At 39.6% G+C, this 117,662-nt stretch overlaps 2 protein-coding genes and 1 non-coding gene across 7 annotated transcripts; 1 reads left to right on the forward strand and 2 right to left on the reverse strand.

The window, feature by feature from the left end:
* The first annotated feature begins 5,340 nt into the window (after positions 1-5,340).
* NEXN (nexilin F-actin binding protein) lies at positions 5,341-64,070 on the forward strand. 2 transcript variants are annotated; one of them, XM_049771472.1, is made up of 14 exons: positions 5,341-5,685; positions 34,098-34,176; positions 37,743-37,934; positions 38,115-38,193; positions 38,277-38,425; positions 43,071-43,112; positions 44,594-44,788; positions 45,792-45,968; positions 50,764-50,952; positions 56,116-56,313; positions 60,517-60,738; positions 62,328-62,513; positions 63,071-63,428; positions 63,514-64,070. In XM_049771472.1, the coding sequence occupies exons 2-14, from the start codon at positions 34,150-34,152 to the stop codon at positions 63,522-63,524; spliced, it is 2,025 nt and encodes a 674-aa protein (XP_049627429.1). In that variant the 5' UTR covers positions 5,341-5,685; positions 34,098-34,149; the 3' UTR covers positions 63,525-64,070. The 2 variants fall into 2 exon arrangements, with proteins under 2 accessions (XP_049627429.1, XP_049627431.1); XM_049771474.1 differs by lacking the exon at positions 43,071-43,112 and having other exon boundaries at positions 5,343-5,685.
* LOC126007448 (U6 spliceosomal RNA) lies at positions 47,620-47,728 on the reverse strand. The gene has a single exon (XR_007495020.1). It is a non-coding gene; the product is annotated as a U6 spliceosomal RNA (small nuclear RNA).
* A 4,939-nt stretch (positions 64,071-69,009) lies between the features above and the next one.
* Positions 69,010-97,330, reverse strand: FUBP1 (far upstream element binding protein 1). 4 transcript variants are annotated; one of them, XM_049771478.1, is made up of 21 exons: positions 97,052-97,330; positions 88,847-88,937; positions 88,034-88,096; positions 87,264-87,302; positions 86,702-86,741; positions 85,565-85,617; positions 85,406-85,477; positions 85,229-85,286; positions 82,740-82,902; positions 82,532-82,630; positions 82,293-82,394; positions 81,985-82,087; positions 81,741-81,841; positions 80,975-81,116; positions 79,927-80,087; positions 77,616-77,767; positions 77,441-77,520; positions 75,182-75,310; positions 73,956-74,030; positions 69,531-69,676; positions 69,116-69,287 (listed from the first exon to the last, which is right to left on the reverse strand). In XM_049771478.1, the coding sequence occupies exons 1-21, from the start codon at positions 97,184-97,186 to the stop codon at positions 69,246-69,248; spliced, it is 2,046 nt and encodes a 681-aa protein (XP_049627435.1). In that variant the 5' UTR covers positions 97,187-97,330; the 3' UTR covers positions 69,116-69,245. The 4 variants fall into 4 exon arrangements, with proteins under 4 accessions (XP_049627434.1, XP_049627435.1, XP_049627433.1 ...); XM_049771477.1 differs by lacking the exon at positions 88,034-88,096 and having other exon boundaries at positions 69,010-69,147; XM_049771476.1 differs by lacking the exon at positions 88,034-88,096 and having other exon boundaries at positions 85,565-85,614.
* Positions 97,331-117,662: the final 20,332 nt, after the last annotated feature.

Here is a 117,662-nt window from a genome sequence, read left to right on the forward strand (position 1 = left end):
ACTCCTGGCTCTGCGCTCAGAAGTCGCTCCTGGCGAGGGGGACCATATGGGACACCGGGGGATCGAACCGCGGTCCATCCAAGGCTAGCGCAGGCAAGGCAGGCACCTTACCTCTAGCGCCACCGCCCGGCCCCAGTAGTGAGTCTTGACACATTCTAGACCTCTACTCTATCAAGTTAACCATTTTCCCAGCCTCCCAAAAGGAATGCTGGTACATAATGGCAAATATTGGATGAAGTCTCCTCAAATGTAGTATACACTGTCTAAAATTCATCTTCTGACCACAACTGTCTGTCTCTAATCCTCCCCAGTAAATAATTTCCTATCCAGTAAATAATTTCCTATCCAGTAAATAACAACTCCAATCTTCTAATTATTCATATCAGACTTCTTTTTTAAATTATTTTTTCTAATTTTTATCATGACACCATGATTTACCATATTGTTTATAAATACAGTTATTTTAGGCATTAAATGCTCAAACACCAGTCCCTACCACCAGTGTGACCTTCATTTGACTATTGTCCCCAATTTCCCAACCATAATAGCCTACCTCCATGTAGGCACAAAAAATTTTAATTTATATTGTTATAATATAAAGACAAATGGAATTATCAATATTTAGATCAACAAGAGTCATTTTGAAATAGTGATTATATTATTATATAGTATTATATTATAATAATATACCTGATATAATATTATTATTATATACATAGCTCCATGATGTTACTAAAGTCAGTGTCTAAGAATTTACAGGCGTAGGTTGGTGCTAGTTGAGCCTTCTGTGTTACTCTTTAGGCACACTGAGCTTGGTAGATTATTTTGCAACTTTCCCATCAGATTTTCAGGTCAGATTTCTTTTCCTTACATGTTATTCTTTTGCCAAAAATGTTACCATATTTTACTTTAACAAATGTACTAAGATAAAGAATGTGTCAAGCATTTCTCAACATCTTCACTATGATCACCTGGGCCTCAAATCCTGTTATTTGTTACCCAGAGTATTTTAAAGTCTAAGTGGTCTCCCAGCCTCATTTTGTATATTTGTGGTTTTTTTTTTGTTTGTTTGTTTTTTGGTTTTTTTTTTGGGCCACACCCGGCGGTGCTCAGGGGTTATTCCTGGCTGTCTGCTCAGAAATAGCTCCTGGCAGGCATGGGGGACCATACGGAACACCAGGATTCGAACCAACCACCTTAGGTCCTGGATCAGCTGCTTGCAAGGCAAACACCGCTGTGCTCTCTCCGGGCCCTCATTTTGTATATTTGTAGTACATCTCTATTCAGAAAACCCAGTGCTTACTATGCTATACAAGGAAGGTGGGAGGGAGGAGAGAGAGGAGAGAGAGAGAGAGAGAGAGAGAGAGAGAGAGAGAGAGAGAGAGAGAGAGAGAGAGAGAGAGAGAGAGAGAGAGAGAGAGAGAGAGAGAGAGAGAGAGAGAGAATGCTCAACAGGCTCACATGCTTCGGTTGTAGGTCTGGTTTCAGTCCCAGACACTTTTCATTTTCACAATTCACTTTCCTCATTACCTTTATTCACATGAAGCTTTTCCTAGCTCTCTATTTAAAAACACAATATCCAAAGCCAGGGCAATAGTATGATGGGTAGGGTATTTGCCTTGCAAGTAACCTACTTGGGTTTGATCCCATATGGTCCCCCAAGCCCACCAGGAGTGATCTCTAAACACAGAGCCAGGAATAACCCCTGAGCACTGTTAGGTGTGGCCCCAAATCCATTAAAATAAGTAAACAAACATCCAAGGGCTAGAGAGATAGTATATAGTCTATCCAGTACCACCAAGGATCATTCCTACGCACAGAGTCGGTCAATATGGGCTCCAAATTAAATAAGTAATACAATACAAGCTGGAGAGAGCTAAACAAGTTGAGTACATGTTTTATATTTGGGAGGTTCTAGTTCCATTCCCCTAGGCTTATGGTCCCCCTGAGGGAACAACCCCAACCACTAAACCCAGGAGGAGTCTCTGTGCACTGCCAGGTGTGGTACAAAAGCCTAAGGAAATAAAAAAAAAAAAAAAAAAAGAAAAATTTTAACAATATCCACCTATCCCACTCCAAACAATTTTTATTTCCCTGATCTGCCTTATTCATATTGCTTAAATAATAGCCTCATAATTTGTTGTTTATATACCTGCCTGACTTTTCCCACTGGCATATGTTTCAGTAGCCCCTATTGATGACAGGACTCATTAATACTTACTTTGTAACTTCTATGTTCTCAATATCTAGACTTGAATATCTACTGAATGAACTATGAGTTAATAAAAGACCAATTAGGCCAACCCTACAAATTTGGGTAGTCAGCAGTGACTTATAAGGAGAACGAAGAGCTTTGCATAATTTGGTCAAACTGTTGAGTGGAGATGTTTCTAAGAGTACTCATTTTTGTTATGTGCCATATCCAGCAACCTTATATATTGGGATGTCAGGAATCAAACCTTGGTTGACTGCATGCAAGGTAAACGCCCTCTACACTGTGCTATTGCTCTATTCTCTCTAGAAGTACTCTAAAATCATAAAGATAAATGTGTTAAGTGGAAAGAGAAGATAGCGCTGAATGAAAGTTCATAAGTAGGGATAGATACAGGTTGAGGTAAAAGAGGCTTCTTCCACAGCTGTTTTGAATGTTGTTTTTTTTTTTGGGGGGGGGGTTTACACACCTGCAAGTGCTCTAGGCTTACTCTTGGCTCTGCAGTCAGGGATTACTCCTGGAGGTGCTTGGAAGATCATAGTGGGGTGCTGGGGATCCAGCCCAGATCTATCACATGCAAGGCAAGGACCTTACCCACTGTACTATATCCCCAGCAGAAAAAGAGTAAAGTAGCAGGTAGATGATGAATAGGAGAAGGGATTTCATGCTGAGAAAGGCCCTATGACTAGAATAACTATGGAAAGTTCCATGAAAAGAAAGGGGTGAGTTAGATTATCTAAATCATCCATCACTGTCTGTGGGGTTTTGTTTTGTTTTGTTTGGTTTGGTTTTTAGTTTGTTTTTAGGTCACATCTGGCAGTGCTTAAAGCTTGTCCTGGCTCTACTGAAGGATCATGCCTACTAAGTCTTGGGGAGACCAAATGAAGTGCAGGGGACTGAACCCAAGTTGCACGTGCAGGGCAAGTTCCCTATGTGCTGTATCTCTCCAATCGCTGATAACTTTTTTCTTGTGGGAGTGTTGGGCTATACCTGGAGGTGCTCATGGGATATATGAATATAAATAGCACAGTGGGTAGGATACTTGCCTTGTACACAGCTGACCTGGGTTCTGTCCCCAGCATCCCATATGGTCTCCTGAGCCCGCCAGGAGTGATTCCTAAGTACAGAGCTAGGAGCAACCCCTGAGCACCCCTGTGGCCCAAAAATATAATAATAAAACTAGGATTGACAATCCTAGCAACCTTTTCAAGCACCTTACCTCCTGTACTACCTCTATGCCCTGAGTAATAGCTGTTTTAATTATCAATCAAATTGAACAGCAAATGGCATACATCTCTTTTAAATAGGTTAAGATGGAAAAAGAATGATTACAGTTAAGTGCAGATGGCGTTTTCAACATTCCTGAAAATAAAACCTGAACAACACTGGCTGTCCAGAGCTGGAAGCTGGACTTGGTTATCCCTGATTTATTATCATCTTCATTATCATCATCATTATTTTGCATGTAACTAAGAATTGAAGATATTCTCCACCTTCAGAATGCAATAAACAGTTCAGGGTGTTTGGGGGAGGGCATGGGTGGAGGGACGATTGGACATTACAAGCTGTGATACTCAGATTATGCCTGGCTATGTTTAGAGGGTCATATGTGTGTGAAAGGTTAAATCGGGATCCCTGCAGGCAAGGCAAGAACCTTACCTCCTATACCTATACTATTTTCTCTCTCTCTCTCTTTCTCTCTCTTCCTCTGTCTCTCACCCCAAACATTATTGGTTTTGAAACGGGTTGTTTGATAAGTTAAATTGGTAGACTCACGGTCTAAGTTGAGAAAATCTGTGGATATGTGTATGTGTGTGTGTGTGTGTGTGTGTGTGTGTGTGTATACATATATGTAGTGTATATATACTTGTCTCCCCTTTTTTCCACACCCAGTGGAGCTCAGGGGTTATTCCTGACTCTGCACTAAGTTACTCCTGATTCCTGATATGCTCAGGGAACCATATGAGATACCAAGGATCAAACCTAGGTTGGCTGCCAGCAAGGCAAACGCCGTACTCGCTCTCGCTAAGCCCACTTAGAAACTCTTAAATGACGTTAGGTTTAGTTTAGGCAGACAAAATAATGGTTGCCTTAAGGAGGAAGAGTACATAAATACACTCCTTTTATTTCTCTCTGTCTTTCTGTCTCTGTCTTTCTGTCTCTGTCTCTCTCTTTCTGTCTCTGTCTTTCTGTCTCTGTCTCTCTCTGTCTCTCTGTCTGTCTGTCTGTCTCTCTGTCTGCCTGTCTGTCTCTCCTCTCTCTCTCTCTCTCTCTCTCTCTCTCTCTCTCTCTCTCTCTCTCTCTCCCTTCCTCCCTCCCTCTCCCACCCCCCCCCCATCCTTCCCCCAGACCCAGCGGTACTTAGGACTTACTTCTAGCTCTGCTCAGGGAGTAAGGAGCCCCTGGGCCCCATTTTAGTCCTTTTACTCCTTCTCTTCTTCGTACTTACCCCCCCCCCCCACACACACACACAACCACTTTTCTTTCAAAGACCCTTGCTAGGTAAAGAAAGGCAAGCAACACACTGAGATGAGATGAAGGATCCCCAGACTCCTGCCTGCCTTGTCCTCTCCCGTATGAGAGAAGAGCTGGGGACCGGGTGCTGGCACATAGGTGAAGGCAGCTGCCTTAGAATCCAATCTGGGGAGCCAGAGAGATAGCCCAGCCTTAGGGTGTTTGCATTGCACACAGCCAACCCAGGACGGACCGTGGTTCGAATCCCGGTAATCCCATATGATACCCTGCGCCTGCCAAGAGCGATTTCTGAGCGCAGAGCCAGGAGTAACCCCTGAGCACCGCCGGGTGTGACCCAAAAACCAAATATAAAATAAAATAAAAAGAATCCAATCTGGGTCGATTCCCTGCACCGCCTCCGACCCTCCACCCTGCGTCTTTAGCGGCCACAAAACCAACCAAAGTTGGCACAGGGTCAGTACTTGGAGGGAAGAGTAGGTAGTGGTTTGGGGCAGGTGAGACCAGAGCAGCGCATTTTTGAACCCCATTTCTCTCCCTCTAGAGTAGCATCTTCCTTGCCTCCAATTCAGAGCCCGGCTGGCGGGGTGTCCTGAGTGTGTGTGTGTGTGGGGGGGGGGGGTTCCGTGGCAAAGTTGGCAGCCCGGGTCCGCCCTCCTCGGCCCGCCTCCGCCCTGCACCCCTCTCCACGGCGGCGGAGGTGGGGGGCGGGGGCCTGGCCCTGCGCGCTGGAAGGAACAGCTGCAGCCACGCTGGGCTCGCCTGGAATGCGGGAACCGGCTGCGCACCAGGACTTTTATGGAAACTTGCTGGGGGAGACGGCGGCGGCCACAGCAGCAGCCAGACAGACGCACCGAGCCAGCGGCGGCAGCCGAGCAAAGCCCAGAAATCCAGCCCGCGCCCGGGCGCGCCACGCGCAGCGCACCGCACCGCACCGCGTCTCCGGGTCCCCGCGTCTCCGCGCGCCAGCAGAACCCTCGCTCGCCGCAGGCTCTGAGCCGGTGAGAGAAGTCTGGGCAGGACGGAAAGGGGGGACAGACGGGATGCATTGGAGGAGCCGGGGCTGGGAGAGATGCGCCCCGCGTGGGGGCTCCGGGACGCACCCGCTGTGGTCCCCAAGTGGTGCGCCATCGGGTACCTCTCTTGGGTCCACCTCGGACTCAGTCCTGCGGGCACCCGCGCCTGCCCATCCTCAGCTTCAGTCGCTGTCTGGCCTCCTGCTGGCCATGAGCCCCTCTTGGGCTCCACTTGCGCGCGGTCGGCTGAGTTTCGGGGGCTCCCACCTTGGTTTTTGGGGGAGCGCCCCCCCGCGCGCTTTGGGCTTTTCCATGAGGGGGTCCCGGCAGCTGAAGTTTGGCCTCGTCCCCCACCATGTGCCTGCTCCTGGTACCGTCTCCTTCTCTGCCTGGCCAGGCTTTTGGAGGCCAGGGTGAGAGCTGTCACCGTCCGTTCTGTACCCCGGAAACACCCAGGGTGGCCTGGCCGGGCTCTGGCGAAGTGGGCTGAGACCCCCAGGCTCCAGGACGCCCCTCCTCGCCGCCCGCTGGTGCAAAGCGCCCGTGGTCCAACTATATGTGCGCTATGCGCCGCTCCGCACCGACCCAACAGTTAACTGTTATTGGGTGATTGGCAAAAATCACAGATTTGTGATTGATTTTTGCAGTTCATTATGTGTTAAAGAGCCATAACCTGAGCTGAGCATGTGTGGGGTGGGGGGAGGGAGGGAGGGAGGGAAGGAGAAAGGGAGAGGGAGAGGGAGAGGGAGAGGGAGAGAGAGAGGGAGAGGGAGAGAGAGAGAAAGTAAAAATAGCTCAAGAATATGTCCTAACAAAATGTCTGTCCTTGGGGAAAAGGCAGGTAGAGAAATAAGCCACAGTAAGAGTTTGCATTAATCAGTCATCAGCTAATATTTGTTGGTGAGTTCATGGATGGACCCATTGGCTTGGAAGTCCACCATAACTACGTGTTGGGTAGTATGACTAAATAAACTGATGGATTTATGGCATCTTAGTCACATGTTATTGAGGGAACTTCATTACCCTCCCCCATTCTATTTTCTCCCGTTCCCCCTCCTTTTTAAAGTTGAATTATTGAGGAAAATTCCAAATACATACCTTTAGATTTCTTTTGAGGTATGAAAGATGGCATCATTTAAGAGGGGGGTATATTGAATTTGTGAATTTTCATTGTTGAATGTAGTTAAAATTCTTCCTAATCGCTATTAGCACTTTAAAAAGAATATTTGGGTGGAATAATTGAAAGAAAAAGTGGGTGTGATTCTGTGTTTTATATCTGTAATACTGCTCCTGCTCCTAAGGAAGCTATGCAAAAATCATCACAAAATTCCTTCAAATTCAGTTTTCTTCACTACTGTTAATGATATATAATTCAGTTTAATAGAAGATTCACTTGTTTTTGTTGTTGTTGTTGTTTTGTTTTGGGTCACGCCCAGCAGCGCTCATAAATTATTCCTGGCAGGTTCCAGGTTCAGAGGACATATGGGATGCCAGGGATCAAACCCGGGTCTTCTGTGTGCGAGGCAAATACCCTACCCGCTGTGCTATCACTCCGGCCCCAGATTTACACTTTAGAAATAAAATGGAGTGAATAGCAGTTTTTCCATTTCACCTTAAAAGGGATTCTGTGCTATATTTGAAAACGTGATAGGTAAGACTGATCATTGTCAAAATGTATGTCATCTGGAGATGGCTATATTTAGCATCAACGAAGGAATGCATTATCTGGGTTTTATGAACAGTATTTTCCCCCTGAAATTACACTTGAAGAATTTAGGTTAGGGTTTCATTTATGAAGAACTTGAGCACTTACTGTTCAGGAAAGATCAATGGGGAGTTTTGATCAGCCTGAAATAACATTCTTAATTTGAGGGTAGAGGGCACAACAGTTGTCTTTGAAATACCTTATGAGCACTGAGTACATTTTATGGTATATAGCATGGGTGGCAAACAGGATTTTTACCCTCAAAATGACAAAATGCAGTATGTGTTTAATATATTATTGTTAAAATCATATGCTTTTATGTGAGTGTTTGTCTATTTTGGCAGGTCACTGCTTAGTGTGGCTCTCTGACTCTCACAGTTTAAAATTTTGGCTCTTTGTGTCGAACTTGTTCGCCACCCTTGGTATACAGGCTATAAATACAAAATTTTAAAAAGAGAAAAATATCTCAAAGGGCTGAAGCAGTAGGGCCTGGAGCTCCACATCCCCATTTCCTACTCCTATCATCTCAAGCACTCTGGTGTACAGCCTTTGTAGCCCACTGTACCACATGGCCAGCTCTAACACAAGGAAAATGACCTACTGGGTTCTCAACAATTTCACGTACTTCTGTTCTAAATCAATATGCTTCTTCATCATCTGTGTAGTTTTATAAATTATTTTAAAAAGTATTCTCCTTTATTCTTTGCTTTTATAATTGTAAAGTTGTTATTATTTATAAATATTTGGATTATTTATTTTTTGTTTTTGGTGTTTTTTTTTGGGGGGGGGCCACACCCGGTGATGCTCAGGAGTTACTTTTGGCTATGTGCTGAGAAATTGCTCCTGGTTTGGAGGACCATATGGGATGCTGGGGATCAAACAGAGGCTTGTCCTGGATCAGCCGAGTGCAAAGCAAACGCCCTACCACTGCACTATCACTCCAGCTTCAGAATTGTTATATTTTCTATTTAAATATTCAGTACCTAGGTTAGATTGGCTTATGATAGTATGCATGCAACATTTTAAAATGGGTGAATTTTCTTACCCAGAAACACAGCTTGCTTAACTTTTAGTCAGACTTTTTTAGGGGCTGAGAGTTGGGTCATAGTACAGTGGTTGGATTTTCAGCACAGGCTGATCATCACCAGATATAATGTGCATTGGGTGGTCCAGACATCTGCACTTCAGGCTCTGAGCAGTGTTGCATCCTAGAGCACATGAACTGAACTGTCAGCCTGCCTGGCTGAAAATTCTAGGAGGAGTCCCCACCCCTCCTGAGCTTCGCTTGGAAAATATTCCCACAGTCCACCACCAGAATAAAAAAAAAAACAGTAAGAAAACCATGTTATGTTTATGGTTAAAAATCATGGTGAGGGGCCAAAGTGATAGCATAGTGAGTAGGGCATTTGCCTTGCATGCTGCTGACCCAGGATGAATCCAGGTTTGATACCTGGCATCTCCTATGATCCCCTAAGCCTGCCAGGAGCGTTCCTGAGCACAGAGTCAGGAGTAACCCCTAAGTGCGGGCAGGTGTGGCCAAAACAAAAACAAATTATGGTCAGATGGTGAGGGCTGGAATGATATGCACACATCCTAACTGGGTTTGATCCTCAGCACCATAAATGATAAATTTCCTGAGCTAGGAGTTAGCCCTGAGTACAATCAAGTGTGACCCCAAAAACCAAAAAAAAAAAAAAAAAAAAAAAAGAAAGTCATGGTGTAATGGAAACTGGGTCACAAATCTGATGATATATTGCCTTCCTACTCCATGCATAGAACTTTTTGCTTGCATTGCCATATCTCAATAAAATTATATAAATCAAAGCTTTCAGGCAAGCTCAGCCAGCCAGACTTTGAGAATTTTGTAACTGCTTTTTTTTCATGTCTCTCCCCCTTTTCCTGTTCTTTTCATGTCCTCAGATCAGAAGAGCAGTATAGGGCTCCTTCGGCCTTGTTTTGGGGAGAAGAAGAGCTGACTTTATCTTGTCTCATCTCTTCCTTCCCTGATTGCCTTCCTCTTTCTGGAAAAAAAAACAAAAACACAGGCCTCCCTATGTATATCTCCTCCCACTTTATTATTGCTGCTTGTTCATTGCAATTGGCAGTCAAAGCCACTTTCAGTTACAGAAGTACTTTTTTTGTTTGTTTTTGGGTCACACCAGCAGCACTCAGGGGTTACTCCTGGCTCTATGCTCAGAAATTGCTCCTGGCAGGCCCGGGGTACCATACGGGATGCCGGGACTCGAACCACCATCCTTCTGCATGAAAGGCAAATGCCCTACCTCCATGCTATTTCTCCAGCCCCCAGAAGTACTTTTTTAGAGAAAAAACATGCATTCTAAGGCCAGAGAGTAAAGTGGAGATAGAGTATAGCAGATTGAGTGCCTGCCTTGCATGAGATTAATCCTTGTTTGCTCCCCTGGCACCCTATATAGTCCACCTGAGCCTGCCAGGAATGATTCTTAAGTGCAGAGACAGGAGACATCCCTGAACACCATCAGATATAGCTCCCAGGGCTGGAGAGATAGCATGGAGGTAAGGTGTTTGCCTTTCATGCAGAAGGTCATTGGTTCAAATCCCGGCATCCCATATGGTCCCCCGAGCCTGCCAGGAGCGATTTCTGAGCCTGGAGCCAGGAGTAACCCCTGAGCGCTGCTGGGTTTGACCCAAAAACAAAAAAACAAAAACAAACAAACAAACAAACAAAAAAAGAGTTAAAAAAAAGATATAACTCCCAAACAAAAAACGAATATTTTTAAAATAAAATTAAAATGCATATATTTTGCATTAAAATGTGGGTTATCGGGGCTGGTGAGATAGCATGGAGGTAAGGTGTTTGCCTTTCATACAGGAGATCATCGGTTCGAATCCCGGCGCCCCATAATGGTCCCCGTGCCTGCCAGGAGCAATTTCTGAGCCTGGAGCCAGGAATAACCCCTGAGCACTGCCAGGTGTGACCCAAAAAACAAAAACCAAAAAAAAAAAAATGTGGGTTATCAACTTCTCTTGAAAAGTGGAAAGATCTGGGCTAAACCAAATCTACTGAGGCTTAAGCAATAGAATAGGGGGAAGGGCATTTGCCTTGCACATTGTTTAACCAGGTTTGATCCCTTGCACCCCATAAAGCCACCTGCACCTGCTACTAGTAAGCCCAAATACTGCCAGATGTGGCCCAAACCAAAACCAAAACTCTGGGTTTACCTTTCTGTATAACAGCATTACTCTGTGCAAAATAAGCGCTGGCTGCTCCTGCCCCACAGAACATATTCTCACATTTGAATGTCTCCACCATTCTGTTATTTTATGAATCATCACTCATTTACATTACTATTAGTTACATAACATAATTTTTATTTTATTTTATTTTTGCTTTTTGGGCCACATTTGGCAGCACTCAGGTGTTACTCCTAGCTCTGCACTCAGAAAATGCTCCTGGCAGGCTCAGGGGCCATATGGGATCAAACCCAGGCCTGTCCTGGGTCATCATGTGTAAGGCAAATAAATGCCCTATCACTGTGCTACCACTCTGGTACATAACATTAATTTATTCCATCTACATTGCCTAACCCTGGACACTTGAATATGCAGTCTTCTGATTTAAATATTAAAGCAAGTCTAAAACTATGGTATGGTGAGAAGTCTGTTGGATTTGGTATTCAGGACCTATCCTTGTCTATTTTAGCTAAGTTAACAATCCTACTCCTTTTTTTTTCTTTTTTTGGTTTTTAGGTCATACCTGGTGGCACTCAGGAGTTACTCCTGGCTCTATGCTCAGAAATTAAATTACTCCTGGCAGGCTCGTGGGACCATATGGGATGCCGGGATTCAAACCACCAACCTTCTGCATACAAGGCAAATGCCTTACCTCCATGCTAGCTCTCCGGCCCCAACAATCCTACTCTTAAATAATGTGATCATTGGCATGAGAAGATCTGGGTTTGATCCCTCACATTTCAGAATCTCTAGAGTCAGAATCTCTAGAGTAACCCTGAGTATCAACACAGAGTAGCTCCCATCATCACTATCTGTGATCCACATCTTTAAAAAATTATATATATGTGGGACCAGAGCAGTGGTGCATGCGGTAAGGCACCTTGCCCACGCTAGCCTAGGACAGACTGTGGTTCAATCCCCCGGCATCCCATATGGTCCCCAAGTCAGAAGTAATTTCTAAGTGCATAGCCAGGAGTAACCTCTGAGTGTCACCAGGTGTAGCCCAAACACCAAAAAAAAAAAAAATTATATAGATGTAATTATTTAATGTGGAATTCTTGGAAGAGTCTAAGTTACATTCATGTAAAGTAATATATATTACTAATACAGAAGGATGTTAAGCCCAGTTGAAAATAGAAGTATTGGGCCTGGAGAGATAGCACAGTGGCGTTTGCCTTGCAAGCAGCCGATCCAGGACCAAAGGTGGTTGGTTCAAATCCCGGTGTCCCATATGGTCCCCTGTGCCTGCCAGGAGCTATTTCTGAGCAGACAGCCAGGAGTAACCCCTGAGCACCGCCGGGTGTGACCCAAAAACCAAAAAAAAAAAGAAAAAGAAAGAAAGAAAGAAAAGAAAGAAAGAAAGAAAGAAAAGAAAGAAAGAAAGAAAGAAAGAAAGAAAGAAAGAAAGAAAGAAAGAAGAAAGAAGAGAAGAAAGAAAGAAAGAAGAAAGAAAGAAGAAAGAAAGAAAGAAAGAAGAAAGAAAGAAAGAAAGAAAGAAAGAAAGAAAGAAAGAAAGAAAAGAAAAGAAAATAGAAGTATTGATTTTATTCAAAGAAGAATTGTATATTAGTAAGAAGGGATAAACAGTATTTCAAATAAGAATAATAGGACAAAATTCATAGTTTTAATTATTGTGAGATTCTATGACAGGTTTTATAGTATAAATTAAAATATAGAGCTGCAGTGATAGTACAGTAGGTAGGACACTTATTTTGCACGTGACTGACCTAGGTTCGATCCCTGGCATTCCAGGAGTACAAGGCAAGTACTATCAATCTGGCCCTTAAACAATTATTATAAAGAACATAGAGCTGGGGCCGATGAGGTGGCGCTAAAGGTAAGGTGTCTGCCTTGCAAGCGCTAGCCAAGGAAGGACCGCGGTTTGATCCTCCGGCGTCCCATATGGTCCCCCCAAGCCAGGGGCAATTTCTGAGCGCTTAGCCAGGAGTAAAACCCTGAGCATCAAACAGGTGTGGCCCCCCCCAAAAAAGAAAAGAACATAGAGCTATGACTTTATAGTCTTTTTTTTATCCCTTCATTATTTGTTGTTCTTGAAACATTTAATTATATATCTATAAAAGCAAAGAAAATTAATTAAATTCATAAAATGTGCAGGTCAGTTATTCTTGAACAGAAATATAAGCAAGCATATTTTAAGATGTAGCTACTGTGGGGCCAGAGAGATAGCATGGAGGTAAAGCATTTGCCTTGCGTGCAGAAGGTCAGTGGTTCAAATCCCGGCATCCCATATGGTCCCCTGAGCCTGCCAGGAGCGATTTCTGAGCATAGAGCCAGGAGTAACCCCTGAGCGCTGCCGGGTGTGACCCAAAAAATAAAACAAAACAAAAAAAACGATGTAGCTATTGCACATAAATTTATATTCTACTCTAAGATATATATTCTCTCATAAGTTTAGTTTCAACTATTCAAATGTCCTAAAATTATAACAAGTTTTTATAGCATAAAGTTATAAAACTTTGAACATTTTATCAAACCATTGTCATTTTCTTGAGCCTCTTAAAACATTATTTCATTAATTGTTGTCAACTGATATATTATCGCCATTTTATATTAAATGTATATTGTATTTTTATGTTTTATATACAATATTTAATGTACTTCAGCTACAAAGTGAAGAATGAGGAGTGGGAGAGATGGTACAGTGGTCCTCTGAGGCATGATCCTGAGGGCAGAGCCAAGTTTAAGCTTGGAGCACTGCCAGAAGTGGCCCAAAAGAGAAAAACAAAACATGGGGCCAGAGTGATACCCCAGGTGAATTCCTGTTGGATTCCTAGCATCCCATATGGTCCCCAGAGCATACCGGGAGCGACTTCTGAGTGCAGAGCCAGGAGTAACTCCTAAGCACTGCCAGGTGTGGCCTCAAAACAAACAAACAAACAAACAAACAAAAGAGAGCAAAAAAGGCAAAGCAAAACAAAAAAAAGAAATAATGGAGTAAAATGAGGAATTAACTGGAAGTTAAAAAAAAAATCCTGGAATTCAGTTCTTTGTTCTGCTATTGAACAGTTTGGAATCTTAGATAATCACTAACCCCTTTGTGTCTCACATTTTTAATATGGCAAATGAAGGAATTGGACTTGAGTAATTCAGATTCTTAGATAGAAATTTTAAAAATCTATGCCCATGCCCATATAGTTATGACAGATAATAAACCTGTTCAAAACTGAACTCATTTTCTGACCCCTCAGGCATGCTTTTAAATTCAATTTTAATCTTCAACCTGTTCACCCATATGCTCAAAATAGAAACCTTGGATTAATTCTTGACAGCACTTTTCTCCTCAACTCAGCACCTCCAAATCTAATTGGCCAAAAGTTCTTGTCATCTTGCCCTCCCCCTGCCACGTAAGTACTGGGACATCGCTTTAGTTCACCTCAGCTCTCCTTAGCAAAGGATACTATTTGGCACTGAGGAAGCTTGAAAAATGCTTGTTATAGAGATGGATGAATGAATCCATGTCCTGTCAGTCCCACTTCTAAAATGTCTCTTTCAACTTGTCATTCTTGAAGCCACTTTCTCAAGTTGGGCTCTTATCTTTGGCCAAGATTACACTGCCTGTCCTCCTCTCTGTAGTCTTTCTCCCTTACACTTCATTTTTTGCACTTCTGAGTCCCTTTTGTTTTTTCTTTTTAGAAAACATATTTTATTAGGATACATTTTTGTTTCAGGTTTTCTTTTCTGACTTCCATTGCTTTAATTGTTCACAGTTTAGACTTAGAAAATGTCTGAACTTTCCTTAACACGGTATTTTTAAATCAGCCCAGTTTGTGCCCAGCCTGTCTTTTTTACTTTAACCATAGATTTATTAGAAAACTTAAAGTCTCCCAAATTTGCAATGGGTCACCAGCTATTAGTGTTTTGTTCTTGGTTATGTTGCCTGAATGCCCTACTCAGATTTTCCTTATACAGGATTATGGAATCCTCCAGATAAAGTATAACTCAAATGTTACCATTTCTGTGAAATCTTCCTTAAGCCCCACCATAGTTTTTCTACAGCTTTCCCGAGTTTCTTTAGCCCAGAAGTAGTATAGTACTTATTATCTTTTAATTATATTATTATCTTTTATGTTTTTTATATTATTATCTTTTAATTATAGTTAGTTATAGACCTGTTTATTGTCTCTAAGAAGCTACTTGATTTCAAAAGCTGTACCATACCCTGGGTATACTTTCATGAAGCATATTATCTGCTATAAAACAGATTGTCCTTAACACAGGAATACAATTTTGGTGGACGAAGTGATAGCATAGCAGGTAGGGTATTTTCCTTGCATAGAGCTAACCCAGATTTGATCCCCAGCATCCCATATGGTCTCCTGAGCACTAGAGTGATTCTTAAGTGCAGAACCAGAAGTAACCCCTAAGCACAATGAGTGTAGCCCCAAACCCAATATATATATTGTTTCCTCAGCTCTGCCAGTAGTGATCCCTGACCCCAGAGTAAATATTGAGCCCCACCAAGTGTGGACCCCAAACAAACAAAACATCCTAACACCAATTTTGTAGGGCAGGGGATGGCCTCAGTCGTAGAGGACATGTTTCATATATGTATTTGAGATCCTAGGGTTTAATCCCTGGATTAAACACAAACTAACTTAAAAAATATAAACAAAGGGCTGGAGTAATAGCATAGTGGTAGGGTGTTTGCCTTGCATGCGGCTGACCCAGTAAGGACCTGGGTTTATCCTGGCTGACCTTGCATCCTGGCTGACCCAGGAAGGACCCGGTGTCCCATATGATCTCCCAAGTCAGGAGCAATATCTGAGCACATAGCCAGGAGTAACCCCTGAGCATCACTGGGTGTGGCCCAACAAAACAAAACAAAAACAAAAAACTCACAAACTAACTTGAAATATATATAAACTAAATATTGAGAATATGGACCTAATCCATAATATTAAAAAAAGATGTGGGGGCTGGAGAGATAGCATGAAGGTAGAGCATTTGCCTTGCATGCAGAAGGACAGTGGTTTGAATCCCGGCATCCCATATGGTCCCCTGAACCTGCCGGGAGTGATTTCTGAGCATAGAGCCAGGAGTAACCCCTGAGCGCTGCTGGTTGTGACCCCCAAACCAAACCAAACCAAAACAACAACAACAAAATATTTGGGGAAAGTCATGTCTTGGCCAAAGTAACATTGGTAACATTGCAATATTCCCTTCAAAGCCTATGATGGGAGCTGTAGCGATAGTACAATAAGTAGGGTGCTTGCCTTGCATGAGGCAGATCTAGGTTTGACCTCTGGCATCCCATATGGTACCCCCATGCCCACCAGGAATAATTCTTGAACTCCCAGTCAGGAGTAACTTCTTTTTTTTGTTTTTGTTTTTGGGCCACACCCAGTGACGCCCAGGGGTTCCTCCTGGCTATGCGCTCAGAAGTCGCTCCTAGCTTGGGGGACCATATGGGATGCTGGGGATCGAACCGTGGTCAGTCCTAGGCTAGCGCAGGCAAGACAGACACCTTACCTCTAGCGCCACCGCACTGGCCCCAAGGAGTAACTTCTGAACAACATTGGATGTGGCCCCAAAACCAAACCAAAACAAAACTAAAAAAAAAAAAATAACACCCCAAAACCAAAAAATAAAATGAAACAAAACAAAAAACCCAAACAAACAACAAATAAACCAAACAAAAAACCTATGATGGACACAAATTGTTTTAATTTAACATAAATGTATAATATTCTAGAATTACATTCTTTTTTTGGGGGGGGGCACACCTGTTTTATGCTCAGGGGTTACTCCTGGCTAAGTGCTCAGAAATTGCTCCTGGCTTGAGGTGACCATATGGGACGCCAGGGGATCGAACCGCGATCCTTTCTTGGCTAGCACTTGCAAGGCAGACACCTTACCTCTAGCGCCACCTCACCGGCCCAGAATTACATTCTTTAATCACTTCATCACCTCAACTTTCTTTATCAAAACCAAAATCTTTGTTAACTAACTACATCTTTAATCTTATCCTTTGGTTAGTGTTTTCTTTCTACTTAGTCTTAATAAAATTCACTGAGTTGGGGCCAGAGCAGTGGCACAAGTGGTAGGGCGTTTGCCTTGCACACATTAAACTAGTACCGACTGCGGATCTATCCTCCAGCATCCTATATGGTCCCCCAAGCCAGGAGCAATTTCTGAGCACAAGTCAGGAGTAACCCTTGAGTGTCACCTAGTATGACCCAAAAAGCAAAGAAAAAAAAAATCACTGGGTAGGGAGGTTGAGGTAGGAGGGAAACTGGGACATCAGTGGCAGCAAGTGTCGATTGGTGAAGAGATGGGAGTTCGAGTATTGAATGACTAAAACTCAACTGTCAATAACTTTGTTGTTTGTTTGTTTGTTTTGGGGTTACACCCAGCACCACTCAGGGATTACTCCTGGCTCTACGCTAAGAAATCGCTGCTGGCAGGCTCGGGGGAATCATATGGGATGCCGGGATTCGAACCACGACCTTCTGCATGCAAGGCAAACTCCCTACCTCCATGCTATCTCTCTGGCTTTTTAACTTTTTAACTGTGTATCTCACAGTGATTCAATTTAAAAAAAAATTTCCTTGTTAGTCTGAGCTCTTGGTACACTTATAAATGTGTGAGACTGAATTGCTGTGTTACTGCTGCCCCTTTAAGGTGGCCAAAGATACTGCATATGCCTGCTCTGAATTAAAGTCACTTCATACTGGGTTAGTCTGTAAGATTCCAGATATAAAAAAGCCTTTGGCATTCTCATATTTCTAAGTATAGAATTTATTGTTTTATCAATGTTTATTTAACTTTCTAAAATAGAATGACAAAGTGCTATGTCTCATTGTTTTTTTTTCTACATGATTATTAACATGATTTTATAGAATGTTCTTTACTGTAATTCAGCAAATCTCAGAATGAAGTCTTAGAATTTCTGGAATTCTCCAAGACTCTTTAGGAGTTCATACAATTCTTCCCTGTCCAACTTCCTTTCTGTATGAGGCCTTAGTTTTCTTTCCACACTTAATCAGAACAGCACTATATGAGCCAGAAAGATAATATAGGGGATTATGAAGCACTTGCTTAACATGCTGCTGATCTCAGTTTTATGAATGCAGAGCCAGAAGTAAATCTAGAGCCAACTGAGTGGCTTAAGAAACCCAGAACAGGGCCCGGAGAGATAGCACAGCGGCGTTTGCCTTGCAAGCAGCCGATCCAGGACCAAAGGTGGTTGGTTTGAATCCTGGTGTCCCATATTCCCATATGGTCCCCCGTGCCTGCCAGGAGCTGTTTCTGAGCAGATAGCCAGGAGTAACCCCTGAGCAATGCCGGGTGTGGCCCAAAAACCAAAAAAAAAAAAAAAAAAAAAGAAACCCAGAACACCAGGACTAAAGGTGGTTGGTTCGAATCCTGGTGTCCCATATGGTCCCCAGTGCTTGCCAGGAGCTATTTCTGAGCAGACAGCCAGGAGTAACCCCTGAGCACTGCCGGGTGTGCCCCCCCCCAAAAAAAAAGAAACCCAGAACAGAGCCGGAGAGATAACGAGGAGGTAAGGCGTTTGCCTTGCATGCAGAAGGACGGTGGTTCAAATCCCAGCATCTCATATAGTCCCTCGAGCCTGCCAGGAGCAATTTCTGAGTTTAGAGCCAGGAGTAACCTCTGAGCGCTTATGGGTAAGACCAAAAAAATAAAACAAAACAAAACAAAAAACCCAGAACAAAACAAAACCCATTATTATTATTCTACTATTTATTATAATCTATTATTCTATTGTAGCATTTGAATCTCTAGAACAGAATTGAATGCAATGAAGGAATGCAAAAACAGATAGGAGAATGTGCCTGTCTTTATTAAAGAGATATAAAAAACTTTAAAACAATTATATTTATGTTTACTATTAGTTTTCGGGGGAATCATACTCAACTGTGCTCAGAGCTTACTCCTGATTCTGAAATCAGAAATCTCTCCTGGTAGGACTTGGAATACCATTTAGAGTGCTGGGGATGGACCCTGAGCTGGCCATATGCAAAGCAAATGCTTTAACCACTGTACTATCACTCCAGCCCTACTAATTACTTTTTGAAAATAGCAATTTTTCAAAAATATTTCTGTTTTGGTATATACTATAACTGTAACAGTCATCGCTACCACCAGGTCCCCCGGTGACAAGGGGAATGAGGACATATGAACAAGGAGTCTTGGTTTCATTATAGGAATGAAACCCAGTTTATTGAAAGCATCGCTTCATTCAGGCACCTGGGATCAAAGACTAGCTCAAGCAAGCATAAATCTTCAATGTTATGACAAGATAAAAGTCAAAGTATTTTGGGAACAAGTCTGTTTGCTCATTCTCATAACTACAAGAAGGCCACATAGACCTTGATTTGCATTCTGCTGGTTGGCAATCTTCCAGCCAAAGGAATTTCCCATTTAACTCTTTCCTTGGTGCCTTTTATTTTCAATAATTTTATATTTTTAATTTATTTTATATTTTAAATATGAATATTTTATATTTATTTTCAATGATGTTATAGTGATATATTTGTTTTCTTTTTTGTTTTGACGACATTAAATATCCATAGATATAATTTATTCATATAAATAAAAACTCTCTAGGGTCAGTAGTAATCAAGGAATTAGTCCCTGAAACTCAAAAATTGAGAATCATTCCTATAATTCATAGGTATTTTTATACTTTTATTTATTTATTCATATATATATTGCCACACTTAGTGAAGCTTAGTGGTTACTCCTGGCTCTTCCACTTAAGGAATCACTCCTGGCAGTGCTGGGGACCATAGATTGTACCAGTGTTGGCTGTGTGCAAGGCAAATACCCAATCTGCCACACAGTAGTATTGAAGTCTTTGATTTCAGTTTCAGTGCTGCTTCGTCAACCTCTCCACCATTGTCCTATGGTCCCCTCTTCTTCCCAGTCCTTCTGTTCTCAGTTCTGTTATCAGGATTTGTTTCCATTGGGGATTGTCTAATCCCTTTCTTTATACACCACATATGAGAAGATTGTCTGGTATTTATTCAAGATAAATTATTTATTATAATTATTATGATCATTACTAAATATTGTAATTAATATTATTATTATTTATCTGTCAAGTCACTTCACATAGCATGACACTCACCAATTCCATCCAATATTGCAATGACAGAAAATTTCTATAATAAAGATTAAATTTTTTTTAAGATTAAATTTAAAATATAGATTTGGGGCTGGAAACATTGACCAAAGGACTAAAATGTATGCCTTACATGCAGAAGGTACTGGTTTATTCTCTGACATAGCATAGTCCCTAGAGCAGTACTGAAAACTGACCCTCCCACCAACCAAATACTGCACCAGAAATAGTCACAGCATCACTGGCTATGACAAGCAGAAAAGAAAGAAAATAGATTAGAGGTCCAACACCCATTCTTGATCAAAACTCTCAGCAAGATGGGAATGGAGGGAACCTTTCTCAATATAGTGAAGGCCATCTACCACAAGCCAGTGGCAAATATTATCCTCAATGGAGAAAAACTGAAAGCCTTCCCTCTAAATTCTGGCACAAGACAAGGCTGTCCTCTCTCACCACTCCTATTCAACATAGCACTGGAAGTACTTGCTATAGCGATTAGGCAAGAAAAGGATATCAAGGGAATCCAGATAGGAAAGGAAGAAGTCAAGCTCTCACTGTTTGCAGATGACATGATACTCTACTTAGAAAACCCTAAAGACTCTATCAAAAAGCTTCTAGAAACAATAGACTCATATAGCAAGGTGGCAGGCTACAAAATTAACACACAAAAATCAATGGCCTTTCTATACCAACAGTAATAAAGAAGAAATGGACATTAAGAAAACAACCCCATTCACAATAGTACCACACAAACTCAAATATCTTGGAATCAACTTGACTAAATATGTGAAGGACCTATACAAAGAAAACTATAAAACTCTGCTCCAAGAAATAAGAGAGGACACACGGAAATGGAAACACATACCCTGCTCATGGATTGGCAGGATTAACATCATCAAAATGTCAATACTCCCCAAGGCATTATACAGATTTAATGCCATCCCTCTAAAGATACCCATGACATTCTTCAAAGAAGTGGATCAGACACTTTTGAAATTCATTTGGAACAATAAACACCCTCGAATAGCTAAAGCAATCATTGGGAAAAAGAATATGGGAGGAATTACTTTTCCCAACTTTAAACTGTACTACAAAGCAACAGTTATCAAAACAGCATGGTATTGGAATAAGGATAGGTCCTCAGATCAGTGGAATAGGCTTGAATACTCAGAAAATGTTCCCCAGAGATACAACCATCTAATTTTTGATAAAGGAGCAGGAATTCCTAAATGGAGCAGAGAAAGCCTCTTCAACAAGTGGTGTTGGCACAATTGGATAGCCACTTGCAAAAAATTAAACTTAGACCCCCAGCTAACATCATGTACAAAGGTAAAATCCAAATGGATTAAAGACCTCGATATCAGCCCCAAAACCATAAGATATATAGAACAGCACATAGGCAAAACACTACAGGACATTACAGGCATCTTCAAGGAGGAAACTGCACTCTCCAAGCAAGTGAAAGCAGAGATTAACAGATGGGAATATATTAAGCTGAGAAGCTTCTGCACCTCAAAGGAAATAGTGCCCAGGATACAAGAGCCACCCACTGAGTGGGAGAAACTATTCACCCAATACCCATCAGATAAGGGGCTAATCTCCAAAATATACAAGGCACTGACAGAACTTTACAAGAAAAAAACATCTAACCCCATCAAAAAATGGGGAGAAGAAATGAACAGACACTTTGACAAAGAAGAAATACGCATGGCCAAAAGACACATGAAAAAATGTTCCACATCACTAATCATCAGGGAGATGCAAATCAAAACAACGATGAGATACCACCTCACACCCCAGAGAATGGCACACATCACAAAGAATGAGAATAAACAGTGTTGGCGGGGATGTGGAGAGAAAGGAACTCTTATCCACTGCTGGTGGGAATGCTGTCTAGTTCAACCTTTATGGAAAGCGATATGGAGATTCCTCCAAAAACTGGAAATCGAGCTCCCATACGATCCAGCTATACCACTCCTAGGAATATACCCTAGGAACACAAAAATACAATACAAAAACCCCTTCCTTACACCTATATTCATTGCAGCTCTATTTACCATAGCAAGACTCTGGAAACAACCAAGATGCCCTTCAACAGATGAATGGCTAAAGAAACTGTGGTACATATACACAATGGAATATTATGCAGCTGTCAGGAGAGATGAAGTCATGAAATTTTCCTATACATGGATGTACATGGAATCTATTATGCTGAGTGAAATAAGTCAGAGAGAGAGAAAACGCAGAATGGTCTCACTCATCTATGGGTTTTAAGAAAAATGAAAGACACCCTTGTAATAATAATTTTCAGACACAAAAGAGAAAAGAGCTGGAAGTTCCAGCTCACCTCAGGAAGCTCACCACAAAGAGTGATGAGTTTAGTTAGAGAAATAACTACATTTTGAACTGTCCTAATATTGAGAATGTATGAGGGAAATGTAGAGCCTGTTTAGGGTACAGGCGGGGGTTGGGTGGGGAGGAGGGTGATTTGGGACTTGGGTGATGGGAATGTTGCACTGGTGATGGGTGGTGTTCCTTTTATGACTGAAACCCAAACACAATCATGTATGTAATCAAGGTGTTTAAATAAAAAAAAAAAAAATAACCCATAAAAAAATAAAAAAAAAAAAAAAAATAAAATAGTTTTTACTGGGGCCGGAGGGGTGGCGCTAGAGGTAAGGTGCCTGCCTTGCAAGCGCTAGCCAAGGAAATTTCTGAGCGCTTAGCCAGGAGTAACCCCTGAGCATCAAACAGGTGTGGCCCAAACCTCCCTTTCAAAAAAAAAAAAAGAAAATAGATTAGACTAATGTCTGAGATGTTTAACAAGACAAAAATGTCATTCCTGTTCCCTTCATTGTTGTTGATATTTTTGTGCTAACTGGGGTCACACACTAGAGATCCACACACATGCCTGGTTGAGGTGGTCACACATTTACTTGTGGTGCTTGCCAGGGACTGTACATCAAGTAGTAGTGCTCACAGGAATGTACTCCTTTTAGCAGTGGTGTTTGCACATATTCAGGCTGTGATGCTTGTACATCCTTGCACTGTGGTACTCAATGGGGTCACATCTCTTTACTGTGATGTTTTCACACATCTGATTGCATAGTCTTTTTTTTTTTTTGAGTTTTTGCAAACTAAAGAAGAGAGAATGTTTCTGCTTGTACATCCTTCTTCTTCTTCTTCTTCTTCTTCTTCTTCTTCTTCTTCTTCTTTTCTTCTTCTTCTTCTTCTTCTTCTTCTTCTTCTTCTTCTTCTTCATTTTGGGGGGGGGGTTTGGATCACACCCAGCAGTGCTCAGGGGTTCTTCCTGGCTCTACACTTAGAAATCCTCCTGGCAGGCTCGGGGCACCATATGGGACGCTTGGATTCAAATCACCGTCCTTCTGCATGCAAGGCATACATACTACCTCTATGCTATTTCTCTGGCCCCAGCTTCATTTCTTTATGCCTGGAAGCTTGCCTGCCTACTAATGATCTGTTAATGAATGGCATATTCCACTCATAAAGTATTTCTACACAATGAACATCATAATATCCACATAGTTCTTAATTTTATTGTGCTTAACTTGATGTTCACAAAATTCACTTACTCGGTCAACAATTATATTTTTCTTCTGTCTGCCAGGTGCATGTACTAAGGATACAATAATGTATAAAATATAGTTTCTACTTTCAAAAAATTTATATTCTGGATGAGACAATAGCCAAAAAAGAGAAATGTTGCAATTAGGGGTGCTATGGAAACATCGAGAAGTGCTAACCCAAGCTTGTGAAGTCACAGGTGACTTCCTGGAGAAAAGTGACAGTTTATCCGAGAAATACAGAATGAGGAGGAATAAACTCTGTGAATATTAAGAACATTCTGCTGAGGGAGCTAACTGTGCAGATGTTTGAATTGTGCCAGTATTTCCGTATGGGTGTTAGAGTGGGAAGGAGGAAGCGAGAGAAATGTAGCTAAGAGGTCATTAAGACTGCCAACAGTGGGCTGGGGAGATGACTCAAAGGGCTAGGGCACATGCTTGTCAGCACAAGATCTAATGTGATCCCCTGAGTACTGCCAGGAGAGGCCCCTAAGCACTGCCCAAACAAAACAAAAATTAAGGTCAATATCTGTAACTACCTTTTGTAGGAATTCCACAAGAGGGTTGAGATTTAGTGTTTGAGATTCACTAAAATAGGTGACATTCAACAGTTCTTGAACATTTTACAGAAACCTTATAATGAATCTTTTGGCATCAGTACTCGAAAAAGTCTTCATAAAACCAATTTCTCATTGTCATTATGCAACCCAAAGTGAATTTCGTTATTTTAAAAATACATCGTGAAATTATGCTCCAGTAGATAAGTGATTAAGATGTCTTTACAGAGCTTTTGTACTCTTGGCAACTTAGCAGAATTATGAGCTATATCAATGTGTTCCTGAATCAAGAAAATGACATATACGTGGCTACTGGGCTTGATTCTTCACTATCCTTATTTATCACAATAAGAAGTACAATTTATGGGGTCAGAGCAATGGCGCAGGCCATAAGGCATCTGCCTTGTGCGCGTTAGCCTAGGGCGGACTGGGGTTCGATCTCCCAGCATCCCAAGCCAGGAGTGATTTCGGAGCGCAAAGCCAGGAGTAACCCCTGAGCATCACTAGGTGTGGCCGAAAAACAAAAACAAAAAAACAAACAAAAAGTACAATTTATATATTGCTGACTTGAGCTCTTAAAAAAATGAGAGCCCTTGGGGCTGGAGTAATAGCATAGCAGTAGGGCATTTGCTTCTCATGTGGCTGACCCGGGATGGATCCTGGCTCAGTCCCTGGAATCCCATATGGTCCCTTGAGCCTACCAGGAGTAGCCTTTAAGCGCCGCTGGATGTGGTCCAAAAATGCAAACCCACCCCCAAAAGGAAAGCCTAAGGATCTTGGGATATAATTCAGTGATATAGCACATGCTTTGGCCTGGAGAGATAGCACAGTTGGTAGGGCGTTTGCCTTGCACTCGGTCGACCCAGGACAGACCTGGGTTCGATTCCCGGCATTCCATATGGTCCCCTAAGACTGCCAGGAGCAATATCTGAGCACAGTTAGGAATAACTCCTGAGCATAACTGGTGTGGCCCAATCAAAAGACGAAAGAAACAACAACAACAACAACAACAACAACAAAAGCACATGCTTTGCATGTATAAAGCTCTGAGTTTAAGCTCCAACACCACAAAAATTAATTAAAAAAATGTGACATCAATGAGGCCGGCGTGATGGGGCAGCGGTAAGGGCATTTGCCTTACACGCAGCTGACCCAGGATGGACCTCGGTTCTATCCCCAGCATCCCATATGGTCCCCCAAGCCAGGAGCGATTTCTGAGCGCATAGCCAGGAGTAACCCTTGAGTGCCACCAGGTGTGGCCCCAAAACAAAACAAACAAAAACCCACCAGGCGTGGGTCCCCCCCAAAAAATGCAACATCAAAACAATCACTGAATTTAACATATACGATTAAATTCACTAAATGAATTATGAACTACAACCAGTTGAGATAACTTCATTTTATTCAGTACCAGAGTTATTTAATAACCTAACTGTGCTAGCATATATCAATTTAAAACTGTGCTGGGGCCAGAGCAGTGGCACTAGAGGTAAGGCGTCTGCCGTGTGCACATGCATGCATGCACTAGCCTAGAACGAACCTTGGTTAGATCCCCCAGCGTCCCGTGTGGTCCCCCAAGCCAGGAGCGATTTTGAGTGCATAGCCTGGAGTAACCCCTGAGTGTCACCGGGTATGGCCCAAAAACAAAATAAACAAAACATTTAAAACTGTGCTGTCCACATGGGAAAAAATATTTGTTTCTAACTTACCCAATACCAATGTTTTACCATAAGTTCCCCATTATACATTCAGGAACTAGAGAGGTAGTCAGCTGGTAGGGATCTCAGGTTTTATCCCAACCCCCACCAGGAATGATACCTGAGGGTAGAGCCAAGAGTAAGCCTTGAATGTGGCCTGGTGTGGCCCTCTAAATAAAAATGACTACAAGTTCACTAAATGCGGATAGTACTATAATTCATGCCTTTTTGGCTTCTAACATATTTTACTGTACAAAATATTGGCTTTCAAATGTCTGGTTTTAAAACACGGCTAATTATTCTAGTAGGTAAAACCTCACAAGCTGGTTGTTATTTCCCTTTGCCAATATCAGTGTTTAGTTGTACTGTTTTTTGTTTGTTTTGTTTTAGTTTTAGGCAATGTTCAGGGGTTACTCCTAGACCTGCACTCAGAAATTATTCCTGGTAGTGCTCTGGGAACAATATGGGATGCTGGGGGTTCAACCCCAGATTGGTTGCATAAAAGGGCAAATGCCTTACCCGATTACTATTGCTCCAGCAATAGTAAAAAGCTGCACTTGCTTTCCTTGCATCTGCTTAGAATGCAGCTAGAAACATATTGCACTGGAGGTGGAGAGACAGCTCCAACTTATCTAAGGAGAAACTGCTGCTATGGGGGTTTGGGATGTAGCCAAGGTGCTATGGGAGCAAAGGGGCCCCAGGGCCAACCACATGCTCTGCACCAGAATGTCTAGTTCCATCCCCCTGGCATTGCAAGGATCTTCCAAACAATACCAGGATCAACCCCCAACCTTCAGTAGAGATCTGGGATTAGCCTTTGAGTATCTCTGGGTGTGGCAAAAAGAAAAAAAGGACAATTACTACGACTATGCAGTAGGTCTGACTGTATCTTTTGTTCAATCCTGATTAATTGTATTGTCTTGTGAAAGATGTTGTTTGACTTTTTCTGAGTTGCAGTTTTCCAAGTTGTTACATACTTACAGAAAACTTCAAATGTTGGGACTCGGACCGGAGAGATAGCATGGAGGTAAGGCGTTTGCCTTTCATGCAGAAGGTCATTGGTTTGAATCCCGGTGTCCCATATGGTCCCCCGAGGCCTGCCAGGGAGCGATTTCTGAGCTTGGAGCCAGGAGAACCCCTGAGCGCTGCTGGGTGGGTGGCCCAAAAAAAAAATGTGGGACTCCTGTCTTTTTCTTTTTTCTTTTTTTTTTTTTTGGGGGGTGGGGGTCAGACCCAGCAGTGCTCAAGGTTTACTCCTGGCTTTACACTCAGAAATCGCTCCTGGCAGGCTCGGGGGACCATATGGGATGCTGGGATTCGAACCACCGTCCTTCAGCATGTAAGGCAAACGCCATACCTCCATGCGTATCTCTCCAACACTAAGGGGCTCCCACCTTTTTTTTTTTTTAATATAGAACTTTGGACACAGATTCTTTATTTTACCACATATCTCCACATTTTTCTATAAAACTAAGAAGAAAAGAATAAAGAAAGGGGAGGCCAAGTTGTCCTCCGATGCATTGGCAGGGAAATAAATAAGGACAGAACTAAATATCCAAGCCAAAGTCAACGATAATAGAATCAAAAGACCTAAATTTTAACATTGACTCACTGTATATCTCAAATTCAACTTTGAAGGACTCTTTAGATCACAATTGTTTTTTTTTTTTTCTTTTTTTCTTGTTTTTTTTTTTTTTGGTTTTTGGGCCACAACCCTGTGACGCTCAGGGGTTACTCCTGGCTATGTGCTCAGAAGTTGCTCCTGGCTTCTTGGGGGGACCATATGGGGACACCGGGGGGGATCGAACCGGCTCCGTCCTAGGCTAGCGCAGGCAAGGCAGGGCAACCTTAACTTCCAGCGCCACCGCCCGGCCCCCCAGATCACAATTGTTTAATAAAAATAAAAAATTTAAAAAAACTTCAAATGTTATTAATAAACAGTAAAATATTTATTTTATCAATATTTTAGTGATACTTAAATTATTAGACTAGGAGATTTTAAAAACTGATTTACAGTAAATACAGAATTATAAAGCTATTCATTATTAAGTATCACAAAAAATGTTAGATTTTTTTGAGAGTAGGTGATAAATAGTATTTATCTTGAAGAATTATAGAGGAGGTAAATGGAATAATTTTTAAATGCTTAAAACTACTCAGTGTGTTACCTAACACACAAGTCAAGTTTCAGATTGTTAGCCAGGACTTTTATCTCGGGTTGTTTTTATTCACATTGTAATCAAGAGACATATTAGTGAAATAGTGGGGCTAGATAAATTAATCTAACCAATTATTATAGAACCAAATTCTTTCCTGTGAAGTTAATTAACCAAACATAGTAAAAAGTAACTCATTTATTATCAAGCAGCGTCAGACTTCTTTTTTGATTATTTGTTTGAATTTTTGAGGGAGTGGGTGAGTTTTAGGGTTTTTTTTTCTCTTTGTTTTGTTTTTGGGTCTCACACCCAGCATGCTCAGGTGTTACTCCTGACTCTGTACTCAGGAATTATTCCTGAATGTGGCTCAAGGGACCATAATGGGATGCTGGAGATCAAACCTGAGCTGGCCTGTGTACTAAACACTGTACTATCCATCTGGCCCCATCACAGTTTTTAATATCTAAACAAAACACTATATAGGTTAAAAAAATTAAAAATAATAAAAAAATACTATATAGGGACCTGGAATAGATAGTATAAAAACTTAAAAACCTTTAACTACCATGTGATGTGGTCCCAACACTGGTGTGAATCCCAGCACCACTTATGGTTCACTGAATACCACCAGATGTGAGGCCTCCCTTATTCCCCCAAAGTACTGTAAATACTTATTCATTTAATCTTGAAAATTTTTCCCCAGCGTTGATGACTGAAAAGATATGAGTCCTATAGGATTGTAACTTACACCTTAAACAATTCCATTTTAATAAAGTTAATGTAGGCTGGAAAAGAATAGAGGGCTCAAGTGCTTTCCTTGCATGCAGCCCACACACGCCGAAAAACCCCTCCCCCCCAAAACCTCCCCCAAACAACAAAATCAACAAGATGGAGTATATGCTTTTTGTTTGGTTGGCTTTGTTTTGTTTGGGGGCCACACCCGATAATGCTCAGGGGTTACTTCTGGCTCTGCTCAGAAATTATTCCTGGCAGGCTTGGGAGTCCTCTGGAACACTGGGGTTCAAATCTGAATTGGCTGTGTACAATGCAAATACCCTATCTGCTGTGTTATCTCTCTGGCCCTGGGAGTGCAAGTTTTTATAAAGGAATCCTGGGTTCAGTCCTTGGCACCAAATGGTCCCTAGCATCACCAGGACTGACCCAGTGAGAAACAACCAGTAAGAGTCCCTGAGCACCACCTGGTGTGAACTCCCTACTCAAAATGCAAGACAGATCTGTCACAAAGCATTGCTTGCTTATTTTAACTTAAAAAAGGGGGGCCGTAGTTGGTGGCACTGGGTGTAAGGCGTCTGCCTTACGCATACTAGCATACTAGCCTAGGATGGACCGCAGTTTCGATCCCCCTGGCGTCCCATATGGTCCCCCAAGCCAGGAGCAATTTCTGAGCGCATGGCCAAGGGTAACCCCCTGAGCGTCACTGGGTGTGGCCCAAATAGAGAAATAAAAACAAAAAACAACAGCAACAACAACAAAAGTGATGGTTGGTGCTGTTTTTAATTTTCATACTGACTCTTAAAATGGGATCATCGAAATCTTTTTTTGTTTGTTTCTTTGTTTTTCAGGCCATATCCAGCAGCCAAATTCACAAGTTACTCCTGGCAGGCTTAGGGACCATAATTAGAATGTCAGGGATCAACCCAAGGTTGATTCACCCAAAATCTTCAGAATCTTAAAATGAGATTTACAAAACTATTTTAAGTGATTGCTCATACTAAAATTATAAAATCAATATTATTTTTATTCACTCTATAATTATTCGTACTATAATTTGGATATTAAAAATTAAGCTAAGTGAGGCTTGAGAGATAGATAGCACAGCGGTAACGGTAGGTGTGTGCGTTGCATGCAGCCAACTGGGACAGACCCTAGTTTGACTTCCGGCAACCCCATTTGGTCCCCAAGGGGGAGATTTCTGAGCGCAGAGCCAGGAGTAACCCCTGAACTCTGCTGGGTGTGGGCCCCAAAACAAAAAATAAATTAAATACAAATTAAGCTAAGAAAGCTAGCTGATTTCATTTATTCTTTTCATCCCATGTTTGTGAGTCCCTTTTTAGGTAAAGTTCTTCACTCTTCACTTTATTTTAATCTATTTAAAACAATTTATATTTTTATATTTTTAAAACAATACTTTAATTAATTACTTAATCTCCATGATTACAAGGTTTTTCATAAAACAATTGGTAGTTTTTCACAACTGCAAAGTTATTTCTGATTGAGTTTCAGTCACACAATGTGCAATACCCTTCACCAGTGCACATTTTCCACTACGAATGTCCCCAGTTTCGCTCCTGCCCTCCCTGCCTGCCCATAGGGGGCAGACAGTCTTTTTTCTGCTCTCTCTCTCTCTCTCTCTCTCTCTCTCTCTCTCTCTCTCTCTCTCTCTCTCTCTCTCTTTCTCTCTCTCCCCCTCCCTCTCTCTCTCTCTCCCTCCCTCCCTCCCTCCCATCTTATTTCTCCTTTTAGAAACTATAGTTTGCAATATTTTTGCTGAAGGGATGTCATGCACATCACTTTATCTGCTTTCAGCACCTAGTTCTTATTCAAAGTGAAGATTCATTTATTCTTCAAGAATACTCTTGACAGGCTAATTAACGTTCATTGTCACCAAGCCACACAATTTTCTTTCATTTCAAGTTTCTTTTATTTCCTTTAAAATTATTTTATTTTTCCTAATAATATCTTTTTTTTAGGCACCATAGTTACAAACATGTTCGTAGTTGGGTTTCAGTCATTAAAAAGAATACCCCCATTCACCAGCGCAACCTTCCTGCCACCAATGTCCGCCATCTCCCTCCTACCCCACCCTCTGCCTGTATTCGAGACAGATACCGTATTCCTCTATTATTTGTCATGGTAGCTGTTAGTGTTGTTATTTCTCTAACTGTGTTCACCACTCTTTGTGGTAAGCTTCATATCATGGGCTGGTTCTCTAGCCCTCTACTGTCTCTGGGTATTATTACCATACTGTCTTTTATTTTCTTTACATCCCACAGATGACTATTCTGTGTCTATCCCTCTCCCTTATGCTCATTTCACTCAGTGTAATAGACTCCATGAACTCATCCATCTATAGGCAAATTTCATGACTTAACTTTTCCTAACTTAACTTTTCTGTGTAGTATTCCATTGTGTATATGTACCACAGTTTCTTTAGTCATTCATCTGTTGTCCGGCACCTGGTTTGTTTACAGATTCTAGTGACTGTAAATAGCATTGCAATGAATATAGTTGTGCACATAAGGCTTTTTTGTATTGTGTTTTTGTGTTCCTAGAGTATATACTTAGGAGCGTTATTGCTGGATTTTTTTTTTTTTTTGGTATTGCTGGATATTATGGGAGCTCAATTTCAAATTTTTTGAAGAATCTCCATATTATTTTCCATAAAGGCTGAACTAGATGGCATTCCCACCAGCAGTAAGTGAAAGTTCCTTTCTCCCCACATCCTCGCCAGCACTGATTGTGCTTGTTCTTTGTAATGTGTGTCAGTCTCTGTGGTGTGAAATGGTACATCACTGTTTTGATTTGCATCTCCCAGGTGATTAGTGATGTGGAGCATTTCTTCTTTGAGGAAATGTTTGTTCATTTTTTTCTCCCATTTTTTGATGGGGTTAGATGTTTTTTCTTGTTAAGTTCTGTCAGCACCTTGTATATTTATATATTAACCCCTTATCTGATGGGTATTGGGTGAATAATTTCTCCCATTCCATGGATGGCATTTGTGTCCTAGACACTTTATTTCAACAGTTTCTTGATATAATGATAAATTCTTATGATTGGGGCCGGAGAGATAGCACAGTGGTAGGCCGTTTGCCTTGCATGAAGATGGATGGTGGTTCGAATCCCAGCATCCTATATGGTCCCCAGAGCCTGCCAGGAGCGATTTCTGAGCACAGAACCAGGAGTAACCCCTGAGTGTCACCAGGTGTGACCCCCCTTCAAAAAAAAAAAACTCAACAAATTCCTATGATCATCTTATATGAGATTGCTCAAGTTTTTCTCATACCCTTTGGTAGAACTTTTCTGTTTCGTTTTGTTTTGTTTTGGGGCCACACCCTGTGATTACTCCTGGCTATGCGATCAGAAATTGCTTCTGGCTCTGGGACGCCAGAGAATCAAACCAAGGTCCATCCTAGATCTGCCACGTGCAAGACAAATGCCCTACTACTATGCTATCGCTCCAGCCCCTGGTAGTACTCCTTTAAATCACACAAGTAGTTCATTAAAATTGCTCCCGGCAGGAAAATCAAGAAAGCAAATGTATTCAAGGGGACTATTACTTATAGTATAAATCAAAATGATTTTTTTTTTTTTTGGTTTTTGGGCCACCCCAGCGTTGCTCAGGGGTTACCTCCTGGCTGTCTGCTCAGAAATAGCTCCTGGCAGGCACGGGGGACCATATGGGGACACCGGGATTCGAACCAACCAACCTTTGGTCCTGGATCAGCTGCTTGCAAGGCAAACGCCATTGTACTATCTCTCGGGGCCCAAATCAAAATGATTTATACCTAATAACAATAGGTGTTATTCTAGAATTTTATACATTTTATTCAAGTAATTTTAAAGAGGAAACAAGAAAATTGGAATTTGGATTAAGGTCTGATCCAATTGTAATTTCAGTTTGATTACCAGTGGAGAAGTGGAGAAGAAGGTAATAGTATAATAGGGTCAATAAAAAGTGAAATTATATGTTAAACAAGAATTTACTAGAAAAATATTCACAAATACTGACAAACTATTAAAATTTAGGAATATAGAAACATGGGCTGGAAATAATTTCAGAGTTCATAAAATTATGAGAATAGGGTCTAGGTTTTCTTGGTTATACAGGAAAAATATTTTAAAGTAATCTAGATATGATTCAGTGACTCATGTGATAAAGAGTAGGACTAGAGCAATTTCTATTTTTGTCTGAAGCAGATAGAATGAGATTACTCATAAGACGTGGCTCATGATACACTACATGTGCTACTTAGGGGAAATTATTATTAAGAAATGTAATAAGGGGGGCCGGAGAGATAGCACAGCCGGTAGGGCGTTTGCCTTGGACTAAGCCAGCCCAGGACGGACAGTGGTTCGAATCCTGGCATCCCATATGGAAACTTGAGCCTGCCAGGAGATTTTTTGTTTGTTTGTTTTTTGGGTCACACCCGGCAGTGCTCAGGGATTACTCCTGGCTCTATGTTCAGAAATCGCTCCTGGCAGGCTCAGGGGACCATATAAAATGCCGGGATTTGAACCACCGACCTTCTGCATGAAAGGCAAATGCCTTTACCTCCATGCTATCTCGCTGGGCCCGGGAGAGATTTTTGAGCACAAAGTCAGGAGTAACTCCTGACCGATGCAGGGTGTGACCCAAAAACAAAAAACTAAAACAAACAAACAGAATGTAATAAATAGGGGCTGGAGAGAGAGTACAGTGGGTAGGGTGTTTGCCTTGCACACGGCCAACCTGGGTTCAATCTCTGGCATTCAATATGGTCCATTGAGCACTGTCAGAAGTAATTCCCAAGTGTAAAACCAGGAGTGACCTCCCAATTTTTTTAACTTTTGGCTTTAACTTTTGGTCACACCCAGTGGTGCTCAGGGCTTACTCTTTGTTCTAACCTCAGGAATCTCTCCTGGCAGGGACTCAGAAAATCATATGGAATGCTGGTGATTCCTTTTGGTGTTGTCATTTGTCATTTGTGGGGTTGAGGACTGAACCCAGGGCCATCATAGGGCTCTACCACTAAGCTCCTGCTACTGCCGTTCCATTGTTGTTGAGTTAATTCAGTGAAGAGGTCACATATTTTCAGCTGTGACATCAGGTTGTGGTGCTATACACACAACACACAACAAGCATAGTGCTTACTGAGGTTTGCTCTGACTGAGCTACAGTGCTTGCTTATATGCTGCCAGGTAGTTACTGGTGAAGCCAGTTATGGTTATATGCACCAGGGGTCACTATGCACTCCCATGTGCTCACCAGGGGCTGGGCTTCCTACTCATGGAAAATACCTGAGGGTTATCACAGTTTATTACTTGCCTGGATTATGTAAGGATTTTTGAGAAAAAAAATCAACATGTTTTTTATTTCATTTTATTTTATTTTATTTGTTGGTTTTTGGGTCACACCTGGTGGTGCTCAGGGGTTACTCCTGGCTGTCTGCTCAGAAATAGCTCCTGGCAGGCATGGGGGACCATATGGGACACCGGGATTCGAACCAACCACCTTTGGTCCTGGATCGGCTGCTTGCAAGGCAAACACCACTGTGCTATCTCTCTGGGCCCAACATGTTCTTTATTTAGGAAAATATATAGCATGTTGTTTTTTTTAAATGAAGTCTTTAAAAATAATACTAAAATGCTTTTTCAGGTACAAAAATATACAAGACATTATAATCATCTGAAGGCCTTACAGAGCAAAAATGAATGACATTTCCCAAAAGGCTGAGGTAAGTGTCAAAAAACTTTTTCTTGTGGTGAGGGGACTGGGATATAGGGTTGGTTACAGAATTGTTGAGAGGACAATTGTTTCAAGGGAAGGTCATATTTAGAAGTTCAACGTAACACTATGTCAAGATGTAAAACCTGGAATTAGAGAGATATTACAGCCAGTAAAGCACTAGTCTTACATGTAGCTGACCTAATTTTGATCTCAGGCATCCATATGGTCCCTGAGCCCTGCCAGGAGTAACCCCTGAGTGAAGTTAGGCATAAACCCTGAGCTCAGCTGGGTATAACCTAAAAAGAAAGGCGGGTGGTGGGGGTAGAGAACCCCAGGAGATATAAAATTCATAGGCTGGTCTTGGCCTGTATTTCCGTTTGGACAATAACCTATGATATGTTAATTGATAAATTTATGAGTGATGATTTTATGTGAATGTGATAATTATAATATTAAATAAAATTTAATGGCTAGACTTAGGATATTTTTTAAATATTAAAAAACAGATTTGGGGCCAGAGCAATAGCACAGTGAGTAGGGTGTTTACTTTGCACGCAGCTGACCTAAGTTCTAGATTCCATTTCAACCCTGGAATCTCATATAGTCCCCCAAGACCACTAAGAGTAATTTCTTTTTTTTTTTTCCTTACTAAGAGTAATTTCTAATAGCAGAGCCAGGAGTAACCCCTGAATGCCACAGGTCACAGTTTTTTGTGACCCAAAAAACAAAAACAATTAACAAAGTAGATTTGACATTTACTCTTAGAAAAATGATAACTCTTTGATGCTAATCTTTTCTTCTTTATTTTGTTTTTAGCAGCTGTGCTTTTGTTTGTTTTTTATTTGTTTGTTTCTGGGTCACTACAGGTAACCAGTGGCACTACGGGTTACTCCTGGCTCTTCGCTCAGAAATCACTACTGGCAGGCTCTATGGACCATATGGGATGCTGGGTACTAAACTGGGTCAGCCCCGTGCAAGGCAAACACCCTACCCACTGTGCTATCACTCTAGGTTACCTATTGCTAATATTAATTGATTTTTTTCAATGGTTTAAAACTAAATGGTTTTAAATCTAAAATTTTGGGGGTCAGAGAAACAGTACAATAAGGAAGGCCTTTGCCTTGCACGCAGCAATCCCGGATTTGATCCTCAGCATCCCATTTGGTCTTGCAGCTGAATTAATTCCTAAGTTCAGAGCCAGGAGTAACCCCTGAACACTGCCAGGTATGTTCCCCCCAAAAAGAATAAGAATAACTAGTGCTGGCATGGATGCGGGGATGAAGGGAAAAGAGAATCTCATTTACTGCTGGTAGGAATGTCGACTGAAACAGCCTTTTTTGGAAAATAATATGGATATTCCTCAAAAAACTACAAATTGAGCTTCCATATGATCCAGCAATAGCACTCCAGGAATATACCCTAGAAACACAAAAACACCATACAGAAAATCCCTTTGCATTTCTATGTTTGTCACAGCACCATTTTCAACAGTTAAAATATGAAAACAGGGCCCGGAGAGATAGCACAGCGGCGTTTGCCTTGCAAGCAGCCAATCCAGGACCAAAGGTGGTTGGTTCGAATCCCGGTGTCCCATATGGTCCCCCATGCCTGCCAGGAGCTATTTCTGAGCAGACAGCCAGGAGTAACCCCTGAGCAACGCTGGGTGTGGCCCAAAAACAAAAACAAAAAAAAAATATGAAAACAAACCAAGTGCCTTGAGAACAGATGAGTGATTAAAGAAACTATGGTACATCTACACACTAGAATTCTATGCAGCTGTTCAGAAAAATAAAGTCATGAAATTTACTTATACATGGATGGATATGGAGATTATTATGCTGAGTGAAATGAGTCAGAAGGAAAGGAATAAAGATAGAATAGCTTCATTAATTTGTGAATTATAATAAGAATAAAAGATACTCTGGCAATATCTAGAAACACTAGAGATGAGGATCAGGAGGATCAGTCCAGGGTAGAAAGCTTGCCACAAAAAGTGGTGAACAGTCCACTATGAAAATTATAGTTAGAACTCATCACTCTGGACAAGAATTGGGTGCTGAGGGCCTGGAGAGATAGCACAGTGGTGTTTGCCTTGCAAGCAGCCGATCCAGGACCAAAGGTGGTTGGTTCGAATCCCGGTGTCCCATATGGTCCCCCGTGCCTGCCAGGAGCTATTTCTGAGCAGACAGCCAGGAGTAACCCCTGAGCACCACCGGGTGTGACCCAAAAACCAAAAAAAAAAAAGAATTGGGTGCTGAAAGGGAATAAAATGATATGCATTATACTCCTTTATTAGCAACAGTGCAAACCACAGTGTAAATAAAGAAGAGAAGAGAAAGAGAGAGAGAAAGAGAGAGAGAGAGAAGTAAAATGCCTGACCCAGAGGCAGGCCGGGTAGGGTTGAAGGGTGAAAAACTGGGGAGATTGGTGGCAGGAAATGCACATTGATGTAGGGTGGTGTACATTCTATGACTGAAAATCAATCACGAACAATTCTGTAACCATGGTGTGGCTGTGGTTATAATAACCACATTTGGTTATAATAACCAAAGCAATTACATAAAAATTACATACAGAATCTACCATAATAAACTCCCAATTTTTTTTGCCTGTTTTCAACTTTGTCTAATTTATTGAGATTAGTTTTGGTATCTTTTAAACAGTAGGTAAAAAAAATCTGAATTTAATAAGGGAGTAGGACAATAAAAAAACAGATGGTTGGGGCTGGAGAGATAGCATGGAGGTAAGGCATTTGCCTTGCATGCAGAAGGATGGTGGTTCGAATCCCAGCATCCCATAAGGTCCCCTGAGCCTGCCAGGAGCGATTTCTGAGCATAGAGCCAGGAGTAACCCTGAGCACTGCCATGTGTGACCCAAAAACAAAAACAAAAACAAAAAAAACCCAATGGGTTTAAATAATAACCCAACACTTAAGTTTTATATTTTATTAGCCTTTAGTATCAGTGGAATATGCTTACAAAATGTGGTTCTTTATATTGGATCACATTGAGGGAAGGGCACTTGTCTTGCATATGGCCAACTTGGATTGTATCCCCAGAAATTCATATGGATTCCCGAGACTACCAGGAGTAATTTCTGGGCACAGAGCCAGGAGTAACCCCTAAGTGCCACTGGGTTTGGCCCCAAACAAACAAAAGTTAGTGTTCTTTCTCCTCTATACTAATAGTTTATTCATATTTTCTGAAATGTAATAGTATATATGGTATCTAATTCAAATATGGTATCTAAAATATTCTGATGGTATAAGTTAAAGATATTCTTCTTTTGGTTTTTGGCTATATCTGGTGATGCTCAGGGGTTGCTCCTAGCTCTGTACTTAGGAATCACTCCTTGTGGACTCGGGGATGCCTGGGATTGAATCTAGGTAAGCTACAAGCAAGGCAAGCGCCCTAACTAGAATACTATCACTCTAAAGATTTATTTCTATTTCTATTTCTTTTAGCATTTCTTATATTGCTTGTTCTGTTCTATCTTTAATTTCTTCCTAGCTCTTTAAAAGACAAAACACCACCAACAAAACTTTCTTCTTTCTCTTTATTTCCTCTTATGAAGATTCTGCTTTCTTCATCTAAACCTGTCCCAAAAACCTATGTGCCAAAACTTGGCAAGGGTGATGTAAAGGATAAATTTGAAGCCATGCAAAAAGCCAGGGAAGAAAGAAATCAAAGGAGATCTAGAGATGAAAAGCAAAGAAGAAAAGAACAATATAATAGAGAGAGAGAATGGAACAGGAGAAAGCAGGAGGTTAATTTATTTCATTTTATTCTTGTGCAAATATTTAATCTTTTAATTTATAATTTGTTATGCCTATTAACTACATTTCAATTAACTACTTCTCTGTGTTTATACACTAATTTCAAACTGTATATCATGTGATATCATCTAATTTTGGAAATTTTCTTATTAATTTATTTAACCATCTAGATGAAAGAATTGCTTGCTTCTGATGATGAGGAAGAGGGATCTTCTAAAGTAGAAAAAGCTTACGTTCCAAAGCTAACAGGTAAGAAACTTGAGAGGTGGATGGTAAATGGAATTGCAAAACAGGAAATAGCAAAATATTAAGCATATTTCATATTTTCTTAGGTACTGTTAAAGGTAGATTTGCTGAAATGGAGAAACAAAGACAAGAGGAACAAAGGAAAAGAACAGAGGAAGAACGAAAACGCAGAATTGAGCAGGATATGTTAGAAAAGAGGAAGATACAGCGTGAATTAGCAAAAAGGGCTGAAGAGGTATATACTAAATTTTTTTAATTGTCATTTACTTCAGAAACATATTATATAAAGTAAAATTAATTAGCATGTTGCCAAATAATATAAAATATTGAATAGCAACTAACTTGAAAATAAGACAGACCGTAAGCACAAAATTTAAATAAAGTTTGCCTAGGAGGATATGTTAGAATGGTCTTTTTATTGTTTGGCCACACCCAGTGGCACTCAGTGGTTACTCCTGGTTCTGCACTCAGAAATGGCTCCTGGCAGGCTCGGGGAACCATATGGCATGCCAGGGATCGAACCCAGGTTCGTCCCAGGTTGGCCACACACAAGGTTATTTCATTAGCCTCTGTGCTATTGCTCTGGCCCCTAAAATGGCCCTGTTTTATTTATTTTTGTTTTGGTGTTGTTGTTTTGGTGTTGTTTTTTTTTTTTGAGCCACACCTGGTGACACTCAATGGTTACTCCTGGCTAAACGCTCAGAAATCGCTCATATGGGATGCCAAGGGATTAAACTGCGGTCCGTCCTAGGTAAGCTAAGTGCAAGGCAAATGCCCTACCACTGTGCTACCAATTCGGTCCCTAATGGCCCTGTTTTAACATTAAATACTGAGATGACTTTTTGTCAGATGCCATCTTATCTTTCTGCTTACATTCTGTACACCATCTATTGCCTTATTTTTGGGGACATGTTAGGGGATTTACAAAGATGTTTCAGCAATCTACAAGTACCTAACATAAATTATACATTTATGTTAATATAAATGTAAAATATATGGTAATCTATCATCAATGGTTTTATTAGCATGACATAAATTTATTATCAATAAATACACAAATAGGATAACATTGTATTCATTTGATTTGAAATAAGGACAAGAGAGTGTGCAGTGGATATGGCATGCAGCTGACCTGGGTTTGGTCCCGAGGACCCCATATGGTCCCTGAACTATGCTAGCAATAATCAACGTCCATATCCTGCCAGGAGTGACCCCTGAACACATAGTTTAGAGTAAGCTCAAAGCATCATTGGGTGTTGCCCCTAAACATCAAAGAAACAACCAAAAAACTAAATTTTATTTATTTATTTATTTATTTATTTATTTATTTATTTATTTATTATTTTTTTGGTTTTTGGGCCACACCCAGCAGTGCTCAGGGGTTATTCCTGGCTCCAGGCTCAGAAATTGGTCCTGGCAGGCACGGGGGACTATATGGGGTGCCGGGATTCAAACTGATGACCTCCTGCATGAAAGGCAAACGCCTTATCTCCATGCTATCTCTCCGGCCCCAAATTTTATTTTTTTAATTAATTTTTTTTTTTACTTTGAGGCCACTCCTGGCAATGCCCAGGGGTCCCTCCTCATTCTGCACTCAGAAATTGCTCCTGGCAGGCTTGGGGGATCATATGGGATTTGGGATTTGAACCACCGTCTGCCAGCTGCATGCAAGGCAAACACCCTGCCACTGTGCTATTTCTCTGGCCCCTAAATTTTATTTAATTATGAAATAGACTTTTGTGGCAGTGGTGATAGAAGCAAGGAATGTTTGTCATTTCCTTCAGAAACAGCCAGAGAGAAAAATTGAAAAAATATATTACTGAAATTTTATATAATTTTAATAGTCACATTATATTAAGAAAAGTATTAACTAATCATTATAATGATGCCCGAACTTAAAATTTGAATAGTCATAATTGTATTAAGAAAATTTACAAAATGTCCTTAATATGTAATTGTTTTGCATTGTAAACTATCTGTAGTAACAGAGTTGAAAAGATGACAGGGACCGGAGTAATAGCAAAGCATGTAGAGAAATTGTCTTCACACATCATCCAGGTTTGATCCCTGACCACCCAAGACCAGCAGGAGTGATCCCTGAGTGCAGAGCCAGGAGTAAGCCCTGAGCATTTTCGGTATTTAGTGTGTGATGTGCACACGTACAAACACACACTTTCTCTCTCTCTCTCACACACACACACACACACACACTCAGGATGACATAGAACACATATTATTCATGTACTTCAACCACAGGTAAGTTCAAAAGAGATCATCGAACTATCAATTTTTTTTTGGGGGGTCATACCTGGCAGTGCTCAGGGGTTACTCCTGGCTCTATGCTCAGAAATCGCTCCTGGCAGGCTTGGGGGACCATATGAGAAGCTGGGATTCCAATTACTGTCCTTCTGCATGCAAAGCGAATGTCTTACTTCCATGCTATCTCTCTGGCCCCAAACTACTAGTCTTAATGAGGAAATAATATTTGTTTCCTAGAGTTCTGTTTTGTTTTCTTTGGGGCCAAACCATGCAGTGCTCAAGGGTTATTCCTGGCTCTGCACTCAGAAATAGCTCCTGGCAGGCTCGGAGAACCATATGGGGTGCATTTACTGTAGCTCCTCTTTCTATACAGTAAAGAACACAGCCTGTGGTAAGAATTGGGAGGCCTTATCTTATCTTTACTTTCTTTTTATTTTTTTATTTAAAAATATATATATATATATATCCTTCACCAGTGCAACATTCCCATGACCAATATCCCAAGTGTCCTTCCTCCCCACCCCACACCGGCCTGTACTCTAGACAAGCTTTCTATTTCCCTCATTCAGCCACATTTTGTCATAATAGTTCTCAGTGTAATTATTTCTGTGACTGCACTAAATGATCCCTGTGGTGAGCTTCATGTCAGGAGCTGGACCCTCCAGTCCTCTATTTTGTCTCTGAGAATCATTACACAAATGTTCTTCATTTTTCTCAAAACCCATAGATGAGGGAGACCATTCTGTGTTTATCTCTATCCCTGTGACTTATTTCACTCAGCATAATAGATTCCATATACATCCACGTATAGGAAAATTTCAGGACTTCATCTCTTCTGATGGCTGCATAATATTTCATTGTGTATATTACCATAGTTTCTTTAACCATTCATCTATTGAGGGGCATCTAGGCTGTTTCCAGAGTCTGGCTATTGTAAACAATGCTGCAATGAAAATAGGTGTGAGAAAGGGATTTTTGTATTGTATTTTTGTGTTCCTAGGATATATCCCTAGGAGTGGTATAGCTGGATCGTATGGGAGCTCAACTTCCAGCTTTTGGAGAAATCTCCATATCACTTTCCACAAAGGTTGGACCAGATGGCATTCCCACCAGCAGTGAATAAGAGTTCCTTTTTCTCCACATCCTTGCCAGCACTGCTTTTTTTCATTCTTTCTGATGTGTATCAATCTTTGTGGTGTGAGATGGTACCTCATAGTTGTTTTGATTTGCATCTCCCTGATTATTAGTGATGTGGAGCATTTTTTCATGTGCCTTTTAGCCATTTGTATTTCGTTTTTGTCAAAGTTTTATGTCTATTGGGTGGGGGACACATCTGGCAGTGCTAAGCGGTTACTCTTGGCTCTGCGCTCATAAATCGCTCCTGGCAGTGTGGGGGACAATATGGGATGCCAGGAATTTAACCACCATCCATCCTAGGTTGGCCGCATGCAAGGCAAATGCCCTACCACTACCGTATCTCTCTTGCTCCTCATTTTATGTCTTAAGCCTTCTCCTGAAGTAAAACTTAATGATATTTCTTATGAGTTATGGCCAAATTGAGAACTTTTACTAGTTAGATATGGTCACAGCATAGAGCTGGTCATACAATTATGATTATTAGATAATAACTTTTGTCTTTTGGGGCCATACCTGGTGGTACTCAGGGATTACTCCTGGCTCTGTGCATAGGGGACCATATGGGATCCTGGGGATCAAAACCTGGTTTAACCATGTTCAAAGCAAGAGACCTACCCACTGTACTATCTCTCTGGCCCCACAATTATTTTTTCTTTCTAAACTAGTATTTTGAAAGTCTACATCTCATTCTCTTACTTTGTTACTGCATTATATTTTTGCCATATTTTGTATTGTTGTGATTGATAAAGACAATTTTACATATTACCTGATTGTTAATGACAAGCCTTTCCTTTTGCTGGGATAGAGACAAAGAACAGAAAAATGTTTCTGTATCTGCTTAAATCACAACTAAAATTAGTAACTACTATTTGTAAACTCAGTCATCCCATAAGAAATGGCTCCATGGGGCCGGAGAGATAGCACAGCGGTAAGGCGTTTGCCTTGCATGCAGAAGGACGTTGATTCTAATCCCAGCATCCCATATGATCCCCCGAGCCTGCTGGGGGCAATTTCTGAGCATAGAGCCAGGAGTAACCCATAAGCACTGCTGGGTGTGACCCAAAAACAAAAACAAAAAAAAGGTGGGGCCCATTATTTAAATCCCCAAACTACAAAGGTAGAATTTTGGTTTATTTTTTTGGCTTTGATACTGCTCAGGGCCAGTATCAAGGATCACATCTGGGTTGGCTGCATGCAATGCAAGCACCCTACCTGCTACATTGCCTCTCCAGCCCACTAAGATAAACTTTATTTTAATATGCTGTTCTTTTGGTATTGAAATGAATAATCAAAATGTAAAAACAAGTAAGGTTTAATTTCTATTTCAAGGGACATAGTTGGTCTTTAAACACAAATATTTATATAAAATCATAAACCAAAACAATTTACCATGTGTCATAAAGAAACCACTTCTCCGTTGTATGTTTAAAGGCAAAAAGCAGAAATACATTGTAATGTAATGATATGAAATTCTCATTCAATAGATTGAGGACATAAACAATACGGGGACTGAATCAGCATCAGAGGTAAATGGACATTTCCTTTAATGAAACATTCACCTAAAACTACTTGATTCACAAATAATCTTTCATTCAAAATTTTAAAGTTTTTAGAATTTTTGTTGCAACTACAGCAATGAAAATGATAAAAACAAAAATTATTTGCAAAGCAGGATCATAGTTTTGCACTTTCAAACACTGTAGCTGTAGTGTTTTTTAAAGAAAAGTATGTTTTTGCTCTCATGGTTACTTAAGAGATATAGTCTTGTTTGAGATTTTCTGCCAATTTTCTGCCAATCAACTATTTCTTGAACTATTGCCAATAGTTGAGATTTCAAATGTTAATTTTTTAAGAGTGCATTTCTTTTTATCCTGTCTTCTTTCCTCAGAGTTTCTCATGGTTTTGTTTGTGTTATCACATTCTAGAAGAGAGTGCAGTATCTATAAGCATGAAGGAATGTGCAACAACACTTTAGTTACATCTTTTTTTATCTAACAGAGAAAGTTAAAATGTAATCAATTTGATGGTGTGCCTAAAAACATAGCGACTTTAATTGGAAGCAAATTTATGTCAGGAGTTTGTTATATTATTGTATATGCATATTATAATTCTGCTTTAGCTTAAGAAAAATCTCAGTGGCAACAGTAGGTTATGTAATATAATTCATTCCAATTAATTTCTAAAAACAATAAATTTAAGAATATTTTAATAGGATCAAATGCTGAGAATTTTGTCTATGGTTTGCATGTCACTTAAAAATGCTCTTTTGGGGAGCCAGAGTCAGCAAGTTTGCCTTATAGTAGCCAACCCAGGTTCAATCCTTGAGTCTGCCAGGAGTGATCCCTGAGCACAGAGGCAGGACTAAGTTTTAGAATGTGGTCCAAAAACCAAAATAATTTTTTCTCATTGAATATTACTTTTATTAAGCCATTTTATTTATTTATTCACTTATTTATTTTGGTTTTGGAGTCACACCCAGTGGTGCCCAGGGGTTACTCCTGGCTCTGTACTCTACTGCTGGGGGATCTACTCTACTTCTTGGGGTGATAATATGGAATGCTAGGAATTGAACCTGAGTGGGCCATATGCAAGGCAAACACCCTACCCACTCTGCTATAGCTCCAGCCCCTATTAAACTTTTTTAAACTTACATGATGAAAAAAATCATTTGGAAAAAGTTTTTGATTGAATCCATCCACCATCAAATTGATTTAGCATTGGTACATATGCACATTATCTTTTGTGGGATTGCCAGAAAAATTTTGTTAAGATCATCTTTTAGGAAATAATATTCTCCTTGGACCTGTCAACAGATTCAAAGATATTAAATCAAAATGCCACATGTCAAGAAAGATATATTTAATAGTAATACGTAAAAACGCAAACTTTTTGTCCTTGTCACATTGATGGAGATGTAATGAAATTCATCCCTGACAGAGGTAAGGTTTCGTGAAACTGAATTTTGATTGGGAAATAATATACTAAAATGATATACTTTATCAATTAGGAAGGAGATGTTTCACTACTTATAACAGTGGTGCCTGTGAAATCACACAAAACATATGGAAAAACAAGAACGAATGTTGAAGACCAAGAAAGAGAAGGAGAAGAAATCGAGGTCAAAGATGAAGAAGATAAGCGAATTAAATATGAAGAACAACGATGCTCCCTCAAGGAAGCAAAGTGCCTTTCATTGGTCATGGTAAGTGTGTGTGTGTGTGTGTGTGTGTGTGTGTGTGTGTGTGTGTGTTGCTAAAACAAGCTCTGAGACTTTAATAAAGTCTTCCAGGAGCTGCATTCAGACTCTGGCCTGCTGTATCTGCAATCAACTGGGAGCCCTCCCTTTTAGTGCCTGCTTAACTCCATGGGACATTTTGTGTATAAGTGAGGAGGAATCTTATTTTTATTTTTTGGTTTTTGAATCACACCCAGCAGTGCTCAGGGGTTACTCCTGACTCTATGCTCAGAAATCGCTACTGGCAGGCTCAGGGGTTCATATGGGATGCTGGGATTGAACCCAGTTTGCCCTGGATCAGTTGCATGCAAGGCAAACGCCCTACTGCTTAACTATCTCTCTGGCCCGGAATCTTTTTTTTTTTTTTTTTGGTTTTTGGGTCACACCTGGTGACACTCAGGGGTCACTCCTGGCTTGGGGGACCATATGGGACGCCGGGGGATCGAACCGTGGTCCATCCTAGGCTAGCGCTGGCAAGGCAGACACCTTACCTCTAGCACCACCACCCCAGCCCCTCTGGCCCGGAATCTTTTTTTTTTTTAATAATTTTTACTGTGATCAAAGTGAATTACAAGTCTTTCACAGTAACATTTAATAGTGACAATGAATTAGGGCTATTCCCACCACCAGTGTTGTCCTTCTTCCACCCCTGTTCCCAGCATGCAGCCCATATCTCCCTCCATTGCCACATGGACGCTGGTGTAACAGGTCTCCTTTGTGTATAGGTTGCTATAGATTGGGTATTGATTCTGGTGTCATTAACTTTGGGTTTATTGCTTAAGTCTGATCATTTTTTTTTTTATTTCCAGTCAATGTTCATACAACTGGTTGCTCCTGGTACCATCCATTTTCACCCCCTAAATTTTAAAGATGCAGAATCTTATTTTTTAAGGAACTAAACAAAATAGTTCAGTTGGTAAGCAGCATTTCTCTATAGAATACCACAGGTATTTTCATGATGTTCTTTTAGGATGATGAACTGGAGAATAGGGCAAAAAATAATTCCCACTCTCCTGGAAAACTAAAACTAACTTTTGAAGAATTGGAAAAACAAAGGCAAGAAAACCGAAGGAAGCAAGCTGAAGAAGAAGCAAGACAACGCTTAGAAGAGGAGAAGCGAGCATTTGAAGAAGCAAGACGGCAAATGGTAAAACAAATACATTGCTTATGTTATATATGATGATTTTTGTGTATCATGATATAATGTACATTGTGTTATCCATATTCTATAATGATTAGAGTAGTATTGTATGAAATATAAATAGCATGGGGCCAGTAAGATAGCACAGTGGCAGGGCATTTGCCTCGTAAACGGCCGACCCAGGACCAACGATGGTTTAAATCCCAACATCCCATATGGTCTCCCGTGCCTGCAGGGAGTGATTTCTGACAGAGAGCCAGGAATAACCCCTGAGCACCTCCGGGTGTGGCCCCAAAAAACAAACAAAAAAAGTATATGTAAAATATTTAATATTAGGAAAGTTAACTGGCTTTATTTAATTTTTTAATTAAAAATAATTGGGGGACTGAAGCGGTGGTGCAAGTGGTAGGGCTCTTGCCTTGCACACATTGACCTAGGATGAACCTTGGTTCAATCCTCCAGCATCCCAAATGGTCCCCCAAGCCAGGAGCGATTTCTGGATGCATAGCCAGGAGTAACCCGAATGTCACCAGATATGGCCCCAAAATCTGAAAAATATATTGGGAGTTGAAGCGATAGCACAGTGATAAGGCATTTGCCTTGCACAAGGCCAACAAAGAACAGACCCTGGTTCGAATCCCAGCATCCCATATGATCTCCCAAGCCAGGCAGGAGTGACTTCTGAGTGCAGAGCCAGGAGTAAACCCTGAGCACCACCGGGTGTGACCTAAAAACCAAATAATAATAATAATAAATTAAAAAATTAAAAAAATTTTTGGTTTTTGGGCCTCACTGGTGGCTCTCAGTGGTTACTCTGACTCTGCACTAAGAAATTGCTCCTAGCAGGCTTGGGGGACCATATGGGATGCTGGGGATTGAACCCAGGTCCATAGTCCAGGTTGGTAGCATGCCAGGCACATGCCCTACTGCTGTGCTATCACTCCGGCCCCCTTAATTTTTTTCTTTAACCAGTACACCCTGAAGTGCTCAGCATTGGGCTACTTCTATTAATTTGTTTGTTTTTGGGTTTTGGGCCACACCCAGCCGTGCTCAAGGGTTACTCCTGGCTGTGTACTAAGAAATAGCTCCAGGCAGGTGTGGGGGACCACATAGGAAGCTGGGGATCAAACCCAGGTCTGTCCCAGGTCAGCAGTCTGCAAGACAAGTGCCCTATTGCTGTGTCCCAGGCTACTTCTAATAATATTCAGAGACCATGCTATTTGGGGATGGAACCAGGTCTTCCAATGCAAAGGCATGCTCCAGTCCTTTGAGCAGTTTCCCATTCTGGCAGCTGGCTTTAGATAAGGTTTTCCTGTACATGATGGGAGAATTACTACATGAGAGTCAGATTTGAGGTCAGAGAGATGTAGAGAGGTAAGATACTTGCCTTGCATACAACTGACTTTAGTTCAAATCCTTAGCACACATTTGCCCCCCCCCAACACCACTAGGAGTCACTCTTATGCACAATTAGGAATAGACTCTGAGCACCATAAAGAGTAGTCCGAACACCAAGCAAATAATGAGGGAGTTTTATTTTTAAACTGTATACACATTTCATATGTAAGATTTGTTATATTTTTAGTTTCCATTTTGGCACATTTTATCTATTTTAATTTTGGTAAACTATTATAATTGCAAAAATCTTTTTTTTTTAAATAATATGGAATGCTTCACGAATTTGCATGTCATCCTTGCACAGGGGCCATGCTAATCTTCTCTGCATTGTTCCAATTATTTAGTATATGTGCTGCCGAAGCGAGTGCTGCAAAAATTTCTTAGTGAATCTGGTTTCTCTTTATTAGTTCTGTGTGCAATTGAATGGAATAAGTGCAGTACCCATTAAAGTCTAATAATCATAAAGGTACATTTAACTTCAGTTCTAGTTCTTAAAATATTTGGAGATATTAAAACACTAACTAGTGAGGAGCTGCTCACCTGCTTTGGCTTCTGGGGCACTTTCTACCCCATGTATCTGGCCTGGGCAGTGGTCAGAGTATGGCCACTGTAAGCTGAGTTCAGTGCACGGCAGGTAGCTCAGATCTGCCCCTCCCAAAGGATTAAATACCTCTATATGAGACATGAATACATAGATTAAACCAAGGAAAATAGAAATAGTTATTTGTGATATATATATATATATATATTTGGTTTTTGGGTCACACCTGGCAGAGCTCAGGGGTTACTCCTGGCTCTACACTCAGAAATTGCTCCTGGCAGGCTCAGGGTACCATATGGGATGCTGGGATTCGAACCACTGTCCTTCTGCATACAAGGTAAAAGCCTTACCTTCATGCTAGCTCTCTGGCTCCAGTTTAGCCTTTTTTTGAAAATTGTGGACACATCTCAAAAAACTAAGAACTGAGTTTTCACATAACCCAGAATTTCATTTCATAATATCTATCTCAAGGGCCCAAATATTATATCCAGAAAAGGCATTTGCAGTGTTTATTGCAACCATATTTACAATATCAAAAACCTGGAAGCATTCAAGTGTCCAAGAAAAGATGAGGGAATAAAGAAACTATGGTACATGTACACAGTGGAATACTAATTTGTGCATATATAAATAAACATGTTTATATATACTAATATATATGTATAATGTATATATATGTACAAATTTCTTAATTTTTCTTAAGATTAAATTATACAAATAATCTAGATCAATTTGGAGAGGATCATGCTGAGTGAAGTTAGGAAAGGGAAAGACACAGAATGATTTTTCTTACATATGGGATATAAAGAAGCAACGGGCATAACAAATTCCCAAAGGTAACAGAAATTAAGAACTGGTATTCATGGGCCCGGAGAGATAGCACAGCGTTATTTGCCTTGCAAGCAGCCAATCCAGGACCTAAGGTGGTTGGTTCGAATCCTGGTGTCCCATATGGTCCCCCATGCCTGCCAGGAGCTATTTCTGAGCAGACAGCAAGGAGTAACCCCTGAGCAACGCTGGGTGTGGCCCAAAAACCAACAAAAAAAAAAAAAAAAAAGAAAAAAAAAAAAAGAACTGGTATTCAGTAGGAAGTTCACCACAGGAAAGGAAATGGTGGGTTAGGAAGGAGGGGGGGGTCACTAGGACAGTAGTGAACATTGTAGGGAAGGGAATGATGAGGGGTTGGTTGTATTGTGCATGAAACTCTGTCATTAACAGCATTGTAAACCATGGTGCCTAAAATAAAAATTCTAAAATTATCTCTGGAGGACAAAAATATATTAGAAGATGTCACAAAAAATTTAGAGGAACTGGGGCCAGAGATATAGCACAGCAGTAGGGCATTTGCCTTGCATGCAGTCAACCCAAGAGGGACCTGATTTGATTCCAAGCATCCCATATGGTCCTCCAGCCTGCCAGGAGCGATTTCTGAGTGCAGAGCCAGGAGTGACCCCAGGCTGAGAAAGCAATCAATCAATCAATGAATCAATCAATAAAGTTTAGAAAAAATAATTTAGAGGAGCCATCATAATGAAATGACAGTTCAAACAGAAAGGCAGCACCTATCCACCCACACACACACCAAAAGAAAAGGTCAAGTTATTAAAGAATGCAACTGGAACACAACTAAGTGAAGAAAACAAATAAGTCATGAATTTATTTATTTATTTATTTATTTATTTATTTATTTATTTATTTATTTATTTATTTATGGTGTGGAACCACACCTGTTGGAGCTCAGAGGTTATTCCTTGCTTTGTGCTCATAAATTGCTTCTGACAGGCTGAGGGGACCATATGTGATGCAGAGAATGGAACCAGGGTCTGTCCTGGGTCAGCTGCATGCAAGCCAAACACCCTACCGCTGTGCCATCATTCTGGCCCAGCAGGTACAACTATTAAAGAATACAACTGAGGGCCTGGAGAGATAGCACAGCGGCGTTTGCCTTGCAAGCAGTCGATCCAGGACCAAAGGTGGTTGGTTCAAATCCCGGTGTCCCATACAGGAGCTATTTCTGAGCAGACAGCCAGGAGTAACCCCTGAGCACTGCCGGGTGTGACCCAAAAACCAAAAACCAAAAAAAAAAAAAAAAAAAAAAAAAAGAATACAACTGAAACACAACTAAGTGAAAAAAGTAATTAAGCCATACATTTAAATCCATATTTCAAATAATATTCATATTTAGAATTTAAATGATAAACATGTAAATTTTAAATATTAAACTTGTAAAATTTAAATATTATTTCATTAGAGATAATATTCTATTAGTTTAAAAAAAGCACCAAGATAGTTCACAGTAAAATGTACAAAAATTATAAAGTAAGAACTTTAATTTACTATCAAGAGACTTTTTAGGTATATACAAGCTTCATTTGTTTGTTTGTTTTTGTTTTTGGGTCACACCCGGCAGTGCTCAGGGGTTACTCCTGGCTCTACGCTCAGAAATTGCCCCTGGCAGGCACAGGGGACCATATGGGATGCCAGGATTCGAACCACCATCCTTCAGCATGAAAGGCAAATGCCTTACCTCCATGCTATCTCTCTGGCTCCTACAAACTTCATTTTAAGTATTTACACATTTTGTTTTTGCTCTGGGAGAGTTAATGTTTAATCAAACTCTTAAATAAACCCTTAATTTTATTTACACACCATTTTATTTGTTTAAATTTTGATATGCTTGAGAAGTTTAGAGTACATATTTATTAGGAATTTCTCCAGATTCAAATATTCTATTGAATATAAAGGCATTTTTGACCAGGTACACTAAGAGCATGAAACATTCGTAGATAAGGTGGGTAACTCTGTGGTTTTTGATTGATGATTCTTATTTTAATTCTTAGTAATGAGTTGTTCCTTGATCAGGAAAATGAAGAAGAGGAAAACCAAGATGCAGAAAAAAATTTTAAAGGATACCGTCCTGGTAAACTCAAGCTTAGTTTTGAAGAAATAGAAAGACAAAGGAGAGAAGATGAAAAGAGGAGAGCAGAAGAAGAAGCCAGAAGGAGAATAGAGGAAGAAAAGAAGGCATTTGCTGAAGCAAGGAGAAGCATGGTAAGATAGCTGGTAACTGAAGGATGCAACCAGAATTCAGTGTTTTTATTTTGTTTTATATCACCTCTATATATAATATATAGAGATATACTATTATTTTATATATAGTTGTGTTTTAGTTGTCATACAATGTTCCAACAATCATTCCTTCACCAGTGTTCATTTTTCACCATCAATTCCCCCAGTTACCCTCTTGTCCTCACATACTCACCCCAACTGCCAGTCTGCTTCTATGGCAGAAACTTTTCTTCTCTCCTTTTTACCCCCCATTTTTTTTTCTTTTAAACACCATAATTTGTCACACTGTTAATGAAGAGGTATCATACATATCACATTATCTTCTTTCTGTTACAGTTTTTGTCCAGAGTGATTATTTCCAACTATTATTGTCATAGTGGTCCCTTCATTGTCATAACTGCTCTTTCCCCAGAACCATCATTTCTGTTTCCTTTGGATGTTATTTTCATGCTATGGAGTTTTTTTTTTTTTTTTTTTTTTAATATACAGCACATGTGTGCTGTAATTTCTATGTTTGTCCTTGCTTCTACTTACTTGGTCAGTGGTGTTTCATTCTTGAAGATGTCTTTAGGTTTAATGTCATAAAAAGCTCTTCCTATATTTTTCTGTATGTACTATATGGTTTCAGATCTGTTATCAATGTATTTAATCCGTTTGACTTTACCTTTGTGACTGGTATTAGAAAGAAGTCTTTTTGTTTTTGTTTGTTTTTTGTTCTTTTGAGTCACACCCGGCATCGCTCAGAGATTACGCCTGGCTCTACGCTCAGAAATCACTCCTGGCAGGTTCAGGGGACCATTTGGGATGCCGGGATTCGAACCACAGACTTTCTGCATGCAAGGCAAATGCCTTACCTCCATGCTATCTCTCCGGCCCCAGAAAGAAGTCTTATTTCATTTTCTAGCACATAGATGACCAGTTTTCCCAGCATCACTTGTTGAAGAGTCAACTGGTTAACTTTATATATTTTCTCTTTTATAAAAAATTAACTTATCAGGGCCGGAAAGGTGGTGCTAGAGGTAAGGTGTCTGCCTTTCAAGTGCTAGTGTAGGACAGACCGCGGTTCAGTCCCCCGGTGTCCCATATGGTCCCCCCAAGCCAGGAGCGATTTCTGAGCACTTAGCCAGGAGTAATCCCTGAGCGTCAAACGGGTGTGGCCCAAAAGCAAACAAACAAAAAAATTAACTTATCAGGGTTAGAGCAATAGCACAGGCCACAGAGGGTAGGGTATTTGCCTTGCACATGGCCAATCTGGGTTTGATCTCCAGCATCTCATATGGTCCCTGGAGCCTGCCAGGAACAATTTCTGAGAACAGAGCTAGGAGTAATTGTGAGCACTGCTGGGTGTGGCCCAGAAACAGAAACAAAAACAAATTAAATCATATACCTGGGGATCTATTTCAGGTTATTCAGATCTGAGTCTGTCTTTATTCCAAAACCATGACATTTTAAATACTACTTCTTTTGTAGTACAGTTTGAAGTTGGGGAAATTAATGCCTCCCATATTCTTCCCAAGGATTGCTTTACCTATTAGTGGAAGTTTGTTGTTCTTATGAATTTCAGAAGTGTTTTATTTCTTTGAAAACATGTCATAGTTATTCTTATAGAAATTGCATTGAATCTGGACAATATAGCCATTTTAACAACACTAATCATCCCAAACCATGAGCAGGGGGTATGTTTTCATTTCTTCATCTTTTATTTCTTGAAAGTGTTTTGTAGTTTTCTTGGATATCTTTCACCTCTTTAGTTAAGTTGGTTCTGAGGTATTTGATTTTCTGAGGCACAATAGTGACTAAGAATTTTACTAGTCTGTTGTGTTTTTTTTTTTGGCCACACCCTGCAATGCTCAGTAGTTACTTTTAATTATGCATGCACTCAGAAATTATTCCTAGTGGTGCTCAGACCATTTGGGTTGCCAGGGATAGAACTTGGGTCAGTCACATGCAAGAAAAATGCTCTACCTGCTATACTTTAGCTCCAGACCCAGTATTTTTTTTTAATATCTCTTCTCTTTCATTATTTATACATTGGAAAGCCATGGAGTTTAATGTGTTAATTTTGTAGCCAATCACTTTATTATAAAAATCTATTGTTTCTAGGGGGTTGGAGCGACAGCACAGCTGTAGAACAGTTGTCTTGCACATAGCTGACCTGGGACAGACCCCGAGTTTGATTCCTGGCATCCTATATGATTCCCGAGTCTGCCAGGAGTAAGCCACTAGGTGTGGCCCAAATAAACAACAATAAAAAAACCTATTGTTTCTAGAATCTTTTTAGTATTTTCTACTTATGTTTTTCCTGATTTTTAATAAATTTTATTTATTTATTGGTTTATGAGTCACACCAAGTGTGCTCAGAAATCACTCCTGGCAGGCTTGGGGAACCATATGGGGTGCTGGGATCAAACCTGGATTGATCATGTGGAAAGCCCCTGTACTATCATTGCTCTGGTCCATTTTTTTTTTTTTGGGCCACACCCAGTGGTGCTCAGGGGTTACTCCTGGCTGTCTGCTCAGAAATAGCTCCTGGCAGGCACGGGGGACCATATGGGACATCTTTTTATTTTTATTTTATTTTTTTGGTTTTTGGGCCACACCCATTTGATGCTCAGGGGTTACTCCTGGCTATGCGCTCAGAAGTCACTCCTGGCTTGGGGGGACCATATGGGACGCCGGGGGATCGAACCGCGGTCCGTCCTACACTAGCGCTTGCAAGGCAGACACCTTACCTCTAGCGCCACCTTCCCGGCCCCAACCATATGGGACATCGGGATTCGAACCAACCACCTTTGCAAGGCAAACACCGCTGTGCTATCTCTCTGGGCCCTGGCCCCCAATTTTTAATTATTTTTTAAAATCTCTTTTTTGAGAAGGCACACCCTGCGACACTCTAGGGTTATACCTGGCTATGCGCTCAGAAATAGCTCCTGGCCCAGGGGACCATATGGGATGCCAGGGATTGAACCAAGATCCATCCTGGATTGCCTGTTTGCAAGGCAAATGCCCTACTGCTGAATTTTTAATTATTTTTGTTTGTTTGTTTTTGGTCATACCCAGCCAGGGATTGAACCAAGATCCATCCTGGATTGCCTGCATGCAAGGCAAATGCCCTACTGCTGAATTTTTAATTATTTTTGTTTGTTTTTGGTCATACCTGGCCACGCTCAGGGGTTACTCCTGGCTCTACGCTCAGAAATCACTCCTGGAGGCTTGGGGGACCATATGGGACGTCAGGATTTGAACCACCATCCTTCTGCACGCAAGGCAAATGCTCTACCTTCATGCTATCTCTCCAGCCCCTGAATTTTTTTTTTTTTTTGATTTTTGGGCCACACCCGGTAATGCTCAGGGGTTACTCCTGGCTATGTGCTCAGAAGTTGCTCCTGGCTTGGGGGACCATATGGGACACCGGGGGATCGAACCGTGGTCTGTCCAAGGCTAGTGCAGGCAAGGCAGGCACCTTACCTTTAGCGCCACCGCCCGGCCCCGCCCCTGAATTTTTAATGATTTTAAAATCTAATTACTGTGGACTTCAGTTACAAAGTTGTTTATGGTTTTCAGTCAATGTACACCCATTCCTTTACCAGTGCACATTTCCTGCCACCCTGTTTCCCTCCTGTCTTCCCCTACCCCACCTGCTTCTATGGCAATTTTCTTCTCTGTCAACTCTTCAGTTCTTTTATTAAGCACTAGTTTGCAATATTGTTTCTGAAGGTGACTCATGCATATAATTTTACCCCCTTGCAGCACCCAGTTTTTGTTCAAAGTGATAATTTCAACTATCAGTGTGATACTGTTCCCTTATCTGCCCTCAGTACACTCCTCAGTCTTTTATGGAAAGCTTCCTATAGCAGAGTCTTTAAGATTTTCTAAACATAATATCATATTATCTGCAAACAAAGGAATTCTTTCTTTCCTAACTTGATGTCCTTGATATATTTTCTTGCCTAACTGCTATAGCAAGTACTTCTAGTACTATACTGAATAGAAACAGTGAGAGTGAGCATCCTGGTCTCATGCCTGATCTTAGAAGGAAGACTTTTAGCTATAAACCATCTCAGATGGTGCTCAAGAGACCATATTAAGTGTTGGAGATCAAAGCACGATCATTCCCAAAGTGAGGCTAGTCTTCCCTCTTGTTGAAGGCATTTTTAATTGTGTGAAAACTTTTCGTTGCTTTTTTCTCTTTTGGTCATACCCGTGGTGTTCAGGGCTTATTTCTGACTCTGCGATGCCAGGGGAATTGAAACCAGGTCAGCTGCATGCAAGTCCCAGATGTGTAGTGTGAATACTCTTTTGGTTTCTATAAGAGAGTCTATTTTTATATTTTTGGTTTTGGAGCCACACCTGACTGCTCACCTAATTCTGTGCTCAGGAATTACTCCTGGTGGTGCTCAAAGGACCACATGGGATGCAGGGGATTGAACTTGGGTTGACATGTGCAAGGCAAACAGCTTCCCCACTGTACCGTTGTTCCTTCTTGCTCTTCTTTTTTTATTTTTTTATTTTTTGGGTCACACCGGCAGCACTCAGGGGTTACTCCTGACTCTACGTTCAGAAATTGCTCCTGGCAGGCTCAGGGGACCAGATGGGATGTTGGATTTGAACCACCGTCCTGCATGCAAGGCAAATGTCCTACCTCCATGTTATCTCTCTGGCCCTTTTGCTCCTCTTATTTATTCTTTTTGTGTCACATTTGACACTGCTCAGTGCCTACTCCTGGATAAGTGCTGAGTGTTGCTTCTGACTGAGCAGTGCCTAGGAGATCATGTAGTACTAAGTTTGAGCTTAGAATGTTTGCAAGGGGGGCCGGAACGGTGGCGCAAGCGGTAAGGCATCTGCCTTGCTCACGCTAGCCTAGGACAGACTGCGTTTCGATCCCTCAGCGTCCTATATGGTCCCCCAAGCCAGGGGTGATTTCTGAGTGCAGAGCCAGGAGTAAGCCCTGAGCATCACTGGGTGTGGCCCCAAAACCAAAAAAAAAAACTACCAAAAAACTGTTCACAAGGTATGCACTGTGGTCTTTGAGCCTTCTCTCTGGTCCTTTTCCTTTCTAGTGTGTATAATATTGGGAAAGTGATGAGTATCATTACTTTTAATTTAATATTTTATTATTAATAATATTTTTATAATTTTAAATAGGTTGTAGATGATGACTCCCCAGAGATGTACAAAACAACTTCTCAAGAATCTCTTACACCAGGAAAACTGGAAATCAATTTTGAAGAATTATTAAAGCAAAAAATGGAAGAGGAAAAACGACGAACAGAGGAGGAACGAAAGCATAAGCTAGAGATGGAAAAACAAGAATTTGAGCAATTGAGACAAGAAATGGGAGAGGTAAGTTTTTTGGTTTTTTTTTTTTTTTTTTTTTTTTGGTTTTTGGGTCACACCCAGCAGTGCTCAGGGATCACTCCTGGCTCTACGCTCAGAAATCGCTTCTGGCAGGCTCAGGGGACCATATGGGATGCCGGGATTTGAACCATGACCTACTGCATGCAAGGCAAATGCCTTACCTCCATGCTATCTCTACAGCCCCTGTAGAGGTAAGTTTAAGGTATCCTTCTTAGGGCCTGCAGATCCCCTGAGCACACCTTCCTGTGGATACCCAGCTACAGTGCAAAGTGACAAACAGATGAATTGGAGGTGTGTGTGTGTGTGTGTGTGTGTCTGTGTGTGTGTGTACAGATATTTTTAAATCTGTTTTATTTTATCATAGTAACTTTCACTCAGTTTACTTCTATGAGGCACTTGGTACAAGTTTCAACATATTTAAGTAATCCACTTTATTTCTTCTTTTTCTTTCTATTTATTTTGGGTTTTGGCCACACCCAACTGTTGCAATTCAGCCCACTTTATAAACTGCAGGGATCTTCAAACTTTTAAAATAGGGGGCCAGTTCATAGTCCCTCAGATTGTTGGAGGGCCTGATTATAGATAAAAAAAAAAAACAACTGTGATCAAATTCCTATGCACACTGCACAAAACTTATTTTGAAGTAAAAAAAAAATGAGAACAAATACATAAAATGAAGAACAAATAAGTTAAATCAACAGATTTACCAGTACTTCAATGGAAACTATGGGCCTGCTTTTGGCAGGCCATAGTTTGAGGACCGCTGCGAGACTGAGCAGTCTAGAGACAGAGGAGGGGAGTCAGTGCGGTGCACATTCCAGAGATGCACACAGCAGCCTGGGACGAGTCATCCGGACTGCTAAGCAGGACAGACTGGCTGCAAAAATACCAGATGAGTGGGCCTGATAACTGTCCCTAGCGGTCCAGTTTGAGGATCCCTGCTGTCAGGTTTGTATACATATGCAAACTGCATAGATGCATACAAATACAGAAATAGGCCACATAGTTGTTCATAAAGCGTGTGGTTTTACAGGATCTCAATGCTCAGAAGGGTCATGCTTTGTATTTATGCTCGGAGATTGCTTGTCTTGAAAGCTTGTTTAGTTTTGGGGCTATTCAGAAGCTACTCTCAGCTGGGTGCTTCTAGGGATTTTCTAAAAAAATTTTTTTTTCTTTTTTGGGTCACATCTGGCGGTGCTCATGGGTTACTCCTGGCTCTCTACTCTGAAATCAATCCCGGTGGGCTCTGGGGACCATATGGGATGCCAGGGACTAAACACGGGTTAGCTGCAATGCAAGCGTCCTACCTGCTGTACTATCTTCAGCTCCTCAATTACTTCTAATAATGCTCTGCTTTGTTAGGTAATGGAAACTAGTGTAATAGATGATTTTGGCAACAGTAATAACTATTTCTATAGGTGTATATGAGATATCCAAGTCCCATTATGGGCTGATACCAATGTGTTTAGTGAAATGTTTGCTAGAATCTTGGCTCTATGCACCTCATATTTGTGTCTCCTCAGGGTGGAACCATAGCAACTTTATTTTCATTCATTCCCAGATATCTTAACGCTCCAACCTTTTATTTTTGCTTCTGTGAACTCTGCTGCTAGCTTCCATCTGGTTAGCCAGTGGGCTGTGTAGGCAGTGGAAAGTTTTGGAAATCCCTTATTTTCATCATGTCCTTCTGATAGGGCCATCTGTTAGAAAGTGAGTAGCAATAATGAGGATAGGGGACCTCCAAGACTTGGGTGAGCAGAGGCTTTCTAAGTCTTGGCAGAGCAGTGAAAAAGCATGTTTGGTAAACTAGTGGGGGTGGGGGTCATTTGCCAATTTGTGATTGAGAAACCAAATGGGTTCCTATTGAAGAGGTTACAATTTCTTGGGTCTTCTATTGTAGTAGTGAGCTTCTGGGGATAGTTCCTTGATGCAGCCAAGAGACTAAACACTGTACAAATATGTAATTATAAAATATTATGCTATAGAAAATACTCTAAGGCCTTATCCTTAATCTCAGTAATAAAGATATAGAAACATTGATTTTCAATATATGGCAGCAGATGACTCATCCTGATGCTGAGTTATTATATTTTGTTTTTGGACCCCACCTGGCAGTCCTTGTGCTCAGAAATAGCTCCTGGCAGGCACCAGGGTCACAAATGATACTTGGCCTTCTGGCTTTACATTTAAGCAGGGCTCACTCCTGTGTGCCAGGGGTAAAATCTGTGTTGGCAGAGAGCAAGGCAAGAACCCTACCTGCTGTACTATCTCATGTTACATTATCTATGATTGCCTCACTTCATTTTTTTTTAAACGGGATAGAGAATTCAAACACATCTTTAAAGCAAGTGGCCCACCATTAAGCTACACTGCAGCACCAATCACTTTGCAGAGGTTGTAAGCTCTATTTATGGCATCAAATAATACATGGTTGGCACTTATAAACTTTTTGGGAGGTCACATCCAGAATGTTTAAGGGTCAATAATTCTTCTGGCATTAATAGAGGGATGGTATGTGGTGCGGAGATCCAAACCAGGCTTGTAGCTGCACGTTAACCTTTGTACTTTTCAACCCAGACTTATTGTACAAGTTAATTTCCTGCAAAAACATCTGTAGCCACAATGTTTAAAAAACTCGAAATTGGGGGGGGGGGTTTGGGTCACACACTCGGCAGCGCTCAGGGATACTCCTATGCTCAGAAATTGCTCCTGGAAGGCTTGGGCACCATATGGGATGCCAGGATTCGAACTGCCGTCCTTCTGCATGCAAGGCAAATGCCTTGCCTCAATCCTATCTCTCTGGCCCCGCAAACTCCAAATATTTGAGGAATAACACTCTACCATTCTGTATAGTGAAAATATTTTAAGAAACTAGTAGTAAATCCCCTACTTTGGAGCTATCTCCCAAATACTTCACATGCCAAACACCTGGTGGTACTCTGGGTCTACTTTCAGTTTGGTGTTCCTGGTGTTCCTCTTCCTTAGAAGACTGTTCAATAAGAGAACATGGAGACCTTTGTATATTTCGCTATCTCAAAATATAAAACATTGTGTGGAAAGACAACAGAAAGAAACTTGAATAAAATTGTTAAAATAATTGGATAATCTTAGTAGACTCCTTTTCTATTCTGGCAGAAATCAGAGTTGAGAACACAGGACTCTGAGAATTTAAACTCAATCAGCAACATGCAAAGAGCCTTAATCCCTGTATCTCTTCTTTTCCTCTGGCTGGTTCTCTTATAGGTGAGAAAGTCATGTCCAGTGGATTGTAACTAGGAAAAAGGCCACACTGTTTCAGAACTATTTCTGACTCTATTTAGTTCTTTCACTTTTTTTGCTTGCCATTTTTTCAATTATCTTTCTTAAAGATCTCTTGTCCACTGTACAGATTGATTACAGTGCTATTTCTATAGCACGGTAGTGCTAAGTATTTTAAGTGTATCACTGTAATGGAATGTTGAGATTTGAGCCACATTTTCCACACTCGATCAACGTTTCCCTATGAGGGAGTTTGGTCCACCCCAGGTGGAGTACCAAGTGGCTACACTGCTCAGGGTTCTCTTCCGGAGGTGCTGGGTAGAGGGAAGAGGATAATAGGCAGTATTAAGGACAGCCAAGGTAAATCGCATACAAAGGAATGCATTTAATCCCAAATCTATATTCCCAGCCTATTTTTAATAAACTTTTATTTGGGGAGTATTTTTCTTTTAAGTGTTATTATGGAGACACAGATCCCCAACCAGAGATTCAAGGCAAAGGCAGAGGACACTATTAGATTATTTTAAGTGGAAGCAAGATATCTAGCCTTAATTTTTGTTTTATGGGTCAAACCAGTGGTGCTCCGAAGTGACCCCTTGCTGTGTCTAGCTATCAAATGTGTTGGGAATTCAAACCAAGGCCAGCTGCACCTTATTCCTGCGCTTTCTGTATCCCCCTAGTTGGTTGTTTTGTTTTTGGGTCATACCTGGCAGCGCTCAGGGGTTATTCCTGGCTCTGTGCTCAGAAATTGCTCCTGGAAGGCATGGGGGACCTGTGAGATGCCAGGATTCAAACCACAGTTCGTTCTGAATCGGCTGCATGCAAGGCAAATGCCTACCGCTGTGCTATCTCTCCGGCTCTTACTTACCCAGTCTTAATATTGTACACACCAATTTTCTGGTAGCTAACACTAAAACATTAATTTTAAAGGAAGAAGAAGAAAATGAAACCTTTGAACTAAGTAGGGAATATGAAGAGTTAATCAAACTCAAGAGGAGTGGTTCTATTCAAGCTAAAAATCTGAAAAGCAAGTTCGAAAAAATTGGACAATTGTCTGAAAGAGAAATACAGAAAAAGATAGAGGAAGAACGTGCAAGGAGAAGAGCAATCGACCTTGAAATTAGAGAGCGAGAAGCAGAAAACTTCCACGAGGTATTTACTATTTTACATTTTAAATGGTTATAGAACAGAAATGGTAATGAACTTAGCAGAAAGTTACATTGACTCTGAAATGAAATTTTTTATTGTAGACAATGTGATCTACAAAGTCCTTCCTAGTTGGGTTTCAGACATGCAATGTATCAGGGTCAATCTCACCACCAGAAACGACCTCCCCTCACACCAATGTTCCAAGAGTGTACCCCGCACCACACCTTCCTGACCTCAGCATGCCAGTATAGTATAACAGGCCCATTTTAGGTTTTGATTGTCGAAGTTTGGGTCTTGATTTGAGTTTGACTTGGATATCAGGTTCTGTCCTTTTTTATTTATTTTATTTTTTTGGTTTTTGGGCCACACCCGTTTGATGCTCAGGGGTTACTCCTGGCTATGCGCTCAGAAATCGCTGTCCTTCCTTGGCTAGCGCTTGCAAGGCAGACAGACACCTTACTCTAGCACCACCTTCCCGGCCCCTCGGTCCTTTTTTAAATGCCAATACACCTGAAACCACTTGGCCCCTGGTGCTGTTTCTCCTTCTCCACTCAATTTCTTTCCTTCTCCTCGCTATACTCTGGGGTAAAGGGTGTTCGAGACAGCTCCCATTTTAAACCACTGAGATTATTTTTGATACATTATCACTGGTAAAGATCTGACAACTGGCAAAATATTAAAATTTTAAGGGGGTTTACATAGGCTGATTAAGCCACTTGACTTGTATGTGGATGGTTGCTACTTGGTTCAGCCAAAACCCCATTCCCCACCTCAAATGATATTATCATTAACAGTTATTTGTAACTGTACTAGTAGAGCAATTAGGGCACTTGCCTTGTACATGTTGACCAGGCTTGATTTATATTTATTCAACTAGCAAAATGAGAACTTGGGTGGGCCTTGTGAGTGGAACAAGAAACTGGGTGCCAATTTTCAGAACTGTATTTATTATAACTGAAGGAATAGTGTAATCACTGCAAAAGGATGTTAGAACAGGTTATATGACCATATTCAAGTACCATATTATTTTGTTTTATGTTTAGAAGGATGCAGAACTTGGTGAGAATTTTACAGCACACTGTATAGCATTCTCACCATTTCACTGATTCAGGTTTATCAACAGCACTAAGAATTGAAGGGGCTGGAGAGATAGCATAGCAAGGTGTTTTTTGCCTTGCCCGTAGCTGACCTGGGACTGACCTGGGTTCGATTCCAGGCATCCCATATGGTCAGTCCCCTGAGCCTGACAGGAGTGATTTCTGAGTGTAGAGACAGGAGTAACCCCTGAGTGCCAACAGGTGTGGACCAAAAAAAAAAAAAAAAAAAGGAAAGAATTATAAGTATTCAGAAGCCTAGTAATATCAGGTGATCTTACTTGGGAGGTTAGGGTTCTAATTATTGGACAAAATTCATAAGATACAACTACCAAAAAATTGGGGGAGAAATATCCATGCCTACACAGTAACACAAGACAAAATGCACCAAAAACAAAACACTTTGTGCCTGTAAATATAATTCAGAACAATTAGTTCTGTAGTTGTTACTGGTTTTTAGAAAATAAGCAGTTCTTATCGCACACTTTAAAAATATAGGATGAAGATGTTGATATCAAACCTGCAATAAAAAGTGAGGCTCCCTTTACTCACAAAGTAAATATGAAAGCTAGATTTGAACTTATGGCTAAGGCAAGAGAAGAGGAGGAACAAAGAAGAATTGAAGAACAAAAGCTATTACGTATGCAGTTTGAACAAAAGGAAATTGATGCAGCTCTACAGAAGGTACCAGGCTTATGTTATTCTCCAAAAATGCTGTTAAAAACCAGCTTTGTAGGGTCAAAGAGATAGCATGGAGGTAGGGTGTTTGCCTTGCATGCAGAAGGATGGTGGTTCGAATCCCAGCATCCTATATGGTCCCCTGAGCCTGCCAGGAGCAATTTCTGAGCACAGAGCCAGGAGTAACGCGAGAGCCAGGAGTAACGCGAGTGCTGACGGGTGTGACCCAAAACCAGCTTTGTGTTAGATAAAAAGAATTCTAAGGGTTGGGGCAATAGCACAGTAGGTAAGGCATTTATTTGCCTTCAGCAGTCAATATGAGTTCAATCCATGGCATCCTATATAGTCACTGAGCACTGCCAGGATTTACCTTCCTATAGCTGTGTCCCTCCTTCCACCAAAGAATTTAATACTTTCAAGTCAGTGGTTTTTGATAGGCCCACAAAGGCCATTGTTAGGAAGTGTTTTGTAGTACTTTCACATTAACTCCAGAATTCTATTACTAAACCATTGCCCTGAAAAATGCTAACATTGTCTATCAACTTGAATGCACCTATTTCCAGAAAAGAGAAGAGGAGGAGGAAGAAGAGGGTAGCATCATAAATGGCTCCACTATTGAAGATGAAGAGCAAAGCAGATCAGGAGCTCCATGGTTTAAGAAGTCTCTAAAAAACACATCAGTTGTAGACAGTGAACCAGTTCGATTTACAGTTAAAGTAACAGGGGAGCCCAAGCCAGAAATTACATGGTGGTTTGAAGGAGAAATACTGCAGGATGGAGAAGACTATCAATATATTGAAAGAGGAGAAACTTACTGCCTTTATTTACCAGAAACTTTTCCAGAAGACGAAGGAGAGTATATGTGTAAAGCAGTCAACAATAAAGGCTCTGCAGCTAGTACCTGTATTCTTACCATTGAAAGTAAGAATTAATCACTATTAACCTTAAACTTTTGTTCTATTTATTCTACTTTCCTTTAAAGTTACTTTTCCTTTCTCTTTTTTAGCTGACTACTAGGCTCCCCTTCTCTCTCCCTGGAACACTCTTTCTCCAACTTTCTTACTACATCCATCTTTTTCCTATGACGGGGCTAAAAAAGGAAGCCAGAAGCGTGACTGTGTTGCCTTCTTTTCCTTTTCCTAAGTCCTCAAATACAAAGCATCTGAAGACTACCTTCTTGCTTTCCAAAGAGCACCAGATACATCACAATGGGCTACTGTAAAATTCAACGTGTACTTAAAAGGGAAAGTGGGTAATGTGCTAATTTTATCAGAACCTACTTATGTATTTTCCCTATAACTTTTAGCAACCATGTTTAAAAAAATACCAACACAATATTTTGCATGAAATGCCATTTACATACCTAAATTAGTCTGAATAGCTAATAATTAATCTGGAATCTTATTAATTTGAGTGAACTTTTCCTATTAGTAAATCATTTGGTGTTGTAGCTTCAAATCATTTCTAAAGCACATGGGGAAGGGGAATGGAGGAACAGAGGTGAGCCTGTGCTAGATGTCATTCCTTAAGTGGGTAGAAAATTAAAGGCTTAAATTTTCCAGAGATGCTGGAGTAGACAGGTGCTTGCCTCGCATGCAACTGAACTGGGTTCAATCTCAGCACCCCAGATGGTCCCCCAGACCACCAGGAGTAATTCAAGTAATCCAGGCATACCCCTTCATCCCACTCCTCCAATAAAAAAGAAAAAAATCTGATGGAAACCACTGCCTAGAAATAAGAATATGTATTTTTCAAACATGTTCAAAGTACATTCAAACTAATAATGCAAATTATAATCTAATGAGAAAACCTGTATACAGATCATGTATAAAGAAAATACTTCCTCAACATGGAAGATTTCAACCCCTATGAGGATTTGATTTAGGAACAACACTATTTTTTAATTCCAGTTATGGTCTTTAAAATAACTGTAAATAATTAGCTACCTTGTTCTGCTGTTAGGTTGTTTTATATTTTAATTTTCTGGAAGACAATTTTATTTTACAATGTAAATCCATAATAAAGTAACTTGTGTATGAAATGAAGAAAGTCTTACGGTGTTTTACAAAAGACAAAATACACCCATATAATATTTATCAATGTACATTTATTTATTGAGAAAACCATAATCAATACAAAATTACAGCAATCATGTGCCCTTTTACATACAATGTCATTAAAGCAAACTCTTAACCAGTTTGTAAAGTATTCAATTTACCTCAAGTCCAAGCTGCATCTCCCTAAGACACTGTTCCCATCACAGTAGCCATTTTAAGCCAATCTTCTTTTAACACACGGGTAGTTTCTGTAGAGAACACTTTTCTCAGGACGAAAATGCATTGAGCATGCATAAGAAAAAATATTTATATGCGCAAATACATTTAAGGGCTTCTACAGGGCTATCACTGAATAAAATAAAACCCTGGGATTTGCCTTTTTAAAGCACCTATTAAAAATATCCCTTTGAAGCTTATACGGTGATAAGAAAACTCAATTGACTAAACAGAAAGTAAAGTTATTTTCAGAGTCAAATTTATCTTTAGTATTGTTAAAATGCACTTAAAGTGAGGCAGAATTTTCAGAAAACAAAATAAGACATCCTCATTGATTAACTTCTATATCCTTATTCCAAAACAATGCAGGTAGAACTGGTTCTTCTGGTAGTCAAATAAATGAAATGTAACTCCTGACTATATCCCTATTTCCCTCTTACTGTACTCTACGACACCTACACAAGCCCACCCTTTATTACTAACCACCAAGATATTTGTGTAAGGATATATTTTACAATGTTTACATAAACAACTAGTATTAAGTCACTAGCATTAGTAGTAAAACTTTTTTCAAAAACTAAAAAGTACCTGTCACTTCTAAAAGACAAACCATAAAAACTCTAAATCCACGCTATAGAGATCTTTAAAAAACATTGTTGAGTTTAAGCGCTAAGTAAATCAGTACAATCTAAATATTGTTTCTATAATTCCTAACATATCCACTGTATTCAAATCAACTGGCTCACCTTTTCTGCTTTCCTTTTATTTCAAGGTTAAGAATAACACCAGTAAAAATGCTTGCAGTATTCAAGTGAAGGCTTATGGTAATGAAAAAGGTTTTCATGAAATACAATGCTCCAATATCTATTAGCATTCATCTACATTTCTTTCATAAGAATGCAAACTGCAACTAACCGACTCAACACTCTTAAAAGGTTCAGAGACCTTTATATCGAACTTAAGAAACCTATCGTTGACTAGTAAACACACATACACACATAAATGTGGTGCAGCAACTACATAACTTATGAAATTCAACATTCATGGAACATTTAAGAGTGAATAGCACTTAAATAAAAAGTGATAAAAAGCAGGTACATTACACCCTATAATCATATTATGTATGGGAATACATTTCATATTTCTCAATTATGACTTGCCAATTTTACCTTCTACATTGAGCCCTTCTATGGTCCATGCTCATCGGCTCACCAATGGCATACACTCAAAGGATTCCTCTTTATGGGTAACTATCTCAGGACCTTATTTTATGAGCTATGATTTGGTGCTTGCAGCATCTTCAGCACTGTGTGTGAAAATGAAGGCAGTATTTTTGAATGGTTTTCTTTTGTTGTAAAGATAAGCAGGAATTTTAAAAGGATCAGCACATTTTAGAAACTAAATAAGCAAAACTGATTATTATGATGCTGCTTTAATACAGTCATCTTAACTCAAAATATGTACCAGTTGAAATCATCATAAGAACACACAAACATTTTAAACTGGCAAAAATGCAGTGTCAGTTAAATTGGTTGCTATATAGGTTACGAAAGATTATTATTTGTCATATTGTTAACATTTCATTGATGCACGTTTTTCAAAACATACTGCCAATACTCTATGAATTTCCCCATTTCAGTGTATATAGAAATTATGAAAACTCAACTGTCTTAAAGTCATAGAACTCAGATTCATAATATCCTTACTATATTCAAGGAGAAAAAAAAACTTTGGAGGATAAAGAAAATGTCTTGTCAATCACGGACAGATTGTGAAGGCTGTTGAAGTTTGTCACCAAGGGGCATCCTAAATCTGAAAATCTATGTAACTCTTCTTATTTTTAACAATTTTTAACAATTCTATATTTTGGGAAAGGTTACCAAAAAAATCTGAATTGTTCAATTATAGCAGCAATCTATTCAATCATTTCAATTTTTGTTTTAATTAAAAAAAATCAAAATAAAAACATTACCCAGAAATTGTAAACAGTTGTTTGAACAACTTATAGACTTTCCACTGAAAAGGTAGCATAAATAACAAGGTACATTTTGGGGAAAGCAGCAGCAGATTGCGTTTGAATACACAACCACAAAAACCTCACAGGGACAACATTAATGTACTGCAATATTTATTTATATATGTCCTTAGGTTGTGCTTACCTGTTGCTTTTTGCAGCAGAACCTAAGGTGGAAGGTCTGGGAAGGCACTGTGAAGTATAAATAATTGCACTGTTTGCAATTAATAAAGATTTAAACCTTAAAATGAATCAAAATCAACAGCCTCCAATTTGTGAGTCATGATATTGAATCCAATTGAACTATTTCTTCAGTTTAATCAATAAATGCACCACTTCCTATAAGGTCAACTATAAAACAGTATCATGCAAAATACTGAAATTGTTCATGTCATACCCTACTCTTGAAGATAACAGGTAAGTCCCTTAGCTATTAAACTTCAAACTACAACTACATATCCATTCTAAATAAGGGTAAGGGAAATCACTCAAAATTCTCTAAAAACAATAAAAAAGCATTTCAATATCTACAATGAACTAACTGTACTGCTATTTTCTATCCTGCAAGTAATTTCAACATTTTATCTCCTTTCACATCATCTTTTAAAGTATATTCAGAACAAATGGTGCTCCTCCTTAATGAAAGAATTCATATTTTTGAAATGGTTTGAACTGCTAATTGCTTAGTATCTGAAAAGTGAAAACTACTCCTGTTGTGTACATTTCAAGTCTTTCATATTACTATAAGATATGCATATTTTATAATACCAATATACATCAGGAGCACCAACAAGAAACACTGTTCACTTTGTTAACCATCAGTTTTCTTTAGCTAGAGCTAAAGCACATCAAAAATACTTACCCATTAAGCTCACTTAAAAAAAAGCAGAGACCTAGGTATTATTCTATGTTAAATTAAGAAGCAGTTATGGTTTTCCAAGGTATCAGCACTGTATTCCAACATAATATTCACACAAAGTATGGCATTTACATTATGTGGAACATTGACAAAAAGATACTGTTGCAGTTCATCAATTTGTCATTCTGATGTACTTACAGTGCAATGCTCCTTGAAGGAACACAATCAAGGATGATACACAGCACAGTCCTCCTCACCCCTACAGAGCTAGTTCTATACTGGCTGGATCAAACCTGCACTTCAACAGACAATGGCAAGACAGACTGTATTTGCATGTAGTCTAATATATTAATATGCAAAGAGCCAACAAATATGCAAAGAGTAAAACAATGGATTTCAACAAAATATCAGAACTTCAGCATGAGTATTATAGAGTAATAAAATGATTTTAAATACATAAAAAATTAAGTTGAATTCAATGATTGGACTTGTGCATTTACAAAACAAAGCTTATCTATACTGCAAAAAGAAAAAGGAAAAAGCTCGAACAATTTCACATGTTTCAATGGCAGATGCACTATAGCTAAACTTTTTTTGCATACTATTTCAATTTTTCTACCCTAAATTTAGAAACACACACACTACAATTGTATATACATCGAAAGAGTTGGTTTACTTATTAGACTACTCATTCACTAACAAAACTGTTTTAAATAGTTATGCTGAAATAGTCTTGGAAATTAAGTTATTATCAAATTAAGAACAGAAAGGTTAACTGTTATAGCAGCAGTACAGGTCTGAAACAGTGGTCATGTATAAAAGGAAATTTCACTGTTAATGCAATGGAAGTATGCCAAAAGATCACTGTATATACATGCAGCTTTTAACCAAACAGAGGAAAAAAATGAAGATATCAGGATTACTTGTGCTGAAACAGCCAAATACAATAAATGGAAAAGATCCTCCATCTATCACTATACTGCAAGGGGGAAAAAAACATGCCAGTGTTTAAAAACTCAATTAATATTTCATGGGGAAAGCTTATTATTTGTGTATATGTATCTTAATTTATCATTGTTAACAAATTATGAATCCTTTAAATACCCACATATCCAACTTACCGACACAGGAGGTTTCATATCATTTATTGTAAAGCACAAAACAGGCATTTTTTTAAAAGTGAAAGTATACATTGAAAAAGTACATTTATATCACAAAGCATTGACCACATAATAGTTGCAAATACATTTGCTGGAATGTGTACATCTACACTAAATACTAAAAACAAACCAATTTTCATTTCTACACAGAAATATTAACCTCCTATCAGTAGTGATAGATATTTTGTACATTTTCAAAAAAAAAAAAACACTATTTTAAACCAAAACAAAATTAAGATCTTCATCAAGTCGTCTGCATCCATATATTTAACAAAGGTTTTTTTCCCCCACACAATGAAGCAAATACTGTATTGTCCACTTCTTATTATTGGCCCTGTGCAGAAGAGATACATAAGAAATACACAAAAAGTTAAAGAAAATCCTTTAAATGGAGCTAACTCAGGAGTGAATCCTTTAAGAAAGAAAAACTGGTTAATATAAATGGTGGTGGCTTCTTGCATGATTTGCAAATCCCTGGGGGAAGAAAATTTATTTTTAAAATCAAAGGCATTTAGAAATATTCAGCACTCAGATGCCAGAAAGCATTATAAAAAAACAAACATAAAACCCAAACAATACACCACAGTACTTCATTTAACTATACTTTGCCAGATAAAAATTTAGGAGGCAAACATAATCCCAAACAGACAAAACACTAAACATGCAGAAAACATGACTGAAAAAGAAGTCAACAACATATTAGCAAATTTATTATACCTGAGGTGCTGGAGGATGTTGTGGCATTCCCTGGGGACTCGTCTGGGCATAGTAAGCAGCTTGTTGTCTATAGTACTCAGCCCAGGCTGCACTATAATCTGGTTGCCCACCTGGAGGAGCCCCGGCAGGAGCAGGAACTGCTTGACCTGTAAGGAAATAAAACAATTTTGTTGCAATAACCATAATTAAAGGCCCCGAAGAATCTCATTTCTAATAAAAACAATACCTTGCTTCTTATAATATTCCTCCCAAGCTTTTGAATAATCTTCTGTCTGCCCTTGTTGACCTAAAAAAAACCCCCTCAAATCTAAAAAAAAATATTATATCCACTATGATTATGTACAGGTTATAGAGAAAACAAAAACAAAACTGAGAACTAGAATTTCTCCTGTGTAATTTAGGCAAACTCTTGATACATTTTATATCAGTATTTATTTTGGCGGTAAGCGGCAGGGCCCACATCTGGTGGTGCTCTCCTCTGGCTCTGTGCAAATATGATCATATGCAGTGCCAGAAGCATGCCTGGCAAACAACTGCAACTAATTCCCTGGCCTAACTATCAGAATTTATGTGGTTCCCAGGAAGAGACCAGAATCAGCTATACACAAGGCAAACAAAAACCTTAACTAACCCCTGCACTATATCTCAAGACAAACCCCACTTTTTTTGGAAGGTGGAGGCACTGAGCCACCTGGCAGTGCTCAAGAGATCATGAATGGTGGCGGCATTCAAATCTGGACTTTCTGCTTGCAAAGCATGAGCTCAGGTCAGAGATACCTTTTTCTACCCCTCCCCCAATGCATGTATTTGTGTTTGAGTGTGACTGAGAGGGGCTATCACTCAAGAATCACTTGGGTCGCTGAGGGTCAAACCTGGGTCTTTTGCTTCCAAGGTAAACACACTACCTGCTGTATTACTGCTGTGGCACGGGGATGCTTAAGAAAACAAACTCCTGGGGCCGGTGAGGTGGCGCTAGAGGTAAGGTGTCTGCCTTGCAAGCGCTAGCCAAGGAAGGACCGTGGTTTGATCCCCCGGCGTCCCATAGGTCCCCCCAAGCCAGGGGCAATTTTTGAGAGCTTAGCCAGGAGCAACCCCTGAGCATCAAATGGGTATGGCCCAAAAAACCAAAACCAAAACAAAACAAAAAAGAAAACAAACACCTTTCAAAAATTGTTGAAGACCATTGTATTAAGATCTGTATAAGAACAGTATTTTAGGGGCCAGAGCAATAGGACAGTGGGTAGGGCATTTGCCTTGCTCTCGGCCCATTCAGGCTTGATTCCCCTAAAACAAGAGCCTGCCAGGAGTAAAGTCTGAGTGTCACTGGGTGTGGCCCCCAAACAAATAAAAATGACACAAACTACAGTATGATACTATAATACAGGATCAAATTATAACACAATTTTATTACATTGAATCCAAAGGTTAAAACCTAAAAAATGGGGGGAGGGGGGCAGAGTGATAACACAGAAGTAGGGCATTTGCCTTGTATGTGGCCAACCCAGGAAGGACCCTAACCCAGGATGGACCCTGGTTCGATTCCCGGCATCTCATATGGTTCCCTGAGCCTGCCTGCTAGGAGTGATTTCTTTTCTTTTTTTGGTTTTTGGGTCACACCTGGCAGGCTAAGGGGACTATGTGGGATGCTGGGATTCAAACCACTGTCCTTCTACATGAAACACCTTACCTCCATGCTATCTCTCCGGCCCCAGGAGTGATTTCTGAGCATAGAGCCAGGAGTAACCGGAGTGCCGCTGAATTTGACTAAAAAACCGAAAGTAACAAAAAAAAAAAAAAAAAAAAGGGACTACAAACAAACATGGATTCTAGCATGTACCTCAACCTTTTCATTTTAATAAAACTGGAAAGAGTACAGAGAGCGGCCTGCACGGTCAACTCTGGTTTGTACTCCCAGAACCACCATGGTTTACTCCTGAATACAAAGATAAGAACATCCCTGAATAGTGCTGTGTGTGACCCAACATCCAGTAACCCCAAATGGAATAATTTAGTTATAAATCTATTATATGTTCAAAGTATCTCTCTATACACTTGCATTTTTATATAACTATGCTCCTCTCTTAGGGTAAAGCTGATCACTGTAGCACTATTGAAAATAAAAGAAAATGTATGTGTGTGAGACTAATGTCAGGTGCTCAGGTCTAATGTTACAGACTTCACGTCAAATTTTTCTTCAGGGGCCGGAGAGACAACACAGTGTTTGTCTCGCAAGCAGCCGATGCAGGACCTAAGGTGGTTGGTTTGAATCCCGGCGTCCCATATGGTCCCCCCTGACTGCCAGGAGCTATTTCTGAGCAGATAGCCAGGAGTAACCCCTGAGCACAGCTGAGTGTGGCCCAAAAACCAAACCAAAACAAAAATCTCCAAAATGTTTTCACTTACCTTCTTCCAAAGAGAGAGAGAGAGAGAGAGAGAGAGAGAGAGAGAGAGAGAGAGAGAGAGAGAGAGAATGCTTGATCTGCTTTGAAACCCACGGTTTTCTTTAGTTTCTTAGAACAAGTTACCTTAATTCAAAAATACCCACCTCCAGTTACTAGATTATGTCATTTTTAAGAACTTCTCCTAAATTCTTAGTGTTAACTCTGTACACTTAAAATTGTTACAGAAACGGAAACTAATTCAAGAATCTAATACAACTGCTTACACATGTTTATGACAATAGTGTGTACATGTAGTTTCTGTTCGTAATAGAAAATATTAGAAATTAAGCTTCAAAAACTATGGCCGATAGACCATTTAAATTTGGTGGAGAGGACACAGGGTCGATAATCAGAACTTCTACTATGAACATCAGAATGTAACACTGCTTGATCAGATATAACCATTAAGTGCCCTACCAGAAGGCGATACTATTTATTGCTCTAGTCCCTAAATATCTCTCTAAGAAAAAAAGTAAACTTGCACTATTATTATTATTGTTCATTCAAATTAGTAGGCACTATTTAAAATGTTAAAAGCCCAAATAGTTTTGGTAGATTTTTAGCTGCTATAAACCCAACAAGACCAAGCTGGTCCACAAGAACAAATAAAACTGCTGTAGCCTCAGGAGTAAAAACACATTGCATTCTTGTAAAGTCTTAATAGAAAAAATTGTGGTTTTCTTGTTTTCTGTTTTTGGACCACACCCAGTAGTACTCAGGGTTTACTCCTGCACTGCACTTAGAAATTGCTCCTGTCAGGTTCAGGGGACCATATGGGATGCTGGGGGATGGAATTCTGGTCTTTCCTGGGTCAGCAGTGTGCAAGGCAAATGCCCTACCGCTGTGCTATTGCTCTAGCCCTCCAAAAAGTTGTTAAAAAAAAGTCAGAGAGACAGGAGAGATATCTAGCACAGTGGCGGGGCATTTGCCTTGCAAGCAGCCAATCCAGGACCAACAGTGGTTTGAATCCCAGCATCCCATTTGGTCCCCCATACCTGACAGGAGCTTTCTGAGCAGAGCCACGAGCAACCCCTGAGCGCTGCTGGGTCTGCCCCCTCCAAAAAGGGGAAAGGGAGAGGCGTGGAACATTCTAACCACCACATATAGATTTTTACACAAATGGATCACTATCGTTCTGGAAATTTTTCTTTCCATAGGAAAATAGAAGCATACTTTTTGGTAAAGCAAGCAATAAAATTTACTTGGAAAATTCATAGCCTTTTTTGTAGACAGGGATTGAACTGCTATAATATTACTCCACAATTGATTTATAGCTTTTATATCCATAGCCCTACATTTTAGCATTTATTACCGTGTTTGGCAGATTGCTTTTCCTCCTCATATATGCAAGTCATTTAATAAACTTTAACACTACAGGTAATAACTGTTTTTCTTTGCAGCAGAATATAAAAATAATACCAGACAACTATTTTTTGCTTGATGCTCTGGAAAAATGGGTCTTTCCCAAAGTGGGCAATATTGTTTCAAGTAGTCTCCCCTTAAAGAGCAAGTAAGTCAAATAAATATGGAAACCATTTGTCTAACAGTGGTCCTCAAACTATGGCCCGTGGGCCACATATTGTATTTGTATCTGTTTTGTTTCTTTTATTGCAAAATAAGATATATGCAGTGTGCATAAGAATTCGTTCATAAGTTTTATTTTTACTATAGTCAGACCCTCCAATGGTCTGAGGGACAGTGCACTGGCCCCCTGTTTAAAAAGTTTGAGGACCCCTGGTAGAATATGACCTTTACAATCCAGGTCATAAAATATTTAACTGAAAAATCCCGGTAATATTCAAAGCCATGTCAGTGGGAATATTTTTAGCGTCAATTACTACTTGCTTCACAAACATTTAGAATGATTTCCTTATGTAGCCACAATTTAAATGTGAAATAAAATAACCTTGCTATACCTAAAAGTTTGTGTTCTTGCTCAACTATTCTCCATTTCAAGATAATAAAAAAGAAATCTAGAACATACCCATTTTCTTATAGTACTCTTCCCAAGCCTTGGTATAATCAACCTGTCCAGCTGGAGCTGGATTCTGCTGATCACCTTGTTAAAGAGAAACAACAAAAATTAGTTTTAAGATTTTAGAGATGATATTGCAAGGCATGATCCTAAGCAAGGTTTGATCTATGTCACCTGGGCACAGTGAGGCTGGGCTCTGAAGAAGCTCCTTAGGCATTGCAGTGTTGAAGAACAATGTCCTCAAACTAGTACAATACCAGGAAAATGGCCCCCAGATTACTACATGGAAGGCACAAAGAGTGTTTAGCTAATATCCAGGAGATAGTGCTATGGCTTGGAATGCATGCTTTGTTTAGTCAAAGCCCAGAGTAGATTCCCAGTACTGATGGTATGGTGTCCAACCCACCCGCAAAAAGCAGACTACAGTGGACAAAGCAATAGCAGGGCGCTTGCATTGCCCGTGGCTGACCAATTTGATACTCAGCATCATATAGTTCCCCAAACATACCAGAAATGATGCTGAGCACAGACCAATAAAAAGTTCAGAGCACTAACTGGGTCTTGTTCACCCACCCATTTATTAAAAACAAAAATAACATGTGCTTAAAAACCGTACATGTACACATAGTATATAATAATTCATTTCCTAACCCTGGGTTTCCTAATATCTTCTGTAGAGTGAACCAGCACTTAATCAGGCAACTTCTGTAACTTTGATGGTGGGGAAAAACCAAAATAAAACACACAAGGGAGGACAGCACAGGGGTGAAGGTGCAGGCTGAGCACCCAGCATTTCATATAGTACTCTGAGCCAGGAGTAAGCCCAGAACATCATCAGATGTGAGGCAGTAATTACCAACCCTCAAACTCCTAAAGAAAATAAGACTGTAGAGGTGGCCAAAGAGCAGAAATTATCAATGAAGATTAATCTCAAATCCAGAAACACAGTTTTGAGAAAAACTATTTATGATACTGGTCTTTAATAGTTCTGAAGGACTAGTGGTAACTGGATGTGACAGGCTAATGGGACAAGTTGGCAATCAAGTGGAGGGAGATAATATTAACACCTGTTATGTCACCCTTATTTTCACAAAGCTTATTAACTTCCACCCAAGCGCAATTAATCAAAAGCAGTTTATTTTTAAAAGTATGCTAATTTACCTGCAATATTAGATATTATGCCATGCATAATAAAAACAAGACTTCATTTCCACACAAGATAAATTCATAGTTACCTTGTCCATTAGTTTGGGCTGCAGCTGGTGCACCAGCAGGAGCTGCGGGTGGTGGCTGTGCTTGCTGCTGATAATAGTGAGCATAATATGCAGCCCATGCTGCTGAATTTGGATCTGTTCCTGCCTTAGCTAAAAATAACAAAGGTTATTAGTTAAAGGCCTGCAGCTGAAGTCACATCATTAACACCCATAGACCTTTATGGCAAATACATACTCAAAAACAAAAGAACGAAAACTTCTAAGTCTTCTATTGCCTTACCTCCCTGTACTATCTCTCCCCCTTATTTCCATTGCTACCATTCATTTTTACTACTGAAAATCTAAGCCATGAGGTTAAGTGATGATCACTTCTGAAAAAAATGAGTGGCAGAACTAGGTTAGGAATAAAGTCCAGTGCCTTTTCTTAAACCATACAATGCCCTATGTTCATTAATATGGACTGACAAGAGTAACAGTAGAAGCAATTCATAGCTGTTGGAAAAATGGTTAGTCAAAGCTAAAGACCATATTTAAAAAAAATTTCATAGCTAAACACTATGAAAACTGAAACACTGAGAACTTCAACAATAACATTCATTTCATTTAATGGGCAAGAGAACAGATTTAGAAGGGTTAAAAACAAGCTTAATATTCCATAAACATTAAAGGGGACTTAATCTAACTAGATTTCAGATTGATGTCTAAATTCTAGACTGCTATATAAGTCCTCAGCAGTCCACAAATGTTTTAAAGAAACAAAAGGTCACATTAAAACAAATTTCCAACAATTCTATGAAGAATAATTTAACATTGGCCTTTTTATTTTACATAAACAAGTTACTTCTTTTTTGAAGGCAAATGCTGGAAGCCACAGTCACAAACCAATTTTTATAGTAGTGACTTCATTTCTACTCCAAGTGGAAAAAAATTATAATAGATTATGTATTTCCAACATTCTTCTCAATCTTGTAACATACCCAATCATTGCTCATAGGTGCATCCTGTAGCTATAAATGACTGTTTTAAAAAGATCCTAGTGTTACCCAAATTACAATTCTGAATTTTTAAATGGACAGAATCCTCTGCTTGATTTTATCTCCAAATTAGCTTGCACGGAATAAATTTTCTTTCTTTTTTGGTTTTGGGGCCAGAACTGGGAATGCTCAGGGCTTACTTCTGGCAGAGCCTGAGGACCATGTGGTGCTGGGCCTCAAACTCCAAGTTAGCTACATGGAAAGAAAGTGCCCTATTGTATTATCTATCACTCTGTCCTTATTTCCATTCTTAGAAAACTATTGTTGGGGGAGGGGTTTAGCATTTGGTGAGGAGTGTTCAGGGTTTACTCCTGGCAGAAGCCGGAGAACCATATGGGAGGAGGGGGATGCGTCACGAAATCAAGACTGGATCGGCTTTGCGCTCTTTCCCCACTATAATATATCTATTTGGTTTCCAAGACAACTGCTCTGAAGAGTAACTAGCTGACTGGTGACCATTATGTTGTTCCATCATATTACAAAAGTACATTTGAAGAAAATAAAGTATGTTGTGATACAGGACACAACTTAAGTGTCCAAATTTTAAGTCAAATTCACAACTTCTTCGGTTAGTTTGGTTTTAAGAACTGTTGTTCTCCTAGACATACTGCTGAGTGGACTACATGGTGTCACAGATCAAAATCAGGGCTTAGTATATTCTTTACCATTTGGTCATATTCCTGGCCCAATTCTTGGTTTTTAAAAGATAGGACAGGACTTGAGTTCATTATTATCTTCCTTGAAACTACTGTACTGAAAGAGGCCTAAAAGGTAGCAGTGAACAAATAAAAAGTACCGAAGTAAACTTCAAGTAGTTCTGATTATATTAAGCTCCACTGACCATGATAAAAAAGTAAATTACAAGGGTAAGAGATACTACAGCAGGCCAAGGTGCTTGCCATGCATGCAGCCAACATGGGTTTGATTCCCTGCACCACTTAATATGGTCCCCAAACAAACAAATAACCCCCCCCCAACAAGATGGAAGAATTAGTTCCTATGACTGTTGAGTGAAGTGAATACAGAAAACATATATTTCGTACACTCAATGGTAATAAAAGATAAAAATATGGATGTGGTGGGGAGGTAAGCATAGCACACCTTGCATGCACCTGACTGGATTTTGAATCCCTGGTAGGGATCATTTTGGTGCTCCAAAACACCCCCAACCCCCACCCAGCAAGAAAAATGATAAAATGTAACAAACGGCAAACAAATAATAGATTAATTATATTTGCATTTTTACCTGGATCAGGAGGAGCTTGTTGCTGCCAATGTGGATATGCATTTCCCCACCCTTGGGGGGCATATGGGGCTGGAGGACCACTGGAAAAACAAAGTCAGGTTAAGATTATTTTATCAAAAGTGAGACACTTTTGGTGGGTAGAGGGGAAGAGCCCAGAACTAAATTCCAAACTTACTGTGGAGCAGGACCCGGTGGTCCTGGATTATAAGGTGCAGGGTTGTATGGTCCCATTGGAGTTCCAGGGCCTGGTGGCCCAGGAGGCCCATGTGGGCCTGGGACACCGTGGGGCCCATGGGGTACAGGTGGCCCTAAAGGATTTACTGGGCCCTGAAAAAAGAAAAGAAATTTTGCTCTTCATATCGACACGTATAAATAAAGGACCAAATATAAAGTCCCTATCTGTGGTCTTTCTTTCTCTACACCTATTCTATTCTACAAACATTTATCATTTTGACATGTTATTTAAATTTTTTCGGAATTGTGTGAACTATGTAGTCAATGATCAATAATGGAGAAAATACTAGTTCTCACTCATAGTCTAAATTTTTCTTTTAACTTCTCACAACTACATTTAAGTTGATAATTTTGATTCCTTTGTTCTCTGCCCTTTATCATAATTCATGGCATAAAAATTTGCTTTGCAAAAACGCATCAACAAATCAGGATATTTGATAGCATGGCATGCCACATAATTTACACTGTGCAGGTGCTGACAGCTGAATTGTAAAGACCGTATTGGATTTATCTGTCCTATAACCATGAGTGTTTTAACAAAAACACTTAAACTGTATTTGGCTGACAAGTTCAGTGGTATATGACATACAGCATGTAGGCTAAAGGCCTTTTAGTTTCATCTGTGCCAAAGCTAAACTACTTAACAGCTTTTTTTTTTTGTTTTATTTTTGTGCCATATCTGATGACGCTCAGGCTATGCGCTCAGAAATTGTTCCTGGGTTGAGGGAACCATATGGAATGATGGGGATCGAACTGCCGTCCGCCCTAAGTTAATGCATGCAAGGCAAATGCCCTACTGCTTGCGCCACTCCAGACCCCTTTACTAGCTCTTTCGAAGAAAATTCATAAGTTACTCTTTCCAAACATTAAGAACTGATCACTGAAAAAAAAAAAAACAAACCAAAACCAAAACAGTATCTTTCTAGGCCTCTGACTCAAGAGACCATAGAGACCCTTATTAATTTTTTTCTGCAGAACGGAACTTGTTCGTTCATAAAACTCATGACTCAAGCATGCCATGAAAAGATAAAATTCAAAGCTAAGATATACTGTTGTAAGATTAATGTGGTGGAATCAAGCCCAGAATACTATACATACAAGACAAATGCTGCAGGACAAACTTACTCTAAAATTCTATTATGAAAAACTCTTCAAAGTATAAGACTATAGTAATTCATTTTGGGGGCTTCTTTATAAAAAAGGAGTCAAACTGTTGGGGCTGGAGCAATTGTACATCAGGGAAGGCAACTGCCTTCCACCTGGCGACCTGAGTTCGATCTCCAGAGTCCCATGGCCCTGAGACCTGCCTGGTATGACCTCAAAACAAAATACATAGAAGTAGACAAGATACTTAATCTTCGCCTGCCTAAATAGAACAAACTTTTCTTTCTAGATTTGGCATGCATCAGAATCACCTGGAACATCTATCTAAAATTAGATGTTGAGCTGGGAACATAGCTTAAAGGGATAATAAAGCACATGCTTTGTACCCTGGAGCCAGGATTTAACCCTTACCCACATGATTTCCGGAGCACTTATGGGTTGGTTAAAAAATAAAAGTTAGAGCACTAAGCTGAGCACTATCAGAAATGGTTAGATTTGAACTACATATGTAATGTGCATAGGTGGAAAGCACACTCAAATAGTTTACACTTTAACATTTTCTAGACATGAGTTGAAAGAAATCTTAAATCTTGATCTTTTCATTCTTAATTTTATTTATTGCTTTTAAGGGTTTTTGGCCCACATCTGGTTGTGTGCAGGTCTTATTGTTGGGGATAAGGAACCATATATGGTGCCAGGATCAAACACAGTTGGCTGTATGCAAGGCAATTGCTTTACCTGCTGCACTCTCTCTCTTCCAGCCCTGTAAATGTTGTTTTAATTTTGGGGTGATGCTACTCTCTTTTGTGCGGGGTCATGTAATACAAGGGAATAGAGGCACTTGTTATCATTTGACCCTAAGCCATGTACATGAATGATTAAAGCAGGAATACCATCAGGCTTATCTCTGTGTCACCAGAGAGAGAATAATACATCTTTAATAAATATGAATTCCTGTTAACCCAGCACACACCTAAACATCTTATTTAAAAACGTTATCCTTTCTTACTTACTTACACCCAAATAAATATCTAAAATCATTTAACTGGGTCATTTCTATAGTTAAACAAAGAATTTGACATTTTCTGTATTACACAAAAACATCTTAATAGGATTATGCTATAAATCAAAGCTTAATGCATACTCACACCAATCTTTTCTTCTATGAGTTGCCGAGCATAATCTATTTGCTGTGGAGTCCCACGAATTGTGAATAACTTCATATTAGGATCTGCATTAGGTGGAGGATTTCTCTGAAGTTCTATTCTTGCACCAGACTGTTGACTTATACTTTTTATGGTTTCACCTCCTAAAATTAGAAGTTATTTCTTTAAAGATCTAGAGGATGTACAGGAAGCTATATAAATAAAGCAGTCACAATAGGGCTGTGGCTTACTAGTAGAGGCCTACTAGCATTACATGTGTGAGGCTGGGGGGTTGAGCCCTAAGCACTACAAAATAAACTAGAAAAAGAAAAAAAATGTCACAATTCAATGTGCATATGTGTGTGTGTGGAGGTTGACCAGACTTCATCTAATATTCTAACATGGTTTTCCTTTATGCTTGAATTAAATCATACTTTTTTTGGGGGGGTTTGGGCCACACCTGGTGACGCTCAGGGGTTACACTCAGAAATTGCTCCTGGCTCTGGAAACCATATGGGATGTCGGGGATCGAACCCAGGCCTGTTCTGGATCAGCTGCTTGCAAGGCAAATGCCCTACTGCTCGCTGTGTTATCATTCTGGACCCTAAATTTACATCTATAATAAATATAATATAAATATAATCATATAAAATACATCATGCTCCAGCCAAAATTTTTTTTTAAAATATAACAATATACTTAAACTTTTTTTTGTCAGGGTTGCTCAGGGTATACTTCTGTTTCTGTACTCAGACTCAAGAATCACTCTTTGCAGTGTGTGGGGAAACTATATGTGACGCCATTAGTCATAAGCAAGGTTGTGCACCCACTAGACTATTGCTCTGGCCCCAATATACTCGAACTTTAATCAAACAAAACCACTTTTGGGATTAAAAAAAAAACCTCATTAAATTGTAACCTCTTTTAGAAGCCAATGGGATTCAAAATCCATTTGAAAAATCTATGTCATTTTAGTTGTTACATTATGAACACAACACTTCTCTACTAAAATATACCAATAGAAAAGTGAAGGTTAAATAGAACACTTTACCTTTTCCTATTATTAAGCCAGTTTTCCCAGTTGGTACAATGAAATTAAACTCCTGTAGTCCACCAGGTGGTCCCATGTTCCAATTGCCTTGACCTCTACCTCTTCCTCGGCCACCAGGTCCAGGTCCACCAGGATTACCAGCCTAAAACACAAGGAGATGGAAGCTTATAGGAAACATTTGTTTGTTTACCTTTTTGGCCACACTCAGTAATAATTGTACTTGGGGCACTTTATGTGATGTCAGATATCAAACTGGGTTGGCTATATGCAAAAGCCAACTGTCCTACTTGCTGATCTATTGCTCAGCCCAGAGCAAACATTTCTTTAGATGGTAAAATCCCCACGTCTATATTCCCCGACTTTCATTTTCTTTAGTCAGAATAACTGAGCCAAATAATCACCAAATATTAGCATTCTTTAAAAAAAAAAAAGGTTAAAAAAAGCTGTGCACTTTCTGCTCCACCTCAAAGCAAATCCATAACAAAGCATCATATTTTAATATGAAAATGGGTTTCAGAGGAGAAACATTTGATGAAGGAAAAAAATTATTTAATAGAGCCTCTCAGAGTGATACAATTTGGTGGTGCCAGGTATCATTCTATTTGGCGATCTTAGATATCAAACTCTGTTGTGCTCTATTCCTCTAAGGCATGTTTCTGTGGTCACAAAGGACAAGTATTTAAAAAATGTGATAAAAATATTGACAGTAAGGGACTGAAACAGTAGTACAAGTAGGGTGCTTACTGGCAATAATGAATTATCAAACCTGAACACTTCGAAGAAGATCTGTAATAATTTCTGCAGCGTGCTGACATCTATCTGGAGGTCCCGTTATTTGTGCTATTCTATCAGGTGTTGTTCCATCATCTTCAGTAAAAAAAAAAATGGATTATCTTAGCATTAAAATTCTAAATACCAAAATTAATGGTTATCACCTACTAACATGAAAATTAAATATTAAAAACAAACAAAAACAAAACATAAAAAGAAAATTAAACATATATACTCACCTGGCTTAAACTGAATTCGAACACCAGCATCATTTTGTATTTTTTTAATCATCTCTCCATTTCTTCCTATGACAATGCCAACAGCAAATCTTGGAATGGGGACCTTATACAAAAAAGACATAACAAAGCAAAGAGCTAGTAAGAAAGCTAATCCCTAAAAGTATGATAAAAATACACAGTGCCGCATAAACAAAAATATACATTATATTTTAGAGTAGAAAAGCAGAGTTTAAAAAATACAACATTCAAAACTAAGAAAAAAAACAGGAAAAATATTGTGAATTAGCATTCAACCATTTTATACTTACATCTATCCCTTCATTTCCTCCTATTCTTGATCCATACTCATTTCGAACTTCCCTGAAACCACCTTGATCACGAATTAACTCTAACACCATTTCCTTGGCTTGCTGAGAAAAACAAAACAAAAAACAAACCACCAACTCTACTTAGAAAATATCCTAAAACGCTGGAATTATTCATGCATATCTTGCCCATTTTGTCCAGCCCAAAGTCCTTTTTATATAAAATATAAATTTAAGTTTACTTGAACTTTGTATGGATCTCCTGTAATCCTAAGAGGTTTGTCAGCACCAGTGTTCTGCGGTCCATCTTGAATCATAACCATTTTAACACCAGCCCTTTCCTGTTAATCACAGAATTTATATGAATTAACAATGGTTAATGGAAAGTAGTCTTAAAAACCCAGAAAAAAAAAAAAAAACCCAGAAAATACTAATCTTCAAACATTGTACCTGAAGTTGTTTAATAGTCTCTCCTCCCTTTCCAATAACTAATCCTGCTTTGCTAGCTGGAATCATGATTTCTTGAACTGCATTTCCAGGTCCATCACCATGATGGAAGCCAGGGGCTGGTCTTCCTTTTTCAACAATCTGGTCTAATAATCGTTTTGCTGATCTGTTAATAAATAAATAGTAGTAATACAATCAAAAGTTATCCAAATTATTTCTCCCATTCCATCAGAGCTTTTAGGTGGCTTAAAAGCTAAATATTAATGAAAAAATTACTCTGCAGCAACTTCTTGGTATATAATTTTTAGTATCTAAGAGCTCAAAGTTTCTAAATAAGAAGCATTTCATGGGGCTGGAGAGATAGCATGGAGGTAAGGCATTTGCCTTGCATGAAGAAGGACGGTGGTTCGAATCCCATATGGTCTTCTGGGCCTGCCAGGAGCAACCCGAGTGCTGCTGGATGTGACCCAAACCCCCCCCCCAAAGAAGCTTTTTACTTCTGAAAGGCATCACAATAAAGTTGATTCCTTGAAGAGTTAAATGATGCATCAAATACTGTTTTTGTTTATTTACATGTTAAAATTTATCCAACTAATACTTAAATATGAACTGCTGACAGATACAAATGTGGGGGCTGAAGAGACAATACACTGGCTAAGGAGTTTGCCTTGCATGCAACCAATCGAAAGTTCAATCCTTAGCTTCCCATGTGGTGCCCTAATAAGCATGGCTGGAGTAAGTCCTGCATAATGCTGGGTGTTGGCCTCAAAACCGAAAGTTTATATGTAAAGAAGTATATCATACATTCTTATATCGATCTTTACTCCTTACTGACAAGATATGAAAGAAATGGGAGATTGAAAACATCTGGGTAAACATTTTCTAGGTGTCAGAGACAGTAGATGATATAGTCTTGACTTGAAAGCAGCTACACCTAGTTCCATCCTGGGGTCTGACCAATACCCCACCTCTACCCCAAGTTCTAGATAATAAAACATTAAAGGTAAAATTAAGTCTGGCATGCTGAGAATAAAAAATAACTAAAAAGGGAGCAAGAAAGGGGAGACCATGAAGTACCTCTAAATGTAGAACAAGGTCTATGGTATGAATTAACATAAACTACAAATCACGGTCAAAGTAAAATTAAGACACAGTGTAGACCCAAAAGCCTCCAAACTTATTTGGCTCATCATCATCATCTCCTCAGAAAGAAACTACTCAATATGCTATTCCAGTGGAATCTACCTTTTTAAACTTACTGACACTAGCACTACAATTTGTCTATAAAACCATATCCAAGGGTCAACAAGTTAGACAAGCAAACAAAATGCTCCCCAACTGCACTAGTTTACTACTCTTGTTCCAGTACCTGCTGGACAGGAGGTAGGAGCATCGACTCACTTTTGGAAAACACTAGTACTAGTATAACAAACACTCTACCACTGCGCCGCTGCTCTAGAACCACTGAAAACATTTTCAAAAAACAAAACACAGGTTTTGGAATGAGGTTAAAATAAAATAACATAAAATAATCTTCATTTTCACCTAAATTTTGAGAGGTCTAAGAAATAACCAAGTATCTTGAGATACTGAGTAGGCAGAAAAAATATATTTGGAATTTAGGGAAACAGACCAAAGAAAAAACCAAGAAATAAATTCATCTAAGCACTAGGAGTAGACAGAAGTCATGGGGGGGTTATTACATTTATGTTATAAGATCAAAAGATAAAGTGGGACAATCAAAAACTACTGAGAAAGGTTAAAGTCAGGCCTTGTAAATTCAAAAGAAAATGAAAACGAAGGCAGTGTAGAGAAAGAAGCTCCCAAACTTACTAGACTTTCAAAGGAGAACATAGAGAGGGAAAAAAACAATAAGGGGTACAAAACTCTGTTTTGGTATGTATCAAAATTGACTTCCCCTTTTAATAAGTTGTAAAAGAAAGCAGAGAGGGGGCTGGAGGAAAAGTACAACAGGTAGGGCCTTTATTTCTTGTAGACAACTGACTGGGTTTGACCCACCAGCACCACATAAGGTCTGTTGAGCCCCAACATGTGAACCTTCAATGTAGAGCCATGAATAAACCCCATACCATCACTTGAGTGTGGTCCAAATAACAATTCCCCCCTCCATTGGCAGAGAGGGGCAGTGAGGTTATAACTCAAAAGGCTCCACAGCACAAGGTTATACCTGTGGTCAACATGTTTGGACACCCAAAAGTAAGAGTTACAGCACAGGGGTTTGTGTGCTTGCCTCACTTGAGGCACATCCTAATCCAACCCTCAGCATGACATAAGCAACCCTAAGCAGAGCCTGAAGCAGCTGAATGACACTAAGCCCACCCCACTACCAAAGTAGAGCTTAGATGGTTTTCATTAAGATGGATTTTACAAGCACATTTATGCCATTTGAAGTGGTTAATTAAAATGACGGAGTTCAGATTTAGTAGGATAGAGTTGATATTAAGCACAGACAGAAACATTCTCATACTTACTGAACAGATTCTGGAGTGCCAGTTAACATACAAGACCTTTCTGGAAGGCCGCCACTGTCTGGGAAGTAAAAGAGAAGAAAAAAATTGACCATAAGAAAATTAATAGGCATCATTTTCACTAGCAACTAAAAGTTACTTTCTAGTCATTTTGAAAAGATCACAAGAAAAATAAATTACCTGGAGCTATCTGAATTTTGCATCCAGATTCCTGCTGTATACGTGAGATCTGTTCACCCCCTCTACCAATTACTAATAAGAAAAAAAAAAAAAAAGAAAATTACTTCAAGAATTACGCAAAGTAAATGTTTTCGAAACTTTAAAAATTAGGTTACTTACTAAATCCAACCATTCCATCTGGGACTTTGTATTCTTCTGTCATTACAGACCTGCTATGAAAGAATAAAACACTTTCTTTCAAAGAAAGATAATTTCTTTATATGTAAAATGTAATTTACAAATAAAAAAAGAAAGTCTAGATGTTGGTAAGGATAGTATACTAGGCAAAGCATCTGCCATGTGTGCTGCTGTTTATTTTTTTTTTGTGCCACACCCGGCAGCACTCATTACTCCTGGCTCTCTGCTCAGAAATCCCTCCTGGCAGGCACGAGGGACCATATGGGATGCCGGGATTTGAACCACCATTTGTCCTGAACTACTGCATGCAAGGCAAATACCCTTTCTTTCTTTCTTTCTTTTTTTTTTTTTGTGGTTTTTGGGTCACACCCGGCAGTGCTCAGGGGTTACTCCTGGCTCCATGCTCAGAAATTGCTCCTGGCAGGCACAGGGGACCATATGGGACGCTGGGATTCGAACCGATGACCTCTTGCATGAAAGGCAAACGCTTTACCTCCATGCTATCTCTCCAGCCCCGCAAATACCCTTTCAATGTGCTATCTCACCAGCCCCCTGACCACTGTTTTGATCCCCAGCAGCCGCCAGAAGAGACCTGAGCATCATTGGGTATGGCTCCAAACCAAAATTAAAACAAAATTAATTTTGGCGCCGGAGAGATAGTATAGCAGGGTAGTGTGCTTGCACTGTATGTAGGCAACTGAGTTTGATTCCAGCATCCCAGATTGTCCCAAGCTTTACCAGCTATGACACTACCTTACCCCTCCATTTAAAAAATAAATCAAGACTAATGATTCCCAATGCTTAATAGGACACATATTATCTGAACCTAAAATAAGTAGTAGCCAAAGCCAGAATCTTAAGCAGAGAATGCGAGGCAGAGGAATTCAGGATTATCTCAAGTCTTTTGGCTATTCTAAAATGTGACTAATCCTATTTATTCTTTCACATTACAAATGTATCTCAACAAAAGGAAAAATGATCAGTCTGTATACCATCCTTTTAAATAAAGGGAAATAACAAAGGCAAAAAAAAGAATGCAGAATAATTTAATATACACTAAATGTTACATATAATTCAGTTATAATGAATAAGGTAGTTGATGAAATGCATTAACAATACCTTTGTTGCTGATGCATCGGTGGTAACTGTGTTCCAAAAGCTATCCAAAAATCAAATGAAACATTTTTATTTAGCAGTACAATCAAGCAACGTCAAAATACTCTTGACAAAGACATCTTTGATGCAAAATAAAATCAACATTGACAGTAAGATTCAGTAAAAGGATAAATACAACTATAGAAAAATACTGTCCTTTTATAAAGAGTAAGAAAAAGTATATAAAATAATTCAGTAACCAAACCTTAATATTGTCAATAATTAAATTGAGAGATAATGAAAGGGTACATATTATCAAATAAATTAAAGCCAAACATCCTGATAAAAACTCCATCATCTCCAACTATATCCAGCTAAATATAGGAACAGAAAAATGGTGATAATGGGCCCCAAAAGATAGTATTGTGGGCAGGGTGCTTGCCTGGCATTTGGCTGTCTGGGTTTGATCCCTGACATTCCATGCAGTCCCCCCTATTCCACCCAAACAAACAAAAAACCCAAAAAATTATCTGATATTAACATTAACTTAGTTCAGCTCTTAATACAATTTAAAACAAATACTTACAATCATTTTGAGGAGCAACTTTCTTAGCATCTGGCTGATCTGAAAAATTAATGAGCCTTTCAATTTTTGCCAATATGTACAAATGTAAGATTTAGCTCCCCCGTGTGCAAGAATATAAGCATTTATTGAAATAGCTGACGGCAGTATGGGCCATCATTTGAACCAACTGTCAAACCCAACTTTAGTCATTGAAAGGAAAATAACCTTTTATTTTTCAAGTTTAAAAGAAGCACAGACAACAAAAAATATTTCTTTGTATAACCAGTGCCCTTAATAATGTATTTTATGCACTTTAGAACTATTAAAGATTTAGGACCATTATTAGCAAAACATCACATGCTAACGGCTAATGATGCTTCCTATTGTAGGAATTGAAGATTGAAGAAAAAAGTTATCAAAATATGAAAAATTAACATTTCAAAATTTGAGGGTCTGAGTGACCACAAAGTTAAGCAAAATAAATCACATTACAAGACAACTTCAATAGAAACGGTTCTATTTTCCTGACCAAATATTTCACAGCATAAACTTCAGTAGAAAACTCAACTGCCTTCATCTACATCCTTACAGATGAATACAATGCATACCTTAGTAGTCAACCTACAGCTGAGTACATCTCCCCCCTTCTTCAAGCTTAAATGACAAAACATCAGAATGTTGTACATCAAACTTCAGACACACAATCCAAGAAATACTTGTGTCCATGTAAGAATCCACTGGTTTATTTCACGTTTACATACTAAACACAGGTAATAAATAAAAATTCCTGCCTTTAAAAGGAGAGGGCATTCCCTCCCAGTGTGTTGTACTGCTCGGACTTGTCCAAGAGCCATCTACACATAAAATAAAAAGAATACATTACATACAACATCTGAAGCATCATTAGCTCATTTTTTTGGTATATTAAAACCTCACTATAAATAGGAGACAATTAAAGAGGAAACCAAATACTCCAGGGTCAAAAACTACAAATACATTCTATATAGGTTCATTCAGAATCCTCCTTAAAAAACAAAACAAAACAAAACCAAAAGGGTAAAAGGAAAACGTATAAAAATTCATACATAGAACTGTAACAAAAAATGTATGCAGACTTAGTTCAGAAGCATCAACATTTTTTAAATAAACAGCACTGTAATTCTTTTTGCAACTACATTTTTATTTAAACCTGAAACACAAAACAAGGTACTAAAACAAACGACATGAAAACTAGAATAATCTGCAACACAAACTATAGCTATGTCAATCTTTATATAGTATATAAAGATTAATTTGTACACGTGGAAAAAAAATCTGTGAAATGTTTCTCCCAATCACTTTATGCCACCCACTCCAATCAACAAGTTGTCTGTGTAACTGTTTAGTTCTAACAGAAAATGACATGTTTTATAAAAGACAAAACTTGCTGGTTGACTCAGATTTTTACCTACCTTGTCTAGGTCTTACTTCTCCCCCACCCTTCCCCTTTTGAGCTCAATATAAACCTTACAATTTTAATCAAAATACTGTCTCAAGAAAATCAGTATACCAAAAGCAACTGGAATGCTTTTAAAACAATCAAATTACTTATGTTTTTAACTTACCTCCATCTTCCAAAGGTCTTTTTTGTCCCCCATAACCATAGTCATTTGAATTCAGCGATGTACCAGCATCACCTCCAATCTTTGCTGCAATCTTGGAAAACAATACACGAAATCATTGAAGAGAGCATCATTATGACTAACACATCAAATAGCCAATTCAGTTGTCCCAGGTCCTTTGGAAAGCTTGCATTTTGTCATCTAAGTCTTACATTTTTATACCTTTGCATTGTACACTTACGTTGTAGGTTTTAAATGCAGTCTAGCAATAAAAATGATGCTGTCAAGTGTCTTCCCTAAACTCTGCATGTATCATATCATTCCTGCTTTTACCTAGTGGGTTTTATGTTCTATTTGATATGATCTATATAGCAATTTATTTGCTTGGGTCTGGTATGCTTAACAAGTTTTCCACATAAATCAATGGCAACTGTTTTATTTTATAACATATTGCCTTAGGAATGTTTTGCTTTCTAATTAAGAGGGGGAAGCCTCTTATGTTGAGTAGGCTTTATCATTACAAAAAGCAAAACAAAACAACCCAACAATAGGAGGCTGGGATGATAGCACAGTAGGGAGGACTTTTGCCTTGTACATAGCTGACCCAGGTCCATTCTGGCAGCCCACATGGTCCCAAGTCTGCTGGGAGCAACCCCAGAGAACTGCTGGGTGTGAGCCAAAAACTGACAAAAAAGCAAAACAAAACAAACAAAAACTTTAAAATTTTTAAATATTAAACACATTGAAATGGCAGTATTTTGGATATAGTGGGTTAAATATATGATCTACCTGCAGGGCCAGAAACACAGCTCAAGTGGTATATAGCACATACTGAACATGTGTAAGGCCCGAGTTCAATTCCCAGAACTCACAGTCCTCCTTACAGCCACATTATTGGGTGTAGCCTTATAGGGTGGGAGAGATAACTTGCAGCCAGTGAGATTGAACAAGTGTGGCCTGGAGGTCCCCCTGTGACATCAGGTTCCAAGCAGCTTGGAATCTCCTACAGCAGTAATTGAACAGCTGGGTCAGATAAGATCTTAGGGCTTTCAGAGCACTGGTTTACTAACTGCAGCCCACTCCCTGCCCCCAATGCAATTTGCTTTATATTTTAATTGTACAATCTCATTTTAGAGAAAATTGGTGGAGGGTGGGAGCATATGTATCTTTACTTCTGAGCTGCACCACCTCAAAGAAAGCCTTGGCTAGACGTATAAAATTATTTTACTTATAAACTTTTAATATAGGGTAAACAATTGCACTCGATTACATACCAGACCCAAGGAACAATACATTACATGTTTTGTGAAAGGGGAACAAAACTAATATTTTGCATGTCACCAACATTTCACACTACAGTAAATAAATGTCTCATACTCATTTTGTCACTGAATTAACACAACCTATACCTCATATGCCTATAAGGGAAAGCACTGGTTTTTCAAGCTCAGATCTAACAGGCTAAGAACCACAGAGATAGAGTACTTGTGAGACAGAAATTTCACAACATTTAACCAAGGTCACACAGCAAGTCAATAGTAGAAATGTCTCAATTTCTATTTAGCTTTATGCTAATTACTTTAAGGAATATTCACTACTGAAAATGAACAATGAGCTCATCAAAATTATTATTCTTTCAACTGAAATTTCACAATAAAATGTAAAGGGGCCAGGAATAGGGGGAGTGCTAAGTAGAGTGCTTATCTCATAAGTGTAGACCCCAGTTTGAATCCCAACACCTCATGTGGTTTCCTAAACACAGCTAGATGCTCTACCTGAGCAGTACACAGTATGTGGTCCATCTCCTCCCCATATACAACAAAACCAAAACCAACCAGGTAACCAATCTCGTCAAGATGGTATTCCCAAAGAGACTTGTGAAAGTATTTGAACTGTCACAAGGCTCATTATAATCAGGAAAACAGAGAGAACCAAAACATAGCCTTAAGTTAAGTCACTACATAAATCTAGCTTCTATGGCCAGAGGGATAGTAAAAGAGGATTAAAGGCCCTTACCTTGTATGGGCTGACACCAGTTGAGTTTTTTGGTTGGTTTGGGGCCACAATATTGGGGACCAAATTCAGGCTGGTCATGTGCAAGGTAAACACCCTACCCACTGTACTATCACTCTGTACCCTCCTTCCCTATTGTTTCTGGGCCATATTGAGCAGTCTGTGGGGCTTACTTTTTGTGTTACTGGGAGACCTATATGAGATACCTATGATAGATCCCTGCCGGCTGAGTGAAACAGTTCCCATAGAATCAATAAAAAAATGTTTGACTAAAAAAAAGACAATTTGATGTCTCTGCCTTTAGATTCTTTGCCCAATTTAGTCTTCTATAAATCTCTAACTCCACAAAAGACTGCATATTTGAGTCTCTAGCACTCAGCATTTGAATTGCTCTTAGAAACTTGGCAAATACATGCTGGGCTTAGATGAGAACTGATATTCTGAATGATATGGTCAAATAAAGTTACTAAAGTTGTAAATAATGACCTGTAATTCTGGACTGCAGACCTCAAACTCCCAAGAAAACTGGTCTCTCACACAGATAATGGAGCCTACTATCTATACTAGAGCTAGCAGAGCCCAGTAGGAAGGTTGATTGCTCTGCAAGCTGTTTTCTCTCCAACATCACATCAGGTCCCCTTAGCCATGAAAAAAAATCCCTGAGCAGAGACAGAGGAATTAATGCTGAGCACTGTAGGGCAGGGCTTCTAACCTCCTGACTATACTAATTTATATCTTTAGAGCCATTGGTTATAAAACTATTCTAATAAAAATTAAAGTTGATACAGTTTACACAAAACAACCAAAAACACCGTCTTAAATAGCAAGTCTAAAGACATCAGAGAAGCATTTTTAGTAAAAATCTGAACCCAAATTTGATTATAGTTTTCATCACAGATCAACAGAAACTATACATTTGTTATATCTCTTAAAGAGAAACATCAACTCTTAAAATTCAATTCTCAATGCTAAACAAAATGTAGGCAATTCTGAGTTAAGAGCTTTCCTTTTGGACATTGCAGCTACTTGAAAAAACTGTATTTTCCGGGCCAGAGCAATGGTACAAGAGATAGGGCGTTTGCCTTGTATGCAGTAGACCTGGGTTCAATACCCAGCACCAATTTGTTCCCACATCAACCAGGAATAATCTCTGAGTAAGCCTTGATCACTTTTTCTCGTTGGATTATTTTTTAGCAACCTTTAGATCAATGACTATTCCATGATTCTAAAATTTGAGTTGAAAGAGAATTTAAGATTTTTTTTTTTTTTTTTTTTTTTTTTTTTTTTTTTTGGTTTTTGGGCCACACCCGGTAACGCTCAGGGGTTACTCCTGGCTATGCGCTCAGAAGTCGCTCCTGGCTTGGGGGACCATATGGGACGCCGGGGGATCGAACCGCGGTCCGTCTCCTAGGCTAGCGCAGGTAAGGCAGGCACCTTACCTCCAGCGCCACCGCCCGGCCCCAGAATTTAAGATTTTAAGCCTGAAATAAAAACTAACTACCTTAGGTGAGCCTAATTTAAATTCTCCATGTTTTAAAAGAAACTGTTTTCTTATACTTTGGAGGGTGTGTAAATTGAGGTGGTCTGATATTCTGACTGTACTGCTATCTAGAGCCTTAAGTCCTTGTCCATTTTTCTTAAGCCCGTTCTCATTTACTGATACAATGGAGACGATCGTTTCTAAACTTACCTTATAGAATGATTGTAAGAATTAAATGACAGAAATGGTCATGAACAAATCAAATTCATTATGTATCTCAAAATAATACAGGTCATAAAACCCCCTCATTAAATAAATTTATCATGTTAATAATTCTTCGAAATTTCAGACTTCAATCTTATATGTTAAAGACTCAATAAAAAAAAACTCAATATAGCCACCACCAAAAACTCCTTTTTCCTACCCTCTTTCTCATACCCCATCAGCAATCAATCAACACTGTTCTCTAGAGGGTAAAGCTACATTCTAGTTGTGAAAACCAGGCTCCTGGATGATTTAGGTAAAGATGATCTTCTTTTGATATGGCCAGTCAGAAGTCATTCAAGAGTTATTTTCTTTTTCTTTTTGAGCCACACCGGCGGTGCTCAGGGGACCATATGGGATGCTGGGATTTGAACCACCTTTGGTCCTGGGTCGCTGCTTGCAAGGCAAACGCCCTACTGCTATGCTATCTCTCAGGCCCCTACAGAGTTATTTTCAAAACAAAATTTATTTACTATTATGATTAATGACAACCAGATTCAATAAATATTTGTTTTCACTAAAGCCAGAACTTGATGAATTTAGTGTCCATGCACATAAATGTGAAAGGAAACCAAGGACACAATTATTATCATCAGGCAATCAATGTTTACTATGACCATAACCAAACTTTGCTATTCTGCAACATTTTTTTTTTAAACAACAAGGCTTCTATTATTTTGGTTAATGAAAGTTAATGGCACTTAAAAGTCAAAGACAACTCAACATTTTTATTGAATTTAAACACTAAGTCTGTATTGTTTACTAAGACTTCAAGAACAAAGTACTTAAAGTTCAACAGTTTTGATAGCAAGGAATGTAGATTGATACTACTCAATTTATAATCTAAAATAACTTACCTAGTTTTTAAAATTTTTTTCTATCCCATATTCAAGCGAACGAAAAGATGCTTTAATTTTCCATGTTTCAGACAGAACCCGTTTCTTTCCCATGTTCACCTAAGAGCCAATCAAACTATTTCAACTTCACTCTTTGCAGTCAGAGCTTGACATTCATAACACAACGGTAAGTATTCAGATTTCCAGCTAGGGAAGTAATCTGATGACCCAATATTAAGTTCAGAATATAATAAAAGCCTGAAAATTTCTTAATAAAAAGTTAAGTGTTAAGGTCTGAGAGATGACTTCAACAGGACAGAGTTCCATCCCTTCTCTGCAGGAATAGCTTCATAGTTCCCAAGACCCAAACAAATAGATATTCACTCTATATCCCAAATAAATATACAGATTCTTTAACAAAAAGATTGGGCAACTAAGAATAATTTACCAGATGCCAACAGCTAGAATAATGCTGCTAGCATTTACTAGGTAAGGATCAAGATGCCAAGTCAGTTGTCCTGCTTTCCTGCAAATAAAACAGAAGAACTAAAAAGGACAACAGCACAGTTACTTCTGGGAAAAGTTGTTCTTATACCTCTTTCAAAGAACATTCATACAGTATTATGGACAAAGAAAAGAAATAAGATTACATGAGAATCTGGAAACATTCTCTTAAAAATAAAGAAAACATGTTTTAGATATTGACCTAACGTTCCTTTAGCCCTAGTATTTTTATTAGTTACAGCTTATTCTTTAAAGGCACCCACAAATGTAATTAGAGGTAATTCAAATCAAACACAAACCAGAATCTCTGATTTAATATCAATTCTGTAAAGAAACAATCTCATCCGTTTAACTAATGACATCTGTTAGGAATCATACCAATATAGCATCAAGACAGACTTGTATTTCCGTAGTTTGGGAAATTTTGTGTACACAAAGTTTAACAAATCATATAGTTCAGACAAATAATGAAAGACATCTTGAATTCAAGCATGGCCTGAATCTTTTGGCAGCTGTGCCTATCTGTACTCATCATTTTTCACATCTTACCCCATCTAACACTATCCTCTGCCAGGGTCTTTACTATTATTATTTCCCAGACTATTAAACTCTCCCCCACCCCACCCCGTTAATATATCTCCACCGATCATTTTCGTCATCACCTTGCTTACTCAGTCCAATTCAGGTACCCCTATTGCTGTATGTAACACCTACTCAATAGTAGCACCTCCCATGAAAAGAAAAGGAGTTGTCTCTGTTGTGATAAATGTTCCTTTCTCCTGAGTTAGGATGCCTGAGTTAAAATGTTTTTCTAAGATAAAGGCCAGCTGTAAAATAAGGAATGGTGAGGCTGTCTGTACCCTTTGCCGTATAAAAACTTGTGAGAATTGTTTCAGTGTCTTTGCTCTGGGGTTCGGCCCTTAGCATTGGCCCTGGTTGTCACCCTGGCACCAGAAAGAAACAAATCATCATTTTTACAATTTTGCATGGCTTCGTTTCTCCTTGAAAAGCTCGAGACGCCAATCGAGAGAGGGGGATAATCCCAGACCCCAACACAATAAACATTGGCTCAATAAGGGCACATAATTCGTATCTTACCAATCTAGGTTCATTTGCTAGCATTGCTTCCAATAAGCCAAAAGTTCAATATAGATTAAAAAAAAAAACCCAGCATACAAGCATCCTCCAAGGGACAAATTCATTCGATACGCTGATTAATTGCAATCTAATAAAAGCCCGGTTAACAAGAGTTCTCAGTAGTTATTCTCTAACATGATCAGTAACAACCAGACATGAAAAATAAAAGCTACCGAAATTGGTATCAATGACTTTTTTTTTTTTTGGGTCACACCAGGTAGCGCTCAAGGGTTACTCCTGGCTCAGTGCTTAGAAATCGCCCCCGGCAGGCACGGGGGACCATTTGGGATGCCGGGATTCGAACCACCGCCCTTCTGCATGAAAGGCAAACGCCTTACCTCCGAGCTATCTCTCCCGCCCGGAATCAATGACTTTTTACTGACTAACCGACTGATGACTGATCACAAATCAACACAGACCTATTTCTTAGTAATAAACACTTGCCAGAATGGCAAAAACTAAAGTGATTTTCTAGAAGCGGTGGCTTTTTACTTTGTAAGAGTTCTTTTTCTTTGCGTCGAACTAAGGTTTCTGAACAAAGCACTTCACCAAGGAAGAAGGGATTCAAATCCAAGCGCAGCACACACACACACACACACACACACACACACACACACACAAACGGGTTTTAATTTAATTTCATGCCAGGCACTCCGGGGCTAAGCGATCTAATGCCCCGTTAGGAACAGTGCAGAGACAAGAAGATTCTTTTGCATCAAGTTTCGGTCAGCGCCGTGCACTTTTTAAATCAAAATCATATGAAAGGTAGGGACTTATATCAAACGAATCTCGGGTAGGGGAGAAAAAAAAAAAGAACAGAAAAAAAAAGACTACAGCACTTAAAAAAGAGTGCCAGACTATTTCCATTTCTCTCTCCCCCAGGCCCAAAGTTCTTTTAAGAGAAAAGCAGCGCCTGGAGGCCAAATGCGTGCAGCCCCTAAAATTAACACACAAAGAGATTTAGTTAGGCCAAGAACCAGCACCGAGAAGAGGAGATTCAATGCCCCAAACCGGGGGGTGGGGGGGGGGAATAAAGGCTCTGAAGCCATTTTGAGAAACGAAAAGGGGGAGAAGAGAGAGAGAGAGGGAGGGCGGGGACAAATCCCGAGAGCCAAGAGACACAAAAATCCCGCCTCCAGGAAGGAACTGAATGAATCCTAGCTGGGGGGGGGGGGTGGTGTGTATGTGGGTCCCCCCTAGTTCTCGAAAGCAGGACTTTTCCAGGAACAGGGCCTGGAGAAGGGCACTCGGGGCGCAAGCGCGGCGGCCACGAGGGCGGGTTGGTGGTGGAAAAGAAGCTTCCAGGCGTGTGCGGCCAGGCAAGACCCGGGGCTCCTCCTGCCAGCCAAGCCAAGCACGCGCTAGTCCCGCCCGGTCCCGTTCGTTCCTTAGCAGAATCTTGCACAGGCTATTGTGTTGAGTGAGCCTCAGCTCGCTTTGCACGCATGGATAAAGTGTGTGTGTGTGTGTGTGTGTGTGTGTATGTGTGTTTCTCATTCCGGTCCCGTTCGTTCCTTAGCAGAATCTTGCACTTGCTATTGAGTGAGCCACAGCTCGCTTTGCACGCATGGAGAAAGTGTGTGTGTGTCTCTCTCTCTTTCTCATTCCAAGGGCTTAATTAAAAAAAAAAAAGGAAATGTTAATTTATTTTCCACTTCAGGAATGCGAATGCAGCAGAAGTAGGAAAAAAAAAAGAGCTAAAAAAAATAAATGGAAAGCCATCTTGAGGGGCCGCAGCACGCTTCAGGCTTCTGGGTCCTGGCTGCCAACCCGGCCCCAGCCGCTCTCTGCTTCCGTGTGAGCGAAACGTGCTTCTCTTCTCCTCCGGCTTTTATTCTCAGCCGGCGCGCAACGCGTGCGGCCTGCTCAAGCCGGTGGCGGCCGGTTCTCGCCGCTTCGATCTTGCCGAGCCCGCCCGCGCCCGCGCCCGCGCAGACCGACCGTGCGCACGTCCGTAGGAGCCTGCGGACTTACCTGCCGGGCTCTCTGCAGCGCATCTTTGAAAGCATCGTTCACGCCGCCTCCGCCTCCGCCGCCGCCGCCACCGCCGCCGCCTCCGCCACCGGCGGAACCCGAGGAAGGTGGCGGCACCGTGGAGTAGTCTGCCATGCCTACAAAAAACACAGGAATTGGATCGTCGCCCCGGCCGGACCCGCTCGGCGGATGGAGCTCCTCTCAGGCAACTGCTAAGAAAGAAAGAAAATGGCGGCCGCCGACTCCGGGCTCACATTCTTGCGCGACCATCGTGCCGTAAAGGGGCGGGGCCTGGGAGACGGCGAGAAAAGGAAAGCTCGCGAGAGTTTGAAATTTATATATTAAAAGAAAAAAAAAAAGCCAACGGGTTGGAGCCGTCAGGACTGGAGAAGTGCTCGCGAGATTTGTAGGAGGTGTCGCGAGACTTGTGGGAGCTATCGCGAGACTCGGCGAGAACGAGATTTGGGCTTTTTGGCGCTAGCTTTTCGGTGCCGGAAGGCATTGAATGGCGGACGTTGAGGAAGAGACTTGGGCTGTGCTCGCGCATGCCTTCAACTTGAGCTGAATGAATGAAAGGAGGATAATTTGTCCGTCGTCTCCTCAGGGAGGTCAATTGATTCCCATAGAGGAACTCCTCTTCCTCCTCCCCCCCACTTGGGGGAAGGCTGTGTGACGTCGACGGGCGTAACGGCCACGCCATAGTGGCCCCGAGAATCCGTGTTCGCTCCGAGGAGGAAGAAGCGCGGCCTGGACGTCGCGCTGCTCGCTCGACCCCGGCCGCCGAGCCTGGCGGGGAACTCGGCGTGATGTTCAGGGTAGTAAAGTGTCCCTGTCTTCTACGTCTAGAAGGGTCGGATTTCTCAGTCTCGTCCGACGTTAGGGATGTGTTGTGAATTCAGGCAGCCGCCGCCCGAATTCTTGGGGGGTTGGGTTGGGGGGGGGTCGTTGACGAATGGAATGGAATGAATTGTGTCCTGGACCCTGGGACAGCCCCCCCCTTTGATCTTTCAGCTGGTGACTGTAACCTCTTGAGACATGTTTTTCCCCCTTGGGTCTTTGATCCTGTCCAGATCTTGATGGTTCTCATAATAAAGAAACGTTAAAGCATTCACTCTTGAGCAAAATTGTGGCTTTTTAGAAACAAAAAAGCAACCCCCCCCAAAAAAAAAAACAAAAGTTGCCCGCGCCCCCACAGTTGTCATTTCTTGTCCTCTCTCAGGATTAGCTTTAAAATATCTTGTTCTTGTCGACTTGAGTTAGCCAAATGGATTTCCAACCTTGTCTCTTTAGACTTCCATTTTTCAGTGTGTAGGCTTCGATTGACTGCATCCTGTGTCCTTCCTGGAAATGATTGATTTGCATGCTGACTGGCCTCTGTTTTATATATATATATATATATATATATATATATATATATATATATATATATATATATATATATATAATTTTTTTTCTCCCTCGGAGTAATTATTTTGATCATTTACTCTTCGGACTTTTGGCATGTTATGTTTTGTGAGTTGGTCCACAAGAGCACTTTGTTGATCGCTGCTTTTGCTGTATTCTTGATAACAGAACTTGACGTGGATTTCAAGCCCCCACATAAGTCAGGTAACTATGCGAAAGATACAAGTGGCCTATCTTTTAAATATATATCTCTGACAGATTTGGCCAGATTCTATCCAATTGAGCATTTTTATTTGGAAAAACATTGAATTTGTTGACCCATCGTAGAATCGGCAAAAAAGAAAAACTGTAAAAGCAATCTTGGTGGTATTACAAAATAAAAGTTCTTTTTTAATCGTGGATTAAGAAAGCATTGATAATGTTAGTAAAATTGACTTCTTGGTATTTTGTTAGTTAAACGTGTCAACTACCACTACCAGCATTACCTTAACTACAAAGTGACATAGTCTACCTCAAACAAACTATATTTCATGTAAACCACAATTTTTATTGTCTCTAAACTGAAAAATAAGGAGATCTCTATTTCTAGTATTTATTTTGTTACAGTTATAAAAATATGAGTAGGGTGAGAACAAGTGAATTTATCCTAGATGATGATGAATTTAACCAGAACACTACTGACACTTTCTCGCAATACATATGTATTTTTAAAATGTGCGTATATATTTCTAGTATCAAAGTTTCTTACATGGAGGGCCTTTCTGCATCGGTTGGGAGATCTTCCCACATTTCCAATACTTTGTGAGATGCTCCAGCTTTGCAGTCTCATAGAGCAGTTTGATTTTTTTTTTTTTTTTCAGAATCCCTGTGCATGTATGTTTAGCAGCACCTGTAGATGCTGGTAGCAAACCCTCCCCCAATTGTGACAACAAAAAATGTCTTCAAACATTGTAGAGGTTTGCCCCTGCAGGCTAAATCACTCCACACTGTGAACCTCTGATCAATCTTGGTATCTGCTCCTCCTGTCTATACACCAGGAATATATATCTACCATACTTTCAAGGTATATTTTAATTCAATTTCTTTTTACCTGCACTTCTCAAGTTTCATCCTTTCTCCACTGTTTTTAGCATCCTAATGGTTTTTTCTGCTTCAACACTGACAGCACTACAATTTTTCTTTTTCTTTTTTTTCTTTTGTCTTTTTGGGGGCTACATCTGATGGTGTTCAGGAATCACTCCTGCTTGTGTTAGTGGGGTCAAACAGTGTTGGGATGGAAACTAGATTAGACAGTGCAAGGCAAGCACCATGACTAGTCCGTTATACTATTTCTCAGCCCCCTACAATTTACTTTGAACTATTTTTTTGTTTTCTTTTTTTGCTTTGTTTTTGGGTCACACCCGGCAGCGCTCAGGGGTCACTCCTGGCTCCACGCTCAGAAATTGCTCCTGGCAGGCATGGGGGACCATATGGGATGCCGGGAATCGAACCACTGTCCTTCTGCATGAAAGGCAGTTGCCTGCCTCCATGCTATCTCTCCAGCCCTGAACTATATTTTACAGAAGAAATATGTAAATGAATATTTTTTTCAAAAGTGACAGGCACCCATTCACCTACTTCTCTAGTATTCTCCAAGGAATAGTTATCAGTACTTTTGAAATTCAAAAGTATCCCCTTTGTATTAGAATTCTTTATTGAATATTTTTTTTTCTTTTGGTTTTTTTTTTGGGGCTACACCCGGCGGTGCTCAGGGGTTACTCCTGGCTGTCTGCTCAGAAATAGCTCCTGGCAGGCACGGGGGACCATATGGGACACCAGGATTCGAACCAACCACCTTTGGTCCTGGATCGGCTGCTTGCAAGGCAAACGCCGCTGTGCTATCTCTCCGGGCCTATTGAATATTTTTGTCACACTGTGCTCAGGTCTTTCTCCTAGCTTTGCACTGAGGGTCACTCCTGATGATGCTGGGGGGATCATATGTGGTGCCAGGGATTGAACCAGAGTGGGCTACATGCAGTGTAAGCACCCTACCTGCTGTACTCTGGCTGTCAACTTGAAATTTTTTGTTTGGCAATACTAAGAATTTAACCTGGGAGCCTCATGTGTGTTCTAGCACTGAATCACATCTTTGTTTCATTGAATGATTTTTTAAAAACAAATGCCAGGAGATAGAACTCATCAATCGATTTGTGTTTCTTGCCTGTGTGGGACTCTGGATTCTACTGCCAGCACTGAAAATGAAACATAAACCTAACTTATTAGAATGGTCTAGTTTAGCTTTCAAGCTTTTCTTCTTGAGTAGCCAGAGGACTCTTATATAATCAGGTCACTGTATAAACACTCTTCTCAAAAATCTTTAGCTCTCTGAATTCTTTGCTGTTCAGGATCTTTCCTAGCTCTTAATATTTACTACTTCTATCAAAGGCTTATAGACCTTCACATATATTTGTTTTTATTTAAGCCTCAGTGTTTTGCCTCCTTAGAGATCATTCTTTACAGTGGGGTAGTACTGTTAGGTATTCATTCTTCCTATCCCATTATGTCTTCTTTATAGCAATTATAGCAATCTATGTTGGTTGCTTACTTATTGTGTCTTCTATTAGAATAAAAATTCTTAGAGAACAAGGATTTTCCCTGTTATTGTCATTGACCAGCATCAACACTTATTTTTAGCATACTAGATATTTGTTGAGTTAATGACCAAGGAGAATTATTTTCCTGTGTATTATAGTTTTTGTGACATTGAGCAAGTGATTTAATTTCTGTGTTTTAGATTTGTCATCTACATTATGATGAGAATCTTCCCATGCCATCCTTGAATGGGATATGAATTCTTCCAAAACCATGAAGTATTGTGCGAATAGAATTGACATGTAATTCAGCCTCATATTTTATACTGAGAAAAATAGTCCAGGGGTCAGGAGAACTAGTATGGCTAGTAGGGTGCTTGCCCTGCACTATTATTGCCTTAACACAGTTGACCTGGCTTCGTTTCTTGAGCACTACTAGGATTGATACTGAGCCTGGAGTAATCTCTGAGCACCTCTGAGGATGGCCCATAAATCCAAACAAAATAAAAAATAATCCAGGCTAGGGGCTGGAGAGATAGATAGCTCTCTTCTGTGCATTTTGAAATTCATAGGTCCATTGTTTTAGACTCAATAGAATTTGTTAGAATTAGTAATAGGTCTTTGGTATATAATGCTTTATGGTGTATTTTATGTACATATATACACATTATTTATTAATGATATTTATTTGGGGCTGCCTCCTAACCATTGCTCAGAGATTCTAGTGGCCTATCCTGGTGATTTTTTTGTTTTGTTTTGTTTTTGGGCCACACCCGGCAGTGCTCAGGGGTTACTCCTGGCTCTCTGCTCAGAAATAGCTCCTGGCAGGCATGGGGGACCATATAACACCGGGATTCGAACCAACCACCTTTGGTCCTGGATCCGCTCTTTGCAAGGCAAACGCCGCTGTGCTATCTCTCCAGGCCCTATCCTGGTGATTCTGATCAACTGTGTCAGCAGCAGTTCAATGGTATCATCCAAGAATGTGATGCTGTACTGGACCTGCAGTTCTGGGGACAACCCAAGCCACCCTGGTGTTGTTTGGGGGAACTATGTGGTGCTGATATTCAAATCTCAAGAGGCATGTACCTTAACTCCTGTATTAGCTCTCTGGTTCATAATGTTTACTTTTTTTTTTTTTTTTGGTCACTCCGGCAGCACTCGGATTACTCCTGGCTCTGCGCTCAGAAATCGCCCGTCAGGGTCGCGGGGAGGACCATATGGGATGCTGGTATTTGAACCAACATCCATCTGTGTACAAGGCAAACGCCCTACTGCTGTGCTATCTCTCCAGCCCATAATGTTTACTTTTTAAGTAAATTGTAAAAGACTATTAAGTCATTCAAGAATCAATTAAGGCTGAAAAGATAGTTCAGTTGCTAAGATGCTTGCCTTGAGTGGGGCTGACCCAGGATCAAGCTGACCCAGCACCACATATGGTCCCCTGAGCACACACCAGGAGCAATTTCTGAGTGGAAAATCGGGGTAATCCCTGAAAACAACTGGGTAGACACCCCACTCTCAAAAAAAGAATGGAATTAACTTAGATTTTTCTCTGTATTATCACAAAGCACCTATCATAGTGTTGACTTTAGTGTATCCCCCTAAAATAGCCCATCTACCAGAAGAAGCATGTTGAAATTTCTTAGATTAGACATTTTGTTTTGTTTAGGGGCTACACCTGGCAGTTACTCCTGGAGTTACTCCTGGCTGGGCTTAGGACCATATGGGATGCTGGGGACGGAACCCAGGTCAGCCACATGCAAGGCAAGCTCCCTACTTGCTGTGTTCATTCTGGCTCTAGGTTAGATTTTTTTGAGAATCTGAGTAAAATTCTTTAACTGGAGGTTGGGAGTGAAGGGTCACATTGACCTATGCACTTTGCTCCTGGGTCACTCCTGAATATGCTCAGAGACCATAGTGGTGCTGATCAAATGGGTTGTTTGCATGAAAGGTAAGTGTCTAATCCTTATACTATCTCTCTGGTCTTTGGGTAAACTTTGGAAAATGCTTGAAACAGGTTCTTTTGGAAGATAGACTTCCTGTCCTTAGCTCCAGAAAGATAGAACAAGAGTTAAGGCACTTGCCTTACATATGGCCAACCTCAGTTTATTTTCCTGGCATCACAAATAGTTCTTCAAGTACTGTACTTCTGGCTGTAGCTCTCAAACCAAAATAAATACATTTTCTCTGTTTTATAAGACTCCGTTAGCAAAGAAGAAAGAATATGGGATGGGGAAAGGAGTTTGCTGAAGTACCTAATATAGAGTTCTTCAAATTTAGCCATAAAAGAAACATCCTTAAGAGGTCATACAAAGCTTAGTATGTGTGTGTGTGTGTGTGTGTGTGTGTGTGTGTGTGTGTGTGTGTAGATAACAATTATAGGAAGTCAAGAAGCCAAATATATATATATATATATATATATATATATATATATATATATATGTATGTGGACTCTAAAATTTTAGTCCACGTTTTAGAGCCACCAAAATATAACTAAAGTTTACATAATCAAACTTTTGCTTATTTTAATACTTTAGTTTATTGTCTAATAGTTGCAAACATAAGTCTTAGAGAAGATCTAGAAACCTTATTTTGTGGAGAGCACCCCAGCAGCACTCAAGGGTTACTTCTGGCTCTGTACTCAGAAATTGCTCCTGGCAGACTCAGAGGACCATAAGGGATGTCTGGGATTGAACCCAGGTTGACCATGTGCAAGGCAAATGCCATACTCACAGTGCTATCACTCCAGCCTTCTGTAGTTGTTTCAAATGGGTTTTTTTCTTCAGATACAAGAATAATTTGCAGAAATGGAAAATTTTCTACCTTTACTCACATACACTTTTTGAGATAGGTGATTGGAAGAACAAAGGATATTTACCAATGATGTCCTTAGCTGAAGGTGGATGGGTAGTAGACGTAAAACTCACTTGGCATATAACTTTGTAGTTCTTGTTAATGGAACTTTGCTTCTCTGTCCTGACATTTCCATAACTCTATTTATAGCAGTGATCTCTTTGGCATTTTTCTTCTGAGTCTGTTTTTTATTTTTATGTTGCTTGTTCTCATTTTATTTTTTAAATATATTTGTAAGAATTGAGAAGGAAAAATTAAATGTTAGAAATATCTGAAATTAGTATTTTCCTTATGACTTGTCATGATTATTTGTAACAAGTTAACTGATTGTAGTGCCTGATGATACAAATACTAAATTTTTTAAGGCTGATAGTTTCTTTTAAATTTAAAAGCATATGTAGTCTACAGTAAATTATATTTCATCTAGGAAAATACTTTTTTTTGATTAACAACTTTGCTCATTAGCTCACATATAATATGAAAGTTAAAACTTTTTGTTAGGGGCTGGAGAGATAGCATGGAGGTAAGGTGCTTGCCTTTCATGCAGAAGGTCATTGGTTTGAATCCCGGCATCCCATATGGTCCCCCGAACATGTCAGGAACAATTTCTGAGCATGGAGCCAGGAGTAACCCCTGAGCGCTGCCGGGTGTTGACCCAAAAACTAAAAACAACAACAACAACAAAAAAAACCTTTTTGTTAAAGATTTTAAATGGTAAGTGATCAAATATTTTTGGAGGGAGCACAACTAACAATGAATGCTCAGAGGTTACTCCTGGCTCTCTGTACTTGGGAATTACTCTTGGTGGTGATTAGGGGACCATCTGGAATGCTGCAGATCAAATGGGGTGGCCATGAGCAAGGCATGTGCACTATCTGCTGTATTATCTCTCCAATCTGTCTTTTATTTTCTTGAGATTAACAAAAATACTTAGTACTTTATAAGTACTCATTTTTTGGGGGGGGCCACACCCGTTTGATGCTCAGGGGTTATCCTGGCTAAGTGCTCAGAAATCGCCCCTGGCTTGGGGAACCATATGGGACGCCGGGGGATCCAACCGCAGTCCGTTCCTTGGCTAGTGCTTGCAAGGCAGACACCTTACCTCTAACGTCACCTCACCGGCCCCTTATAAGTACTTATTAACACAGTCTTTTATTTAAGTAGTAAAAATATTGGTCATTTCCTAGGTGCTAGAGATACAATAGTACACAAAATAGAGAAATATCCCTAACCTCTTGGGGTCACTTTTCAAAGACAAGTATTTACTTTCACTTGTTTATTTGCATCAATCTATGAAAGAATAGGTTCTGGCTTTATGAACTACTATATTGAAAAGATGAAAAGAGAAAAGTTAGTAATCAAATTATTCACAGACATCATAGTATGGGCATCCTAAATTATTTGAATTAATCATGTGTTGACTATTGTCTTTCTGTCATTTGATTCTGTGTACTTCTACTTGTAACCCCAAATAAAATGTTGTTTGTAATCCATAATAAAGGTGTCAGTTTCTAGTCAGCCAATAGCATGATGAAAATCTGATTTTCATTTCAAATCAAATACAGCTGAGTGCCTCTGACTGCTGGTTCAAAATCTCTAATATTCTAAAGTTCTAGGAGTTTATTTGATTATTTTCTGTTCTTCACACCAGGTTTCTTCAGTCTATTTTGCTACCCAACCACTAAATAGATATTACTTCTGTAGACCAAGTACCTAAGGAATCCTATTGTATACAAGTATCCCACTGTATCCCAAATATCTAAACTTATGTGTATCTTGTAGTAAATGTTAGTAAACACTACTGTTAATAAACACTGTTGACTACTGAAAACTTAATACCATAGCATTTATCTAGTTTTTATTCAGATACTCAAGCAAAATGTTCAACTTTATTCTTTTTCTTAGTAAGACTTATTAACACTTTAGCTTTTTTATAATAATGCATTCCATTTGCTCTTCTAATCTTTTGACATTCTTTTTTCTCTTAATTTATTACTTCATGGCTTTGCCACTCCAAGAATTCTTAGCTCATATGTTCCTTTCTCTTTCAGTCATATCTACTTTTAAAATTTATAACATCTCCCTCCTTCCTCACACTGAGCCTGTTGAGTTATCTCTTTATAGGGCCAATTTTTTAAAAATTAAATCTCATATCTCCCTCTTTCCCATTTGAATGTAAAGGTCACAAGATAGGGATTTTTGTTTGTATTATATAGTTAGAAAAATATGACACAGAATTTCTCATGAAAGTTACTGGTAAGACATGATCCACTAGAACTTTTGACAAATATAGGAACTTAGGGTCAAAAGAACCCAAACTTGGGGTCAAATACAGTCAACTATTAAAGTAGTAGCTATAAGTGTGGAGTAGTACAGAAGGGAATGTCTACATTGTATCATTCCCTCTGTATCATCACTTGCTTTGTAATCAAACCTAAGAAATAGATCCATTTAAGATTTAGTAATATATCGTTTTGTATATAGTTTATCCTTCATAAAGCAATTCTGTGCTGTCAAGTTTGAGTACTCAAATTTCTTTGTAACCCTAAAATCAGTACTTGATAGAACTTTCAAGGTCATCTGTACACATATTATGGCAGAACAGCAAAACTCTTGCATCCTATGGGCCTACTTAAGGTTCACCAAAGCAGTGGTTAGCCTTCTTATTTCAGATATCATAACCTGTTCTTTATTATCTATTTTAATGTTATTTTTTGCATTCCTTTTACTATAACTTTATGATTTCAATGTAATGTAGAAGTGCTATCTAGAGTTCTAAGCATTGAAGGGATTGATATGTTTTATGAAAATTTATGAGTATCTGTGTTAGCTCATCTTCATCTAGGCATGAGTTATAGCTAGGAGCTCTGTTAGATAAGGTACTTTAAAACAAAACTAACAAAAAAGACGAAGTTGTGTAGTGATGAGTGACTTAACTTTGTTTTTACTTTGAGTATTAGTAATTCAGCATCCTCAGCAACTTAACAGCATAGCTATTACTGCTTTGTGGATACATTTGATTTGGAGGAAACTCTATAAGTGATCAACCATAATTTAGAGATAAATTATCAAAGTTCTCCTAAACTTTAATTCTCCCCACCTTTCTTTTTTTGCTGCTGCTGTTGTCATGACTGGGGAGAAAGGTCTATCTATGGTCCTCACTAGGAATTGTAAACTTTAGTTGCTACACTTGCATGCATGCTTGCTGTGTTCACACTTAGTTAAGGTTCTTTTTGTTCGTTTTTGGTTTTTGGGTCACATCTGGTGGTGCTCAGGGGTTACTCCTGGCTCTGTGCTTAGAAGTTGCTCCTGGCAGGCTTGGGGGACCATATGGGATGCCAAGATTCCAACTGGAGTCTGTCCCGTGTTGGCCACATACAATGCAAACACCTTACCCCTGTGCTATTGCTCCGGCCCTCTTTAAGATTCTTGAACACCTTTTGGTGTGGAGCTCCCTGGGGCTTGCTGTGGTTCTTGTAGTTGTGCAGACAGACATCACATTCTATTTGCACTACTCACACATCTTTCAGTACTGGTGCTCACACACACCTGACTGCACCAATGATAATTGTTGTTGGGGTCCTCACATAGCAGAATTACAAGGATTGTGCTCAAGCCATGTAAGGAGCATTGGGGACACTTTTGCAAGGTAAGCCCTTTTGTTGCTGAAATGTATCCTAGGCCCCAAAACAGTAAAGTACAAGATGTTGGTTGTGATGATTTGATACACATATACTGTGAAAGAATTTATCCCTTCTAATTAACATCATCATTATCCATCATCTTACATTTTATCACTTTTTTGGTTTTGGTTTTATGCCACACCCAGTGGTGCTCAGGATTTACTCATGCTTATGTGCTTTAGGATTTCTCTTGGTGGTGTTAGGGGAATATTGTGGTGCTGGGGATCAAACACTGGTTGGTTGCATGCAAGGCAAGGCAAGGTTACCTGCTGTATTATATCTTCAGCTCCAACATGCAAATTTTCATGTCAGTACTACTAAAATGAGTATTTATGAGCAAAAATAATTTTTTTTCAAAAATAGAGCTATTTCTATTTGCAGAAGACATGATAATATAAAAAGGAAACACTAAGAACTGAGGCCAGAGTGAAAGAGGGCATTTGCCTTGATTCTGGTCCATCTGAGTTCAATCCTAAACACCATGTGGCCCCATGCAGTGCCAAGAGTGATCCCTCAGCTCACCCAGGGGTAAATCACCTCACTACTGGGTGAAACACAAAAACTAAAAGGAATTTACAAAAAATTTACTAGAAACAGTAGGTCAATACAGTAAAGTGACACTATGCAAGTTTAATATAAACAAGTCTTGCATTTATATGCAAATAAACTAAAAAGGAAGTTGACACAATCCCCTTTATAATAGCATCTAGAAATATCAAGTATAAGAATCAATAAAGGGAGGCTGGAGAGATAGCATGGAGGTAAGGCATTTGCCTTTCATGCAGAAGGTCATTAGTTCAAATCCTGGTGTCCCATATGGTTCCCCGTGCCTGCCAAGAGCAATTTCTGAGCATGGAGCCTGGAGTAACCCCTGAGCGCTGCCGGGTGTGACCCAAAAACCACAAAAAAAAAAAAAAAAAAAAAAAAAGAATCAATAAAGGAACATGATCAGGTGCATTCCCCAGCATTTAGCTGGTAGTAGTCCCGTACGTCTGCCAGTTGTAGTCCAAAAACAAAATAAGCCAAAAAAAAATATATGGGTTTAGAACCCCAAGAATATTTAAGTGTTAGAATTTTTGATCCTTAGCACCTTTCCACATAAACTATGTAATTCCAGTATTGATCTTTGTACAAAAGAATATTTGATTTTCAATGCATTGCAACCGAGCATGTGTGCAAGAACTATAGCTATAAAATGTGAGTAGCTAAGTATGTGCAACCCCCCAGGAGTATAAAAGAAGTAACAAAGGGAGGTACTGATATTTGACTTAAGTATGTTTCTATTAGTTATGAGATCTGAAGTTGTATTCCTGGCTTTGCATGCTGCCCTCACCCCTACCCCACACTCAATCCCCCTCAGCATCAGGTATAACTCTGAACAGCATAGCCAGAGTTCTGAACCCATGGGATATCACTGGCCTGATCTATCTTATCCAGTATCTCTGGGTGTGATGCAATAAGGGTCAAGGATGTGGCTCAGTGCTAAGAGTACAACATGTATGAAGCCCTAAGTTCAGTTCTGAACACTACCAAACAAACAAACAAACAAACAAAAACTCATTGGTGCTCAATTTTGACTGACTTTAAAAAAACTTAATTGGTAAAGTGCATGCTTTACATAAAATTTCTTGGTTTCTGTCACTGCAATTAAAACGGGAACAAGTGTCAGAGAATAATAACTGGACCAACACTTTGTTAAAGAAGATAGGTTGACTGCATGCAGGGTAAACATCTTAATCTGTGTTATCTCTTTGGACCTTGCATAGCTTTTTTTTCCAGAATGTTGTACAACTGGACTTAAAATATGAAACCTTTTTAGTTTGGCTCCTATAAGTTGTTGTTGTATATGTGAGTGTTTCAGGGTTTATTCATTTCCTTCTTTCCTTTCTCCCTTCTTTCATTTCTTCCCCTTTCCTCCATTTCTTTCTTGCCTTTTCCTTCCTTCCTTCTTTTCTTCCTTTTCCTTCATCCTCCCTCCCTTTCTTTCCTTTTTCCCTTTCTTCCCTTCCTTTTCCTTCCTCCCTTCCTCTGTCCTTTCTTCCTTTCCTTTTCCTTTCTTCCTTCTTTCCTACCTTCCTTCCTATTCCTCCTCCATTCTTCCCTTCCTTCTCTTCTTTCTTCCCTTCCTTCCTTTTCTACCCTCCCTCCTTTATTCCCCCTTCTTCCTTTCTTTTCCTTTCTTCCTTCTTTCCTTTATTTCTTTCCTTTTTCTTCCATTCTTCCTTCCTTGCTTCCTCCTTTTCTTTCCTTCCGCCCTTCTTTCATTTCTTCCCTTCCTTTTCCTTCCATTTCTTTCTTGCCTTTTCATTCCTTCCTTTCTTTCTTCTTTCCTTTTCCTCCATCCTCCCAACCTTTCTTTTTTCCTTTCTTCCCTTCATTTCCCTTCCTTCCTTCCTTCTGTTCTTTCTTCCTTTCATTTTTTCCTTCCTCATTTCCTACCTTCCTTTTCCTCCTTCATTCTTTCCTTCCTTCTCTTCCTTTCCTTCCTTCCTCCCTTTTTCCCTCTCATCTTCCTCCCTCCCTCCCTCCCTCCCTCCCTCCCTCCCTCCCTCCCTCCCTTCTTTCTTCCTTCTTTCCTTTCTCCCTCTCTCCCTCTCCAGTCCTCCCTCTCTCCCTATTGTACTCAGGATATTTAGCTCTGTGGTGCTGAGGACCACCCAGGATTACACCCACAGGTGCTAGCGTGGGGGAGGGAAACATGGTGCTAAGGATTGAATTTGGGGTCTCAAGCATGAATGTGTGTTTCAAATACTTTGAACTCTCTTCTTAGCCCCTAGCTCATTTCTCTATTTTTCCACATTATTTTTTAATTAAAGCATTGTAATTCCCAAAGTTATTCATAGTTAAGTTTTAAACATACACTATTTCAGCAGCAGTATTAACCTTCCTCCATCAATGTTCCCAGAGTCCATCCCATACCAATCCTCCTCAGCCCCAGTCAACCAGCATAACAGATACGTTTTTAAGTTTAATAGTTAAAGTTTGGGTCTCATTTTATTATTGTCTCCATGGTTTGGATATTTAGTTCTGTCCTTTCTTAATGCATGTCCACCAATACATCTGAGTCTCCTTAGCTCCTGTTCCTCATTATTTCACATCTGCCATTCTCCACTCAATTTCTCTTCTCCTCAATATACTCTGGGCCAAGAGAATTTGAGACAACCCTTATTTGAACTATTGAATTCCTTCATACAATTATTCTAAACTCATGTAAGTGATGTCCTGTATTTATCTTCTTTGATTCATTTATCATAAAACCTTTTAGTTCCATCCATGTTGCAGTGAAATTTATGATTGTATCATTCCTTACAGCTGTGTAGTATTGCATCTTATATCTGTATTACATCTTCATGATCCACTCATCTGTTGTTGGACTCCTGCTCTTAACTATTGGAGAGTTCTGTGATGAAAGGGGGTGTGCTTACATAATTTTGAATGAATTTTTCTTTTTCCTTTGTATATATATCCAAAAGGCAATGGGTGGTGGAATAGAATTCTGGGTTCTGGCAATGGTGGTGGGAATGGCCCTTACTATATCTGAAACTCAACTATGAAGGACTAGAGATCACAATTGTTTCAATATAAAATAAAATTTTAAAAAGTGGAATTGGTGAGTTATTTGGCAACTTGATTCTAAGTTTACTGAGAACCCCTTTTTTTCCATAGGGTTGTAGATGGTTTCTTTTAATACTGAAGAATATTCCTTTAATATGTCACAGTTATTCCATTCACCTACTGAAGGATATGTGCTTCCAAGAGTAATGGGTCTTGAATTGGCCTCCTGCATGAAAAACATGCTCTCTAGCATATTGATCTTTTTTTGACCCATGAGTGTTGTTTAGTTTCTACATATTTGTATGTCTTTAGACTTTTCTCTGTCCTTTGTTTTAGTTTGGAGAGTGGGCCCACCTGCATGTGCTCAGGGCTCTTCTCATGGCTTTGTACTAAAGGATCACTCCTGACTAGGCTCCAGGGATCAGGTAGGTTGCCAGGTATCAATCTGGGTTAGCCATATGCAGTGGAAATGCCTTATCTGCTATATTGTTGCTCTGCTTCACACATTTTTTCTTGGTGGTGGGAGTTAATCCCAAGCACTTCTCAGAGGACATGGTGCTGCTTGGTTTTTTAGATGCCAGGGACTGTCAGGGTCATATTCTGCAATGCTCAGAATTTCATATGGTGCCAAGAATCAAATCTGGATTAGACACATACACAGGCAAAGTATGTGGCCTAACCTTTGTACTATTTGTACTTTTTTTTCTTTTGGTTTTTCGGGCCACACCCATTTGATGCTCAGGGGTTACTCCTGGCTAAGCGCTCAGAAATTGCCCCTGGCTTGGGGAGACCATATGGGATGCCGGGGGATCAAACCAAGGTCCTTCCTTGGCTAGTGCTTGCAAGGAAGACACCTTGCCTCTAGCGTCACCGCTCTGGCCCCTACATTTTTGTACTATTTCCCTAGTCCTCTTTTTTTCAGTGATTGGTCTAGAATTGGCAACTTGAACCCTGGCAATCTCAGATCTACCATTGAGACATATCACCAACTCCCATACTATTGTCTCATCATTAATTTCTAGTTTTATATTGTGGACATAAAAATTTATTTCATTCTTCATTTTTTTGGGGGGGCACACCCACTGGTGCTCAGGGTCATTCTTTTTTTTTTTTTTTTTTTTTTTGGTTTTTGGGTCACACCCAGCATTGCTCAGGGGTTACTCCTGGCTGTCTGCTCAGAAATAGCTCCTGGCAGGCACGGGGGACCATATGGGACACCGGGATTCGAACCAACCACCAACCAAGGCAAACGGCGCTGTGCTATCTCTCCGGGCCCTCAGGGTCATTCTTGTGGTGTTTCAGGAGCCACATGGGGTGTTGGGGATCCCAGAACCCAGGTTGACTGTGTACAAGGCAAATCCCTTACCCACCATGCTTTTGCTCCGGCCCTGATTTTAATCTTAAGTTGGCTAAGATTTTTTTGACCTATAATATAATCTATTATAGAGGATGTTTTTCCACTTCATACTCAATATTGAATTAATGCAGTCTTCTTAAATTCTCTTAGGTTTGTTTTATAGCCTATAATATGGTTTATGATGGGGAGTGTTCCCTATTCAATTGGAAAAAACATTCATTCTGCTACTGTTGAATGAAATACTGTAGTCCATTAAGTTAGTTAAATCTGTTGATGATTTTTTCTAAAGTGCAGTTCAATTAAAATAATTTTTTTATTGTCTTTTTGTCTGGACAAAATGAGTTGTTAATAGTGATGTATTGAAGAACCCTACATTATTATCTATTTTTCTCTTAAGATCTGTTAGTAATCGCTTAGTGTATATTAGCACTTATCTTAGATAATTTATCTTATATAATAATCATATTTGTGTGCTACCATTTTGGCATGAAGTTAATATTGTATAAGTATCATTATACATGCTTTATTTTCATGTCTCTCTGCCTGAACTTTTATCTCCCATATTTTCACTGTGACCTTACATGTTGTTACAAGTGAAATGATGAGTGAAATGAGTTAGGAAGATAAAAGATAAATGCTAGATAATCTCATAAAGTTAAAAAGAAAAAAGAATTTGAGAATTCCCAATGTAAAAAAAATTCTGAGACATGATCAGTAGAACAGGGAACTAAGAAGGCTAGAAAAGGTGGGCTAGAGGCTGGGAAGGAATCTTGGGATAATTGTTGAGGGATTTATATATTTTGGTGGAGAGATTGGTATAGCAGCACTGCAAAACAATGATTTTAAATCTATTATAAATCTGATACCTCAATAAAAACTAAATTAAAAAACCTGAAATGAGTTTTCTAGGCAGCACATAGTTGGGTCATATATTCTGTGGTTGTTAATGTTTTTGATGTAGCCACTCTGTGCTAGATCAGATTGGTTGATTTATTCCACTTACACCTCAGGTTATTATAATAATAAAAAATTATTTTATCTTTTGCCTTTTTAATTTGTCCTTAGAATGTTTCTTTTTCCTTCTGTGTTTACATTGCTTAGTTTACCTTTTTTATTTCATGTCTCTACTCCAGGTTACTTTTTACTTCTGAGGTTTGCATAAAATATATCATAGATAAATTGTTCTTTTATACTGATAACATCTGTAAAGTTGGATCTGTATAGAAATTCTCACCTATAAAATTTGTCCTTTTTCTCTTCTTTAATAATTTGTGCATCATAAATCATCTCTTTGTTTTGTTTTTGGGCCACACCTGATGGCCCTCAGAAGTTACTCCTGGCTCTGCTTAGGAATCACTTTTGGCAGGCTCGGAGGATCATATGAGATGCCAGGGATTGAACCCAAGTTGACCAATATATATATATATATTGTTTTTTTGGGTTACATCCAGCAGTGTTCAGGTGTTACTCCTGGCTCTCTGCTCAGAAATTGCTACTGGCAGGCTCGGGGGACCATATGGAATGCCAGGATTCCAGCACCATCTGTCCTGGGTCAGTTGCATGCAAGGCAAATGCGCTACCGCTGTGCTATTTCTCCAGCCCCAAATACATAATTAAAAAAAATCTCTTTATATTTTCTAATGTTTTAATAAAATGTGTTTGGGGAATGTTTTAATGTCAGAATAATAAAGTGTTCCATTAACTTCATGGGTTTGAGGTCCAGTTCCTTGCCCAGATTTGGGTAGTTCTCAGCTATTGCTTTACACTTTCTCTTCCCTTCTCTTTCTTATTTTGGAATATTCATTGTTTTTATGTTATTTTTCTAATGGAGTCAGATAGTTCTCGAATGACCTCTTCACTTTCTTGGGCAGGGGCTTTGGAACATACGCTACAGTGCTCAGGGTTTACTCCTGGCTCTGCGCTCAGGAATCACTCCTGGTGGGGGTTGGGTACATATAGACAGGCATTCTACCTATTGTAGTAGAGCTAATTTCTTCACTTTATTTAATCTTTGTTCACTCATCTCTTTCGAATAAATCACTTGTTTCTATTCTCAGGTTTACAAATTATGATCTACTCTATTTTTAATGATTTCTAATATAGTCCTCATTTTATTTATTAAAAATTTTACTTCTATCTTTGGTTCTTTTTTATAGCTTTAATTTTATGGGTAAGGTACCTCTGTGGTTCATTTCTTTTTTGTTTGTTGTTTGCATTTTTAAGCCAACTTGGCTGTGTTCATAGTTTACTTCTCAATCTGAGCTCAGGAATCACTCCTGGTGGTGCTCAAGACCATATGAGGTACTGGGGATCAAAACTTGGTGGAACGTCTCTCCAGCTCCCATTAATTTTTTTCTTGAAATCATGGTATTTCCCCTTTTAGGTTTTATAACTTAGTGTCTCCTTACTACCTGTTTAAAATTATTTGACCCAATATTTTATGCCTTAAATTTTTTAAAAAACATGTTTTTGTCTTTATTTTTATTTTTATTTGCCAAGAATTGAATACTAGACCTTAGATGTGCAAGACATATGTACTACTACTGAGCCACAACCTCAAATTTGCTTTCTTTTTATGATGCCATATAACCACATTTTTCATGGTATTTGATGTACATTATCCACCATGGCATTTGAAATAGTGAATGCCTCTTCCATTTTGGCAAGATCTTATTTACTTTCAATTTATTAAGTCGGTAAATCAGGAACTTTTAAAATTTTTTCCATAAGGTGGCACTATAGCACAAGTTTGTTTTCTTTTTGCAGGAAGTGCTTTGGTTGTGCAGAGTTGTGATTTACTCAGAGGGATGGGAAGGGGCTAGAGGTGTTTGGACCTCTTGGCCTGTAGGCCCTATAGCAGGATATTCGTTCTCTCTCCTTTTCTTTTTTTCCTCTCCCTAGCCTTTGTGATCTCTTCTCAGTGAAAGCAACTGATCTCTTCAATTGCTGCTCTCTTTGCTGGACTGATTACCTTCAACTCATCTCTACCACAAATTTCATTCTTACTGCCAGACTGTCCACTGCTTTCTCTGCAGTCATTGCCTGGGCTGCTGGCTTGGCAACCAATTCTTCAACCTCTTCCATATTTCATCCCCCCACTTTGTGGTGTACAAATGGTTATATCTCTCTTTCAAATGTCTATGTTTTGCAGAAGCACTATCCTCCTACCATACCTCAGCTGCCATAGTTGTAAATCAAAGGATAAAGAAAAAAACCCAACACAACAATTAACCCTACCCTGATGAGTTTTTATTCCTGTATATATTTTGGCTAACTCTCTTACCAGATATGCATTGGCAGTATTTAGAAGAAAAATTATTTTTAAAAAATGTTAAATTTATTTCAGAATTCATTACATCAGACTTTAGCAAACTAACTAGGATAATCATAGCAAACCTTAGATCCTCTAGTTTTTTTTTTCTGGTTTTCTTTTTTTTAATATATAAAATCTTTATTTAAGCACTATGATTACAAGCATGATTGTAGTTGGGTTTCAGTCATAAATAGAACACCTCTTTTACCAGTGCAACATTTCTACCACCAATGCCCTCCCTCCCTCCTTACCAACCCTTGCCTGTATTTGAGACAGGCTTTTTACTTCTCTCATGCATTAAGATTGTCATGATAGTTGTTAGTGTAGTCATTTCCCTAACTACACCACTACTCTTTGTGGTGAGTTTTATATTGTGAGCCGGTCCTTCGAGACCTCATCTCTATTGCCTCTGAGGATTATTACAATAATGTCCTTAATTGTTCTTAAAGCCGGTCCATGAGTGAGACTATTTTGTCTCTCTCCCTCTACTTATTTCACTCAGCATAATAGATTCCATGTACATCCACGTATAGGAAAATTTCATGACTTTGAGGTGCAGAAGCTTCTCAGCTTAATATAGTCCCATCTATTTATCACTACTTTCACTAGTTTGGAGACTGCTGTTTCCTCCTTGAAGATGCCTTTAGTCTCAATGTCATGGAGTGTTTTACCTATGTGTTGTTCTATATACCTTATGGTTTCAGGCCTGATATCAAGGTCTTTAATCCATTTGGATTTGATCTTTATGCATAGTGTTAGATGGGGGTCTGAGTTTGCTTTTTTTGCACGAGGCTAACCAGTTGTGCCAACATCACTTGTTGAGGAGTCCTTGTTCCATTTTGGATCTTGCTCCTTTATCAAAGATTAGTTGATTGTATGCCTGGGGAACATTCTCTGAATACTCAAGTCTATTCCACTAATTTGATGATCTGTCTTTATTCCAATACCATGCTGTTTTAATAACTATTGCTTTGAAATACAATTTAAAATTGGAGAAAGTAATGATTCTCATATTCCTTTTCCCAAAGATTGCTTTAGCTATTCGTGGGTGTTTATTGTTCCTAGTTAATTTCAGGAGTGTTTGATCCACTTCTTTGAAGAATGTCATGGGTATCTTTAGAGGGATTGCATTAAATCTGTACAGTGCTTTGGGGAGTATTGCCATTTTAATGATATTAGTCTTGCCAATCCATGACAGTGTCTGTGTCTCCATTTCCCTGTGTTCACTTTTATTTCTTGAAGCAGGCTTTTGTAGTTTTCTTTGTATAGGTCCTTCACCTCTTCTTCTTCTTTTTTTTTTTTTCGGGCCACACCTGTTTGATGCTCAGAGGTTATTCCTGGCTAAGCACTCAGAAATTGCCCCTGGCTTGGGGGGACCATATGGGACACTGGGGGATCGAACCGAGGGTCCTGATCCTTGGCTAGCGCTTGCAAGGCAGACAACTTACCTCTAGTGCCATCTCGCCAGCCCCGGTCCTTCACCTCTTTAGTTAAGTTGACTCCAAGATATTTATTTGAGTTTGTGTGGCACTAATATGAATGGGATTGTTTTTTAAGGTTCATTTCTTCTCTTATCATTATTAGTGGATAAGAAGGCCATTCATTGACTTTGGCATATTAATTTTGTAACCTGCCACTTTGCTATATGAATTCCTTGTTTCTATAAGCTTTTTGACAAAGTCTTTAGGGTTTTCTAAACATAGTATCATGTCATCTGCAAACAATGAGAGCTTGATTTCTTCCTTTCCTATCTGGATGCCCTTGATATCTTTTTCTTGCCTAATCGCTAGGGCAAGTGCTACTAGTACTATGTTGAATAAGGGTGGTGAGAGAGGGCATCCTTGTACCAGGTTTTAGAGGAAAGGCTTTTAGT

Source organism: Suncus etruscus, chromosome 4 (assembly GCF_024139225.1).
Source record: "Suncus etruscus isolate mSunEtr1 chromosome 4, mSunEtr1.pri.cur, whole genome shotgun sequence".
NCBI classification, from domain to species: domain Eukaryota; kingdom Metazoa; phylum Chordata; class Mammalia; order Eulipotyphla; family Soricidae; genus Suncus; species Suncus etruscus.

What these genes read in the sequence shown, in the direction of transcription:
- NEXN (XM_049771472.1), top strand. Translation starts at nt 34,150, where the DNA reads ATGAATGACATTTCCCAAAAGGCTGAG. An exon ending in ACATTTCCCAAAAGGCTGAG is followed by an intron (nt 34,177 to 37,742) that starts GTAAGTGTCAAA and finishes CCTCTTATGAAG; the next exon opens with ATTCTGCTTTCTTCATCTAA. An exon ending in GGAACAGGAGAAAGCAGGAG is followed by an intron (nt 37,935 to 38,114) that starts GTTAATTTATTT and finishes TTAACCATCTAG; the next exon opens with ATGAAAGAATTGCTTGCTTC.
- FUBP1 (XM_049771478.1), bottom strand. Translation starts at nt 97,186, where the DNA reads ATGGCAGACTACTCCACGGTGCCGCCACCTTCCTCGGGTTCCGCCGGT. An exon ending in AGACTATTAAACAACTTCAG is followed by an intron (nt 82,631 to 82,739) that starts GTACAATGTTTG and finishes TGTGATTAACAG; the next exon opens with GAAAGGGCTGGTGTTAAAAT. An exon ending in AGAGTACTATAAGAAAATGG is followed by an intron (nt 69,677 to 73,955) that starts GTATGTTCTAGA and finishes ATTTCCTTACAG; the next exon opens with GTCAAGCAGTTCCTGCTCCT.